This window comes from Lathamus discolor, chromosome 7 (genome assembly GCF_037157495.1).
Source record: "Lathamus discolor isolate bLatDis1 chromosome 7, bLatDis1.hap1, whole genome shotgun sequence".
NCBI lineage: Eukaryota > Metazoa > Chordata > Aves > Psittaciformes > Psittacidae > Lathamus > Lathamus discolor.
The window spans coordinates 17,164,528-17,308,706 of NC_088890.1; the positions used below are offsets into that span (position 1 = coordinate 17,164,528).

Genomic DNA, 144,179 nt, shown 5'->3' on the forward strand with positions numbered 1-144,179 from the left:
GGATGGTAACACTACACCCCTCTGCAGGTGAGCAGGGCAGATCCAGGCATCTTGAGGGATGATGGCATCTTGATCCAGGCATCTTGGGGCTTGACCTGCCCCAAGTCCACCTGGTGCTTCCATCAGTGCCAGCAGCAACCATGCCAGGGAATTTCTTCAGCAACAGTGGAAGGATCCTGGAGACACTGCCTATGGGCATAGATACTGCTTCCAACCTGCAGACCAGCTCGTCCTGGGATCCCTAGCCTGCTTTGACCATGACAGTAAGGGCACCTAGAACATGAGCTGGAATTAGTGGGGTTAAATGCAACAAAGCAACATGAAGTATAAATAGTAGGTAGTTTCATATTGTACTTTTACTGTTCTATGTTACTCCCAAACATCCTGGAAATCATTATATCCCAGCAGGACCGTTCCTGGCCCTGACTCCATTGAACAAAGAGATCCAAATGTCTGGAGGCAGTTTTGCTTTGTACCACCAGCTCTTAGCAGGTATCCTCCTCCATAGTTTCCCACTTGGAGAGTGCAAGCTAAAAGCCAGCCTCCATGTACAAACCATTAATCAGTGTTACTTCTCCTGCATGTGGGTACCCTAATATTTACTTGTAGCAGAATTGATGGCTGGTAATTTTGGACCACGTTTGTGCTTTGATGAAAGCAGTTAGGGAGATTAGCTGTCAGCATGGTCAGACCATGAGCCACGGAAAGGGTGACAAGGATGGTTTCAGGCAGGTTCAGATCAGTGCAGATGCCATTAAGGTGTAGTATCATAGCATCTGTATTGCACTGTAGTTGAAGTCTGAGATAATAAATTAGGCAAGAAATTGCTGCAATCAGATCACAGTGATAAAGTGGTATTAAAGTGGACAAAATGCCTCCCAGCCTGAAAACGGATGTGACTCTCCCACAGGCTTGGTTTTGGGAGGGAGGCACAATTAGCAGGACTGGAAGTTGCCCAACATATTTGGGTGTTGATGGGCTCAAGGAAAGGCACTTTGTCCATAAGGTGCCGTAGCAGCTGCTGACATGGGTATTCAATAAATGAACACATCAATTGATTAGAATAATCTTATTGCTTTAACCTGGAGGCTTTGGAAGAAGTTCAGACTGGAACAAGGCATTGATGGTTGGCAGATCAAAGCCAGCATTTCTGTGCGTGAAGAACCCACAAAACTTGATTTAGAGGTTAGTCAAATTGAACTCTACCACTGCTTACAATTAGCCCCAAATACCCTTTTGCTGCTCCTGGTGCTCTGTATGAAAACACCTCTTATATGCTCCAGGATGCTGAGATACTGTCTAAAGTGTTGCCCAAATCTGCTGCATTTTTGCGGAATTCTGGTCTATCTGTGCTCATCTGCAGCAGCTGGCACTGATCCAGAGACCTCGATGAAATCATCCACTGGGAGAAACTTTTGAAGATTAGTGAGACTTTTTCCCATCTGTGATGTCAGTGCACAAAAATCTGTCAGCTCGATTGTTCTGCTGCAAAGTCTTCCCATGTATGGTGTTGTGGCTTACTGGATTCAACAAGCTGGTGCACGTTTGCTGAGATGATACCACTTTCTTGTTAAAGACAGAAAGACAGCAGCGTGTCCCACTGCCTAATAGCACTGCTAATTCCTCACTGGCCTTGGCTGGAGTGAAGTACAGAAGTACTGCAGTTTGGACGAAGTTCCATTATATCTTGAGGGCTGTAAAAGGCAGTATAACACCCTCCTCCCTCCAGAGCTGGCTCTGCCTTCCCTGTGGTGGTCATGATGTAGCTGTTATAGGGGCTGTTGTGAGAAACTGGGGGTTCCTCTCTCTTGTAGCGGCAGAGCAATGGGTTTGGGAGGGTTACTCCCTGGCAGGGAGCTCAACTGTGCGTATTCCTCTGCTTCCTGTGGAGCTCGACTGTGCACATTCTCTGCTCATTATGGGACACTTATTTTGGCAGGTTTTGCAATCAGGACCGGCAGGCACACAGGAGTCAGTGTCCAGGAATATCCTGGCGCTCCCAAGCCAGCAACCGTGAAATCTTCTGCCATGGTGCTGCCTGTGTCATGGGAAGGGTTCGGAATGGGGTCTCTGAAACGTCACAGCATCCAGAGCTTGCTCCATTCTCCAGATATGGCCAATCACTCCCCGGCCCCCTTGTCCATCCCTCCATGCACATTTTCCCCAGGGTGAGCAGGTTTTCAATTGAAGCTGTCATCTTGTATTACTCCTGATCCCTCGCCACAACCATAGCTGGTTTCACTATCATATTGCAAAGGACTTTATGAAATATAAAGTTATTGGTGTTACATTTCATTACAACTCCTCTGAACTCTACAATTCTGTAGCACTTCTTGGGCTAAAGCAGAGCTGAGGCTGGATGCTCGTGGCCACTCTCTCAAGGGCAACCAACAGCCTTGGGCTGACAGCATCAATTGGTAAATTTAGGCTTTCAGAACTAGACCAGGCTCTGTTGGTCTGGATCCGGGACCAGGCTCATGTTACTGCAGCTCTATGCGAGCAGCAGGCAGGTGGCTAGTTTGCTGCCTAGTCAAGTGGAAAATTGCAAATGATCCCAATAGCACTTGGTGTTATTTTATTCATAAAGAAAACACAATCTGATGCAGATGAGCACTGCGCTGACCTCCGCCTGTCTTTGTCGCCAATGCCATTCTCCTCCCAGATCCTCGCAACAGGGCTGGCACAGCCCTCCCATGGCCATGAACACTGGAAAATTGAGTCTGGTTTCACACAGGCTGCCCAGAACAAAGCACAAAGACCAGCTAAAGCAGGGAAGCAGCAGGATGGGAAGGGGAGCTCGCTGGAGCTGTCAGCTTTGAGGCTGGGAGCCCCACTGAAGCTGCTCCCTGGCTGCAAGGGGATGACCTGTGGATGGGGAGATGGAGCGCGATGCACCAGACCTCAGTCAAAAACTTGCTGCACATTGATGAGAGCAATCAGTGTCAGGGCTCAGCCCCACGGCAGCTGGTGTGCAAGGCTCATTTGTCAGCATTCAAGCTGACTGTGAAGCCTGACATCCCACTGTGAAGGGCATGCTTCTTGGCAGCTCTGCAGCTCTGCAGCACAGACTGGAGCAGTGCATCCACCCGTCCATCAGCATCAGGTGCCGATGGACCTGCTGTTCTCCCTTGGTCCTAAGGAAATCCTTGCCTGCAGTTCAGTGCTTTTTTATCTGGTCCTTAGCAATGTGCAGAGCACATAATGCTGGTTCATGCCAGCACAAAGCCAAATTCTCACCCTCCTTATCTGCATCGCCCACCTCCATGTTGTTAGCAATAGTTAGGCTGTTGCTATGGATAAACCACTCTTTACCTGTCTCAGGAGCTTATATTTTGCTCTGTGCTGGAGCTGTGGTACCACTAGTGATGTGAAAGACTACTCCACTGTTCCTGGGCATGCTTCTGACTACATAGGAAGCACATCAGTCACTGGCACAAAAGCACTTCAGCAGTTTTGGAGCAAATTGCTGTCATGCTGCAGAAGGACCATTAAGACACTCTAAAGTGCCTTGAAGAAAGGTATTTTGCAAAAGTGAGGCTTATGCCACATGACTTATGGGGACAATATTTGTTTCTGGCAGTGTCCCACACTGTCCTAGAGCTGCCAGGCTGCATTGGCATCATTACTCCATTTCAAAACTAGGGACTACATCAGGGGCCAAGGATAGTTCTGCATCCGAAATATACTCTTCTGACAACAACCTTGTTGTGCTCTTTATCTGCCCAGGGTCACTAGGATTGGTCCTCAGCTTGCAAAGATGAGGTTTAGGGCAGAAATTCCCTAGGCACCTCTGGCAGCAGCTGGAGAGGCAAAGTGGGGTGGTCTGTTCCCTGCACCTGGCAGCAAGCCAGGTCCTGGAGCAGACCTCAAAGGGAAGAGGCCAAAAGGCAGGAGGTTTGGCTGTTGCCTGGGCTGAGATGCTACCTGCCAGGCTGCCCACCACCACAGGCTGCTCATGGAGGAGGCAATGGAGGAAGAGATGAGGCATGTCTGTTGGCTCAGGGTTCACGAAGAGGCAGCAAGTGCCACTTGAACAAGCCCCCCAGGAGAGGAGCAAAGCAGCGAAGCCTTTAATTGCTTTCATCCATTTTTATTTGAGGGATGCTGATCCTTCCCAGACCTGGGAGCTGCTGCATTTCTTATGCAGTGATCTTCCCATTAGGACATTGTGCAGCTCTCTTCAGTCCGAGCACTCTTCCATGGCTCCTTTGAAGCCATGCAGGCAGCACTGGCTGGTACTGGCCAGCCTCTGCCCGTCCTCTGGAGGGGCTGGCAGCATCTGCATCCTGCCCAGCACCCTTAGCATAGATCAAACCCCTGTATCACAGCTTCCCACACACAGACTGGTGTGACTACATGTCCTGTGCTTGTGTGCACACCCCTGTGCTGCTTCAGGGCAAAATCAGCTCTCTAGAGAGTCAGTATGGGTATCGTGGCACTTGGTTTTGCACTGTGATAAAGGGTGCAGCATACAAGCTGCTGATCTAGTGCAGCTGCGGAAGCAGCAGTGGGTAAACACAGAGCCTTAAACTGTAGCAGCTGTGTCCAAATTAGTTCCCGCCTGCACCGAGTCCATATAAGCCCTCTCAGGACCAGAGCATTAGTTCTTTTGGAAGTATGGAGTGGGTTACAGTAAGTGCTGGAGCTGTTTTACCTGTGCTGAGCTGAGACTTGGGATAAAGAGGTAAGAAATAAAACTGTGATCTCTTTCCAGGAGCTAGAGCAACTTACTGTAATGAGATGCTGCAGCATTTTATTTTCTTTGAAAACTACAAAAGCCTGGAGCAATGTCTCTGTTTAACCAGAGTTCCCAGATGTCACCAGCTGTGTGACTTCAAAGTGTTGAAGAAAAGGCAAAATAATGTTGCCTTAGAAAGCTTCTCTGGCCTTTTTGGGACCAGTTCTGCCCCAGCTCTTCCATGCTAGGCTGTGTTTTGTCAGACAGATGAGAAAGCTTACAAGTGTTTACTGTGTTGTGAGCCTGAGTTGCTGTTTTCAGGGCATGTTATTTTTTCTCAGAAATGGGTTTTTCATCAGTGATCTCCCCACTCTCATGAGGCACTTAAGGGGGTTTTCCTGTTGTGTAAAGTCATCAGCTCTCATTCCTGTTCCTCTGAACCAAACCTTGGTGCGGGCTGCATTGTGATGCTCCAGGATACTGAATCATTCTGGTTCTCAATTAGCATCTGAGTTCTGGCTTTGCTCCCAGGGCCAGTGCCACCAAACAACTGGTGGTATTCAGTGGCTGTCGGCAGGACTTGTTCTGCTTATGGGCTTTGGCATTCATGACCCCTCTTGCTGAAAGCAGAGTGGCAGCCCTGGCCAGTGAGGGGGGATGGCTGCTGCTCCAGCAGCAGAACAGGCAGGGTCCCTTCAAGGGCTGTTGAGCAGCCTGGGCACAGGAATGCCTGAAAGAACTGGCAGGGTGTCGTGGTTTGAATTCAGCCATGCAGTCTCTCTCCCCCCTCCTGCTTCCAGAGGGATGGGGAGGAGAACCGAAAGAATGTAACTCCCACAGCTTGAGATAAGAGCAGCCCAGTAACTAAGGTATAGCACAAATCACTGCTGCTACCACCAATAATAATAATGATAAGGGAAATAACAAGGGAAGAGAATACAACTGCTCACCACCTGTTGACTGATACCCAGCCTGACCCAAGCAGTTCTGGGTAACTGCCCCCAGTTCTACATCCTAGGCAAGACGCGCTGTGGTATGGAATACCTCTTTGGTCAGTTTGGGTCAGGTGTCCTGTCTCTGCTTCCTCCCGACTTCCCCTCCTCCCTGGCAGAGCATGAGACTCAGAAAGTCCTTGGTCAGAGTAAACATTACTGAGCAGCAACTGAAACCATCGGTGTTATCAGCGCTGTTCCCAGGCTGAAAGTCAAAACCACAGCACTGCACCAGCTACTAAGAAGGAGAAAAATGACTGCTACTGCTGAATGCAGGACACAGGGACACTGGCTACCGGCCTTCTGAAATAGCTGTCAGGAAAAGCCGGGAACATCATCCTGTGCCAGCAGGTCTGTGGAGCACCATGGGGCTGCAGCATCCCAGCCTGTAATATCCCCTCTCATGTAAGAGGGGCTGCTGGACCATGGTGCCTCTCCTGGGTATCACAAGCTGCTGTGCTTCATGCATCTTTGTCTTTCCACAGTGACCTCTTCTGGGAGCAATTTGGGACTTCTTCCTCATCTGATTTTTGAAGCAATTTCAATTCCAGCTGCTGCTTGTGCCAGTAGCTAAAGGGAAGATGCTGGTGATGACAGGTCCTGGGGCTGCCTCCTTTGGCCTTGTGTGATCAGTGTTCCTGTATCAGGACAGCCACTGTGCTGGTCCCTTTATGGCAGGTTTTTCCCCGTGCTGTGCTGCAAGGCATGAAACAGCCCTTTTCTTTCTCATTATAAACTTCTCCTTTGCCAGCCACAGACATGGCTCCTCTTGTTTTGCCTTACTTGCTCCTGTGCTTTCCAAAACAAGGGCCCAGGGCTTTTGTAGATGGGATAAGAGCTTCTAAGCTCATGCATGTTAAGAAACAACATTTTGGTAAATCTGGATCTTTCATTTAATAATGTACATTTTTTAAATTTTTCCTTTAAATGTTGTCTTGGCATTTTGGAGCTCTGCTCCCTGCATGTGTGTATCTGGTGCTGGGGTGATGCCAAGCAGGGTGTATTGGAGCTGAACTGTCAAGGTTAGCTCCATGAAAGGGGTGTGTGCTTTTGGGTATTCACCTGTGTGGGAGCCTGGGGAAGGGAGTCCCTTGCTCAGCACTAAGTGATGCTGGGGAAAAAGCAACTGCTGTTTCCTGCCTCCTTCAGGATGGGTGGAAAACCCTAAAAACCACAACTTTCAATTCTTATTCTCTCCCTGCCCTGTTACAGCAGCAGGCAGGTGCCTTTTTAAGATTGAGACCCTTCTGACAGACAAAATTTAAGTCAGACAAAGTCTTCTACAGAGATGCTTAATAGAAACATTACCCTACTATTACACACAGCAGAGCTGCTGAAAAGGCAATAGCACTTATTTACCTATTTGAGAGCCTCCTCCTACTAATGAGGGGCAGACCAAAATAATTAGTCCCCTTCTCACCCTTTTGCATGGAATTTTTTTTTGAGCTTTTCATTCTGGCACAGAAGTGTTTGTTTTTGCAGCCTTCACCTCTCTTACTGTGTGAATAACATGAGATCGCCGGTAACAAAACCGTGAATTGCAGTTAAGTGTGTGGGTGGAGCAACTTGGCAGAAGTCAAAGTTGGTCTGAAGTGGGACTGTGGCCTGAACCAGCCACGCTGGGTGGCTGAGGGACATGGTGTGTGTCCTGAGCCACCACCCTTGTTGTACGCTGAAGAGAAGGGTGGGTGAAAGACCAGGCGAAAGCATGTCTCTGGCAAGGCTGTGGGGATAACCCTTGCCAGTGGGTGAGGTTTGTTTGTGAGGAAATCCCACCAGCAGCTCCCAGAAATGCTGGTCCTATCCTGTGATGCTCAGATGAATTCTAAAGGATGCTCTCAAAGCCCCAGTTCTCAGCATGGGCAGCCAGGTACTGTGGTTTGCCTGAACAAATAGAGCCTCTCTCTCTGGCACTGGCATGCTGCCTCTTGTTGTAAAGCACTTGCAGAGCAAAGCTCCCTGCTCAGTAGCAAGGCTAATCTCAGCTCATCTGACATTACTGTAAACTGACATGCTTGGGAATTTGGGGACAGTGAGCTTTCCTTGGGGAAACAGCTACTGTGCAAACCCTGCCTTGAGGAACCAGGGAGGAAATCAGTGGAGAGGTGCCGGTGCCTGGAGACACGGTCCCTTGCAACCTGCCTGGGTGTCTGGGAGCACTTGCAGAGTGGCTTGCGGTGGTTAGAGCATGTTACCAGGATTCCTGTGCCCAGTGGGACTGGTGCTCTGCAGAGCAGAGGAATCGGCATCAGCGTTGCAGCATCCCTGAACCGGTCCCTGTCATAGTCCTTGCCTTGAAGCAAAGGGTACCCCTGCAGGGGACTGTCTTGCCGGAGCCCTGCTATTGGCTTGGACTCACAAGGCAGTGGTGATACCAGAACAGGTTGTTTGGGAGCAGCTGCAGCTTTTGAAAGTAGAAATGTCTTTGGAGCCATGCTGGCAGCCTTTCTAGTCCCTTTTGTCGTGGAGCTGGGAATTGCCTTGTGTTCCACAATTCACTACTGTAATCCTCTTGGAGTGCTGCTCTGGTATGAACTTAAAAGGGGTGCAGCTGAGACTGCTAATGCAGGCAGGGCTGGTGAGGGGTGCTGAGCCTTCCTCCTGCTCTGTGCTCTCATGTGGGTCCTCTAGGATGTAGCTGGTGTATGGGGTCATGGCTGTCAGCTCCCTATACCCTGAGCCATGTTAGTTCTGCAAGGTCTGGGGAAGGAAAGCTTTCCTGCCTGTCACCTGGACCTGACTTTGTCCTTGGGAAGGGCTGGAGCCTGCTGTGCATGCCCACCCTGGAAATGCAGCAGAAGGAGTTGTCTCGTTTCCATCCCTCATAGCTTCAGCCTAAGAATAAAGCGCTGACCAGTGCTGCCAGTCAGAAATCCCTGCTCCGAGCCAGCTGGGTGGTAGCACAGGCTTTTGTTGACCCAGAGAACATTTGGGAGGCTGAAATTGGGGTGAAATCTCTGGCTTTTTGATGCCCATAGAAGTAAAACTGTTTTGGTGCTTTCTGGAGCTGCCAGCAAGCTGGTGCAATGGGAGATCCTGAGCTTCTGGGAGTGTTTCAAAGCCAGGCCATTCAGTGCTGGGTTGTGATAGGATCCCATCCTTTCAGAAAGAGGGAGCAGTGGGGAAAGCTGTCCATGAACCATCTGGTCTCAGGGTCGGGATGCTGACATAGATGGCCTTGTATGCAGCAGGGCTGAACTGGGTGGCACTGAGACAACCCTGGCCTAACCAGCTTATTCCTTGCTTTCAGTAATGCCTGTACAAATGTGCTGAGGCCTGAAGGTCATGGCCATGTGAGCAAAGGTCTGGGATTTGTTATGGGCAGTGTGGCTCCTCCTTGGTGTGCTGCTGTAGCCCTGAGCAACAGGAACAACTGTGGTTCCCTGTGTGCTGGATCCAGTGCAGCATCAGCATCTCAAATGGGTGTAGAAGAAGCCGGGGGCTGGCTGGGAGCACCTGGCACTTTTCTGAGGTCCAGAAAAATAGATAAATGTTTACTAGTCCCACATCAGTCCTGATTTCCTTCTGAGAGCTGATAATACTGGCCAGTGGGTTGCTTTTATGAGTATTTCACCTGAGGCAGTGTCTAGCTCTGGTTTTGGGAGAAAGCCCAGCAAGTCTGCAAGCTTCCAAAAGGCCTGGATGAGCCTATGGCTCTGAAGGCCACAGACCATGCTCAGCTGTGCATGTAGGGTCCCTCCTGGGGCAAAGGGTCACTGCTGTCCTCATTGCAGTAGAAGTTAATGACCTAGTGTAGTGCACGAGTGTGTTTCTCTTTAAACTGCGAGACAAGCTACAGAAGTCTAATACCTGATCAGGGCATCACAACTGAAGAGTGCTGATGCATCTCTAGCACTGAGGTCATCAGATGTGAAAGCAAAATGACATCAACCAGCATCCTAAGCACAACCATCTCTAGCTGTCTCAGCATGGCTCTGACTCCATAAAGCCCTGTTTCCTTTCAGAGCTGTTTGACCGCTCTTCCTGGGGGATTTGGAGGAGAGGAAGATGCTCATGGGTGCTGTGTGAACCAGCTCCTCCCTGTCCCAGGAGGGAGATGGTGGCAATCACAGGCCAAGAAATACTTGGTGCTCACTCTGCACTGCATCTGTGGGCAACAGTCTGCAGGCTGCTGGATATGCTCACGGCAAGCCTGCTATTCCTTCCAAGAAAGCCAAACTTTCCCTGTCCCAGTGCAGTGCTCTGATCCCCTCCTTGTTGTCCTGAGAGCCCTGATGCTCAGCCCATCAGGTACAATTAATCCAGCCCTGACGAGTTACAACCCACACCCAGGAGTGGGTCCTTTCCCTCTTAATTCCTCACTGCCATCAGCTGCCCTAGTGGCAAAACAAGCACTATGTGAGCAGATGGTGCTGTCTCCATCATCCCGCCACTGCTCCAACATCCCTGAATATAACTGCCCCGTTACCTTCTTCCCATGAGCTGCCCCCATGGTCCGACGTGTCAGCTGTGCTCTGTTCACCCGGGGTGCAGGACACCCAGCTCTCCGTGATCACTGGCCCCTGTTATTCCTGTGGGAATGCGTGGCTGTGCAGCTCCCGGCTCCTCGGTGCCTGCTGTGGAGAGACACGGGTGAAATCCAGCCTGTCTGCAGTGGGGTCGAGTGGGAAAGCTTGCTTTTCCTCCCTTCTCCCAGCACGTGGAGAACTCATTTTCTTCATGCACCTAACGGCTGGCTCGCGCCCAGGCTCTGCCCGGGCACAAAGGCAGCTTTCAGGCTGTGGATGCCTGATTTCTAAGCTGGGATCTGTATTTTGAGAGGCTGTGGAAGATTATAGTAATTGCACTTGACAGGGCAAGATGTCACAGGATGCGGATTTGCCCGGCTGTGGGGTCACAGCACCTGTCAGTCCATGCCTGTGGCATCCTTCCTAGCTACTCCTTTGGTGCTTTGCCACAATGAATATGTACCCCCAAATTAAAGGAAGGTTACCCCGTCTGCATCTTGGCTCTTGCCTCCTGTTGCAGCACTGGATTCAGCAAACTTTGTTGCTATCAATACCCCATGCTGCCCGTTTGCTGCTGCAGTGCTGCAGCACACCATGGTCCCCAGCTGAGCCCAGGTTACCTGGAGCTGCGTCAGGTCAGGGCTTGTGCTTGAAGTCTCTGGGGGACACTGCCTGGTGGAAACCAGCTGTGTAGGTGCCTGTCTCTGGAGTAAAACAGCTTCCAAAATGCCAAGGCACTAAAAACCTGCAGTTGGGCATTGCTGTCCCTGCACCCGCCACCCTTTTCAGACCCTTTTAAAACATGAGCACGTTATATTTTATCCTGAAGCTTCCCAGATTGTGGACTTTTGAATAGCTCCACTTTATCAGGACACAGTGGCTTTGGCAGGAATTGCTGCTCAAAACACTGGCTGCTGATTGAGGTCCCTGCGCAGCGATTGCACTTTTAGCTCTCGCTATTTGACAACAGTGATGTACCTTTGTAATAGCTCTGTGATTCAGAGCTAGTTTGAACAGCCTGTAGCATGCTGAAACACGCATCTCCCTTTTTTGGCTTTAAACCAGAGTTCTAATGTGCATTGCAAAAGGCTGGGAAGAGTTTCCTGTGGCTGAAAGGGCCTGTAGCTGACGCTGTGCCCTGGTTTACACCATGCAGCTCTTGGGCTGTTTTCAGTTTGGCTTAGGAGTGAATCTAGATCCTTTGAGGGGGCTTAAAATAGTTGGCATATTTCTGCTGGCAGGGCTGTGTGATGTGAGGGCTGTTGTGTCTGCTGCCTTGTGTTGTTTCTCGCTGCTGCCATGGGTAGGGATGATTCAGCGTTTGGGATTAAGCGCTGCTGTTGCAGCAGATTTAGGGATCAATGTACGGCAGAGGCTTCCCTAGGTGTGATGAGGTGAATGTTGAGAGCACAGGAGGAGAAGGTGGGATAAAATACTACAGCTATTGGGGGATTCCTCTATGGTGGTTGTTCTGGGCTTTTTATTTCAGTTTTGGCACTGGAAGTTCTTAGAGGTGTTATACTTTCATTTAGATATTTTTTCTTGTTTAGGGAAAACTGGTTGCGTCGCTGTTTTTGGGTGGTGGTACTGGGGTTTGGATGCAGGGTTTCATTTGTAAGGATGTGATTTTTCTTGGCCGTATCCTGCCAGTGCTCCTCGCTTGTTATGTTCCCCTGTGGAGATCTAACTTTTTGATGACTGATGTGAACTGCCTTTAAAGGCTGTGCTGGGGCAAACCCTGCTGTTAGAGGCACAAAGGGCTGTGCAGGACAACCTGTTACCCTGCACAGCTCCCAGTGCTCCAGCAGAAGTTCTCTACCCTCTGCTTTAAAAAATGAGGAAACCCCAGATATAATCATAGGAAATTGAAGTCTGTGGATGATGCAAATTTGTCCCTGTCCATGATGACAGATAAACCTGAGCCATCAGCTACATAACTCACCTGATCTCTGCAGTGCTGGAGCTCAGGGAGGGTTTGGGTACAGACGGTGCTTGGGTGAAGGCATCCAGACATGAGTGAGGAGCAGATGCTTCCCAAGGATCGCCTCAGCATATGCGCAGCAGCATTCTTCCTTTCCCCATCCAAACAAGCAGAGAGGAACCTTGTGGGATCAGATGAGCTTTCCCTGGCTTAGTTCAGAAGCTGTCTGGAAGGGATCTTCCACCTTTCCCTCTTCTTTCTCCCCAGCTTCCTTCACTATGGAAGGAGGTCTGCAGGGCTTTGCTGGCCCTGCAGTGTCATCCAGCCCTGGGGTGGGGAGCAGCTCCCGGAGGTACGAGGGTACCTGCAGGGGGGTGTCAGCCTGGATGTGCTGAGTCTCTCCAGGCTGATGCTGACTCCGGCTCTCCTGGTAAAAGGCTGCCACCTATTGGCTATGCTGCACAACTACAACTGCCTGAGAAACTGAGGGTAAAGTCAGGTTGGGACATCTCTGGCATTATCCTGACCTTTGAGGATGTGCTATGGAGGATTTAGCTTGGATTTAACCCAGGAAAGATGCAACCACGTGGACGAAATGCTCTGGTCTACAAATATTAACCTATATTGCTGCAAGGCGTCCCTGAGGCCTTCTGGCCTTATTGTGGCTCTAGGAGACAGTGGGGGGTTGGCAGGGGCTCCAGGGGGAGCCCACCAAGGTCTGAGCATCCCCGGGGATGACTTTGCCCCGTGCTGTGTGGGGCTGGGGAGGTGGGAGCACACATGTGCACTGCTGTGAGATGGGTGATGCTGATGCCCAGCTAGTGCAGAGGATGTGGCATGCAGGGAAAAGCATGGATTAGGCTTGAAAATGGAAACGAGAAAGTATTGGTTTATAGTTGGAAATCTTACCGAAGAAATGGGGCAAACTTTCTACAGTTTTTTGTTTAATAAGCGAAAAATAAAATACCCTGAATTGACCCATAGATGAGGACAGCTTGGCTGAAGCCTCAGGCTCTGAAGGCACTTGTACAGCTCTCTTGAGCTCTACACAGCCAGTTTCTGGGAGCTGCTGCTGGGCTGTGTGACCAAGCAGTTGGGGAGCTGGGGTCAGTGGGGTTGGGGACCCCACGATGGGGCTGGTGTCTCTGTGAGACTGGTGGAAACTGCCCTCCATAGCAGGCTGGGACTTGATGCTAATCCATCTTCCTGGGTGCACAGCCCTCCATCTCCAGCAGCTCAGGCCAGCCGTCGTACTTGTTTGTCGTCTTATTGTTTTTGACGTACTGAAGGGAAAAAAGAGAGAAAATGACTGAGGTGGTTGGTGGCACAGTGTGAGTTTGCAATGGGCAAGACTAGAAGCATGGGATAACACCACCGGCCCCTGTCTTCTGCCGGCAGGTAGGAGAGGTGCTATGAAAAGGATGGAAGCCTTCAGAGCTGGTGACAGAGCAGACCTATGCACCTCTTCAAAGGGGCTCTTGTTCTTCAACCCTTTTGCTCCCAAGAAGACCCAGTTGTCCCTGAAGCCCAGCTTGCTCACGTGGCTGCTGCCCAGCTCAATGAAATGTGCCCGCACCTTGTCATTCATCCTGAAAGAGGGTAAGAAGGTGTTAGTGTGGTGTCAAGTGGGCATCCCCTCTGGTCCCCTCCGGGCTGCTGGCAGCAGCACCTCCAGCTCCCCCCAGCTGTGGGTTTTTGGGGAGTAACATGTTGACCCTGGGGCCAAACTCACTTTGTGGCAGGGTCATCGTAGCTGGCTGCCAGCACGATGGTGCCGTGCTTGACCTCTTGGAGGAAAGTGTCCAGTTTGTTAATGTCTGGGAGAGAAGAGCATTAGGCAAAGAGAAAGGAATTTAGCAGCGACTGCTGCATGGCAGCTGGGGAACCTCCTCTGGGTCAGGGGGAAATCCTGACTGTGCTGGTGCTAGCCAGGATTTGGGATCATAGGCTTGGGAAGGGCAGGCTCTGCACTCCTCATCTTGTGTTCCCACCAGGGCTTTCCTGCAGTGCTCAAGGCTTGTGCTTTCCTCCTGTTGGAGCAACTGCAAGGGGGAATTTACTCCTAAACTTTCCTCACTGTGAAATCCAGTTACTTAAATTTACTTCCCATAGCAAGAAATGAACCTGCTCCCTGCAGAGCTACCTGCCCTGCTATCATCCCTGTACTGCAGGATTTATTCCTCATCCTTCACCTACAGGATGCTCGAGTCCAGTGCCCCATCTAGTGGCACAGGACCTGACTGCCTTCTTCCCAGTGCCTCCCAACACACATCTCGCTTGCAAATTCAGCTTGAAGTCTATGATGCTGCTGTTTCTCCTTAAAGCTCCGGAGTTATCAAGATAGGAGGCTGCAAAACCAAAACGCAGGAAGGGTGATTGGCTCTGGAGAAGGCTCAAAGGATAAATCAAAGCACTATGGAGTGGGTTTAGCGTGTGATTTTTGAGATGTTCTGCCAAAACTCTGGAGAGGTTTGGTAACAGCTTTGCACCAATGTTGGGATTTACAGCATCCTGCACGGCAGTGCCAGGTGGGCTGTGAGCAGGGGCTGTTCCTGCTCTGAGCATCTTCTTGCTGGTAGAAAGGTTGTTTAAAGCTGGCAGGTGAAGGGACACGGTCTTTGCTGCCACAAGGCTCTGCTCCATCTGCCTGGCTGGGGCAGGGAGCTACTTCTCTCCTACTGTGTCCCAGGCTCCTTATTTACCCTCCTATGAAAGGCAGGGAAACAAGCTGCTGCTCAGCCACCCCCAGCATTAGAAAACTGAGTTGAAAGTTGCAAAATCTCAAGATCAGTGTAACTACCTGGTTTCAGAAAGTAGCCTCTCTCAGGTTTTAAGTGCCCTGGTGTATTCAGTTTAGTGGAATTATGTTTTTCAGGCTATTATGTGCATGTAAAAGGAGTGAGAAGCCAATCTTGGATGCAGATGTATTATGAGGACTCCAGCCTCAGGGACTGCTGAGCTTTCAGTGCCCAAGCTGGCAATTCTGGTCAAAGTCCACTAGACTCGATCATTAAATACACCACAGAGGAGCAGCCTGAACAGCCAGCACCGCTGGTGTGAGCCCTGGCTGGCAACCACGGAGCAGCAAAGTGACTGTGCTTACCTCCAGAGTACATGTCGAACGTGTCAGCTGTCAGGAGCTGCCCATTGGTTCCTGAAAGGTTAAAACTCAGAACAGAGCACAGTGGGATCATGCTGGGGTGGCTCCAGGCTTTGCCTGGCCACCAGCTTGGGGTTCCTGCTGTAAAATACTCTGCTTTTCCCTCAATGTGTTATATTTGCTGTGATGGCCAATATGTTGTTTGACAGTTCAAGTGCATGATGCCCATGGGTTTGTTCCCATCTTGCTGGCACTGCTTGCAGCTGTAACTGTGGCTGTGCACCCTGTGCAACGCTGGACTGATGGACTTTTACCTTGGCTACAGTGCCTGGGATTGGGACCCAGTGGTCAGTCTGCTCCTGGGGGAAAAATGGATTTTGGCTATGGGGAGATGGGGGTTAGTGTCCACACAACTCACCATTCACCAAAGCGATGTTCAAGCCTCTGCCAATGTTGTTTTTCACACTGCTCATGAGGCTGGAAGGGAAAGCAGAGAGGATCAGTAAGTAGAGGGATGCCCTGGAGATGCTGGAGCCAGTAAAACTAATGGGGCAAAGTGACCGTAGACAGCAAAACATACCCAGAAGTGTAGCAACGAAAACTACTTCCTAATTTCTTTTTAAACACAAATGCCTGTGATGGCCACTGATGTGCTTGGCAGAGGCCACTTGCCCTGTTCAAGTCCACCCATGGCTGCCTCATCCCTGCCATGTGCTGCTTACACCACGTCATCGAAGCAGATGGAGGGTCCCACCACATTTGCGGCGCCACTGATGATCTTGAAGGCAAAATGGTTCTGGGGGCAGCTCTTAAGGTTCCCACACTTGTGCTGAGGCAGCTGCTTGCCTGTGAGGGGGAAGCAGAGCTACAAGCCATGGTGTTGGCTCTATGGGGGGACATAAGCCATGTCCCCAAGGGGCTGAGAAGGGCTGGCACTGTGGCACCATAACATACTATGGTGGGGCAACACCTGGACCAGTTTCTTGCATGAAGGAGGCTTGTCTTGGGGTTGGGACCAGCTTCTTTAAGGTTTATGGTGCTTTGGGGGTGTGGGACAAGCTGGCTGGGGCACTGGGTGCTGCTTGGTGTTAGCAATGGGATGGCAGGGCTAATTCAATTGGCCTGGTGCTCATTCAAGGCCAGCCCCTTAGGGATTTTCTGCCTGGAGCTTTCCCATTCTTGGCTATGGTAGGGACCTGTGTCAAGTCACCCAGATGGGCCCATGACCTGCTTCCTGATGTAGCCTGTGGCCCAGGGGTGTTTCTGCTAGGGATCACATTAAGGATTGTGTGCTCGCAGAGCCAGCCAAAGACACCACTGTTGTGTGCAATAGCGAAATTCCCCAGTGTTTGGGAGGGTGGGATTTTTGCCTTGGGAAAAGGGCTCTTGAGGGCAGTTATCACCCTTTTACTATCACTCGTGGGCCTGAAGCAGTCTTGTGTGATGGAGATGTAGTCGAGAGCAGTGGTACTCACTGCGGGGCTTGTCCATGGCACCTGTGGGTACCAAGCAGGAAGGTTAGACATGGTGGGGAGCTGCTGGCTCTTCCACAAGCCAGGAGCAGCTGTTCAGGCACAAAGTCTCCAAAACTGCTCTCTGTGGCTGCAAGCACCACTTAAGCCACCCATCCTGGTGCATCTTCCTGCATCCTCCCTCCAGACCTGGTTGGAGACATGCAGAGCCTCACCAATCCAACTCCTCAGGCTGATGGCTTTCCAGCTCTGATCGAAGTACGTCTGCAGGATGAACCATGTGCCCAGCAGTGTGAAGAACACGGCCAAGTATCGAATCAGGCCTGCGAGGGGTGTGAGAGGAGCCAGGTGAGTGCAGCAGCATGGGTTGTGGACCAGAGGATCCCTCTGGCTTCTTGGGGACTTAGTCTGTGTATCCCCAGGTTGCCAGGCATAGAGTGACAGCCAGTGCTTGTGTGGTGTGGGAATGCAGCTAACACTCCTTCCTGCCTCCTCTAAAAGGACTCTGATCTCTTAATTAATATCTCTAGAGCATGTGGCAATGCTCAGATAGATATTACCCTTCTACTGGGAGGCACTATTCATATTTCTCTCTGCATCAAAGTAAATCTGATAATTAGTCAGAATGCTATTTAAATCCAAGTATTTCCTACGTTCCCAGCACTGGGAAGGCTGCTATCTCCCAATTAGTCACTAGCTACAGCCAAGCAGCTGCTAACACAAATGTGATTGACATTTAGCTTTAAAACAGCAGTCATCAGAGCAAAACGTTCCAGTCCTGCATGGAAAGAGAGTAGAAAAATACACTTATAGTGCAGCTGAATGGCTCTTAAGCAACCAGGAACATCTCAATAGCCGTCTCTTTCCAGCTGCAGAGGGTTTCACTGGGAAAAACACAACAGCCTGAAATCTTCACGAAGCTGAAAAACCTGATGCTTATACAAAGGCTCTTTCCCATGCTTCTGGCAGGGGAAGGTCAGGGTATACATGGGCTTGGAAGGGGTCATGTAAATGAGAAGCAGGTCTAACGTACTGTAGAAAAATGGTCAGAGAAGAGTAAACCTGTCTCGCTCCTTACCTGCCGTCCGCATAGTGATGGGGAGAGAAAGCACAGCCAAGGGGGTGGCCAAAAGTCACAAGTTACCCTGAGGAAATAGAATGAAATAGCGTAAAGCATTCCTGTAACCCACCAAAACCCACCAAAGCATGACTCTGCTGCCCTGTGTGCTCCTGTTTCATATCCTTTTCTATTCTGCTGATAGTGATGAGCTCAAGGAGCCTATCTCTGATTATGGTTTTGGTGCATTTCCTTCTGGGATGATGCAAAGTAGGTTTCAAATATTAGGGGCTGCAAAATGCCATCCGAGGACAAAATGTGATTTCGCTTTGCCCAGTCAGGGGAATAAGCTTGTCCCTTCGGAAAGGGAAGGGAAGAAGGGCAGGGCTGGGCAGAGCAGCCAGGTTTGGGGATTCCTGACTTGGAATGGAAGTATTTCCACTTGCCCAAATTGTGCAGTGTCTTCACCCACACAGATGGTGAGTGGTTGGAACTTGGAGTGTGAGCTGTTTCCTACCTGAGTGAGCACATCTGTCCCCCCACTTCTGCTGCCACCTTGATGTATGTGGCTGGCACCTCCTTAGTGCTGGGATTATGCTCCTACCTTTGAAATTCGGAACTGCAGCCTGATGAATGTTCGTCCTGGGAACTCCACTGGCGTCCTAAGGTAAACTGTCACATGTGAGATGTGTGCTTAGGGTTAAAGAGCCTCATGTTAATGAAAGGAGCCCTTCAGTGAGGCTTGTCATAGAGAATTTGTAGAAGAGCTATGCTGAGAGTTGCTTTTCCTGTTTGAAGGATAAATAAGGAGCACTGGGTTGTAGCAGGGCTGGGCTGAAAGCTGATTTCAGGTTACTGCATCATGAGGAAAAAGAGAAGAGCTTTGCTTCCTGCCCAGCCCTGCTCTGGGTTACCTCCCAGGGCTTGAGCTCAGGAGAGCTGATGTGGCCCCTGATTCACCCAGCATTCCCTCTCAGCACCCTTGGGAAATGCTGCCCTTTGGATTCCTCTGCACCCTGGGGGAAGCTGCAGCACCATCCTATGGAGCTTTTAGCTTTGAAAAGCAAGATGACAGTGATCTGCATTGCAGGAGGAAAGTTTTTCTGCTTGGCCTGAGACCCCCAAAGGGAGTTTGCAGTGGGCCAGGGTGGCTGGTGCCAGGTCAGAATGACATCCCTGCAGGGATGTCTCCATCGCCTGGAGCCTGCACTGCTCCCTGCGGAACCCTCCACTGTGAGCCTGTGGCAAGGAGGAGCTGCCAAAGCCACTCCAGCAGGGAGCTAGCAGCTTCCCACGGTGGAATGGCCTCTTGGCTTATCTGCCTTTTAAAGGAAGCCTTGGAAGGTATTTGTGTACTCTTGTGTATCACAGCAACGTGTTCTTGATAGTGTATCAGCCAAGCACACTTCCTTCCCAGCAGCATCTCACTTCTCTTCACTGTAGCTATTCCACCAGGAAGGCAGCCATGAGCAGGGATCTCTCTGCAGGAGGTGACACAGGGCTCTCAATGCCCACAGCCCTTCCTCTCACCACCTTATCCTGGCCTATTCCAGCCCCTGGCATGGCATCCCAGAAATGAGTTTTAAACTGATACTGGAGCTGGCATGAACAAGCCTATTTCACTGAGCTGGTGGAAGAGCCACAGACCTGCAACCGGACAGTTGAAAGGTTTTGGAGGGCAAACACTGCCCGTGGCTGGATCTGGGCTCTTGCATTTTGCTCCTTTCAGCATGAAGTTTTGCTATTTTAATGCAATGAGTCTCTCCCATGCCAGGGTCCCCCAGCCCGGTGCCTGATCTGGTGATGGGTGTGGTAGGTGCAGAAGAGCTGTCCTTAACATCCCCCTGGTAAGTTCCAAAGGCTTCAGAATTGGTATCACTTTGCTTTTGGAGCTTCTGCAGCTGCCATTCCTCTCAAACACAATGAGCAGAGCCTGGAGCTGGTGAGGGTTTGGACCTGGGCTGTGACTTGGACACAGTGAGAGGAGCAAAACTCCATTGGGTTTGCAAAACTGTCCCTGTTTGGTCCCCACTGCTGCAGGTGACACTGGCCTCACCAGGGCCTGTTGCACAGTGCTCTCTGCCAAACTTGTGTTTGCTTTACGCAGAAAGTGATTTCATTGTGAAGGAAATGGAAAAATAAACCTACAAACAGGAGTGCTTTAGGGAAGTCGTGTATTTATTTGGGCTTTTTATCTTCACCTTAATCCCAGGTAAAATTTACTGGGTGAAGTTCCAAGTTCCTGGAACCTGAATGCATTACAGGAGGGTAGCCCTGACCTGGGATTTCTGTTCTCTTTCAATTGTTTGGATTGATTTTCTCTTCCCTCCTCCACCCCCTCCAGCTGTGCTGGGAAAAAAGATGACTCTGCTTTGGCATATACAAGAGGGTAACATGCAGGAGAAGGGAAGGAACCATGGTGGGTGATAGGCAGTTACTTGTCCAATAAACCTGAAATCTATTTGCTTAAAAACCGTTCCAGGAACAAGAAGGTTCTCAGACAAATATTGATAAAGGGGTCTGTGGTGTTGTAAAGCAAAGGCTCCACCCTGGGTCTGCTTGGGATTAAAGTGCCGCTTGGCAGCACTGAGTTAATGCTGCCAAGAAGAAACCCAGGCAGATCCCTGCCTTTGCAGGGAGGTTTTCCGGGATGCAGTAGGTGAATGTTCCTGTTTCTTCCCAGCACTGCAGGAAAACTTCATTTGTCTTCCCCAGAAACTTCTCCCTTTGTTGGGTTTGGGATATTTTTGCTGCTTTTCAGCCTCACACATCCCTCTCTTTCCCAGCAGGTCCCTGGCCATGAATGAAACAGCATTTTGGTGTGATGTGGGGATGTGGCTCTGAAGAGGGTCACTGCCAGATGTCACCAGTGCCCACACCCAGTGAGTACCCCTCCAAAAGTGAGGGGTTTCCTGCAAAAATGAAGGTAGGGGTGCATAAGAGGGGCTCGTGTTGGGTGGGAGCACATCCACCCTGTGTCCAGGGATGGACAGAATGGAAGATGCTATAATGCCATTTTTAGTCACAAAAGGAGACAATCTGACTGAGCTTTGAGTTATGCAATGGAAGAGAGCTGTTTGTCAGAGGGCTTATGAATTCCTCAGCTCATAAAAGCTCTTGGCCAGCTGCTGCATCTGCCAAATGGCTGGAGCGGCCTCACAGTGAAACTGCCCCCAGTGCCAGCCAATAGTCAATCGCAGTGAGGCCCTGATCCTGAAACAGAAGCAAAACGGGATGCACGGCGGTGGCAGGCAGGGATGCTGAGCCCTGTCTAGGAGCAGGACTGCAGCCAAGGTGCGATGTGACACTTAGAGGTGCTGCACACATCCACAACCACACATTCTCTCTCTTGCTCTTTTATTTGTCATTGGTGGCCACTTGTCTGGCTCTCTGAGTCCAAAGATAAATCATTATGACATTGCCTCTCCAGCAATGTCTGCCCAAGCAGTGCATCAAGAGCTGCAGCAGTGATGAGATGTTGGGGATTGCATCCCCTCTAGCATAGGAAAGCAGCTGGTAGCTTGGTGGGGATCCCTGTGCTGTAGATTACAGGTACCAAAGTGACTCGTGCCAAAACCCCAGGGCAAAAGGAGGGACACAAGTGCTGGTGTTCAGGGATGGCAGCAAGCTGTCTGCTGGGTAGAGGTGCTTCCTGGGGCTGAAAGGGAAAGCGTGGACCATGCTGTAGTCCCTTCACTGGGCAGTTATGGTGAAAGGTTCTGGTTTTGGTGATTATATGTGTGGAAGGACCTGAAATGTGTTTTTTGGCAGTTAGCAAAGCCCTGGATGCCAGCACCCTGAGGGCTCCTGGTCAGTGCATTAGGAGGTGTCCTGGTAGTCAGAGAGTCGCATGCTAGAACATTCTTCAGCTCTCCAGCTTATTTATCTGCTTTCCCTCTGTGCAGCCAAGCCCTGGATGCTCTGAGTGTGAAATTGTTGGGAGACACAGTTGCTTTTGTTGTCATGTTGGAGGTTTTGTGCTGACCAGAAAACTGCTTTCTACCAGAAAGCACTTGGTACCTTGTGTCTTCCTATCTTTCCATCTAGTCTGCTTTCTCAGACCTCTGCCTGACTCAATACTGGTGCTGTATGGGCAGCAAGACCTGGTCCCTAACAAGCTTTCTCAGCAGTGCCAGAAAAAACAGACAATATCCTGAACAGCAGATTGGCCTTAGAGAAGCTTCACACTTTGCATTGTGAGCACCCTGCAAATTCATCCATACCCATGATGGATAAAGAACTTTGACATGCACTGTGCATCACACAGCTGATTGCACCACATACGCCATAATGGGTGGAAACACAGACTTGACTCTTGCCATTAACACAGGTAGTTCATTAATTCTATCTCTGAAACCAGCACAACTGCACCGCACAAAGAATGCCAGTGCCTGGTGCTTCCCCTTCACCTCCATGCTATGAGAAGGAGGAACAACTCCACCCTTCTCTGGGCAACCCACCAACCTGCCAGCAAGTCAGAAGTGCAGCAGAAAGGCATCATTTCAGTCATGCTCTAGAACCCCCATTTGCCCACGAGGGCAGGGCAAGCCTACATACCGCTCAGCGTCCCGGGTGTGCCGTCCCTCTCTGCGGGCTGTGTGTGTGCTGGGGCATCCTGGGGAGCTGGGACACCACGCGCTCGGTGCTGGGGCTGCCCAGCCCAGCCTGGCCGGGCCCTCGATGACTCAGGGCACCTCCCTTGTCTCATTGCCTGACACAGGGCTGGGCACCCAGCGTGCCATCCCACAGGCAGCAGGGCCATACGAGGGGAAATAGAAAGTGATTTCTGCAGCCGTAAGCTCACATGTGTCCTTTCCAGGTTTTATCCACTTTGGCACTTTGGCACTTTTTTTATCTACATTGCCACATCAGAAGAGGAAAACTTTTTTCAGGATGGGCACCATCCTGACCCTCTGCACTTGCAGTAAACCAGCACCTCAGGCAGTGTGGCTGGTGGAGAGTGCCGCAAGGGGGGGTGGGGGTGGGCACAGGGTGAATCCAGAATAACCTGATCTGGCAGGTTTCCCCCCTGGGTGTGCTCCATGTGTGTATGCCAGGCCCAAGCACTGCTTCGCTGCCTGTTGTTTGCAGCAGGCTGGAGGTTCCTTTTTCAAATCAGCATTTGTTTATCCAGCAACAGTCCTGAACTCTAAAGGAGTCCAGAGTTAACCGTGGATATAGATTTAGGCAATTTTCCTTTTAATCATTTATTGTTATTATGTTTCTGAAGGTAGAAATCACTCCTTAGAGACTCCAGCCCTGCAGTTAGCTCTAGAAGCCCTATACATTTTCCAGAGCTGAACCTCATTTACCTGGTAGCGGAGAACAACAGTGTTCCCATTCCTTATTCCTTTTCTTTTCCATTCCCATCACTTAGAAGAACCAAACAGCTTCCCCTGGAGCTTTTAAAACAATTTTCAACCAAGAGCCAGTGGAGGAGATGTAGCAGCAGCAGCACTGCCTTTGGGACTGCAGCTTGCAGAGGGCTGGAGTGGAGTTCCTATGGGACCACTGCTGCTCCCTGCTAATTAGTTCACTACCTGAGGGTGCTCTCTCTGTAAAACTATGTACTGAGCTTCGCTTTGCTTTCCCTTGGCTTTGGCCACCGTTGCTGGGCAAGGGGTGCAAGGGGTTATGGGCTGTACATGGGAGGAAATTGCAGGCTTTGCACCAAAACCTTCCAGACAGGGAGCAGAAAAGCACACACACAGCTGGGCTTTGCACTGGGATAATGACTGCCCTTGGAAGGAGATTTTAACTGTGGTGAGAGCCTGGGCTTAAAGAGTGCAGTCTAAATCAAACCCCTCCTCCCTCTCTGGGGAAATATCCTTCCTATTAGTTTGTTTAGCTGCTGGCAATAACTGGCTCAGCTGAATAACTAAGTGCCCCAAGGCCTGGTGCACTGCAGTGCCTGTCTCTGCTCTTTCCCCCTGCTTCCTGCCCACACAGGAGCCGGCCCATGGCATGGGGCTTGGGAATGCCTCTTTCACAATGAATTTCTTCTCCTGCTTCACGTGACCCAATTCCCACTGTGTTCGCTATGGAAGCAGAGATGTTGCTGCTTGCAGAGGAAGTGGCAGGGCCGGGAGCCTCATCCTCCCAAGGAAGAAACCTTGTGTGAAATGCTTCTGCTGTCTGCAAGTGCCTATTTCATCCAAGAGGCTTCCTGGAAACCAGAGGAAAGGATGGTGAGCTTTGTGCTTTCCCTGGGGGAGGTGGCTGTGGCACAGCCCTGGTGCTGGTGTGGGGAGCCCTTGTGTCCTGTCCCCACATCCTGTGGCAGCCCAGGGTTTGCCCATCTACTGTGGCACACAGCAGAAAGGTGCTTTTAAATCTCATACAATGCTTGTGAATGCACCAAGTGCTGGGAACGGGGATCAGCTTGGTCTCGACTCAGCAAATAATTAAGTGGTGCAGTGCAATGGAATTACATCAGTCTCATCTGCAGCTCCTCCGGGAGGTTTCTGCATGATACAGAGAAATTAGGATAAAATCATAGATATGAAATCAAAAAGCTGCTGGGTGGGAATGAATAATCTGTAGTGCAAAGTCACTGCACTGCGATGAGTGCGATGGTAGATTCGGCAGGAGTGAGCTCTTTGCCTCTTCTTCCACCTCTCTCCTCATTATCCCTCCTGGGTGCATGGGCCCTGTGAAGGACCTCAGCATTTCGGGTGCTGGTGGCTCCTGCCAGAAGAAACCTGCAGTGGCTGCAGGATTGTCCCTCCCAGGAGCCGTGTCCTGTGAAAGCTCAGCACCGGAAAGATGCTCCCCCTGAAGAACCCTTGTGTGTGGGGCTCTGCAGGGACAGGCTGCTTTGCAGGGAGGTGTTTGCTGGGATAAATTCATGTTAAATTCTCCTAGGAAAGGTCTGGTCACTGACACATGGCAAACTGTCCTGTGAAGTGCTGTGGCTGTATGGTTGCAGATTGCTCGTGCCAGGCTAAGCCATGTGCCACAGCTGCTAAATGCAGCACCTTTAAAAGGAAACAGCCTTTCACTTCTCTCTTTGTCTAGTGTCAGACATGACTTGCATTTCCTGCTCGCTGCATGTGAGAGGTGGATGAGGGTGAGGGTTGTCCCTACAGTCCACATCTCCTGTGCCACTTCAAGGGATTATTCCCCCACTGATAAACCATCCTGCTCCAGTTATCACCTCTCCCATTTTTAACATAGGTTAATTCATGAACTGAAGGTGAATCACGCCAGCATACTGGCTTCACCAGCATCTGGGTGAAACACAGGAAGGATTGCCTTGAGCTGCATGGGCTGGAAGAAGAAATGTGTGAGGACAAAGTTTGACAGGAGGGATGCTCTAACAATATTGAGCAAAAGGTGAGGAAAGCAGTTTCCCAAGAGGAGAGGGGTTGTTGGTGCTGGTGGGTGTCTCCAGGCAGCACAGTGATGCTGGCTATTGGGGGTGCTGTTGTGCAGCGCATCCACTGTGCCCGCTGCATCCCTGGCAGCGCAGCCCACTGACGCCGGCTTTGCTGCTGGGAGAGAGGAATAAATAAGGGAAATCATAACTGCTTTTGCCATTAAAAGAGAAATTAGCTCGTGCAGTGCTAAGCCCTCAGTCTGCGGGCCCAGCGCAGCCAATCTGGTTTGATTGTTTCCCAGGACTCCTCTGCAGCCCAGCAATGACAAATACCAGGAATTAACAGAGTGTAATTACTCTGTATTAGCTGAATTCACAGTATAGACACAGATCATAAACAGTCAATGATTATTCCTAATTTCACATTTTTAGCAATCTGAATTGCAGCAATTATGCCTGTCAGAGAGAATTAGTTTCTTTTTCAATACCTCAGTTCCCCAGTCACTGCCCTTCCTTTAAGATACATCTTTACTGCTGAAAAAAGAAGACATTAAACACAAATCCCTCCTTACTTCTACAGCAGAGTGCCCCCCCCCCCCCCCCAGTCCCCAAATTCCTCTGGCTTGGCAGCCCCCAGGTTGCTCTTTTTGCTGCCAGCTGCCTGGAAACACAGAGAGGTGCCTGGTGTGATCTGTACCCCCTGGGCCACAGCTCATTTCACCCAGGTTTGTTGCAGGGGTAGTTACCAGCCCTGGCTCTTGGGTGTTGCAGAGATGTCCATGGGAAGGGGCCTGGGCAGCACCAAAGCTTGCTATTCATCCCCTGTTGCAGTTGTGCTACACAGCAGCACTTGTGTTTTAAGCATTGTCCCCTTTTCAAATCATGGTTGCAGGCCAGAACATGATTTCCGAATGCTAATTTGCACCTGCAGTGAAATCATGCTGGGGTCTCCAGCATGGCAATGCCTGTGCCCTCCCCAGACAAGATCTGTGAGAAGGGCTGGTGCAGACCTCAGTATTTCCTTGTTACAGGCTACAAGTATTAAGAAAAGAGAATGCAAATATAAATTATTAATATTTGCATGGAAAAAATCTAACCCTATTAGAATCATATAATTAAAATTGTTTCTTATGCACAGGCAGTGATTTCATTACAAAGCGTAGCAGAGCATAATGCCAGCACTGCACAATGATTTGGTCAATTAATGATGAGAGGGGCAGAAAAGATCCCATTGCTTGTTTACTGATAGCAGTGCCTTTGGGATCCTTCCTTTTGTGTTGTTCCTAGTAAATACTGAGGGGTAGTAGGTAATGGCCACTGACCATGTGCTTGTTCAGATGCCTTGGGGTGTGAAGTTGTGTTGAGTGTTTATGGTAAGAATGAGGGTGAAAGCCAAGCAGATACGGTGGGACTGTGTTATAGGCCACCCAACCAGGATGAAGGGGCTGATGAATTATTCTATAAGCACTTGTAAGAAGTCTCACAGTCACCAGCCCTTGTTCTCAAGGACTTGAACCCATTGGATGTCTGCTGGAAATATGACACAGCTGAGGAAAGCCAGCCTGGAAGGTCCCCAGAGAGAGTGGAAGAGAACTTCCTGACACAGCTGGCGAGTGACCCATCTAGGGAATTTAATATCTATGGATATTAGAAAAAATATCTTTACTGAAAGGTTTGTCAAGCATTAGAGCGGGCTGTTCAGGGAAATGGTGGAGTCACCATCCCTGTTGATACTTAAAAGACAGACAGATGTGGCACTTAAGGGTAGGGTTTAGGGGTGGACTTGGCAGTGCTGGGTTAACAATGGGAGTCGATGATCTCAAAGGTCTTTTCCAAACCTAAGCAATTCTATATTCTATAAAGTGATGAGGGTCTGAGAAGCTTCTTGTCAAAAGCACTTCCCACTGCTGACATCGGGCAGGGAGTTATTTATTCCAGGCAGTGGCTGAGGCCACCAAACAGCAGCAGCAGTTTTTTATGGTACCCATTCCTAGGACACTGCAGAAGGATTATGCATGCTTCCACCACACCAGCTTTTTATTAGTATTGCAGGCAGGGGTTAAACTGATCCTTGTCAGCACAAATATAATGCCCTAGGCAATGGGAGCAGCATAAATTGAGGACAAGAGGTGGCCACTTTTGCCACTGCTCTCAAGAACGCTCTGCTGGTTTACTGCGTTATGTGCTTTTTATTTGGGACATTTACCTCTGGCCACAGCATGTCTTTCCATTTTTTGCCTGTGAGGTGTAACAAATTAATGGGGTAATACACAGACTCTGAGGGGAGGTGAAGTGCAGAGCAGTGACTGCACCAAAGCTCTTTGAATCTCCTTGGTTTGCCACAAGTCTTGGTACAGCTTCCCCAAGGTAGGGACACAGGGGATGTCCCACAGTGGCAAGGGTCTTGCAGGGGTACCGATCACACAGGTGATTTGTCTGTTTGTCATCTCTATTTTGTCCAGGTTGCCCATGTATTAGCAGGAAGTGATGGTCCTCGTGGCTGGGTTGTTGGGGTGAGTTTATTTGTGGCAGTTCTGATATTGTCTGTGACACTGAAAAGCAGTATTTGAAGGAGCACACAGTAATCCTGCATGCCAGGCTGGCCAGATTTGCTTATTGGTTATCTGGAGCAGGACTATGGGGATGCAGCATCTGAATGATCCAAAACCACCTGTTAATTTCTGTAATAAGAGTGAGCCATTAAGGGCTGCTCATGTGGGGAATGGCAGTGGAAAACACAGTGAAACTGAGGTGGGGATATGGTTTGGAGGAGACAGACCCTGCTTGGGGCCTTAGCTAGTCTCTGGCCCCACAGAGGGGACTTTGTAGGGGTTCATTTTCTTCTTTGTCACCTAACCCATGAAAAGCTTGTGCAGGCCAGGTCTGGTGTATGTGACAGGGTTGTGCCTGAATCTAGTTTATGCTGAAGTGCAGCCTTAAGCCTGTCGCTGCCATGCTGGCTTGTGTGAAACCCCAAAACCCTGCCTGCTGTGGCAGTCTGGCACCCACCTTCTGACTGCAAGGCAGTTGAGGGTGAGTAATGTACCAATTCAGCTGTCTTGTTATTTTGACTTGCCTACAGTAGGAGCTGATTAATTAGAGAACTCCGACCCCACTCTACCAACTTCCCTGTGCTTGCAGCAGATGAAATCCTGCCTTTGTGCTGTTGCTGGACCTCCCCAGTCCAGTAACCATTACATTGCAGGCAGAATGTATCTTTAACAAATGCTACAGAAATTAAAACTGTCCAGTGACAACAAAGCCAGTGGGGCTTTTTACATCTATTGTTTTTTTATTGTATTCTGTTGCATTTATAAAGTAGATCCTTGGAGAGCCCAGTCTTTCCTCCCAAGCTTGTAATTCCCGTACCTCTTCAAGGAGATTTCTGCTCATAAAGGAAATAAAAGATAGCAATACAGTGTTCTCTGACATTTGAACATGCTACTGAGAATGTGAATTAAAAGGAACAAACTCAAGAAGTATCATTTATACAGCAATCGACTTAGAAAAGTCACCCTCTGCTAAGAGTTACCACCCAGTGTAAATGTCTTTATTGCTAGACAGAGAATAGGAAATAACTCGGGCAACTCTTTTGTGCCTGCTGGGTTTTTCTTGGTGCTGCACATGCACTGAATTGTGGCGGCTGTCTTGCTGCAGGGTGCCTATTGCACAACTCTTTTGACTCCAACTTGCTACACAGTATAAATCTGAATACCAGTGTCATTAGGAGGAATGATTTGCGGTTGTTAGAGTATAGTGTCAGCTTTTTGCAAAGCCTAAAGGGCACAAAAATGAAGCAGAGCTTGAATGAGGGACCCAGCTTGGGGCTGTATAGAGAAACCTGTTTTTTTTTTTGTCTTGCTGCTTACTGCCCCCCACCCCAATGATATTTCCTGGCCTCTCGGAGTGATTTCTAGTCTTCTGATTTCATCATAATTGATCATACTAACAAATTCTTTGTCCTGTGCAACTTGCCTAATGCTTTTTTGAGTTTGTGTCCTCATTGTGGTCTTCCAGTGCTCACAGTCTCCTAGGAAGGTTGTGAGCTTTTCAATACAGAAGTTTCCCATCAAATTTGGCTTCCACTAAGCCCAGTCTGTGTTCAGGTGATGCTTCGCATAATGTAACCCTCTCTGCTGCTACTGCCCTGTGTTGCTCGCTCTGTCTTGGCAGTTGTGCTGGTTTCCCTCCTACCTCTCCATGCACAAGACTCAAAACAGGGCAGTTAGTATATTAATTAATCTACTAAATTAACTGTGGCTTGTTGTGTACAGATGTACCCTGGGTTTGGCAGAAGGGTGGCCAACACATGCTCTGATGACAAGTATTTCCAGCGTGGCTGTGGGTCTGGAGTGCTTGAACCCCTGCAGCTTGATGGCCAGTGCTGCAAGGTGAGTGTTTTTTGCTGTCCTTCTATCATCATCACTCATATAACCTTATTTATTGCAAAATGAAATAACTCCTTAAAAGGTGAATGTGAATCTCATGTGAAGGACATAACCACCATGCCCAGAGGCAATTGCTAAGTGCCAAAATGGTCTAATAAGGATTCTCACAGAATCTGTAAGAGGAAGTATTTATTTGTGGGGCTTAGGAAAATAGCTTATGAGCTGATTCTCAATTTTAACATGTTTACCCAAGAACTGTCATCTCCAAATTGCTGTGTCTTCTGATTCAAAGGTGATACTCCATCCTTCAGAAAGAAACACCTTCAGCTGATGGAGAGATTATATGCATCTCTCGGATAAGTTATTCTTTTGTACAAGATCAAATAGGGACAGCCAGGGTAACCAATGAATTCTATTTATGTATTTGAACAGTGTTTGTATCAGAAGACCAAGGTACAAATAAAAATGAGACAAAGGCCAGAGTTCACGTACATGGCTGAAGGAGGAAACATTCTGCTGGAAAATCTTCAGAGATCCACAAGGGGTAGTGGATACAATGGTGACCACACAGTTCAATTACCCCACATGATACGATCTTGGCAAACACGCTCACAGGAAGGTCACTGGCTGAGGAGGAGTGCTCAAAGGAAATTAGAATTGGCTTGGCACTGGGGAAAATACGCCTGAGCTCCGTGGCAGCTGTTACCAGGCGAAGGAAAGCAGGCCGCAAGGCATGCCATGTCTCCCTTCCCTGTAAGGCAGGAATGGCAAGAAGGATCTACAGAAAATGACATAGGATGCCTGGGTGTACACTGTACAGTGGCCTAAAATGTTTTATTACCATACATAATACGGTAATACATTATCATAATGAACCAGAGCTTGGAAGTATGATGGGCTCAGGCCCAGGTGGGCCCAATTTAATGACACAAGGTTCCTTGCTAGTCTTGCACTACCTGCAATTTCTGATGTCATAGTGTCTGCAACAAATGATATGGGGTATTTTTTTTTTCCCTGCAAAACTAGAAGAAACAGAGGAAAAACAAAATCACCTCACAGTATGTCAAATCCCACTTTTCTCTGGTAGCTGGCAAAGGGGACTTGTGCAGCCCCATTTTGCCCTGAGCTGTCAGGCAGCTGCTTCCACATGTTACGCTCACAACTGGCTGCTTCATATGCCTTTATAACTTCAGGCTCTTCAGCTTGAATCTCAACTTTAACCCGAATGTCTTACTTCCTCAAGCCTTGGCATAACTCCTGCCACAAAGAATTTGGGCTTTTACACATAACTCTGTATCTATACAGTTTCAAGATAAGCTCAGGTGAAACTGCACAGAATGAACTGTATGTAGTTTCCGTTGGCTACAGAACTCCCCAGAAGCTTTTTAACCTTTCTTTTGCTATCATCATCTCTCTTTTGTCCTTGCTCTATTAACTGTTGTTACTTAATAACCTGTAGCTCAGGTTTAGTATTATTGTTTTCCTTATCTCCAGCACCTCAGAACTCCAATCAGTGTAATCCAGTACATGATAGAGCCACACTGGCTGTGATTTCTTTGAAGATCCCGAGGTAAAATGAGAAAGCTAAATACATCTTATAATTGATTTGACTCATTCCCTTCCTCAGCAAAAGCAAGGTTCCTTTCAGGAGCAAAAGCAAGGAAGCTGAACAGGGTGATGGTGGGCTGAGACACTGCAGAGCCCATCTCTGCACTTTCAGTTCACATATTTTGTCATGCTCTGATGGGCTCTTTGTGGAAACATTAACACGCACTTTGAGGAAGAAAAAGGTATTCCATTACTTTTTTGTGTGTGTGTGAAAAAGCTATAGAGTTTTGATAAGCGGATTGACTCCACAACTCGTTAAAGTTGTAAAGTAGGTATGCTTTACTCAGCGCTGAGGCGCATGGGGATCGCTCCTCCAAAAGCATGCGCACCTTTTCTTTGCCACTCAGTTCGTTTATATTACGTATAATGATTACCTAAACATGAGATTGCTTCACGCCTAATACATATGCAAAACCTATTCCCGTCTAGTATTATGTTTTCTGGCATTCGTCCCATTGGTGCGCCTGCGCAGTGCCTCCTGGTGGTGGTCGTTAGGGGGTCGTGAGGATGAAGGCCTCTAGTTCGTCTTCATCACCGTGAGTAACCTCTTGCTTCCACGCAGGCTCAATAGGGTTTTGGCTCCTCTCCAAATCTCAGGTTGGGTACAAGCTGGTTTTATGTATCTTAAAGCAGAAACTTGTCAAGTTTGCAAATTTTGTTACTCTGGCTAGCTTTTGTTCCTTTTCTTTCTAAAGGTACTATTTAAACAAGAATGTCTTAAATATTAAGCTATGAATCTTATCTACTACAATTCTGCCTAGCAGCTGTAACTCCTACAATTCTGCTTCACCATTCTTACAACTTTGACTCCTATGGTTCTGCTTCACCAAGCACAGGGACTGCTTAAGTCCCTTTATTCCCTGGTATCAGTTTCACGAAGAAATGCTTTGACCAAAAAAGCAGTCACTTCAAGCAAAGATCTTCTTTGACTGGTATCTCATTATAAAGACCAGGATTAAGCTGGTTCCCCATGACCTTCTTCCCAAAGGTTTTTGAAGCTACTGGGAGGTGCTTGCTTGCTCTTGACAGCCATGTTAAACTAACGGGGCTGTCCTCATTTCCTTCTGTGAGAGAAGAATGCCAGACCTGCAAGTCCATTCTAATTCCTTAAAAACCAGTGACTTGGAGGTGGCTGCTCTGGCTCATAGCTTCCTACTGAGCACCAAACCAAACCCACTTTGCACAATGAGGTTGAAATGTCAGGCTTTCCTCAGGAGTTGAGTTCTCTCTGGCTCTGCACAGGCCTGGGCGCCGCAGCACCATCGCACACAGCCACCCTCTGCCTTGGCTGCCCTGAAGGAGACCCTGTCCGGGGGCCAGCGCTGCCTCCTGTGCCAGCTGTGGCCAGGTTTTATTCACTTAATGCTGCACAGGGAGGCCGCCGCCGCAAGAACGCGAGTTACCGGGCGAGGCCGCGGCTGCACACAGGTAGCGCTGCCCGCCGTGATTGATCGGGCGAGCCACGCCTCGGCCGCCGCCATTTTAAACGGTGCCCACCGCCCGGCTGCTCTTCCCTTCGCCGTCCGCCGAGCCCCGGGCCCGCCCGCTCCGCAGGTGAGACCCGGCGGGGGCCGGAGCTCTTCGGGCTGCGCAGCCCGGGTCCGCCCCGGTGGCGGAGGGGCGGGGAGCCCGTGCGGCTCTGGGTGCCGCCGCCGCGGCTCACGGAAACGGGTCTGTGGGGACGGAATCGTGGGGTTTGTGTCAAAACGTTTTGTGATCGGCGCCTTACGGGAGAGAAGACCTGGGGTTTTGTTACTGTCTTCTTAATTCTGCGGGGTGTGCGTACGGGCTGGTGTCGCGTTAAAAGGCACGATAGTTTGGCCGGAGATAACCCCCCCGCGTTCCAGCTGGTTCTCAGATACTAGAGGGCTGGGTGCTGCCAGGCTTAGATTGTGGGTGATGCCCAGTTTACCACTCTCGGTCCTGTCCCGTTCGATATACTGAACAATCACGATTCTGGCTGCACTAATAGTGCACTGCACCTTAGTCTAATCGTGCTCATGAACTAACACGGCCACACCGATGGATTTGGTCGCGTTCAATAAGAAAACTTTAGCTACTTAAACAGTGCAGTTTGTTAAAGCAGCAGATAGAGGCTCTTACGGGTTGCCAGTGGTAAATACACTGTCTGCGAAAGCATGTGCAAATAGTAAGTTATACAAACGCACAATAAAGTTATGAATAACACAGCCTGGCTTTAAAATATATAAGTAAAAGGTGGAAATTAATCTCTATTATATAGAGATTCGGATTTTCGTGGGAAACCACTTAATACAGTGCAGGTCTTACCCAAAGGCGTGCCTATGGCGGGGGGGGGTAGGGGGGTGGGGGGTGAAGGTCCAGCTCGTTGACCGGTCCCAGGAGGCAAGGGTGATCTCTGATTTGAATTTTCCTTGACACATCCACAGTAATGCCTTCCCCAGTATTCCCTCTTTGTTGGTCCATTTTATACTATTTTTCACCTTCAGGGTGGAGCTTGAGTGACTCTAGTCATACATACCTTTATTGGTGTAAAGCTCTCTTGCTTTGCTTTTAAAGGTATATACCACAAAGAATTCAAAGAGCATGCTCAAAGAGGGGTGATCTCACGTTGGAGGCAAGTTAACATTAGAGGTGTGTTTTTGTATTATAGCGTATTAAAATCACTATAATGAAGCAAAGGTCACACAAAGGACAGCATTTTGTCAAAAGATGACAGGCGCTGTAGGCGCAGGGTAGCAATTATGCAGTGTATCAGTTTCTGGTACCCTTTAGTTCCCATTTCCGCTGGTGTTAGGACTGAGTGTGGCCACAGAATCTCCACTCTGCTCTATCCGCTGTCAGTGTTGCCATGGGAACCGCTGTGGAGTGCACATTCCTGGCATACCAGGTGTAGCTCCACCTTCCCCTGAAAGTCCATTTTTCCTTTATGTGTGAGCAATGCTACATTTTAAATATAAGTTTGATTTCTAATTATTCCAAGGCTGGCTGTGCTGCTTGTCACATAGCAGCACCAGTAATGTCAGTATAGCTTATTAATGGTCCTTCTGCCCATTTATTACATTAACTTGTATTTTGAGAAAATATGTAGCGGTGTTACAAACTCAGCTTTAAATATTCCATATGTGGAATTCATTTGTCTGGAAGATACTAAAACCCTTCGTCAGTGAAAAAGTGCTTTCTCTGGTGTATCCCAGCCTACCATGAATCAGCACTGGCTTTGGGCCCGTGATGGTGAGTTATATGCATTAACAGTCCTGGATCTAAGCGTATGTTCTCTGCCAAAAAAAGGTGTGTTTGTGTCATTTTTCAATGCAACTCAGTAGTAGGTGCAAATTCACTTTATGTTGCTTCACACTTTGGAATAGAAAATCTTAAATAAACACAGCTTCTTCAACAGGGGGATGTTGATGATAAAAATGTATTCATATACTTATGTAAGTTATTTCTTGCCTTAAAATGGACTGTGATTGTGAAGGTTTGTAGGACTGTATGAGTTCATCCCTCCCTCCCTTGAGGTTAGAGCAGTGCATAGTGTTAGATAATTTAAAGATGCATGGAGGTCTATCTCTACTATTTGTGAAATGCTCTTTTGCTTGTAACTATTTGAATTCTGGGCCTACATAAACACAAAATATTTAAATACTTGAGTAAAACATTTAGTTTAAAGCCACAAAATACACATAAGAAGAAGCCATAGGATGGAGAATTTTTTGCAGGGTCTTAAGTGTTCTGTGTGAATGGAAAGATCAGAGGGCTGTTTGGACAGCTGACACTTTATTTTTGATGCAGGAAACATTGTGAAACTAATGATTAGAGTTAGTGCACCAATAAAGACCTTACAAGATAAATCCTGATAGGAATCTCTTTTTCCAAAGATAAATAGTTTTGTTGTCACTTAGCTTTAGAAGGTACATTTTTGGTTTGTCATTGACTGACACTTTAAGCTTGTATTTTCAGTTAGAGGTACTAAAGTACGTGGTTCAATAAGAAAATAAGTTTGATCTGTGATTGAAAAATGAGTAAACTGCTGCTTAATGGCATTCTATAAATATGTCTATTTATTTGACAAATATGCAAAATATTGAGGACCTGGATTTCAAGATGCTGTTGGATTTTCTAAAATATCCCACTGGATTTTAAGCATGGTTGATTTTTAGAATTTCTGGAGGAGGAAAGATGAAAAATACTGCAACTGTCAATTTTCCAGGCTGTTCTCTTTTGTTTTTGATTGCAGGTTATTATAAAGACAATAATACTTGATACATAATGAAAGCACTTCTTAATATTATCTTAGTACTTATATGATAAATATCAATCACTTAATGCTTTTAGCAGCTACCAATTTTAATGGCAAAGGTAATTTCTAGTCTTCATTTATAGTAACTTAATGGAAATTGCAAAGTTACAAGTAAGCAATATATAAGCAAATATGTATTGCAGTGTCACTTTGAATACTTTTTGTCTTTATGAAAGACAAACTGACAAAGTTTACAGTAATCAGCTTAGAATGAATGAATTGTCCCAACACAAAGTTTACAAACCTTGGGCCTGGTTTCCCTTTCACTAAAAAGAGCCGGCTTGTTATGAACTCAAAAGTCACAAGGGTTGTCAGTTTCCTGAGTCTGTATAAAATATGTTTTGTACATTAGTAAATAAGTTAGCCTCCTGTATGTCAGTTTAAAAACCAACTACGTTGATGACAAGTATCAAGCCATTTTGTACGAATGAACTTTAGTTGACAATTTGAGGACTCCTTGTGATGGTATGAGGTTTATAGTCCTTCATTTGCACAGTTTTATATTTTTCTACTACCATATACTTCCTAGATCTTACTTCTTCATACCTTTTCTGTGATCTGTTATGGAAATTGTAATTATTTGATCATCTTTACTATCTTAAACATCATTCAAATGAGAACTTTTCAGTTCAGACACCTGCTTCTTCCACTTAAAAAGAAGTAATTAGTAGCAGAAGTTTTTTTGTGATAAAGGTGTGTGTCTTCCCATTTATGTTCTTTGTGTGCTCAGAGCCCACTGAGAACTATCTCCATACAATACAGTGGAGATAAGTTAGTGATGTGAAGCCAGAGCTAATAAGCACTGCTGAGAGTCAAAGTGTATTAGCATAGTGTTGAACCCAAGTTAATATATCGAGGTGACTTCCACTCATGCACTGTATGCAGGGCTGTTTGCATCTTCCTTCAGAACCCTGTGTGATTTGCCATTAGTGGACTGGCTCCTATGAAAGCCAGGTATGCTTTATGAGAACACAGTGAAGAAAAAGTATTAAATGCTATGTCTTACATGTAATTCTGACTACAGCAGTGTCTACAAATACTGTAGCTGTCCACCTTGCTAAGTAGCTTTACCTTTCAATCCTGAAGGATGGTATGGTAATGAAGTGACCTATACATGCTACACATTAAATGTGTCAAAATATATAGTATGATTACAGTCTCAGGAGACTCCTGACCAGAATATTAGGGGTAGTCTATGAAAGAGATGAGTTACTCTTTTCAGTCTTGGAACTCTATACTTTTAATACAGTCACTCTTCCATCAGGATCCCTACGTTTATTTAGCTTTAATATTTTTCCCTGAGCTGTAATAAAGCATAACATAACGGCAGAATATGTGAGAGTTGTATGCAATGCATGCCGTTTGTCAAGTCTGGAACAGATTTTTAAAGCAAAAGTGAAAGGGCTTTGGTCCAAGTAAAAGCAGAGTCTTCCTTTCTACCTTCTTCACTTAAAATGAATACATAAAACCTTGGGGATTGTGAAATCCTTAGTTATAGAAGTCCATCACTGACAGTTACAGCAATACTCATTGTAAATATATGCTGTTGGAGGGCCTCTCTTCTGCCTCTCTTGCACTACTGGTCCTTCACATTTAGCTCTGCCCAAGTGAATCAAGGAGTAGGTCACTCTGAGATTAGCTCCACGGTCCACTACTTCTAAAACATGAATCTTGTAATTTTTCAGTAGTGGTGTGTTTAAAGGCTGTAGATAATAGCAAAGGTAAGGCTGCAGACAAAAAAAATGAACAAACGGTGGTTTCTGGAATGATTGCTCTGTATGTAAAATGAATATCTATACACATAGAATACATGTGTTAGAAGTACATTCTTTAAAAGGCATTTCTAAAACATCTAGTTCATAATTTAGAATAGTTCAATATAGCTGTTGATGTAGTCATTCTTAAAAAAAACAATTATGCTAATTGAACAAGTGGGAGATTTGTATGGAAACTTGTCTAAAATACAGAATCGTGCAACCCGTGTTCGATGTGCAGCGGCAGCGTGAAAGTAATAAGCTCAACATACTAATTACATTTTTTGATAGGCCTGTTACAAATGCCATGGTTTCTAAATTTCCCTTTCCTTATAATCTAAAAGTTTAAACTGAACTGGTGTTTCGGGAAACAGCTGGGGGTAAATTTCTAATATCTGATTGGGTTTCCATTTTTATTTTATTTACAGGCAACTTTAAGCCATTGCTGTCTGAGAAGCTTGAAATTGTTTTTTTGCCTGTGAAAACTGGAAAATGTTTAAAAATCAGTATCAGGTAAAACAAATAGGTTTTTTTTACCCTTTTTCATTTCATCTCTGGGAGAACTCAGTTAAAGTTGGCTTAGGTGGGGGAAGTGGGGTGGGCAAAAGGTCCAGAAACAAAAACTTTTTTCAATTTTTCATTATTCAGTATTTTTTCTAGCAATGTTATAAAATAGCAAGTAGTTGCTGATGCTGTCAGAGCTAGCATAGACACTAACATGCTGTTACCCATGGCTTCTTGTCTGTCTTTACTCTCACTGGTCAGGGAAGGTGCAGCATCCACTCCCACCCTGTCATGGGAGCAGGCCCAACACTTCAGGTATAGTCAGAAAATGGGGGTTGATTTATTCTTTTGGTCCAGCACTGGGTTGTAACAACACTCAGTGCTTCATTTAATTCACAGATCTTATCCTTTTTACTTTTCTGGGCCTTCCTTTTCACCATGCTTTGCCTCACTTTCTCTACACCAGTGCCCTCCAAAGAGAGCAACCCACATGTAACTGCTCTTTCCCCCACTGGTCTCCAGATGTTCTACGTCTGTACCAGAAACTGGTATTTCCAGTGCTGTTACCTAGGCTATCTGAGCTTTATATAGTATTTTTTGGTCCCATTGCCTTGGTGGTGTCAGCTTTGCAGGATTGTGCTCCCGAAAAGATGCTCCATGGTCCCCTCCAGTTGATTGTGGAGTTTGACAGTTACTTGCTTAACTCCCCCTTGGCCACCCATGAGGTCCAGCCATCCTCCATGGCAATAAGGAACTTTTTCTCATGCCATGTCTGGTATTTTTTTATGTCCTGTTCAGTAAGTTTAACCTCAGCTGAGGGCCTACTCAAGGGCTGAGTTTTAACAAAAGGTATTTGTAAATATGGGAGAAAAAGCCACTTATTTTTATCCATTATAAATTTAAAAAAAAAATTTAATGAGTGCAGTTTCTGGAATGCCATTTTGAATCTCCTTAGAATTTAGTCTGGTCACTGGGGTTAGCCATGTGAGTGGAAGATACCAGGTGAGCAGAAGAAAATGCCTGATTCGCACATGGTGCAGAATAGATGTTCTCTGCTGGGAAGACTGCTCACCCCTCTTGTTCATTCTGATTTGTGGGTGATTGGGCAGTTGAGCAGAAAGAACTAGGGATTGCAGGCAACTAGGAATGAGAAGAGAGTCGCAGAGTTGTAATGATTTATTAGGTCAACCATGCTGCTGAGAAGATGCTTAGCAGGCTGTAGGGTGAGTACATCAGATGTCACCAAAAATGTGACATCAAATGGGAAAAATATTGAAGCAAATAATTCCCTATGGAGAGGTGATAAAGCCTACGTCCCCCAAGAGCCTGGGTTTGCGTTCTTTGATGTCTAATAGTGCACATGCTCTGTGTAAGGAGTTGTCACCTGGCAGGAACATTCATAATCTTTTTCCACTATTAATGATCTGATGTCTTGTGAAAGCTGCAGCATGAGTACAGCCCTTTTTATGGTAATACTGGTAGGGTCAGATCTACTATGCGGCCACTTAAGTTGGCCCAGTAAACATAGTAAATTTTTGTGAGTTTCCCAGACTGGTCGAATCAGGCTGGAATTTGGTAACTAGTAGAGAAGTTACTGGGAAATGTCTTTAACATACATGTGTAATCGCCTTGCATAAAGTTCATTTCCATAGGAAATCAGGCAAAACATTCAATCTGCAATAGCTTATTTTTAGCAGTGAGTTTTAAAACTCACTTCATTTGATGAATGGTAGAAATTAACCATATGCAAATATAAATTACTAATCTCAAAACATGAAAAATTACTGTAATTTTGCTTTTTAGAGAATGACATTCTAAAATAAAATGTAAAACATTGCATGGTGTCGTGGTTTGAACCCAACCACAAACCTCTTTTACTCACTCCCTCCCCTTCTTGCCCTCCCCCTGCTCCTGGAGGGACGGAGAGGAGAATCAAAAAGAATGCAACTCCCACGGGTTGAGATAAGAACAGTTTAGTAACTAAGGTGTAACATAGATCACTGCTGCTACCACCAATAATAATAATGATAAAGGAAATAACAAGAGGAAAGAATACAACACCTCAACACCAGCCGACCAATAACTCGCCCCACTCCCCCCAGCCGAGCACCGACCGATACCTCGTCCAACCCTGCAGTCCCTCTACCCCCCTTCCGGGACACTCCAAGTTACATCCTGGGCATGACGTGCTGTGGTATGGAATACCTCTCTGGCTAGTTTGGGTCAGGTGTCCTGTCTCTGCTTCCTCCCAGCCTCCCCTCCTCCCTGGCAGAGCATGAGGCTCAGAAAGTCCTTGGCCAGACCAAACATTCGAGCAGCAACTGAAAACATCAGCGTTATCAGCACTGTTCCCAGGCCAAAAGATCAAAGCACAGCACTGTACTAGCTCCTAAGAAGGAGAAAACTGACTGCTGCTGCTCAAACCAGGACACATGGTATTCCTTCAATTTTGTGTTCTGCTTCTCCATTAAAGCCAAATATTGAGTATTTTAATTGCTATGTTGCAGTAGTCAAGAAGCTGTTATTAATGTTCTGCAGTCTCACTGATGTGTAATACTGTCTGTGGTAACAGCCTAATATGAGGAGGGATTGTTCTTACTTACTCATTGTGACCATTGATGATTCAGTGCTGAACATGTGGTTGGATGGTGTATCCTTAAACCATTTCATCATCATTTCATAGGGTGGCCCATTTGTTGAAATATTCAGTGCTCAAGGCAAGAACCCAGAAGCAATGTGGAAGATTTCTGGCAATCCATCAGCTATACGGAAAGTAAGGTTTTTTTTAAAGAAACTTATAAAACGAGTATAAAACAAAAAAATGTGAATGAAGATTAATTTTGTAGTTTAAATATTTAGGAAGTAATTTTGCTCTTCTGCTACCTAATGGGTTGAGTTGGGCCCATTGGATCATGAGTCCTGTTTGTCAGCATTATTTGGTCATAAAACATGCAAGTAAAGGACATAATCCATAAAAATAGATTACCATGATATTTGAACTCCTGTCATACTTGTAGTGCCATCTGCCATTTGAGATGTAAAAAATTCAGCTTTGCATGATTGTGAGGAGAAGAATTCTGTCACGACGCTTATGTTTGATTATTGTTCCTTTCTGTAGGAATATGATAAAGAAGTAAAAGGCTTTGTTTTTGTACTTGAAGGAAATAGTCAAGTCAACAAAATGCAGCTACCAAAGGAAACTAGACAAACATGTAAGTATCAAAGAATTTAATGTCTGTGATGTTGTTCTGATTATTAAATCAATCTTGTCTTGTAATATAAAACTTGTTCTATTCTCCCTTACTTTGGGCATAATTCTGTATTAGCAAAGTGTTTTTTCATTAACTTTTTAGATGGTCAGATGCAAATAAGTTAAAGGTGTAGAAATTAAAGTAATGGCTGTAGGGAAGATCCTTGTTGATATGTGCTGTCCTAGTGCTGCTGGGTTCACTTCTTGTCATGGTTTAAGCCCAGCCAGTAACTCAGAACCATGCAGCCACTCACTCACTCCCCCTCTTCCTTCCGCCACTCCCAGAGGGATGGGGAGGAGAATCAAAAGAATGTAACTCCCATGGGTTGAGATAAGAACAGTTCAGTAACTAAGGTATAACACAAACCACTGCTGCTACCACCAGTGATAATAATGATAAGGGAAATAACAAGGGAAGAGAATACAACCACTCACCACCTGCTGACCGATACCCAGCCTGACCAGAGCAGCGATCTAGCTCTTCTGGGTTACTACCGCCAGTTTATATACTGGGCATGACGTGCTATGGTATAGAATACCCTTTTGGTTAGTTTGGGTCAGGTGTCCTATCTCTGCCTCCTCCCGGCTTCCCCTCTTCCCTGGCAGAGCATGAAACTCAAAAAGTCCTTGGTCAGAGTAAACATTACTGAGCAGCAACTGAAAACATTGGTGGTGTCAGCGTTGTTCCTAGGCCCAAAGTCAAAACCACAGCACTGCACCAGCTACTAAGAAGGAGAAAAATGACTGCTACTGCTGAACCTGGGACAGTACCTGCTCCTTATTCCATACCATTCATGGCTTTCTCAGATTCCACATTTTTCAATACACACTCTTTCTCTCATATATATATATATATATACACACACACACATGCACACACACACAAAGAGAGAGAGAGATCATTCCTTAGTGCATGGACCAATCGCTACAAAGCTACTGAGTTCATACGGTCCACGATGCTGGGCTCCACTTCTTGTAACAGTCTTTCAGAGCAGGAGAGACAGTGTGTAGTGTTGGATTGGTGCCCGCTGATGACACTGCGTAACTCGTCTGGTCACTGCTGAGCTCATCTGGTTTCATCAAAGTTCATTCTTTGTTGGGATGATGGTTGGCGGGAAGTCAGGGCCAGTCACTGGTGACCTGAAGACATGTTAGTTGGTGGGCTATGAAAGTGTTACCTAGCAGGCAACAGCATACAACTGAGTTCATTGGCTGTTTTCCGCAAAAATGAAATCCCCTTGAGGTATACGTCGGACTTCCCCATCTTCCCGCATTACCCACCATGTATATCCGAGTCCCTGAGGAAAAGCAGTCCTACGAGTGGGTTTGCCTTTACCTGAAGCAGGAGTAACCCAGACTGTCTTCCACAGCAAATTCTTTATGTGCACCGCAGGAGCTTTATCCCCTTCTTGCAGTATGCAAGAGTTCTGACTGGGCTGGGCCAGCCCTGTTGGCAGATCCTCTGGTGTTGACCAACCAGGTGGCTTTTGGTAAATGTGTATCCCAGTGTTTGAAAGTCCCACCATGCGTTGCTGTCAGTGTAGTTTTTAACAGCCCGTTGTACTGTTTGATTTTCCCTGAGGCTGGTGCATGGTAGGGGATGTGATATACCCACTCAGTGCCATGCTCTTTGGCTGAAGTGTCTAAAAGGTTGTTCCGGAAATGAGTCCCATTGTCCGACTCAGTTCTCTCTGGGGTGCTGTGTTGCCACAAAATCTGTTTCTCAAGGTCCAGAATAGTGTTTGGGGCAGTGACATGGGGCACAGCATAGGTTTCCAGCCATCCGGTGGTTGCTTCCACCGTGGTAAGCACGTGGCACTTGCCTTGGCGGGTTGGTGGAAGTGTGATATAATCAATCTGCCAGGCCTCCCCTTATTTGTACTTCAGCCATCGTCCTCCATGCCAAAGAGGCTTTAACCATTTAGCTTACTTAATTGCAGCACATGTGTCACAGTCATGAATAACCTGGGCAGTAGTGTCCATTGTTAAATCCACCCCTCAATCATGAGCCCATCTGGATGTTGCATCTCTGCCCTGATGGCCTGAAGTGTCATGCGTCCACTGTGCCAAAAAATAATTCACCCTTATGTTCCAATCTACATCCATCTGAGCCATTTCAGTCTTTGCAGCTTTATCCACTTTGTGGTGGTTCTGGTGTTCCTCAGTGGCCCGACTCTTGGGTACATGAGCATCTACATGGCATACCTTAACCACCAGGTTCTGCATCCAAGCACCAATATATTGCCATAGTACAGCAGCCCAGAGGGGTTCACCTCTGCATTGCCAGTTGCTCTGCTTCCATTGCTGCAACCACCCCCACAGGGCATTTGCCACCATCCATGAGTCAGTATAAAGTACTGGCAGCTTTTCTTGTTCAGCAATGTCCAGGGCCAGCTGGATGGCTTTCACCTCAGCAAACTGACTGGATTCACCCTCTCCTTCATAGGTTGACCACCCCAGGAGGAAAAAAAATAATGTGTAATTGCTAAACACTTTTGTTATATACCCCCGAAAGTATAGAGGTGATGACCACACTGGGAACGCAAGCCAGATCAGTTTCATGATCAATGAGTCTATTGTATTACAAGTCATTACCATAAAGTACAGCAAAATAAGAACCTTAGCCCAGGCCCCCCAGCCAATAAACACTAAAACAGCAAATACCAGGTGTAAGTAAGGTATGACATGCGGAAACTGAGATCAAGAGCAACAGCTTTGAGAGCCAATAATTCAGCATTGTGATGAGTGACTATTAATCCAAAACAATAAATGCTTATCACAGATATGAATAGGCACACTCTGGTCAGATCTGTCATTATCTCAACTCTTCGTGACCCGCATTGTGTGCCACAAAAAACTGTTGTGGTTTAAGCCCAGCCGGTAACTCGGAACCATGCAGCCAGTCGCTGAGTTGTTTGAAGTTGTTTAAGAACATGTATGTTGTCACAAACATGGGCACAAGTTTGATATGACTATAATTTTAATAGGAAAATATTACTTAACTTTATAATGCATATGGGAGATTTGGTGCTCTTTGAACACAATTATTGTAAGTAAAAATAAAAAAGTTGTATTTTATTTTCATGAGAGTTCCAGCAAAGCCACAGATGGGACTTGTAAAAACAACACTTGTATTGCAGCTTGAATTGGTTTTATTCAGGTTTTTGTCATGTTCATATGTTGTGTGAACCTTGGGAAGTAGTGTTGCAGGAGCATAGCTGTATGGTACAAAATTGAAATGCTTGGTGGTGAAATGGGCATCTGCATGCACACAGCACATTGACTGATTATTTTTTTATTTTCCCCCCTATTTTTAGTGGGACTGATCCAGAGATTTCTGACACTCCAGATTTTTGTGCCACTGGGGCGAGACTTCTCCACTGAGTTACTGTAAGGTGCATAAGATTTCTTTGAATACTTAGTGCCTGTTTGTAGCCGTTAATTGTGTTAGCAGACTTTGCATTAAAGCATGGTGATTTATCAAGTCAATAAGGAATTAAGCTAATGAGATTGTTATTTCTTGGATGTTTTCAATACTGACGTTCCTTTGAAGACAGAACAAACTGAAAATCATGAATGGGAACGTGGGTTACTGTCAGTCTTGGACAGCATTTTCACCCCCAGTGGCACTAGTTATTAATAACCAGCACAACTCAATTTTGTAACCAGCAGAACAACTAAGATCTGGATTAACAAAAGAAACATTAGGCCATTGGAAACCCTGTGGTGTTCATTATAATGTGAATAATCTATTTCATTAAGTCAGGATGGTGTGCTATTTGATGTTGCTGGGTAGTTCTGTTATCTTCTGTGCCTTTGTGCAAGTAGAGTTATCTTGGAATGTTATTTTAACAAATATGCTAGTGTGAATTGACTTGATTATTAAAATTTCCCATTGGATTTGTAACAATTCATGCAGGGTTTTAAGTCTCGGTGATTTGTGAGTTAGTGGGCATGTATAACCTACGTCATGTTGGTAAAATCATACATTCCTCTGTGGCATGCTTAATTGTTGACATGCATTTAGAATCTGAACATTGATAGAATCTTTGAAGTATAAATTATTTACCACATATCGTCACCAGAGAATATTTCAATTTCTGCACGTTGCCTCTTACGTGTTCTTTCAGTACTGCTGAGGAGAGTCTGGCTCAGTCTTTTCTCCCTGCCATCAGGGATTTATACACATTAGTGAAATCCCCTTGAACCTTCTCAAGGCTAAACTGAACCTCCCTGTTCAGCTCCCTGAACCTCTCCTAAGTCAGATGTTTTAGTCTCTTAATCTTCATTATCCTGCACTGGACTTGCACCGGTATACCCATGTCTCTTCTGTCATGGAGCTGAGTACTGGATCCAACGCTCCTGCTGTGGTCTTAACCGGGCTGAGTAGTGAGGAAGGGTCACTGCCCTGGGTTTGCTGGCAGTGCTTTTCCATGTGCAGCGCAGGGTGCTCTTGCCTTTCTATGCTGGAGATGTGCTTTGCTGACTCAAGGTCGACTTGTTCTCCACCAGTGACCAGGACCCTGAGGTCATTTTGTACAAAGCTGCTTTCCAGGCAATCCACCCTCAGACTGTTCTGGCACATGGGATTGTTCCTCCTCACATGCAGGGTTTAGTCTGTAATTTAAAGGTACGACTTTGTATTTTAAACCTAATTTAGTTTAGGGATTTTTTTTTTTCTCTTTGAAATTCATCCTAATTAAGTGAGGCGCTTGCTTTTTGTGCACATGTGTATTTTGCAAGGCAGAAGAATTTTAGAAATCTTGGGAATAATCAAACACAGTTGGTAAGCATTGTTTTGAAAAACTGGCATTTTCCTAACTGTCTTTGTAATGACATCTCAGAATTAGCATACCCTGAAACCACAGTTGTAGCTCCTTTTTGCTCTGTGAGGAGTGATGTTTTTGATCATACATAGGCGCTTAGTGGGTTTATAACACAGAGGTGCTCTTGATTTATTGAATAAACAGGAACTCTGTGGAGTTTCAAACTCTGGAACATACCTGATAAGATTTAAGAAGTTTTCTGTGGAAGTTCAGCTAGTTATGTATACCCGAATCTGCAGGGGGAAGGGGCTTAAAATGTTTGTATTCCAAAAGTAGTTGTTGATAAGAAAATTTGTTGCAAGGCTTGTGAACAGTGCTGCAGAATATAGTGAGTTGTACTGTATTTCCTTTTTTCCATCAGTTTCTTCTGTAAATACAAGTTTATTACTTTCCAGTTTTTGATAGCCAGCACATACTGGATTTTACATGCACAGCTCATTTATTCATAGGCACCATAATAGCTTGAATTTATGAACTGCATCCTATCAGTCATCGTTTTAGTTTTGCTGACAGAGGTATGATAAATTATTAATATTAATCTGAAGACCCAGCATGTTTTCAGATACAGAACAATAAAATTAATCTTGCAAAACTTAGACCAACCTTTTAAAATTAGAAGTAGGACAGAGATGCTAATTCTGTCTTACTTCTGACAGTGTTTGTTTAGAATAGTGACTGAAGGTAAACATTATTGAACAGATGTAGCTGGAGGGATTATTTGAAATTCTGATGTTTAGTAGCATAAGGCTCCTTGAATTCTTTGTGAAGCAGGAGTGAAATACAGAAGCATTCTGAAAAGTATTAGGTTATGTTAAATTCCATAGCTTGCAAAGGACATTAACATAGATGTTAAAGCAAACATTTGTTAGTAACTCTCGTAGTCAGTGCTTTCATTATGTTTCATTATGTACCAACACAGCATGGGTGGTAATTCAGGAAACAGATATCCAAAAAGAAAGATATTGCACTCTAAGAATCTGTAAATATGACAGATCAGCTGGCCATTGCTATTTCTTTGGCTTCCGATGTTTTAAAATGGAGATGGAACTATCTAATTTTCTGAAGCGCATACTACTTACGGAAACAATAGCACTACAGTTGCTAAGTACATTAATGTAGTAGCATACTAATAGTTAAGCTTTAGCAGAACATTTTATCTGGATTTTAACCAGGATACAAAGAGATTTCCATTAACAAATTGTGTGGGAGTTGCCCTTTGCGTAACGACATCAATGAAATACTTGCTTTCCTGTTTGGTAAACTTCCAGTTTAAGTCATTTATAAAAAGACAAATACTTCCATTTTAAGAACAAGTGAGCCTGATAAATGAAGCATCCCTTTAGCAGTCCAGTGTAATTTTTTCTAAGTTTGTTTTAAGCATTGAATTGAACATTAGCAAATGGTGAACAGAAGCAAAGAGAATAGGAAATCTGAGAAGATGAGTTTGTCTGTACTCTTGGGTAGTAGCTACCATTTACTTGCAATCTCAGTATAGTTACCATTGTGAGGAAAATAGTCAATCGAAGTTATAAATCTAAGATATAAAACTGAAAATTGAATTGGGAGGTAATTTTGCTTTCAAATGGTTTGCAAATGTAGATGTTAAGTGTGAAATGAATGCAGTTAATGACTGTAGCTGGCAGAGTTATGCACCTGCTGATCACAGGAATGTTATTATAAATGAGGTTGATTTTCCTGTTGACTACCTCGTTTTTCTCAGCATGGTCTCATTACTTTTCTATCACATGTCTGACCCTTAGATATGAATACTCAAGCACAGACATAATAAAAACACTTTAACTCCTATATAGATTTTTTTTAGTACATTTTTGAAAATCAAGATGGGTGCTGCAGATGTTTCTTGCCTTTGTAGGTTTAGCATAGGTCGTGCTTTTTGATAACGGGAAAAAGTTGAGTTTCACCACAAGTATTCTTGTATGATTTTACAAGTGGGAGTTCTAATTCCTGTTGTCTGTATTACTTCAGAAGAGAGTTTCATCAGCCCCTTGGTTTCTTTTCCAAGAAGCAATGTAGCTGAAGTCTGAAAGTTACACCAGCTTTTCTCCCAGGAAGTAAATTATTTTACAGAATTTTAAGACTATCTTTTTCCAATTTTGCCAGTTCTTCAAATGTTTCACCTACTTTTGCCTGTCCTATATAAGTATCTTTATTGTTTTAAATGTAATTATTAACATAAATCTTAAACCTCTTTAGGTTTGATGGTAACTATATGTATAAGGTTTGATGCTTCTTTACAGCACACATACCATCGCGAGAAAAATCTTATTTTAGACTTGCATGACAGGGCCGGATATAAATGTTTGTGTTTTTATCTAAAAGAAAAAGTGCTTAGTACTGCACTGCACTTTGGAATGTAACTGAGGTGTACATTTACTAATGGCCTTTTTATTGTTGAGGTACCTAATATTTTTCAGGAGAAAGATAAAACTATTAATATAAATATAAATAATAAAATATAAACATACTGAACTAATATTATAAAGTGAATTTAAGTTTTTATTACCAGTTGTTTGGAGATATGCATGACTTCAGTCTAGGCACCTACCTCTCTGTTGTAGCATCATCTAAAGCAACATTCTACATTGAGAATTACACAGCTTGAGATTCAGCAGGAATAGTATTCATGCTTCACCACTCAGGTTATTGCAACTGTGCGGTTTCTAAGGACAGTTGCTTAGCTCTACACATAGCAAGGAGACTTAGGGATTTCAAGCAGCCACTGCTTCAGTTTGTTAGAGTTCTTTATTACCTTAATCTCATATCAAGGTTTAGACAGAGTGGAGATTTCTGAAAACTACATGGGTAGGTTTTCCATCAAAGGGCATATGAGAAGCAAAGTTGTGACGGGAACTAAGTCTTGAAAAGTAGGATCAAGTCCACCCTGTGAGACACTTTGAGATCTTCTGATGAAATAACTTTTCAAGGGCTTGATGTTACTATTCATACATCCATAAATATGTGCAGATAGTTCTGAAACCTGCTATGTCAAATGATAGCAGTGGTGAGGAGGTAATGTTCTTCCCCTGACACACTAGTGAAATTTTTGCCTTTGAAGTGCATGTAACTAGACTAACTGCTAGTCTTGTAAAGTGCAACAGCTAGTAGACTCCTCCACCATGTTTTTATTTGCCCACCCATCTTAGGAAGATTAATAGGTTAAACATTGGATGGTCTCCAGGGGAGAGGAAAGAATCAAGAAGTTCTGGAAGGCTGATGGGCTTTGTTTGATATGCATGATGATCTTAATGTCTGTGGGGAAACAAGAAGGTGCTCTTGTATCCTTATTACGTGTGCTAGTAGAACTTTTTCATCTTCCCATACTCGCAATATATTTTGTACTGCCTTTGGTTGAACTCTCAGATTGCCAGAATAGCTCAAGTATGTAGCTTGCTCTGGAGTTACTGCCCTCCTAAGCTGACCTAAGGAAACCTAAGAAGATTTTAGGGTGTTTGTCTGCAGATTTTGGGTGGCAACACTTCATTAGCTAAGCAACAAATAGTCCTTACTAATGAAAAAGTGTTTTTACTGACAAAAAAATCTACAGGGTTTTCTCACAATTCCAAAGTAAACCCCAGCATTTAAATATAACGATTATGTCTAACAACACTAACTAGTGACAGAAAGTTTTTTGTAATAGTTTGTCATCTTCTCAAAGGGGCTGCTAATTAGAGAGGAATACCCATCTGTTAGAAATAGTCTTGTTCAAAAATAACAGGTAAATTAATCATTACTTCCCCATACAGATTGCAGCCTCTAAAGTAGTGTCTGTTCTCTGGTATAATAAGGTAGAACTGCTGGGGGATATCAAGGTCATGCTGCTGTTGTGGTTTAACCCTAGTAGGCAGCTAAGCCATACGTAGCAGTGCTCTCGCTGCCTGTTCCCACTTCTTGTACCTCCCAGCCTCCTTGCTGGCAGGGTAGTATAAGAAGCATAGAAGGCTTTGATGCTGTGTAAGCTCAGCAATAATGAAAACACCTCTGTGCCACCAATACAGTTTTCAACACAAAGCACAGCTCTGTATAAGTTACTCTGAAGAAATTTCCCTCTGTGCCAGCTAAAATCGGTACAGCTGCTCACAAGACATGAATGAAACAGACCATAAAAATGAGCCTCTATCGATTTAAAGGAAACCTAATATTTGTAAGCATGGCTGTGGTCTGTATCTATTAGAAATGTCCTTGGTGTCATTGTCCGATGACCTGAACTGCAAGCAATAATTTTCAGTGATATAATTCACATTTGAAAATGTGTGCTCAAGAAGTAAATCAGACAATGTCTTGTGTCTCTGCCTTTTAGCTGACAGGAGTCTATATGAAATGACAGAGACATTTTTAGGAAAAGAAAGCAAATGATGTTTTTCTAGTTAGCGTGTGACAATGTTTCCCAAGATAACACAAGCTTAAGGGACAGAAACAAGCATGATTATTAAAGGCTACTGGGTTCTCGGTTCATACAAATTGAATTCTTTTGTAATCTGAAGGGCTGTGGAAAGCTAGTAAAGGGTGTAGACAGTTGAAATAAAATTAGCATGTAATGTGATTTTCTGTGTGCAGGAATATAGCCACCAATTTTGAATTGGAGAAAGAAATCTTATTGCTCATCTTGTAAAAGCAGTAATTCTCAAATTCTGTATTTGCTGTCACTGACGCAAAGGTTCTGTGTATGAATAGATGTGTTTATGATAAAAAGATATCTTAGCTAAAGATACTGGATTACTGAATTGAGAAAAATCTGTTCTGTTCTCTTCTGCCTTTTCTAGGATAACTGATTTAGGAAATATTAAAAGAAGATTGTATTTATCAACAGTCCACAAGGAGCTGTCTGTAACCCCTCTACATGCAAAAATCCCACTGCTTACAATGAAGCGCAGAATAGTAAGTACTTTGGGAATATTTCTTGGACAGTGGTTGAGCACAGGGTTTTTCACCAAAAACGTATTATGGAAGTTTATAGGCCTATTGAAATTACTGTTTGGTTTATAATTCAGTTCCTGCTCATTAAAGATAGGTGTATATGTTTTCTCTACTGGGTAGTATCAGAACTGCTCAATACTACTACTTTTCTTCCCTTCTTCTGACATAAGGAGTTCATTCCCATTTTCCAAGATTAATGTTGTTTGTGATGTGCGTATTCCTTACTTCTGCCATCTATTCGGCCTCTGTAATTTCTCTGTGTCCTTGATACTTCTTCATTATAGTGCTCCTTTTCATGTGTACCTTACCATATAGTAGTGAGCTTTTAGTACACTCACTGGAGGCTGCAGGTGGACTGTAGCTGATGGCTACTTTTGTGTGTTTCAGATTCTTCCAGATTTTGGCACATATAAAACAATGTGTATGACAAACTAATAAAAATAAGCTCACAGCCATCATCATCTCCCTGTTCTACTCTTCCACACCCAGCCACAACAGAAGATAATAGCTGTCAGAATGCAAAACCTGATGGTTACGATATAACCTTGTAAAGACTCAAGTCTCAAATACTGCTTTAGAAAATCATGTGGAGATGAGAACAGCTTAACTATTTTACAATATAAGTATGCACCAAGAGAACTAGATAACGTTTAGTATACTAAACAGATCTGGATTTAACACTAGACATGAGAAAGAATATTTTACAAAAAAACTCTGAAGTTATGACTTCTTTTAGAGTAGTTTTGGTGGAGGCAGCTGTGACAATTTGGTTGATTTTTTTTTTTTTTTTGTGTGTGGTTGTATTTTTTTATAGATTAATATAAATCAAATCAAATCCCTGAAGTTCAAGATCCACTACAATTAAATGATTTTTTTCTTCCATATAATTTCATTTAGTTGGCCTTGGTGCCAGACTAGCACAGATGTTTCAGGATTAAAGTATGCATTAATGTACACCACGTTAAAGTCAATCAGAATATGAACTTCAGGTTTGTGTTTTAATTTAGATAATAACATTAATCAGAGATCCATCTAAATGCTCTGATCAGTTCTAATGACAAAATATTTTAAGAACCTTAAGGCTTGACCAATCTTGAAGACTAGGTCTGTATTTCTTAGTATATCTGAATGCGTTTCTGTCTCTTTTACAAGGTTATCTGATTTTTTTATTGTTGCTTTTACTTAAAGGAAGGAGTATGCTGCTTTCAGTGATTAGATAAGTAGTTTAACTTGCGGTATACACAAGAAGTAGTTTTAAGATGTTGTGATACCCTGAGGTGTTTCTTGTTCATAATATATGTTTTCCTGATATTTTTCAGTGTGGATGGGGTGCAAGCTTTGGAGATGTCCTTTTTTTATGAATCTTAGAAAGAAATCGTCAAAGAATCTCCAACTCTAGCCTCTGGGGCACTTAAGCTGCAGTAACTTTAACTTATGAAGTAATACTGAGTAACAAATTCATTTCTGCAGAAAACCTTCAATGACTATATTTTCTTACAAGTTAGCTGCAAAACATATTATAGATATGCTAGTTGGGCTGTCAGTTGCTAGGTTATGTATACTGATTAGTATAAGTAATAGCTGTATGTGCAATTATAGCAATATATTTTCTATTATCAAAATGTGCACTGTTAGTTGGAACTTGTGAAAATCTAATACTTAACAGAGATGTTGTTTATAGAGAACTCTACACTAAAACTCTTCTGCAATGATTAGTGTTTGGGTTTTATTAAAGAGTATTGTTTCTCTTTTCTAGTGGTGCAATATGTGTATTGACTTGGTAGGATTCACCAGTGAAGTATTCAGAGGAGCTGCCTTTCAGTCTTTGGATGGAATTAGTATTTCAGCTGCCTGTAAACTGAGAAAGATCTTCACTTTAAAATCCAAGCCTCAAGATACAGCTGAGAAAGATGGTGTGTTATAATTACTATGTAGTCTTAATCATAACTGTTCATATTATAAAATCAAAAGCTTCTTAGTCATCAGTTTGGCAGTTTGAAAGATTATATGATTTCATGAAAACTGAAGTGGTAGCACAGCATATTGAATCTGCTAATGTTGGGCTTTAGGCGACTAATTAAATGTATGTGCACTCTGTTTTAAACATTTACTTCCTTAGAAGTATATTGTTGAAGAAATTCTGGCAAGATTTATCAAGTAGAGCGCTTGTTTTAATGAGGGTATGTTATGCTGATAGAAATCTGGTTTTGGCCAAGAAAAGAGTGTCTGAAAGGAAAAAGAAAAAATTAGCATAATTTGCTGTTTTTTTTCTTAGTTTTGGACGTTAGCAGCTGATGAAAGATTGCTTCTTTAAATAATCCAAGACAAAACTGTAACAAAACAGTATTACAGGAAACAGAACTATGGAACTATCATAAATGCCTCTCTGAGATTTTTAGTTCATTTATCCTAACATGTCCTTGTTCATTGGGACCGTAATATTGGTGGTGACCTGAAAAATGAGATATTATATTTGTAATAGAGCAGGATATTGGTCAAAGTTTGACCAGTCTCTAGACTAGCAGCATATTCCTGAATTTCTGTTTTCCAGGGGAGAGTTTCATTCCTCCCTGATAGTTGCACTAATAGAGGAGGAATTGAAAAAGCACAGCTGGCTCTTTCTTATTTTAGAGGAGCCCCAGGTATGGCTCAGCTTCAATTTCACTCAAATTTTCATTTTGTGGCTTTGAAAGCGCACACCTGAAAAAAGGCTTCTGGCTTCTGAAGGATGGATAGTTAGCAGTATTGTAAGTATAACAAAAAGTATCTTCCATTTGGAACACCTAAATAAGGGACACTATGTGATCATTGTGATTACACCTCTTTGTTGTTGAGGTTGGAAAAGAAAAATTACTTCAAAAAATGGCTGCAAAGAGAATCTGGTAAATTCTCAGCAGAAACTGCAGTTAGAAGCCTCACTGGCTTTCATTTAATTTAATTCTGTTGGTGCATAGTTTTCTCTCTTCCATTCTAAACAGCTTTTGAAATGTGCGTAAATGTTCTAAATGAGTTCCAAAATTCCATAATGTACTTAATGAGTAGGCAGCTTTAATGAACTGTGTTCATGGTAAAATACTGCAGTTTTAATTACTGGATTATCAATTTGTGATTATTGCACAGCTGGTGAGCATTAGTATTTTCTGTATGCTTATTTTCTTATTGAGGCAAGTCATAGAATCATTGGAAGAGACCTTTAAGATCAAATCCAACTGTTAACCCAGCACTGCCAAGTCCAGCACTAAACTAGGTCCCTCTGCTACATCTACATGTCTTTTAAATACCTGCAGGGATAGTGAAACCACTGCTTCCCTGGGCAGCCTGTTTCCATGCTTGACAAACCTTTCAGTGAACAATTTTTTCCCCGATATACTGTCTAAACGTCCCTTGGAACAACTTGAGGCCGTTTTCTCTTGTTCTGACACTTCTTACTTGGGAGAAGAGACCAACCACCACTTTGATACAGCCTCCTTTCAGGTAGTTGTACAGGGTGAGAAGGTGTCCCCTGGGCCTTCTCTTCTCCAGACTAAACCCACTCTGTCATTTAGAAACTTACATATTGTCTTAAAAGTGAAAATTGCAGCAAAATTTTCAAACTGGTATAATCTATTAAATAGTTATAACCATATGAACTGCAGCATATGGAACCTAACAAATAAACTAAGTCGAATTTGATTCTGTTGTGTCATCTGAGTGAAGTAAAGCACATGTCTTTTGATTCTAGCTGTGTGTGGTGTTCCAGTTATGCCATGTGAGCCCACAGATGTTATTCCTCTAACCTGCCAGCTAAATAAAGATGTGCCACAAGTTACACAATTGCTGAACCTGGCAAAAATTCTCAAATCAGAAATAAAATGCAGGACACATCCAGTAAGACTGCAAGAAACAGGTATTCTGTTGTATTAAAATACTGTGATTATGATCTATACTGTCTGTGTGCAAATAGTGTGGGTACTTTTCATTTAAGTTATTCTGTAGATCCATTTGCAACAGTAAATATCCTAAATATGTGCAAGGACTTCTTAAAAAAGCAGGTTATAATGGATTTTAAAATGAGAATATTTTGTATGTTCCGTTGATGTGCTTCATGGAGAACTAATAATTTTACCCCTTTCAAAATAATTGAATTGATATTTTCAGCTTAAACTTGAGAAGTACATAAACAACTCACTGCTAGAGCTTTGGAAAAACACACAGGTGAACTCTCTCATTATAGGCACCCTCTTTTTTCTGTACTTCTGTTAACATTACTATTGGCTTCTGTACAAAACGCAAGGCTAAGCCTTTAATTTGGCCCATAGAATAATTGCAGTGTTTACTAAAGTTTTTAGTGTACCACCTTTTGTGAGTCAGAGATTGATAATACAAAGCATTAGAACATCTTTAGAGAACAGAGTAAGTCTGAAGTAGCTTAGAAGTGGGTATGAACAAGCACATTCATTTCAGAATCCATTTCCAATACATCTTAGTCAGTGTAGGCAATGTTAGAAGTGGTGCTGCAGGTAAGGAAGATGCATTTTTATTCCACTGCGCTCAGTATTTTCTTGGTCTCGAGGATTCTCATCTTCAGTGCTTGAATTCAGTAAATAATAATTTCCACCATTTCTGTTAAAATGCTCTGGAAATACAAGTGCAAAGTATTGATCAAAGAAATAACATAAATTAGAGGGAACAGTAACTACTGATGAAGTTTAATACTATAAAAGACGAGACTGTCAAAGCCAACAATCGCATTTAAGGTGTAGCATCTCATGGAAATCTAAAGAAAAATGAACTTTGAAAAGTGTTTTTTGAGAACAACCTGAATAGTATGAAAAGTTTAAGAAAATGTTTTAAACTCCTTTTCTTCTGCTTTTACCAGAATATGGAAAAAACCAGCTCATAAAGATTTTATCATCCCCACTAGGCTACCATGCTGATGCTGGTTTAACTTGTTAACTTTTGCTCTCTCTTTATATACTTCATTAGTAAAGGCAGCACAGCAGCTGAAGTTAATAGCAGGGGATTTAAATTTTTGCATAGGGTAAGACCCTTCATACATTTACTTGTATAAATTGCATTCAGCTTTTCTTAACATGCGAGTACCATTTTTGTAATCCTAAGAGCAAGTAATATTTTTAGAGTATCATTGCCCTAAAAGCAGTAAAGCCAAAGTTCTGTTGTGAAGTTGGATTGTAAGTTAGCTTTTGTAATAGCAGAAGAAACTCTGGAATTCTGTTTTTGAGAGTCTGTACTCAAAAATCAATGCTTCTTGTCTGGATTGTCAAAATAGAAGGGACTGTAAAACTTAAATGAGTACAATAGTGTGAAGGATAGATCTAAACAGGATAATGAATGTTCATAGAATCATAGAATCATAGAACAGTTAGGGTTGGAAAGGACCTCAAGATCATCTAGTTCCAACCCCCCTGCCATGGGCAGGGACACCTCACACTAAACCATCCCACACAAGGCTCTGGCCAACCTGGCCTTGAATACTGCCAGGGATGGAGCACTCACAACCTCCCTGGGCAACCCATTCCAGTGCCTCACCACTCTCACAGGAAAGAATTTCCTCCTTATATCCAATCTAAACTTCCCCTGTTTAAGTTTTCACCTGTTACCCCTTGTCCTGTCACTACAGTCCCTGACAAAGAGTCCCTCCCCAGCATCCCTATAGGCCCCCTTCAGGTACTGGAAGGCTGCTATGAGGTCTCCACGCAGCCTTCTCTTCTCCAGGCTGAACAGCCCCAACTTCCTCAGCCTGTCTTCATACGGGAGGTGCTCCAGTCCCCTGATCATCCTCGTGGCCCTCCTCTGGACTTGTTCCAACAGTTCCATGTCCTTTTTATGTTGAGGACACCAGAACTGCACACAATGCTCCAGGTGAGGTCTCACAAGAGTAGAGTAGAGGGGCAGGATCACCTCCTTCGCCCTGCTGGTCACGCTCCTTTTGATGCAGCCCAGGATACGGTTGGCTTTCTGGGCTGCGAGCGCACACTGCTGGCTCATGTTCATTTTCTCATCGACCAACACCCTCAAGTCCTTCTCCACAGGGTTGCTCTGAATCTCTTTGCCCACCCTGTAGCTGTGCCTGGGATTGCTGAGACCCAGGTGTAGGACCTTGCACTTGTCATGGTTAAACTTCATAAGGTTGGCATCAGCCCACCTCACAAGCGTGTCAAGGTCCCTCTGGATGGCATCCCTTCCCTCCAGCGTATCAACCGGACCACACAGCTTGGTGTCATCGGCAAACTTGCTGAGGGCACACTCAATCCCACTGTCCATGTCAGCGACGAAGATGTTAAGCAAGACCGGTCCCAACACCGATCCCTGAGGGACACCACTCGTTACTGGTCTCCAGTCGGACAGTGAGCCATTGACCACAGTTTCGTGGTCTTTGTGTGTGGCCATCCAGCCAGTTCTTTATCCACCGGGTGGTCCATCCATCAAATTGATATTTTTCCAATTTAGAGGGAAGGATGTTGTGCAGGACAGTGTCAAATGCTTTGCACAAGTCCAGGTAGATGACATCAACTGCTTTACCCTTGTCCATCAATTCTGTAGCCCCATCATAGAAGGCCACCAAATTGGCCAGGCAGGATTTCCCCTTAGTGAAGCCATGCTGGCTGTTACCAAGCCCCTTGTTGTTTTTCATTTAAAACACAGCTCAGGTTTTATTGTCCAGACTAGAAAGATCTATAGCTTTTTAGGTATGTGTAGTAAAATAATTAACAGTAGCATCTTTGACCTGCATGAAAAGGAAATGCCTTCAGTTTAATCTTTATTCTTAATCCAGTTTTAAGAACATAGGATGTATTCTTCCAGACATGTTTTTCAAATTGCTGAAGTTGGCCTTTCAAATGGGACTTTTGGTGTATTTAAGTGCATTTATATTGGAAATGTTATTTTTATCTACTAAGCTTTGTTTCTTTGATAACAAATGCCTGAATTATCTTTAGTATCAACTTTTAATGACATATTTAATTACTCCATCAGCACTCTGTTATGGGTAGATGTAGGTAATTAATTGCAGTCAATTAATGTGTTCATAAAGAGAAAATTCCATGCAAATCAGCCTTTATTATCAGAGATAAGAACATCCCAAGGTAGTCAGCAAATTAAATGAATTGATGTGAAACCAAGACAGTCATCTTTATGAAATGGCCGTTGTTAGCTGCCACCAAATGTCACATCAGGAAAAAGGGAAGAAGGTAATGGGAGAAAGTGGCTTCTTTTGTGCTTATTAGTACAGTAAATTGTATTTGGTGGCTAATGCATGATATCTTTTTCATTTCCTTGATGACACTGAAAATAAAGCTGATCTTGAAGATTAAATAAGTATATGAGAAATTTTTAGGAGAATCAACAAAAAGTTCTGTTTCTACTTCATTGCTTTGTGGAGGTGTCAGATCTCTAAAGTGAGATAGCAATTTAATACTGAAGTTATAGCAAGAACAACTCTTCAGGCATTATAAATTAATGTGAGGTTACCCTTTTTATCAGTTCCGGAAAGGAGAATTCACTGACAGTCTTGGGAGTATTAAAAAAAGAGGAAACCAGATATTCATCAGATGAAGTCCTGCATCCATGTGATACAATGAATGTGTAATCCTTTCCATGTTCTTCCCTTCTTTTGGAACATTCACCTGTGTTCCATGTTTACTTTATGTTTGTTGTCCAGAGTGGCTGGAGTTTTCTGTGCTTGGAACTAAATATCAAAATGCATCTGTGTGTTAAACAGTAAAAAAATCATGAAAAATGTATAAGGTTTTAACAGCAGTAGAGTATGTTTGCAATATTAGATTTCGGCCCCAGTAATAGAGTAGATTCAGTGATTTCATAAAGCAGGCAACATGTAGATAGTTCTCTGAGCTGTGAGTGATACCTTGACAGTCTCTCTTCAGTTTTCCTGTTTTGTTATTTATTTATTCTGTTATGTATTAATCAGAGTTGTTTTTTCTTCCTGGCAGAAATTAGGGTTTCATTAGTTCTAAAGAAATCATGCAAATAATTTTTTTGTTATAAGTAGCCCCATTTTAGAGAAAGCTTGCATGTTGAAACGCTCCTATAGAATGTGCATTTGCTATTCCTGCATATTTCTAGGGATTGTGCTGTAAAGGAACATAACTTTTATATATGTTTAGTAACTATAATTATTTTTCTTCCAGTTGAAGAAATTCATATTCATTCTTTGTAAGTACTGTAATTCTTATAAAACTGTTATTTTTCTTAGGTAGCTCAAGTAAGAGGGGACAACACAATATGTGCACAGGTAAAACTCGAGATATATCGCATATTGCATTTGGATCAAAGATCCTTGGGCCACCTCCATCTTCACACAGAAGAGTCAGTGCAAGGGTATCTGGACAGGTAAGAAAGGTTAAATTATGACAGAACTGCTGGCCTTTTTATAAAGGAAGAGATGACAAGCAGAGGAGTCACACTAAAGGGTTTTTTAAGAACTGTGGGATTATGTCCAGAGATTGTGTTTGGTTGTGGACCTCCAGAATAAGAGATACTGTAACATCCAGTGGAGGGCAAGTGAAATGCTTGGGTGGCTACAGCACGTGACATAGGTTTGTTTAGCCCGCAGAAGAGAAGGCTGCAGGGCAATCTAGTTCCTGTTTTCAAGTAATGCAGGATTGAAGAGAAGGCAGCCAGAATCTTCTCAGAGGTGCAGTGAAGAGACAAGAGTCCCAGATTTGCAGGGAAGCTCTGACTGGATTTAACGATAGCATGGTTCAATACTGGAACAGCATCACAGGGAGATTGTGGAATTTCAGTACTTTCAAAGACAACAAAACTTAACTGGAAGAGGCTGGTCTAACTTCAGCATTATGCCCACAGAGTTCTCTTCCTACTGAAATCACTCTGCTTTATTATCATTCTTACTTTTCTGAATTTATTGTCTAGCCTGATGAAGTTTTTGTGTGTGTAAACAGTTTTCCTTAGGAGAGCTGTGATGCAGAGCAGAAACTCTTCAGTTTCCTGAAAGATCATACTTTTAAAAAAAAAAAAATTAAACATTTGGAAACATTTTATTTTTCAAATAAGCTTAATTTAAAATGTGTATTTACCTTTGAGTATTTTCAAAGCTGTTACATTTCTGACTTTCAGTAAGAAAATCATGTCTTTCAAGGTAACAAAGACCCACAGTAGCAAAAGTAATAAATCTTGCCGACTTCAAGGCAAGGGAAAGGGAGCTGAATCAATACAAGACACTGAAAGACTGGAGCTGTCATTCTCACCATGCAGTGATTCTTTAGATCAAGAAGTCAAAAGAAATACTCACCAAGCAACTAAAGATATATGTCAACATGGTAAGAGCAGAAAGCAAAGAATATTGTAGAGTTCACAAGCTGCCAGAGATTTTGCATGATTTTGACTTCAGAGTGTAAGACTTAATTCTCTGTTTTTCGTATCCTTTATCTTACCTTGTTAATTACTGAAGACATTTATATTAAATCATAGCTTATTCTCCTGCGTGAGCTTGCACAAATGCTTGTTCTCTCTGCAGGTACTCGTGAGTGTTTGAGCCAGGGATTACAGCCCTGTGGCAGTAGCCGCAGGTTGTTCACATCATCAGTTTCGCTTCATACTGTGTATGCAACTGAGGTGCTGCAGTGATTCTTGATTATTTTGCAGACTTCTGCAAGCCTTGTTTTATAACTGCTGTGGTTTGCCTTTCTTCTAAGCCTCGTGTTAAATTTTTACTTTCTTGTGACTGTCATATTCCTGCTTCCCTACATGATTCCCGTGCTGTTTGGAAGATGTTTGTATCCCAGGACAAAGCTGCGTATGCTGTTTCTTCATGCCTGAAGTAAGAAAAGCACACAATACGCATGTTCACAGGTATTTCATAAGCTTCTGGGTTGTATTTCAGACCCTGCAATTCAGACTCAGGATACCTCTGAGAGTGGAAGAGTAGATTTTCAGCTTGACTCATCACAAGGACCATCAGCAGACAAGAACAGTCATAGAAGAGTAACTTCAAAAGATGCAGCCAAAACCACGTGGAAAATAACCAGTGGTATGGTGCTCATTTTATGTTATTTTATATTAAAGTTGTGTGTGGTGTGGAGGACTGACTATCTGTTATAAATTTCAGAGGACCAGAAGCAGTTAATAGAAAATATAAATGTATGTGTTGTGGAGGATTATGGAAATCAAACACCTTGCAAGAGAATTGCTTTTAAGCATTGATAAGGATTTGCAGGATTAAGCAGAGTGCCAGAGCAGTGGATGAATAAAAACAGAAAAATTTCTTGCTCTCTTGATTAAAGGGAAAGAACTAAGACTCCAAACATCACATGTATGAGAAATTTTACTTGTCCCAGATAAGAGCTTAGGATATTAATTATGGCATCTATGTAATATGAGGGGGGTTGGTTTTGTTTTTAAAGTTCAGTGGTGAAATTACTTTTTCTTCCCACAGAAGGACACATCAGCTTATGGTGTATTTCCCTTTCACACCTATCTGCCAAAAGGTGTGGATATTTTTTTTCATGCAGTGTCAACTTGCTTTGTATATGCCTGGAAAGTACATTAATTGTATGAAAAAGTAATGTTACTTTCTACTGAAAGGCATAAAGTTCATTAACCAAAGAAATTCTCCTTCATATTGTGGGTTATTTCCATTTTGTTTGATCTTTGGGATGTTTAGAAGGAATTGTGTACTGGGACAATGTCAGTAATCCATACTTGCTGTTAGGGTTTTTTTGCTATTTTACTGCTTGTGTTTATGAGAATGAAAACTGTTGTAACCCCATAAACCCCAGGACTGATGTTCTAGTCAGGAAACTCCCAACTGATCTTGCCTCATAGTCAACAGCCACAAGCCTTGTTCAGTGCTGATGACTTAGCCAAAAGCATAGTCCTTCCACTTAGAATCATGGAATCAACTTGGTTGGAAAAGACCTTTAAGATCATCAAGTCCAACTTCTGAAAAAGTGCTGATGTGCATACGACTGTGACAAGTCAGTGGCACGAAACCACATTCCCCATTCAAAATCAAGGCTATGTGGTCTCTGGCTCCCCACCTGTACTGTGGTCAAAACCCAAGTTATGTCTAACAAGAACTGTGAGTAAATATCGATACAAATTTCATGGGGATAGTGGAGCTTTTGTAAGTGATTAACTTAGAGGTTAGTCACTGCTAACCTCTGGTTAAGGTCCTGATTACCTTAGAGGTTAGTCCCTGCTATTCATGGTAGTATCTTTTATATTTATTATAGACCTCAGTTCAGCATGTCTTCTGTGGCAGGTGTGCAGTACCTTTACCAAGGTAAATTATTTTAAAGCAAGGGATAAAATAAAATGAGTGAGTGTTGTTTATAGTTTGTCATTCTTATTTAGGCAGTGCTGAAACCCTCATTAAAATGTTAGGCTGTAATTAGAAGCTTTAGCATAAGTCTGTGTAGAAGAACTAATTAGATGCTTAGGTGATCATTCTTGCATTTATCTTGTTAGCTGCAGTGTTGTGATTACGTAGTAGTTTGTGTATTTTGCTAAGAAGATACTTGAAATCATTCATTACAATTGATATGAAAAAACTGAGTTAAAAAGAAAATCCAGCATAGTTTGTGGTAGAGAGAAAATAGGATTTGGTTTGGTCCAAAACTTCCCGTCTTTCACTTGAAGGCTATTAGCAGAATACTACACTGACTACAGGTTGCAGGAATTGCTGAACTTCATAGCATAAAATACCATCTTAAAGCCTTACAGACTTTTCTGTCTTCCCCTGCATATTTCATTAAGTACTGTTCCATACAAACTAATGCTTGCATTTAACTTACTATTAACCCAAGTACTTGGGAACATCTCTGGAAGCAAGTGCTCTTTACAGATGTTATACTAAACAACCTGAATACTCAGGCTAAATATTATGCAGACGCTGAATCTTTTAAAGTACTTCTTTATATTTCTGAAGTGCTTTAGATCTGAGTAAAGACATTACTTTTACTCACAATGGGGAGTAAAGTGCTGTGTAAGAAGTTTTTGGATGTCCCGAGCAGAACCAGGAGGAGGCAAGAGTTTAAGTATCTAATTGCTTCCACTTCTCTGGACACTTGACAAAAACTGTTACCTAAGATCTTTTCTTTCATATTTTGATGCTTCATTCAAAATTGACTTAAAATCTCAAACCCCAAGTGGTTTGACACCTCTTTTTTTTGCTTCAGAATTCGTTACAAAATTTTATCTCTAGTGACCTCTGCAAATTAAACAGCAACAACTGCATTAGAAGGCATTCTAAAATGAGAATAGAAAGGTGAAGCAGTTGGGGAAGCTGGTTGTTATTAGGTCAGTAGGCCATAATAAAAATTAAGCCATTTCTCTCTACTCATTCACTGTCCTTTGTGCATAAAAATTAGCAGGTTCTCATGAAATGCTTGTGTATAACCATAGAGGGCTCTTTACAGTGGTCTGAACTATTAGTGCATATTTGAAAACTGCAAATACAGCATGATACATGTCAAACCTGATTTCATGATGTGGGAAAAGGCCTTCTCAATACTAAAGGAGTATATGTTATACATCTTGGTCTTGCTCAAGCCACTGCCGTTGAAACCTGGTAAAATGTGTCTAGATCAGGCTGTATACTTGCAAAATAGACTTTTTTTATGTACAGTAGACAACAATCTACTAGATTGATTTAAAGCAGCATGATTATCTAAAATAAAAAGAGTTTACTTGAAAAGTCTTGGGCCTTATGCCTATAGATGGTCTTCATCTACACACTGAAGTCTCTTCTGGAACATGTAGGTGTAAGCCATCCATGTGTCAGGTCCCCACTTTTCACTGGTTCCTAGTACAAACTGCTGTTTAGAATATTGGAGTTTGGCAGCTTTACTAGCTATCTTTACTAAACTGGGAAAATCACAGCAACCCAGTGAGAAAACAACTGTTTCTCCTAGCATCTCCCTCATCTTTCTTTTGCCTTCATTTATGGTGGCTGAGACTTTCATTTTTCCCCTCAAAGCAGCTCAATCTGCCTGAAGTGATAATTCTCTCTAACAAAACTAAAAAGACTAGAATTCCATAACAAACTTACTGTCTTCTGTGACAGCAAGGATTTTATTAGTGCAGTGCTATTTCATTATTATGGTTTTAGTAATTTTTTATTGAGGCTTTTATAATACGGTTGGTGGTAACTTTGTTTTGCGGAGCCAGAAAGTTTCAAGATATAGTGAATAATCCACACCACACTACTTTTAATGAAGATAAGGGAGTATTGCATACTTCAGCAATTCTCCTTTTTATCAGATGCTGTTTGAAATTGGTTTTAATCAATCAAATTGACATTTTTTTCTATACAATAATTCCAAACAGTAAAATGTAAATTAACAATAAGAGTATAAGAATGACCTTTTCATGTTTATCTGGGGCACTCAATCTTTAAATGCCTTTCTATAGTTTATTGTTGGTTTAAAATTGGCAGATGGTTACTGCCTGTATTCAGGGAAACTTGGTGAAACAGAGATCTTAATTAATTTTTCATGTCATACTATTTTTCATCAGAGCTATAGTTTGAAATTGAGATTTAAACCGTAGGTTCTGGACATAAAAAAATGTGTAGAATTTCAGTAAGAAGGAAGAATCAGATTGTAATATCAACTTTCCACCAACTATGTGTGATTTCTTTTTAAATGTCAGCCACAAAAAAGTCTAAAGAAGATCAATAGCCAAATTTAATAAAATTATGTTTCTCTAGAATGAAATTCAGTTGAACAGTTTCAAATCTTAGCAGTTAAATAGATTCAGATTTGCAAATTGCAGGTTTGCATGTCGTATATCAGAGTCTGTGGATTTTTTGAACTGTGATCTGGAAATGTTCTGATTTAACCTTGCCTCACCTGGAAAGTAGCCTGATCTTTTTCATTGCATCCTCCTCACTCTTTCAGCTGTATAAACCTGGTAAGCAAAATGTTTCTGTATTAGAAAAACTTCTTTTGCTGTACAACTCCCAGGGAAAATGGGTGATCAGTGTAACACGCAACTGACCTATGTGGCATTGAAATAAGCATTTTACATTTCAGATGAATGGGTGTTTCCAAAAAGTCTCACTGAGAGTGTTCAATTGGATAGGAGCGAGCAGTTCGTAGCTGCTGAAGATTCAGCCTGCCATAATGTAACCTTGCCAAAGAATGCCTCAGTTGAACATCACAGCAATGAAACAGGTGATCACCAAGTGAATAATAAAGAGACTTTCTCATTGTCATCAAGACCTCAATCAGCTCCTCGTGGGAATTCTCCAGATATGTCACCGGAATGTGGCATTTTCCATTTGGATTTGAAGCAAGATAGTAATGGAGTACATGGGAAAACCCAGATTGACGATAATGTTCAAGGAACTGACAGCAGTGAAGAGGTAGGCTACATGTACATGTAATTACTGATAAAGTAGTCTTCATTGTAAAACTCCTAAGATGAGATTTTGTCTTCAGGCTATATACAGGATAAATCATCTTTACCCCTTATATCTGTGGGTAGATTTGTCTTTGTCCAGTTGCTGTGCCTAACTGGATACAGCAGTGAAAATCATAAAATGGTTTGGGTTGGAAGGAACTGTAAAGCTCATCTGCCTCCAGCCCCTTGCCACAAGCAGGGTCACCTTCCATTAGATCAGGTTGCTCAAAGCCTCCTCCAACCTGACCCTGAACGCTGTAAGGGATGGGGCAGCCAAAGCTTGGTGGGGCAACTTGTTCCCTCTGTAACACACAGACTAAAGAAACCTAAACCTGTCAGCCCCTGTGCCAACAGAGATGTGAGTATCGTGCATGTTTACAAGAAAAAAGATTTTAGGAAAACCTGCATCACAAATTTGAGCAAGATGTAAGTTTGTTAGGGTTGAGCAAGAGTGCAGTAAATAAGGCTTTGTTGTGCCTTTTAAAACTGCAAGCTCTGTTTTGCCCACCAATATTGTCAAAAGTGAGTTAAGAAATTTCAGTTTTTTGATACCAGTTGATGATTGGTATTTCTGCTTTATGTCCTGTCTGAGCTGTGTCAGCATCACCAACTTCAGTTCTTTTGCAATGTGGCAATCTTTCAGCAATAAAATTAATGAAAGAAAAATACTTCTTTAGCAAACGTATCAGCTGTTTCTATATAGAAGTTCACCAAATTGTCAATGCACTGAATAGTTGGATTATGTTATTATGGCAAGTACAAAAACAGTTTCTACCTTTATGAACATTCTATTTCATTTTGAGTTATGAAATCTGTTCCTTAGCAGTCTGCTCTGTTGCTTATAGCTGAGAAATAAAATGCAGCTGAGTTTCATAATATCAAGGTGGACTGAACCGCTCTATATTCTGCATCTCTGAGAACCCAAAATGCTGATGTTAATTATAAGAAACACAAATTCTCTCTTCTGTAGTTGTGGGCGGTTTACCATTATCTAGAGCAGTGTATTATTTATTAACTTAAACCCATAAGACATTATCTCAAGCAAAGTTCTAGAATTTCAGAATTAAATCAGTTTTAGCTAACCTGGTAATTCACAGCTACAGGTTGGGCAGAGAAGAGATTCAGAGCAGCCCTGCGGAGAAGACTTGAGGGGTGTTGGCGCATGAGAAAATGAACATGAGCCAGCTTCAGTGTGCGCTCGCAGCCCAGAAAACCAACCGTATCCTGGGCTGCATCAAAAGGAGCGTGACCAGCAGGTCGAAGGAGGTGATCCTGCCCCTCTACTCTGCTCTTGTGAGACCTCACCTGGAGCATTGTGTGCAGTTCTGGTGTCCTCAACATAAAAAGGACATGGAACTGTTTGAGCAGCTCCAGAGGAGGCCACGAGGATGATCAGGGGACTGGAGCACCTCCCGTATGAAGACAGGCTGAGGAAGTTGGGGCTGTTCAGCCTGGAGAAGAGAAGGCTGCATGGAGACCTCATAGCAGCCTTCCAGTATCTGAAGGGGGCCTATAGGGATGCTGGGGAGGGACTTTTCATTAGGGACTGCAGTGACAGGACGAGGGGTAATGGGTTAAAACTTAAACAGGGGAAGTTTAGATTGGGTAAAAGGAAGAAGTTCTTTACTGTAAGGGTGGTGAGGCACTGGAATGGGTTGCCCAGGGAAGCTGTGAATGCTCCATCCGTGGTGGTGTTCAAGGCCAGGTTGGACAGAGTCTTGGATGACATGGTTTAGTGAGGTGTCCCTGCCCATGGCAGGGGGGTTGGAACCTGATGATCTCAAGGTCCTTTCCAACCCTAACTATTCCATGATTCTATGAGCAGTACTATATGGGATACCGTTCTAAAAGTGTAGAACTGTTTGGATTTCAAAGAATTATTTTATTTAATTTGTAGAAAGTCAGTATTATCTACAGAAGTATTTACTTAACTGTAAAACATAAGAGAGAAGTTGAATTTCGGGATGAATTTCAAATAAGTAAGCATTTATTCTCATTATGTTGCATATACTTTGAGCCATAGGATGCACAGAATATCTGTGCTGGAACTGTACAGTTTTTGTAACTTTAGGCTTTTGGGGAGGGAATGTTTCAGGCTGCAAACTGAAAACAGCGTTTATAAGTTACCCTTACTGGTTACTAATAAGTAATTGAAATAGTTCAATGCTGTTATTCAGTTATCAGAGTCAAATAATCAGTTTAAGATAAAATTGCTTCTTCTCCTGGAACCATTCATCATCAATGACTTATCTTGTAATTCTGGGCATGCCTATGCTTTCATCTCAGATTTCTGTCAGGAACTTTGTATGGGTAAACTTGTCATGACAGCATTTATGGATTCTGCCCAACCCAGAGCAAACCCAAGAACTCTCGCTAATAAAGGCTGTGACTGTGGCAGGTGTGACCACATGTCACATAGTGCTATCAAAAATGTGTTTTACACGTGACAGGCAAAGTCATCAGAGAAACCTTCAATGAAGAAACTGAGATTTTTTCTGTCCTTCTACAATTTAAAGAATAAAGAAATATGATTAAGATAATGTGCCGTTACAAAGGTTGATAGATAACTTCACTCTGGTACCTCAGGATTAAAGCTCGGTGTACACAAAGGGGTATACCCCTTGTGCTCCTAGTAGGTGGCCCTCTAGAGTCCTTAGAATGATCTTAAAATTACAACCCAGCAAAAGCAATCAGTTTTATGCATCCCGAACCGCCCATCTGCATCTTTCAAGGAATACATCACATCAAAGGAAGTGCTCATTCCTCAGGAAAATGAGTCTCATCTTCAGTTTACATATGCTGTGCTACAGTTAATCAAGCAAACTTTATTGATGTTTCTGGCACCATTTCATGATTTAGTATTTAACAAATTATTCTAGAGCCTAAATAAACATGAACAGTGGAAGAGACATGGAAAGGTTGGAGGAATTTAAGCTTTAGATAAATCAGAGTTGTCCATTTATCTCTAATGTGTGTGGGGAAAAAACAGGGTTTTCTTTAGTAGTATTCCATCCTCAGTTAACCTAAGTTAATATGGGTTTCCAGCACAGATTTTAAGATAACTTATGGCAAATAAAAATCCATGGAGAAGAGGGAAATACAGATTTGTATTTCAAGGCAATAACTAAGTGAGGGACTAAAACTTCCAATACATTTATCATTAATAATATTGAGGGATTATTTTCTTGTATGTGCATTTTATTCTGTGTAATCCTGTCTTGGACTCACTGAAATCAGTGTCTTGGATATAAATACTTGGATCACTTTCATTTGCAGTAGGACTGCACCTTAGCTGTGGGAGGCATAATGAAGATGATATTTCAGTGTCTTATTGAATCTTGTAATACATACTGCCTTACATCCAGTGCAGTGGCATATGGCAGACAACCAGCATGATGAAATGAAGATGGGGCCTCTGATCCTTTCTTCCTTGAGAATAAGAATCCCGAGGCAAATGCTGGATGTGTATCCCCATTATTTTTCTTTCCATGTGTTTGGTCTGGATGTTTATTGTTGAGATGCGGTATGAGTGAGCATCATACCCTTGATTCGTGGCATATTTTGCAGAGACATTGTTTCAAGCATGAATTTAAGGTTAACAAAGTAATCTTAAACTCTTAAATGATATTCAAATGGTGCTGAATGTGGTATTCCAGTATTATCACTGGTGAGTAATGTGATCTCAGCATGAGTTATTCCTTCTACATTTAAGTTGAAGATGTGATACGAAAATATGGAATATTAATAATTCAGTGAAAAAAACATAATTGTGGAGTTTTTACTTTAAGTTTACAGTTGTAGTAAATTTTATTGAAATGATGATCATAGAATCATAGAATAGTTAGGGTTGGAAAGGACCTTAAGATCGTCTAGTTCCAACACCCCTGCCATGGGCAGGGACACCTCCCTCGAAACTCTGCCACCCAAGGCTCTGTCCAACCTGGCCTTGGACACTGCCAGGGATGGAGCATTCGTAACACAGGTTTTGGAGGTTACCAGCATTCTAAATTTGGGTTGACCTTTTGAAAAGTGTCATCTTGTCTCCCTCTCCTTCTCTTTCTACTTTTGATTACTTGATGTAAGATGTTTGTGCTGTACTCAGTGTAGTTACCAGGAAGAGCAGCTTGTTTTCAGAATCCGTTCAGAATGAGAACTAAGCAGCAGAGATTAAAGAGCCATTTTCAAATGTTAAGGTTATTTAAAACTTTGTTGTGTGATGATGAGAGGGAATCATTCTTGCTTTGTTTCCTAAATTTAGGATGACAACGGTGAATTTATCCAGAGAACAGAGAACCTTGAGATCAGCCACAGCAGGCCAGGAACATCTGATTCAGCAGTTTTTAAAGAGAGCCCATTAAAGAGGATGTCATGGAGAAATGAATACTGGAAGAATAAGGGACACAGCAAACATGAACTCAAAGAGACTATCTTATCAAAACCACAGAGTTCCACTGTGAGCAAAACAGATTCTGTTAGCTCTCAGAAAAGCTTAAAGCCTACTCTTTCTCTGTCTCCAACCGGAAGTAAATCTGCGTTTTTAAAAGAATTTCTAAATGGATCTGAGGAAAATGAAAGCTGCGAAAGAGTTTCTGGTCAATTAAAAAGATCTGTCAGTAAAAAATCTCTGAAGAAGATCTCAAGAGAAAATTCATGTCTGACAACACAGAGTTTTGTGAGTGATTTTTACTTTGAAATTAAGTTACTAGACTGCATAGAAAGCTATATTAGATATACTTATTTGCACCAACTGAGAAATAATATGTGTTTATCCAGGTACATTCTGGTTTCATCATAACGGTATTTACTGGGCTCAGTCTACTGAAAGTTGATTTTGTTGTTTTTTGAGGCACACAATATAGTACTCCAAATAGAAATCACAGAGTTTTACAGATAAAAAGAAATGTCATTGAGCAGCTCACATTTTGGAAATATATGAGTTTTGGTGTAAAAGTTTACAAAGGAAAAGTGACAGACTTTGAATTGATCGATTAACGAGGGACGATGGAAAAGTGTTAATGTAGATAGAATCATAGAATAGTTAGGGTTGGAAAGGACCTTAAGATCATCAAGTTCCAACCCCCCTGCCATGGGCAGGGCCACCTTGCACTAAACCATGTTGCCTGTTCATGGCCACAAGGATAATTTCAGATACATGTGACTGGCTGCTTCAACCAGTTCAAGCTGCCACTAGTTTCAGTGGCCACTTCTTCTGCCAGCGATCAGTGGGACATGAGTGTTGGTCACCGTGCCAGCCACTGACAAGGAGTGTCACAGAATCCCAGACTGGTTTGTGTTGGGAGGGACCTTAAAGCTCATCCAGTTCCAGCCCCCTCCTGTGGGATACTTCATAGTCTGTCTGCAACAGCCCTGAAAAATAATAAATTTTGTGATTGAGGGCCAGCAATAAGGCTGTGTCAGGGGCTAAATTCCCAGGATACTGAAAGAATTTTTGCATTCATCAAAGTGTTGGTTTATTCCTGTTTTTTTTTTTTTTTCCTTCTTGGAGTCTCCTTATGGAAACATGCAGTAATTCAAAGAAAAGTACGAAGCTAATTATGTTCTTAAATATTTCCTAATAGCTGGTTCTCTTTTCAGCTTCTAATGAACTATTTTGAATCAGGAACTGGAGCTTAAGAATCAAGTGTATTCTGTAAATCACAAATGAAATAGTATGTTTATGTTCCATGGTTTTGGATAGAATTCTTCTGGGCTTAGAATTAGTGCAGATTTGTATCTTACAGCATGTGACCTCTTCTCTAAATATGTTAGGAGTGGAGTAGATTAGATTTATTCCTGAGCATCTGAGTGAATCAGGCCACACTTCTTCCTCAGGCTTCAGGGATCTTCTCTTATCAGACATCCGCTAATAGCGCTGTGAGACCAAAGACGTACGTAGCTGGCATCTTCTGTCCAGCAGCACTCAGTTGCTGATGGTTAGGAAAAGAAAACACAAACAGCAAGGAGAGAGCAAGCACCCAGTGCTACCTCCCCAGCATGCCCTGCAGGCTGCCTTCCAGCAGCCCATAGCTAAGCAATCCCTTCAGTGAAACGTGTTGTCTTTGTGGTAACTGGTGGTGGAATTTTTTTCCATAGATGTGTGTAGCTGCTTTTTGTACCTGTATGGCCTTTGGCTGTGAAAGTGAATTTCAGAGTTTAACTACTGTGTGTGGGAAAAAATACTTATCTCCTTTTATTTGTTTTGAATGCACTGGCTCATGCCTGGTGCTTTCTCATTCTTGCCTTTGTTACAAGAAACATTGAATAATCTTTTAATTACTATTCTTACCTGTGCCACTTACTGTTTGATAGCTGTGTGTCCTATACCCCTGCAACTGTCTCTTCTACAAGTCAAGGAGGTTTATGGTATTTAGTCCCAGGATTACTGTTCTGTAAACTTTTTTGTTATTTTACCCAAGGATGTTCAGTCTTGCAGCTGCATGATCATTGATGTAAGAGTGGGGTTTGGATATTAATATCTTGAAACAGGTACCACTGCTGGGACCAGGACCACAAGAATAAATGCCTCATCCCTGGCAGTGTTCAAGGCAAGGCTGGATGGGGCTTGGAGCAACCTGCTGTAGTGGAAGGTGTCCCTGCCCGTGGCAGGGGTTGGAACTGGGTGATCTTTAAGGTCCCTTCCAACACCAACCATTGTAAGAGTCTCTTCTTTGTGGCTCTGTGAAACATGATGTTTCATATGATTATGAAGTTACATATGTTCTTTGAAAAAAATAATTTTATTAAGAATGTTGTCAATTTTAAGATTTATACAATAAGCTGTTTGAATGTGTCTTTCTTCTGACCTCATACATATGCAAAGTGGTTTTGCTGGAGCACTCCTGCAGGAAGAAACTAGTATTCTATGGCCTGTAAGTTTCAGGAAGGGAAGTGCTGACATATATTAACTACAGTGAGAGAACACTGGAGACTTTTTTTGTTGGCTGTGGGCATGTGATAATTTTATTTCCATTTTGAAAGAGTGCTCATTGTTTTAAGAATGATGTATGAAAGGATGGTTTTGTACGAAAGGGTATTAGAGTTTACGGAGAAATAGACTTTTCTTATCTGCTTCTATGAAGGACTGGTAAAGAAAAATAATGCTTAACCAAGTCTTCCTGCAGTTGGTTTGCTGACTACTTAATACACTTTAAGGACGTGGTTGCTTGCAATATTTTATTCATGTTTTAATAGAGTTCTCTATTATTAAGTTCAAATATTTTCAATTAAGAAAGAAGTGCAGGCCTCTAGGTAATATTGCAAGCATGCAGATAGCTGGCAATTAAAGTTTTCTGCATAACCACACTCAAACAATCCTGAATAAATTGTTTGAACCCAGAAGAATGCAAATGTTTTTATATATGAAAAAAAAAAAAAGTTCAAAAGGTTTTGTCAATCTAGTGACAGTTTTAAGCATTTAATAAAAATACTGTATCAGAAGGGGAGGATATGCAGAAAGAGGAGATAAGCTCTTAACTGCTAAATGAAATATTAATTCTAAATAAATTTATGAGTATTGCAAAATTGCTTCTTGCATCAGAAGTTTCTCCTAAATTACAGAGTGAACTTCACTTCAGATTCTATGGCTGAGACAATACAAAATTTGTGAAGAGGCTGTTCTGTAGTGGGCATCTCAAGCTACAAAATAGTCCAAACTATTTCTCCTTTCCTACAAGGAGTTTATTGTACAGGATGTTTAGCACAGAAAATTGCTATGACATCTGTTCTCCTTTCTGAATATGGTGTTTCTAGAGTGAGAGCATAACATGTAAAGAGAACAGGATGGCAACTTGAAATAAGCTTGGGGAGAGAGAAACGATGTTTTGAATTGTTTTGTAAAAGTTACAAAAATCTATGCATCTTTCTTCATAGCTGTAAAGGAAAATGCAAGCAGGCTTGGGCAAGGTTTTTCCTTTATTAAAAAGAGAAGGAAAAAAAACGTGATTTCAATGCTTAGTGATTTAATTCTGCATAGCAGTGGTTCATGCTGCCATTTTAATGCTGCATGCCAATTGCTTCGTATATGAGGGAAGAAAGATAAGCTGAAGCTTCTCTTACAGTAATAAAATAAATGCAGAAGGCACCTATATAAGAAAATAAACAGGACTTCAGCATCTTCAGTAAGATCAATAAAAGTTATAGCAGCTGTAGATCTAGTAGAATACTAATAAGCAAAGCAGACTTTCCAGTGTAACATAGCAAGCTTCATATGAGATGAACAAATAACTAATAGTAACTGAGCTAATAACTTACAATAAGGGTCTAGGGAAGACATCCTATATTATTTTAGAGATAAAAGTGGTAGTAATAATGTATTCAGGAGTGAAGCCTGGACCTCAAAAACCACAGATACAAAAGGGGTGGCAGCTGTGCTGACAGCTTCTGTCATCATCTTATACCCTGTACAAAGTGTCAGACTACCTATATCTGTGCCAAAAAACAGCTTCTGAGTGCTTGAGGGTTTTTTTCCTAGTGAAAGTGAACACTTTGTGTGTGAAATACTAAGCAATGTATGTAAAAACCTAGGATATACATATGCCTTATTGCACTGGTTCCTTAAAATAAGAAGAATCAGTGTCTAACATCTTCTGTGGGCTGTGTGCATCATACCTCCGTGGAGCTGAATAATTGAGCCTGTATAATATTTTATTAATCACTCGCACATATCCATGACTGTTTTGAAAAACAAATGTCCTGTTTGTGTGGTGCCATAACCTGCAGGTATTAAATGTTGCTGTACTGTTTATCTTAATTTAGCTTATACACTAGCATGTTACCAAAATAGCTTTTAAAATTTAGTGCTGACGTGTGTTGCTTTCCAGAGAAATTTTATGCCGTACTTGACAAATCACTAAATGTTATGTTGCTGGTGTTTATGGTACTATGATAACTGTGTGATCGGTTTATTTCAAGATTTGCATTTGATGCTTAAGCATAGCTGCTGGGTTTTTGAACTTCTGTAATCCTGCTTTTATCTTCTGTTTTTAATTGCAGTGGAACAGCAACTTCACCAAACACCCAGGATTCAAACTGTAGTCCGTAACAGTGTTTGTGTTCTTCCTTCTGTAATTACATCTGAATATTTTTGATCTCCATAGCTGGGCAGGAATCTGTTAACTAATCTTTTCTAGTAAACCTTTTTGTTTCTCTTTTAGTATCGTAGCTTCTAGAAGATTCCCCACGAGATTCTCCACTGTGTTTCGTTCATTCCTATATTCTGTTCCATGAGCCTGTCTATATTGTTGACTACTCCATTTTATTTCACAGGAGTACAACTGGAAAAACTTCCAGTCAAATAGACTGAGTTCATCTGAACTACAGATGCTGGCTAGCATGAAAAGACAGCAGAGTGAAGAATCAGGGGATACTGGGATCTCCCATGGGCTGAGTGCATCACAGATGAGTAACTGCAATGTTAGCCTAAGTACAAGCAGTGAAGATACAGCAACCTGGAACTCTTGTTTCCCGCCAGTAAGTCTAACGCCACAGTATTTTCTCTATATAGTTTCTGTCAATTGTGAGACTCAAGGATCTTGAATATCAAAATGTGTTTGAGTAGCTTTGAAATTTAAGATACCACTACCAAGTGTTTTTAGAACTTAGCAAGTAAATCCTGCAACCAAAACACATGCACCTCCAGCAGGTCCTGTAGTACCACCATGGACAAAGAGCAAATCTATTACATGTATTCCTTTCTAGAATCCTGAATAATCCTGTAGGCTGTGCAGCTTGTAAAGTAGTGGCTGACAACCTGCAGGTGTGTGGTAGTACCTAAAAAGAGCTCCAAAATGAATGAAGCCCAGATATACCAGTCAGCAACCACATTACAGTGTGAGTAATGGAAAATAATTCCTTCTCATGATGATAAAGTCTTATTACTGAAAAGATAACTGGTGAAAGCACTGAAGGAGAAGAACAGCATCAAAAAGCTGCAGTAGTTCTGAGCTTTTAGTATGTGATCCTTCTGTGTTTCACACCTTCTATCCTTATTTGTCCTTGTACAAAGCAGTACAAAATTACACAAGCTGTACTATGTGACAGAGTACTGTTATAAGAAGCAGAGTATTTGTTACAGTCCACTGAAGAGTATTGAATGTATGAAATCACACAATAACATTTCAGCAGCTATGTAAAGGTTCTTGCAGGAGCTGCTGTAAAACTAGATGGCCTCATACTCCATTTATATCTCAGCGACATAGTTCTTATTTTACTATAGGCGAAACAATAATAAACAATGAATGTGGCATAAGTAAATCACACAACACAACTCTCAGAGGAAGATCCAATGTTAGAAGAGTGAACACTGCTGTGTTGACCCAGTATAAACTGTTGCAGAGTAAATGCTCTTAAGTGTTAGGTGGAAATTACCTCCAGGGATCTACAGGGACCAAATAGAGGCCTGTACAGCAGCTGTCTTCCATAGTGAATGATCAACACAGCATAGGAACTTTATGGTACACTTGTAAATGAAGGTTTCAAATGAGATGTATTGCCAAGTGGGTAATTGCACAAATAAGAACTTCGTGACCAGAGTAATGTTTTGCAGGATATCAAAGAAACATTAGTTGGTTTGAACTATTTGAGATATGTCAAAATTACACATTTAGTTGTAATTTTGTTATTTCCAATGTGTTTTCTTAGTACTTACTAATAGAGTCTGACATGGTATGAATCTGCAAGACTGGACAAATGGAACTCAAATAGCGAATAGCAGTCTCATTAATTTCTGAGTGGTTTAATTGCAAGGAAATTGATAAAAATATTTAGACGTGAGGTTTGGTTAATACGAATTACATTACTAAACCAAAATGAACTTTTAAGGTGAAATGTACTGCTGCAGTATTCAGTGAAGCATAATGTGATTGCAAAGACAGTTCTTTGATCTTACTGTCTTGATCGTGTTCTGTAGCTTCAGACTAATAGCATCAGTCTAAAAAAGAGCTTAGATATAACAATTTAGTAATTTAATTTGTAATTTAATATAGCTGTATTTTTTCATAGTAGTCCTTTGTGGCCATCTCTCTGTATGTAAATCAAGTGTAAAAGGCAACATATTTGTCTTTAGAAGTTTTTCAAATTTCGTTCAGTTGACTGAAGCGTTGGTATGTCTTATACATGCAGCCTTGTCAGGTTTCTCCTCTGTATTTTGCAAGGTGGGCACTGAGGTTTTACGATTTAACGTAGAACCTCCTTTCCAGGAAGAGATCGTTTAGAAATAAAACCTAATCTTTCTCAGATAAGGACTAACCACTTAGTCCCTTGCTACGACAAAGGCTGCTGAAATTCAGCTTCTGCAGTCTTCCCTACCTCTGCTTTTATGCAAGTGTACCCTGTACCAGCACAACGTCGGTTAGTCCACAATACCTGTTGTGATTCACTTCATATTTTCCTTTCTGAGATAGCTGCCATGGCACCAGCTATTCATAGATGTGGTACGGGTTTTTGGACTATGGACCTGTGTGCTTAACACTCCTTGATTTAACTCTGTTCCAGTATTTGGAAAACAGCAGAATATTCACGTGAGGATGATAATCCATTTTCTAGACCTTTAGTATCTAAGAAGGTTAAAAACCGTTTTTCTTAGGAAAGGTGATTATTTAATCACCCCAAGTTGTTCTAACACAGAAGAGCAGCTGAGAACATTTTTGGTATGTTGCTGCTAAATTTCAGTATATTTTGTTATGCTTACAACATTTCAGAAGACTTTGAGAATAGTGATAGTGATGCCAGTATTCAAATGAAAGGTAAAGCTTAGAATAAAAAGAGATTAGGTTTTATGTCACTGATCCTTAGTACAACCATCACTTGATTCAAGAGAATTTGCAAATGATCTATCCTTCCAAAATCAGATGTACAAGCTGGAAAAAAGTGTGTATATGTAATATATATATAGCCATCTTCCAGGTGCATAGGTAGATGATTTTAGCAGTGCAGTGTATAGAATAGAAATATAAATATTCCTCGTATTGTAGTTTCAGAAATTAAGGACAGCTTGAAATTCTTGTCATGATTACATATGCTGTTTACTTATTATTATATATTATTATATTTATGTTTATTATTATATTATATTTACTATTATTATATTATTATATATCATTAGCTTATATTTATTATTGTATTTATTATTATATTATTATTTATTATATGCTTATTATTTATTATTTCATGTTTACATGTTTCCAGATTGTATCTTTGTGATTATTTAAACCAGTAGTATCTACTGCTTTCTCTTATGTTCTTCAAAGATGAGTAAGGAATATTTTTATTCGAAATTTTCATTCATTTTGTACATTTTTGTCTCTTAGTGGAATCTATGGCAACAGCACCACCAGAAGGCAGTTTTTTGTCTATCATGTTGAAATAGCTGTGAAGTTTTGCAAGGCAGGGCAGGATATAATCATGTTACATTGTGACCTTTTGTATCGAAGTAATATTTTACATATATAAAACACATTTTTACTGAGTTTTTTCATCACTTGCCATTGCTACTCTGATTTCCAGACTTATTGAAAATTCTCATGTTTCTGAGTCTAATGAGTCTAAGGAACCTTTCTGAATGTAAAGACACATAGATCAATCACATTGCTTAGTTGCAGTTAGAACATATGTCCTTAAACAACTGTAAAACAGATATACTGAAACTGGATTTTTCATGCTATGAGAACTGAGTATAGGCTGCTAGGAGAACTGAATATAGGCTACCAGGAGAAATATAAGCTGTTTAGCAGCTGGTATAAATATGACAGCCAAAAGGAATAAACCAGCTTTTGACATTACCCAGCAGAGCTGCAACTTATAAATATGAGAAACTTTTATTTTAAAATGGATTTACTTCAAAGAGTAATTGTAAATCTTTGTAAAATGGAGGGAGAAAGAGGAGAGCACATTTCCAAATCAATAATATCTCTATGTAGAACTAAGTATTTGTAAAGACTTTGAGTGTGTCTTACCTGAATATTTTCTGAAATCTGAAAGTGTATGAAATTGCATGTTAGCTTTGCAACAATATGCAAGACAGAGTTCTGTATACTGCAGAGTATAATGTGAAGTTTATACCCACAAATATGCACATTAACCAAGAAAATCTGCCAAGCTGATAAAATATTTCTGCTTAGATGCCTTGTTTTATTCTAGAGATCCAGTAAGACCTTCCTGCCCTGTCAGGGTTCTTGGACAGCTGTTTCCATACTTCAGAGACTACTTCAGATGTACAAGAACCATTCTGGAGATCATATATAAGAGATTTCAGGATATCTTATTACATTTTGTCTCTGATTCTCAGCCAGAAATGCAAAAGAGAAGGAAGATTCTCATAGATTGCTCATTGATACATCCTAGAAGCTTGCAGTGGTTTAATGCTGCATTAGCAGACTCCAGCATACATTCACTACTAAGACCTGTCTATTGAGTGAGGAGTACTCACAGAAAAGAAAGATTACTTGTTCCCCAAGCAGCTTCGTAAGTATAAATTCAGTCGTATAAGCCTTGACCTGCAAGACATTTGAAAGAGTTCTTCCAGGTTCATACCTGATTTGTGGAAGGTCTTCTGGTTTCCTTTATAATGGTTGAGAAAAGAAAGCCACTTCACACAGAAATGGTTTGGCAGAACTGAAGTCCGACAGACAAGAGGAGTGATATTTAAACCCAGAATTATTCCAACTAAGAGCTCAGTTTGATAACCCCTGGAGGGATCTGTTCACATGAAGTCAAATTGCAAAACTGAGGCAGACTATTCCTCACTGTGAAATGAGACTAAAAGTTATTTAAACAGATATTCTGGCTCACAGACTGACTAGTTCACTTTCTGTTTCATTCTCAGTCTTCCACTAGCCATCATTTGAGAATTGCACTACCCACCACCAGTGACTCGTATTTGGCAGTAATTAGGATGTCATTCATCCTGTACATACATTTTACAACATCCCTCCTCACTTCCTGAAACCATGAGAAGATATTAATTTTTATATTGATTTCTGTAAAAAAAGGCAATTGCTTTCATAGTGCTTAGCATTTATTTCTAGCATTTCATGTACTAAATCGTACAAGTCTTGTTAATGTATGCTTGTATTTTCACTTCTTTTGCACTTTCTTCAGTGATTTGGTTAGAGCTGCTTTTGAGGTGTGTGACAATGGCCAGGGGGTCTCTTCTGGAAGCACTACAAATATACTGAGAGCAAATATATTTCTGAATGTTAGAATTCTTGAATTTTTGTACCAGTGTATGAATATTGATCTGTCTTCCAAATAACTTTTTAATGCCATAAACCAAAGGTAGTTTGAAACCTTTGGTGTGGGGAGTGAAGGTGATAAGATTTGCATGAAAAACAGTTTGGGAATGAGCTCTGAGGCCTTGGTGCTTGACAAGCCCTGGGGGGATGAGTTGGGGCGTTGAAGGCTAGGGAAGGTCGAAAAACAAGCCTTGGCAGGATGGGCCAGGATGTAGTTGAGGCAGAAGTCTCAGTTGATGATGTGGGGGTTGTGAGAGGGGCTCCAGCATTGTGATTGGACTGTTTACCTGGAGGGTTTTACAGGGGCCAATGAGATTGAACGTGGCATGCTTGTGCAGGTTCGGAAAGTACCAGACGGGGATAAAAAGGGCTTTATTGTAATAAAGTTGGATTTGATTCTCAATTTGGATTTGAGTCTCCTCGTCAGCTTGAGTCTGTGTCGTGAAATGCCACACTTTGGGGTACATTCTTAACAATGGATAGGTAACATTTGAAGACTGTAGGAAATTATAATCTTTTGTATGGATGTTCATACAGTCCACATTATCTACTCATGAGTAGCTGAATCCAGGTATCAAGTTGGCAATGCCATAGGGTATCACATCTGCTTCAGCAAATTTCATTTGGGACTGCTTAGGTTACTGTTACTGAGGAGAGAGGAGCCAGGCCTGCCAGCCCTCTTAGCTCTGCCTCAGTGTTGTCTCATCTTAAGAATGGCTGGTTCTGCACAGGTCCTACTAAGAGTTCCTGCACCGTGCTTTCTATACACGTACAGTCCAGATTTTCCTATGACAAGACTTCGCCACCCTCCCTTTCTGAAGCTTCCTGACTCAGCCCCAACACTCACAGGCAGTAGAGAAATGACCATGTGGTCAACTCTTTAATTCATGTTTATTTACAGCCAGGTAAGAATCATCTGTTACGTTGCACTTTTGCATAGTTAGAATCTGAATATCCATTTTTAAGTTCACAGGTAAGGAAAAAGGCTGTAAAATTCTAATATCAGAAGCTGCAAATGTGTATGCTCATAAAAGATCTCTTACATCATTCTAAACATACTGAAAGAATTCTTTGTAGAGTCATTTTCTCACTATTATTTTTTGTTTTCCATAGCCCACCAGTCAGGAGCATCACTATCAGAAAGAAATGAGCCCACTTTCTCACTCCAACCCACGGTAAGATTCCATTTATAGCCTGGGCAGTAAGGATTCAGTTAGAGTGTCCCGAGTATTAAATGTGACATTCTTTGATGTAATCTTAAATCACTTTAAGAGGGCTTTACTGTTGCTCATTTCAGTCATTGTCTGCATTATGTCTGTGTTGTCCTGGAATGTAGAACTGAATTCTGCATGGTTTGGATGTACCACTGTGTATTTAATGGAACTGACACGAGCCTTGCTCCTACAACTGCTTTGATGCATGATTCAGCAAATCTTCCTCATCTGACATACATACACTCTCATCTGTTTCTTTCTCCCGCACTCCCTCTCTGCTTTGAAGGCTTAGAAATAGAATTCTCTATGTGACTGTACGTGTTGGGGAATCCATTTGTTACAGAAGATTTTAATGTCACTTATTTAGACAGGGTTTCTTTAATAGCCCAGTCAGGAGAGGGTGTTACAACACTGTGGGATAGTTCAAGTTGATCCTGTGTGCAGCTTACTTTGGCTGTCAGGTTTTTAGCTGCTTCTGTTTTATTTGGAATCAGCAAGAAAATCCCTGTGACTTTAATATGAGGCAAAATGAAGAACAAGGGGAGAGGGTGGCTGGGGAGAAATAATCAGATTGAGATGATCAAACTTAATTGTCCACTTGCAGGTGAAACCCTAACATCACTTTGTCAATTTTTTAACAGCCTGAACAAGAGGTGTACTTATTTTTAAAAGTAGAGCAATTTCACTTGGTGGTGTTTATGTTGATTTTGCATGTCCCCCATTTAAATGGCCAATATATGTGTGTTGGGAGGGATATGAGCAAATGACATTTCAGATACTTCTTTTGCTTTTATCAATAGTATGAAGTGTTTTCTGACAGCACACTGCCAGTCATTTGTGGAGAATAATATACATTTTTCCTCGCACAGATGTTTTCAGTCACTTATTTCCCTTGCCATCCACGTTTTTATGGATTTAAAATGTTCTTGTTAGATTTCATGAAGTGAACACTGAAACTTGCCATGCGAGTTCCTCCAGATGCATCACTTACTGTATCTAATCTAGCAACTATAAAAGAGTTCATACACAGATTTAAGACTTTAAAAGCAGATTCATGTCTTCCATGCACAGTTGCACTTGTCCTTTTTATGATCTTTTTTTATTTAGTTAACAGTTAATTGAAAATGAAATAATCTAGTTTTTGAGGAGATTTCTCTGCCTGTACTGCATTTGGCAGGCTGGACTTGCTGAAGTAGTTTGGAGGCAGGAAAAAGGCATTCTGTGAATATGCTTGTGATTTTCTAAGTCTTAGTGCTAGCAAAAAAGGAAAGTTCCAGTAAGGTGTACAGTAAATGAAGATATTATGTATTAGGGTTGGAATGAAACTGTCACTTTGATGGATTGTGAGACAAATAACAGATTAACAGATTACTCATAGTCCGAATGCAGCAGACTGTGAAAAATGTGCAGGAGGTGTTGGTTTGTGCTGATTTAATGGTGTTTTGAAACTACAGTAACACTGCAGGAGAATAATACAATGTAGCAAATAGCTTGCATTTTTTAATCATCAATGTATTGCCCCATTGTCCTTAAATACTTTTAAACACAGAGCTTTCAATTCATGCCAAGTCATATGGGCATGTATAGTTACGTTATTTTCTAGATTTTTATTCAAATGTGCCTTCCAAAATCCTTGATTTGTATGTATAAAAGTATACTCTGTATTCTTTTAGTAGCATATCTTCTCAATACTGACTCAGTTTTCCACTTTAAAGTTAAGGTTTTACCATCTGGACCTGAGTATCACTGAGCAGTTACTGATATATAAGTTAATATTGAGTATTTCTTGGTTTATAGCATATGTTCCAAAGTTGAAGTTGTTGGAAGGATTTGAGATGCAATAAAGGACAGCTTAAGCCTCAGGTGACTTCACAATTGGTAGACACACATGTAGTGGCAGGACCTGAAATTTTATTTATTATTAACTGTAAAGTTTATTTTTGTAACAGTAAAATCCAGCTTGATTTTGGTCCATCACACTCAACAACCCGCACTTACCTTTGAAAGGGTTTTTTAAATAATAGTTACACAAACTGTGTTTTTATGGGTGATATTTTGATTTGTATTTTTCAGGGACTGGATGGACATGTTCAGTCCCCCCATCATTCCTACAAGCCAACAGCTGGAAAAGCGCACTAAATCTTCAAAAAATCAGAGTACTCCAGGTAGGTATTTATGAAGACAATGAAAAGGTCCTGGGTAGAAAGACATTTTGAAATGCTCTCTCTGTAGTGCTGGTGCTGCCTTTTCATAGTTTTCTGTACTGCAGCATTTTGATTCCAAGTTCTTTTATTTACTATTCTTAGCTCAAACTGGTAGGGTTTTCCAGACAGTATTACTTGCCTCTGATAAAAGAGCAGCTTACGGAATTGAAGTTTCCTAATGTTCTGATTTGATACAGATTAAGTCAAAAAATGTATCTTTTTTGTTTAAAATAAGTAATTTATGCTATTGGGGATGGCAAACCTGTGGAAGAAAGAATGCAAAGACTAAACATTCAGAAGCACAATTACACTTATGTAAGTGATATTTCTCTTACAAAGAAAAAAATTCAGATTTAGCTTTAAGTGAAATCTCAGTATAATTTCCTGTGTAAAGACTGTTGCCATCACTTAAAATGTTACAGGTTTTTTGTTTATTAATGGTATTTGCTTAATAAATGGCGAAGAACTCAGCTGAAACTGGAAAGTCAGCAACAGTAGAATAAATAAATACCTTGTGTTTTTTCAAATGCCCTTTTTTCTTATCGGTTGTCTTAAGAAACAGGGTAGATACTTACATTTTTCTTCAACTCTAGGGAATTCAGTGTGACCTCTTATAAATCTGACCTGTGTATTTTGGCTGCCCAAAGGATGACACCTGAGTGACTGACTAAAACAAATTATGCCCCTCAAATGGGGGATGTTTTCATAGATGTATATTTGTAATTGTGTATGATAGCAAAATAGAATTTTGGGAAACTTAGGAATTTGTTGCATTTCTTCTGTTATTCACACTAGAATTTCCACAGTGTTTTGTGAATTGTTCCTCGACTCATTTTCCTTTATGCTGAAGTACTTTACATCATGTGTCCGTGGCTGCACATTTGGAGAACAGAAAATCTCTATATACTATAGCTTTTTGTGATGGCTTTTTGTTTTTGTTGAGTCCGGTGGTATGTCTCTAGCAGTTACTTTTCCTTAATCACTTCACTTGAGGTTAGTTATCTGTGTAATGAAAGAACAGTTTTGTTACTGACAGTCAAGTACCAAATCTGATCAGCAAACTGAATGTTCAAATTCATACCATAAAATTCTGCTTCCCTACTCATTATTTTCTTAAAAATGCCACAGTAGAAAATGAATTATTTCTCATCTTGGACAGTGACTTAATGGTTACAAGATTATTGTGTGTGTGTGCAGTTTTCCAGTATTCCAGTTATCACAGGATAACAAAACCGTATTATCAGAACTGGAAATCTGCAGTGATTCATAACGTATTCAAGATACTAACTTTATCTAAAACTGTCCTTAAAGAAAACCAGGTAGTATAGCATTAGTGTATTTATAAAGATTTTCTAATTCTTATATTTAGAAAAAAATCTTTAAGTTGGGGCATATCTTTGGGGAAGAAAGGGGATTCGTTTGTAAGAAAGCATTATACTCTATAGTTCCTTTCTTAGCATTTGCAGCAGCATTAGTTAAATAGGGAGACATAATGAGAAGTAGTTTTCTGTTCAACGGGTTTCACAAGACAATCGAGGAAAATTCAGGCTCAGAAATATGATTAATTTCCATAGATGTTTCCCTTCTTGGGCACTGCTAGTTCTGATTTATAGACAATTTCATCTTGACATAACAAATCATACAAGAAAGTTTCCCCAGTAGGTGACAAAGGCAGAGCCATGAATCCTAGGAACCTCAGGAGCCACAGCACTGAAGAGTCTTTCTTGGACTACAGCTGTTGACAACAGTCATGTGGTAACCCTGCAGCACATAATTACAGTATAGATTTGAGCACTACAGTTCCATGCTCAAGGATCATACCTGAAAAAATACTAGCAGTGTTCTTTCCAGCACCCCTTCTGCTGACAGCTGATGCAGTGCAGTTGACTTATGCCAGGGTCAGAATATGATCCATGTATCTTAAAGTGAGATTTGCTGCAAGCCATTTTCTAGTATTAAAACCTAGAATACAGGGAAAATACATTTTCATGAAGATGGAAAGTGTTTATTTTAGTTCTCCAGACTGTGGTGACTATGGGACCAGTGTTAACAGAATCCAAACAACAACAGTTTATTTGTACATTTATTTCAGAGTTCAGAAAAAGCTGCTGCATGCCTTCTCCATTCTTTTGGTTTAAACTTTCCGAGCAAAAGCCTTTCTCTATAAAAACAATAGCTCCCTTGATTTCAGTAGGGCAGCATTCAAGTATTCAGAGGTGTTAACTATCTTCAGTCTTTTAGCTCTGAACTAAAAAATGCTCATCCCTCTATAATGTGTATCTCAGGCTTGAGGTTTTGTTTAAAATCAAGTTATTTGCTAGCCTAAAATATTGTTTAATTTTGTAGTGATTTATTTACAAAAGCTTTGATTTTGCTTTCACCATGATACTCGAGTTAAACTGCTAAGAGGTTTTTTCATGCAGTCCTGATCAGCTTCAACTCCAAAAGTGTGGACAGTGGCAGCCTAAACAGCTCTGGAAATGTTACTTGAAAGGGACTCATTTATCAGGGAATTTGGCTATAGACGCTTCATTCCCACATATGGTCAAGTTGGACACAGTGCACCATCTGAAAGTAGACAGATGCATGCTAATACAACCATTACACATTAGCTGAGTGTAGACATATAGAAAAATGTCATTTAATTAGTGCATCTTTTTAGGAAGTAAAACTAAAGTGAAGTTTTTGTCTGTTTTTTTAATCTGTTCAAAACTGAATACTCCATACTGCCACTGGAAATCTGTTGCCTTAAAATGCATTTGAGGATGTTATGAGGTGCTGAAAGAAAGAAGCCTAACTTTAAAAACAAGATCTATGTAGAAAACTTAAGTTCTTGTTCACACAAAAATCCATGCAGGGAGTTACTGATATAAAGGTATAAATCCAGCTAGTCCTGGATGCAATCTAATTCTGATCCGGTGTGAATTTAAGGTGTAAAGGGAAAGAGATATACCTCAATGAGTGTGGAGAATTCTAATTTGATACCAAACCAGGGAGTATACTGAGAGAGCAGTTCCCAGGTAAAGAGGGAAGGTGATTTAAGCTTAGAGGAGAAAAGAAAATCACTTTGAAAAGAAGCATAGACAGGGAAAAGCAAAATAAGAAAAGGAAAAAAATCAATGGAAATAACATATTTTTCAAGTGAAAATGTAAGGCTGAGGGAATGGGGCATGAATGCCATTTGCTGGTGTGCTATGATCTGAAGTGTAGAAAAAGAAATTCAGTTCTACGCCTTCTTTCTGCACTGCGTAATTTTTGCCAAGAGCTATCCAAACAGAGTATCTCAGTTAACGTCATTTAGCTCATCAGGTGTCCTGGGTTCAGCAGCAGCAGTCATTTTTTCTCCTTCTTAGTAAGTTGGTGCAGCGCTGGTTTTTTGACTTTTGGACTGGGAACGGTGCTGATAACACCGATGTTTTTAGTTACTGCTCAAATGTTTGGTCTGGCTGAGGACTTTCGGAGCCTCATGCTCTGCCAGGGAGGAGGGGAAGCCATAGCAAGCAGAGACAGGATACCTGACCCAAACTAACCAAAAAGGTATTCCATACCACAGCACGTCATGCCCAGGATGTAACGGAGAGTCACCCGGAAGGGCTAGGGCACTGCGGGGTTGGACAGGGTATCGGTCGGTGCTCAGTTGGGTGGGGTGGGGTGAGTTATCGGTCGGCTGTTGGTGAGATGTTGTATTCTCTTCCCTTGTTATTTCCTTTATCATATTATTATTGGTGGTAGCAGTAGTGATTTGTGTTATACCTTAGTTACTAAATAGTTCTTATCTCAGCCCATGGGAGTTGCATTCTTTTCGATTCTCCTCTCCGTCCTTCCGGGAGCAGGGGGAGGGGGTGAGTGAACGAGCTGCGTGGCCGGGTTTAAACCATGACACCAGGGCTGATGAAGTACTCACAGCAGGGAGGGCAACAATTTAGCTTTATCTTTTTACCTTTGGGTACAGTAAAAGATAGTTTCTTTCTGATGGCATTTGTTAATGATGAAACAAAAATGACATCTATTCCAAAAGGCTAAAGTGCACACTTCTGTTCAGATTAATGCACCAGCCTGCTTTCTGGTCTCTAGATAATGTAACCTGTGTATTGTGGCATGATCCCAGCTGTAAATAGATTCTGAGCATTGTGAAACTGCTGCTGTTAGCATAACAGACCATTACTTGTTATGGAGTGTTAGGGCATATAAAGCACATCCAGTTTGTATTAGCAGTCTAAGAATGACGTAGACATTTATGATGAAATTCAAGATACAGATTGTGTTCAACTGTGAATTATTTGCCATCAAAAAGCTGTAGATTATACGATTTAGATTTAGTTTATGTGAAAGACAGGTTTAGAAAAATAACTACAATATATAAAGTATCCCTAATAGCTGTCTGTATGGCTTTATCAGTGTATTTTAGTTACCTGAAAACATTCTTGCATTTTACATAACTTTAAAAAGCCTAGATTTAGATTTTTTTATTGTCTAGAATAATCTTATTTCCTCTCCAATATTAAAAGCTCTTTTGTACAGATTTACCTATACTAGACATTCAGGTGACATATTGAATACCAGACATTCACATTCTTTAATTCTTACAGGCCTTAAGTACACACTGACTATCTTTGTTCATGCTAAACCATTATTGTTTAAGAAGGTCATTGAGAAAAGTAGCATTTAGGAATCCTTTGATCCACCATCAGTAAAAGTACTTGTGGGCAAGGGCTCCATTTGGAAAGTCCAGCTGTTAAGCAATCTCTGACTGACATTATTTCACCTCAACTGAATACAAGTCTTCAGAAATACAATAAAAATGTGAGTTGCTGCTATCTTGAAGGTAACAATTCAGGAGTCAAAAGATTATACACTTCAAAGAAGAATTCTGTCACATCTGACAGAGTGGTATTTCCATGTTATTGTCTAAGCGAATAAGAGTGATTTGTTCATACTTCTTCCACTTGACACAGGTGAAGATGACCTCAGTGCTGAAGAAGATGAGGAAATTTTGACTCTTCTGTATGATCCATGTCTGAACTGTTACTTTGATCCGAATTCTGGGAAATACTATGAATTGGCATAGTCGGATTGTGCGAGGGTATAATTTTATATTTGGAGTATCATTCAACACTTTGTACAGTGTGGCTGAGCTGTATAATTTATCATGAAACTTAAAACTTGAGTTAACCAATAGTTTTATAAACAGATTAATATATTTTGTAAATGGTGTCTTATTTTTATAGTTCTCTGTTAAGTTGTAATGCAGTGGAAAATTACAAAACATGAAAGTTCCTTGTGGCTGTGACATTTGTTAGTTCAATTTATTACCAGTATTCAGAGGTTCTGTATCAAACAAGCTAAGTTGAATCAAGGTTTGTGGTGTTACAGTTTTACTCAAAAAAAATGTTTTCATTACTTGCTTACTGCATATTTTTAATTGGTTCTCTGCTATCTTATTCCTTGTACTGTAAGATACAGTGTTCGAAGACCTCCATTTCGTAAGCTGTCCCTTTAGTCATCAAAGAAAGCAGTATTTTCCTCATCTTCAAGGAGTTCTTTACTGTTGCATGTTACAGTAATGGGATGACGGTAAAGCTGCAGTGTGTGCAGTGCGGTGCATTTTAAACTGTGTGGACAATTTATAAATGGAGACCAAAACCAGGGTAAATATTGCAGGCTCTGGGAGAACCAGCTACTGTCTACTGATGTAATTTAACACAGGACTGAAGAGCAGGAAGAATGATAGGTACAACACTCAAAAATTGGAACCTTGTTTCATGAAAGGCAAGGTGCGTATACAATTCATATGGGAAGCTGTGCTCAGAGTGCAGCTATTACATGTTTGTATTTGTTTTTCTGTTACACTTTCCAATAAAATACTGTGATTTATTTAACCCGTCTGTACTGGGTTTCAGTACAGTTTTCAGTGAGGGTCCTAAAGTCTCAATGTAGAAATTTCAATTACCTGCATCACTGTGCAGCTAGCTGCTGTGGCACATGAGGAGGTTTGGTTTGCATATTAGGAAAAAATAATTCACTAAAAGGATTATCTAGCATTGGAACAGGCTGCCTGGGGAAGTGGTAGTGTCACCATCACTGGGGGGAATTTAAAAGACATGTAGATGCAGCACTTAGGGATATGGTTTTTAGTGGTGGACTTGGCAGTGCCAAGTTAACAGTTGGACTTGATGATCTTATAGGTCTTTTCCAACCTAAATGATTCTATAATTCTATAAAATATCCCTGTTGACCATGGAGAAAGACCACAGCCTTCGAAAGTGCAATTATTCTATGAAGTTAATGAAATACTGTGCATAGAGGCATGTCAAACTTTGCTCTAAAATCCAGTTAACCTGATGCTGATGTTTCTGCCTTGTCATTGCTGCTGTTTGGTTTCAAGCGGTGCCTGACATTTCCAGCCCCAGAGCAAGGGAAATTCTGCAACACTCTGCAGGGCTGCTTGCCACTAGTGTCCCCCCTCCAAGCAACGGGACACTTGCTCAAAGGGTAAATAAATCATTAAAAAATCAGCTGCCTGGTGTTGAAGAGAAGGTGTTGGGCAGGGGTTGCCCATGAAACGAGAAGTCCAAGGAGTTGTGTTGTAACAGAGCTGAGTTAGTGGAACAGATTTGGAATCCACCGTTTAAATACATAACAGTTTTCTGGAGACACTTGAAGGGAATGTCAAAAATCACATGTGATTAGAAAAACTTGCCAAGAAGTCGACAACTAAATTTAAGTTGGCAAGCAGGTATTCTTTATTGCAGTGCTGGGAGACACGGGGGATATCTCCTCCTAACGTCTCGTCCCAGCTTCAACCAGGCTGTGATTATATTGTTGCTTAATATACATATTCATTATATTTTCAGTAAAGGACATACATATTCATAACATTTCCCAGAACTACTTTACATAGGTTTACGCCTATTTTTGCATACACACAACAACTTGGTAGTGGTCTTTGGGACCCCTGGCGGTCGTTTCTTCATCATCTTCATCACTTTGGCTGAACTTCAGGTTTGGAAAGTCCTGTTGTCAAGCTGCCCACCACTAGTCCAAGTTCTAACTGGTCATTGGGAAACATTTATCCAAAATGTTTCCTTCTTGCCATTATTACTCACCATCAAGGTCAACGTTGCTTAGCTACAAAGCAAAACTAAATTTACTTCTGTACAAAAGAGTATATTTCATTTCGTACTTCCCTGTCTCACATGGCAAAAATTATCTATAAGCATTTCTGGCAATCCTTGTTATCAGTATCTACTTGATTATTCGCAGTGCTGTTCCACTGTAATAACTTGCAAGCTAGATGTTTTCAGTGAATTTTTAAGAATAATGTGTTTGAATGTCATAAAGTGAGCTTAGTAAGCTCCCTGGCAAGTGATTTAAAATGATATGTCTGTAAATTATATGTAATTATGGATCCTGGCTAATGAATACCCTAGAATGAATTAGAAATGCAGTTGTTAATAGTGACTTGGCAGAAGATCAGATTGTGTATTTGGCTTCTGTGGCAGGTACAAATGTGTCATCACAAATAGATTCAAGTAGCACTGAAATCCACAGAAGACAGATACTGTGCTCAGATAATTTACTTGCCCTGCTTTAGCCTGTATCTCCCAGAAGAATTTATACCTGCTCCTGCTAATGCCATAATCAGTTTAAAAGTTCAATGAAATAATAATTTTTACTTTCAAAAATCAGATGCTGGCTTGTACTTGCTTGTGCATATCTATCCACTTTCTCATTAGCATCATTTAGTGATCAGGACCATGCTCCCTGTACCTGGGGTAAGTACTACTTAAAATGTGTCATTAATCTTCCCTTTATAGCTGCATGTCTTGCAGGAGTGGCTGGATGTCCTAGAGCACCACGGTGAATCCAGACTGGGTCACTGATGCTATGGAGGTAGCTGCTCACTTTGGGAAAAAGAGCAACAAAAAACTGGCTGCAAACTGGTGTCTGCTGTTTACGAGGGAGGATTCTTCAAAGGTCCCATGGATTGTGTCCCACTGCCTGCCCAGGTAGCTCTGCTGATCCTGGCTTCACAGCAGGCAACCACTAATGTGTCACATACAGAAGTGTGCCAGTGGACGTCTGAAGCTTGGACGAGGGGGAGTTCTTGCGGGCACCACTTACCAGAGAATCCCAGACTGGTTTGTGTTGGAAAGGACCTTAAAGCTTTCCCAGTCCCAACTCCCTGCCACAGACAGGGACACCTTCCACAAGACCGGGTTGCTCCAAGCCCCATCTGACCTGTCCCTGTCCCTACCACTAACGCAGTAAGGAGCCAGCAGGATAGTGACACTAGGTTCAGGGTGAGTCTCTTGTTCCAGACAGGCTCACAGGCAAGTCCAGCTACACTTTGTCCTGCAGTCATTTGTACAGTATTTTATATGTAAGTCATGCTTTTCAAAATCAGTGGTTTGGGATCCTTGCCCTTTGTCTTCTGGTTAGCAGCTTTATGTCTTCGGCATCCATGGGGATTGATTGCTGTAATGCGGTAAACACCACCTGTGAGCTGAGTGACTCTAAAGGCTTCACTACAAGGACTGTGAGTTTTGCTCACAATGTTTTTCTTAATCATCATCCTGTGAACCTAGATCTAAAGCACTGCTGGCATGCAGCATGCTTTTTGTTTAGCCAGTTTGTCAAAGCCAGCATTTATGGCAAGTGATGAAGAGCACAGAGATATGCTTGCTCCTAGCAGTCATGCAATGCTTTAGCACATGAGAATCACGCAGCTCTCACTACAGCATGTTTTCCAACAGGTTTTCCTGGTTTCAGCTGTGATAGAATTAATTGCCATCTTAGTAGCTGGTGCAGTGCTGTGTTTTGGTTTTAGTGTGAGAGCAATGCTTGTAACACACCAGCATTTTAGTTGTTGCTCAGTAGCACTCTGACCATGGACTTCTCAGTGTCTCATGCTCTGCCAGTGAAGAGGGGCACAAGAAGCTGGGAGGGAGCAGAGAGCAGACACATCACCCAAACTAGCCAAAGGGGTATTCCATAGCACAGAACATCATTTCCAGTATATAAACTGAGGGGATTTGGCCAGGAGGGACCAATCGCCTCTTGGGGATGAGCTGGGTGGTGAGCAATTGTATTGTGTTTGTTACTTTTTGTAGTTTTATCACTCTTTTTGTTATTTCCTTTTCATTATTATTAGCATTATATTGTACAACTGGGCTTAAACAACAACACAGGTGAAAAGACCTGTGTCTGGGCATAAAGGTTCAGATTAATGAAACTGCAGGGATTTATTTCTACAGACCCAGCATCAGTTATGATTCTGGGATCAGAAATTTTGAAATGCAGTAAATTGTGGTAAGGCTTCATTAATGTTGCTAGGATGTGCATTGGAAATAGTGGAGTTGAAGTTAGCTTGGTAGAGCTGCAGGAGTCAGCAGATCACAACCAGTTAGTGTCAGGCCTTTCTATGTTCCTTATGGATGTGAGACATCCTTGTTGCCAAAAAATATAGTCAGCTTTCAGATAGCTCAGGAATAAGAATAAATGTTTAAAACACCTTTAGCCACAGCCCAGAGCAGTGTGCTGCTGTCACTGGAATTATTCTCCCCATTTCTCATTCCTTTTGCCTTAGGTCAATCTACTGAGGTTTTCGCCAAAGCCCAACCAAATAACCAGGTTCAGCCTTTAGATCTCTCTGAACTGCAGCAGCAGGGAGCTGCTGGTCACAGGCAGCCTGGTTCATGTGAGCACCAGCAAGGACTGGTTAGGACTTCCCAGTCTTTGTTCTTGCAGCACTGTCACTTGTACCCAAGTGTTGTCTCTGAGCCTCATTGTGCCAGAAAAAAAGAACATACTGTGTCCTAAGGAGCTTATGGTAGGACACCAGTGTTGACTTTTCCCCTCTGCTGCCACCGTTACTAGGTGAGAAGCATGAGAAATCATGCTTTGTTATTCACATAGCCTTCAGCCATAAAGCGTTCTGTTTAGCGGCACATCCTTCCAACTTTGGGTCAAACAGCAAGGTTGCACGGGCTGAAAAAGCCTTGACAAGAATTTTGTGTAATGCATTTCATATTTCAGTAATTTTTCTATGGTATTTATTTTAGAAAAAGGGCTTGGTTTTCTTTAAGCAATGGGCTCCATGTAAAATGAAAAGACAATCCGGTCTGTCTATTCTATGTGTATTGCTGATAATCACCACTTTCCTTATGGCTACTATAGTAGCTTGGCATCCTTATCCTTAGGTTTTTTGGCACATTGAATAAAACTACTTAAATTCAGTAGCCTGATAATCGGAAAGCTTGGCTTCACAATACCCATGGGAATATGTAAGTAATAACAATACTTGCCATCTTTGTTTCTTAGTGTTTAACTTGCCTGTTAGTTCTAACCATGATGTTTTGGGATCCCGCTGCAGGTGTTACAACCAGCACAAATGCAAATGCCCTGGATGAAACCCCAGAGGCAGCCATGAGCTCCCAAGGGATCACAGGCAGCAGCCAGCCCACGATGCAAAGCCCTGAGCAGAATTTTGCTCTTATCATGCCACTCTAACAGCAGTTCTGTTTGCAACCTTAGCGCTTCTCAAGAGGGAAAATTATCTGTGGACATCAAACTACATGGTAAGAATTTATTATAAAGGTTCCTGTGGTAAACCAGTGGTGAACCGACAGCCTTGTGGTGCAATGACAGGATGAGGGGGAATGGCTTTAAACTCAGAGAGGGGAGATGGAGATAAGATCTCAGGCAGAAGTCGTCTGTGCTGACCAGGTACAGCCGCAGTAAAACACTTCATAAAGAAAGCCAGCGATGCTCCTAGTACAACTGTTACTACAGCAGTAGTGCCAGTGTACTTCAAACCATGTTCACATTACACTGCTCAGGGTTTTTATCTATTAAGAACTTTATTATTGGATGATTGTGCATTTTATCTGCGTGGGGGACCAAAAAAACCTCAGGTCACAGAAATTACAAACACTGTTTTACAGCAGTGCCTATTTATTAGCCCATCTGCTACTGCAGTGCTCAAGGCAAAAGTCTTTGTACAGGCAATCTATTCACAGCTACTGTTCCACCACCTGATGCGCAAAATATCAAAGCTCTGGATGCATTTATTATTGTGCTGAGTAATTTTCTAATGAATTCATAAAGCTCAGGAAACATCCCATGAAGACTTCCCTTTGCATTAAGCTGCTGTTTTCTCACCAGGGCCTGAGAGCAGCCTCTGAGGAGGAATCCCATTATGTCCATAGGTTTGTTGCGCTGAATGTGTGATCCTCAGTAAGACAGATTCTAGATGGAGGGTTTGGCAGGTACCTATATGGCATTTCCCAGGTATCCTTGTAAAACCCAAATTAAAATTGTCATGGTTTAAACGAAGTCAGCCATAAATCACGCAGTCGCTCTCTCACTCCCCCTCTTCTTGCCCTCCCCCTACTCCCAGAGGGACGGAGAGGAGAATTGGAAAGAATGCAACTCCCATGAGTTAAGAACAGTTCAGTAACTCAGGTATAACACAAATCACTGCTGCTACCACCAATAATAATAATGATAAGGGAAATAACAAGGGAGAGAATGCAACCGCTCACCACCAGCTGTCCGATAACTCCCCCACCCCACCTGACCGAGCACCGACCGATATCTCGTCCAACCCTGCAGTCCCCCAGCCCTTCCAGATAACTCTCCGTTACATCCTGGGCATGACGCGCTGTGGTATGGAATACCTCTTTGGTCAGTTTGGGTCAGGTGTCCTGTCTCTGCTTCCTCCCAGCCCCACCTCCTCCCTGGCAGAGCATGAGGCTCAGAAAGTCCTTGGCCAGACCAAACATTTGTGTTATCAGCCCTGTTCCCAGGCCGAAAGTCAAAATGCAGCTACTGAGAAGGAGAAAAATGACTGCTACTGCTGAACCCATGAAAAAATATCTGCTGTTATCACAAGGAAAAATTCTAGAAGTTGGTTGCTTTTCAGAAACCGCCAGTTCCAAAGTAGCATTAATACCTGGGCACCTGCCTGATGTTCATAGGAATACCAGAAGATGATCCAGCTTTTGGGTTTCCTCATCCTTTCTAGTAAGCAGAGATCCTCCTGGTGCAGCCCCTTTGTGGCCCAAGCATCTTTGCCCAGTCGTATCCCCGTGTCTTCTGGGACCAAGCCAGGATCAGACTGGTTGCTGTGATAAAAACCACCCTCAGTGCTGAGGTAAGTGCCTTGTGTCCTCTTGTGTTGAGTGAAATGCAGATCATGGCATAGCAGCAACAGGGGCTGCCAGTTGCCCACTCAGAAATGCAGCACTACTTTTCCAGGTGCCACCCGGGCATTTGCTCCATCCCAGATCAGAGTTTTCAGCCCTATTCTCCTACTTGTGTCTATAAATCCCCAGCAGCAGGGAGAGCTTGGCCTTCACCCTGCACCCCATGGTTCCCTGCAGAGGCACAGAGTCCCCCCATGCATCAAGGGTCCCAAAGTCACCAGCCCCAGAGATATCTTCTTGGGTGATACTGAAGGAACCAGAGCTAACCATTTGTCTTGTTCTGAGGCTCCCAGACATGAGCCCAGGGTGTCATGTGCTGAGGAGCAATGACAGATGTTGCTCAGAGGGATGTGTTTTGGAAGAGGGTGCTCTTACAGCAGCAGAGCCTTTCCTGCTCCGTGCACACTTACAGCAAGGCTGGGACTCTAGACTTGACCTCATGCAAAGCACTGAGAATCCTCCATCTCTGCACTGAAGCAGCTTCATCCTGCCTGCGAGTGTCTGCTGCAACCGTGGAGCTGGAGCTGAGGGCCTGGCAGCTGTTGTGCTGTTAATGCATTACAGTGCCCTCAGTTCTTGCAGTGTGTTACATCTGATTTAATATGATCTATAAATCCTCACATGCCAATAGAAGGAAATGTCTGATCAGTCCCTAAGGTGCTCAAAGGACTCATCTTTTTCTGACGACTTCTGTTACCCTCCAGCTCGTGAGCAAATCCAACACATGCCAGGTTCCGAGACACCCGAGAGGATTACGTGAGCTCACATCAATCCATCATTCTGTCTTCTGCTGCGACTTCCCCTCAGAGCAACCTGCAAGCTGCACAGACAGAAGGTATTTATACCTTCCTCCGAGTGAAACAGCGGGCTTGATATGACTTTGCAGATGGATCATGTTGAATGTAATCATGGGAACACTTTGCTGCTGTTACAAGTTAATGACGCGTTCTGTAAATGGGATAGAGATGTTTTTAGCCAAATTTGTAGCTGGAGTTTTAACACTGGAGCATAGGCACTAAGGTGCTGAGCTACAGCAGTGTTGCCATTGCTCATGGCAGGGAAGCTATGCTCAGCTCCACAAGGCTGGTGGCACAGGGAATCTGCTGCACCAGCCTTGCTCCCCTGGGACACGCTGTGCCCCTCCTTGGGCTCAGCTGGCCTGGACCCTGGCTGGTCTTCTTATGCCTCCAGCTCTGCAGTGCTCTCAGTCGTAATTTCAGTGCCATGAGATTAAAATGTACAACTATGTGACACCTTATAAACCACGTAAATATGAACTGGCAAGGCCCCTTAACAATGAAGGATTCTGCACAAAATCTTCAGGCACTAATTCAATCTCAGGGCTCTCTTTGCATTGCAGCGGGTATGAGGTGCTATTAGGAAACCTTGACTGAATTATAACTTTTTAGTCTTCTAAGGCATCATTTCTTCATTTGCAACAAGGTCTTATTTTGATCCAATCATGAACATAAAAAGCTTAAGAGATACAAATGCACTTAGTGATAGATTTGTTTTCTCTGGGTAAATGTGAGACATTGTGGTTCTAGGGAAACAGCTATTAATTTGGAGCTTAGTTTAAAATTAGTGGAGAATTATTATTCTGTGGATTTTTTTTTCCCAAAGAAGAGTTTAGTTTGCTGAATGGCCACTTTCCCATTTGCAGCGTGGATGTTTCTCTTCCCTGCATTAACATATTACCAGATGTTAGCAGAACGAATGGCTGGGCTTTTGGCTTCGAATTTTTCTTCCACATTTTTGACAGTTGTTTTTTATGTCCTATATGAATCACTGTAGCACATGATAAAGTCAATCACATTCTATGTCTGTGACTAGTTAAGTTACTGTTCCTCCTTTGTGCAACAGCCCGTAACTATTTTAAAGCAGTTACAGTCTTTAATCAAGCACGTGTATTGGCATATTTTCGTAACTGGATTACTGCGCATATTCTAGCAACTCCAAGCAGCTCTCATGGACTACCATGTAAATCCTTCTTAATTCATGGTTTATTGACCACAGTGGCTCCAGATGAGCGTCTGATGCCAATTCCCTCCTGTGGGCAGCCTGCCACCTGCTACCATGGAAAATCCCAAAGTTCCTCTTGGAAAAACAATCTTTGTGTTGCAGACTGCCGTGGTTTAAACCCAGCCACACAGCTCATTCACTCACTCACCCCCTTTCTCCCTCTTTCTTTCCTTCTCCCAGCCCCACCTCTCCCTGCTCCCGGAGGGATGGGGAGGAGAATCGAGAGAATGTAACTCCTAGGGGTTGAGATAAGAACAGCCCAGTAACTAAGGTATAACACAAATCACTGCTGCTACCACCAATGATAATAATAAGAGAAAATAACAAGAGAAGAGAATACAATACCACCGCCGAATGAGTTCGACCTCCCCAAAGAGAGCCCATGCCCTTCTGGGTCACTCCCAGTTACCTCCCTGGGCATGATGTGCTGTTGTATGGAATACCTCTTTGGCTAGCTTGGGTCAGGTGCCCTGTCTCTGCTTCCTCCCAGACTCCCCTTGTCCCTGGCAGAGCATGAAACTCAAAGTCCTTGGCCAGAATAAACATTACACAGCAACAACTAAAAATCAACGGTGTTATCAGCGCTGTTCCTAGGCTGAAATTCAAAACACAGCGCTGCACCAGCTATTAAGAAGGAGAAAAACTGACTGCTACTGGTAAACCCAGGACAGTAACATCACTGTTTCCGTAAGAAAACCAAGCTGAAGAGATGGTTGATGAGTGGACCCCCATCTGTGAGTTGATGAATGGCATAACGAAGCAGACAGAAGCTCCTTAGTCCTACTGGCACCCTACAAGAGTGCAGGAAAAGCCTCAGTCCCTGCAAACAGGAGGGACAGGTACTGGAAGAACAGGAGGTGACGCCTTGGGGACATTTGTGTCTATAACCACCCTTATGGCACCCATGTCTGCAACCTCCCAGGTGTCCCACATCAGCATATAGCAACACCCAGGACACCATTTGTTCAGCGTAATCTGCAGCCACTGTGGGTGGAAGAGAGTTATTTTGCTCATTTTATGGCTGATTTATGGCTTGTTAACTTGGCTGCTTCACCCACATTGCTAATATTGTAGTTAAACCTTGTTAAAGTGCTCAGGCACCCTCAGGCATGTGGTGTAACATTTCACCTCCACCAACAATGATGATCATATGGGGGGGGAAATCCTGCGTGGCAAGGAAGGGTTTCAAGCAGGCTTGGTTGTAATAAATACCTACTTAGCAGGCAGAGGATATTTAGTCCTAAGTTAAATTCTGTATTAAAAGTGGAAAGTGCTGAGATTGGCGTTTATTTGTGAAACCAATATTAGTTTGTGAGGAAAATAATTATAGATACAGGCTCTCTAAAAAAACCCCAGTACAACAGTTGTGAGCCTTTATTAATAGTTAAATATATATATAGTGATAGTTAAAATCAAGGTGCTGCTGTGAAATGCAACATCAGCACATCACGTGTGGGTCAGCTTGGAGGGACATCCGTGTGCGCACATGCCATATAGAGCTCTAACCCCTATTTTTCTGGTGCGTTGCAATGCCTTCCAAGTTTAAGGTCTTCTAGGAGATCACGAAGCCCATGAAGTAATATTAAACCAGGTGAAACAGGGCACAAGGGAGGAATCTTACTGCCAGAAAAGGCTGAGGAGTTCAGGGAGTTAGGGGAGAAAAAAGCAAACTATATTAATAATAGTTGTTTATGATCTGTGACGAGGCACCAATCATCTTAATGAGCAAGTACAAAGGCACAGTGCTCACCCGTGGCCACAGAGCCTGTTTTTGCGGAAGCCCTTCACTTTATTTTAAAGCAGCTTCAGTTCAGCTTAACTCAGTGCTGGATTTGCTCAGGGACCCAAGGGTTACTGCCAGGAGAAAGTATCTATAGATGCCCCATCCTTGGAAGTGTTCAAGGCCAGGCTGGATGGGGCTCTTGCAGGGCCAGGTTGCTGCTTGCTGTCACCTAAACCTGTCATCCTTCTGTGGAGGCAGAGCCAGGGACACTGTGACCCTTTCCTGTAATTCTCCTCCAGCACCACATTATGAGACAGCTCTTCCAGGAACGGGCTCTTCACATTCAAGCTTTACAGCATGGGCGTACTGGAAGCTCACCAACCACTTCTTAGATGTGGGCTTGCTTTACTCAACCCTGTCCAAAAGCAGAGTCTTTCTTGAATGATCAGGTGTTCCTGCTGAGAGGGGCTTAAACCAGATCTGGGGGAGTTACTCAAAGGACCAAGCTGCTGCTGAGCCCTAGGGAAATGGTTTGGGCTGAACCTGGTGCACTGCACGGCAGCATCAGTGCAAGCAGCTGCTCCCCAGCATACATCATTAATGTGCTGCGACATCAGTGATTCACCAGCAGGTTGACAGGGTCTTAAAAGGTGCGTTGCTTGGGAAAGAACGGTTCAGGTTTTAAGAGCAGCAGCTCACCACAGCGCATGCAGCATAAGGGGCTTGGATTCCATGAGCTAAAGAAATATGTGTCTTTAATCAGGATTAGCACTTTCCACTCCCGAGGATGACAGAGCTGTGGCGAGGGACTCCTGACAGACCCCAAAAGCCTTGATTCTCACTCAACAGGGGACAGTTTGCCTCAGGAGCTGCACCACCTCTCAGTGCACCTCCATGGACATTCTGACTGTCACAGGTGGGAAGAAAAAGGGAAAAATAAGCCAGATTTTTCTTATGCAGCTGCCTGGAAAACTTTCTTTATAAAGTTTTTCAGGCAATTAGCCAATGGTGCCAGATGGCACATAGAATCATTCCTAAAAACGAGCTGGTCGTGGTGCTCCCCTACATGGAAGTTAACGGATGTTAAAGGCATGTAGTTTTCAAGTGCAGGCAGTTTGCAGCCTGCTTGGTGCAGCTATACGCTGTGTGTGCGTTTGCTCATTCAGGAGAGCCATAAGCTTTGGCACCAGAGTCAAACACAGGAGACCAGCTATAAGGAGAGCCCAGTGACGAGATTTTGCATGTGCCATTCATTGATGGGAGAACAGCATCTTGCAATGCCTCAGTCACAAGGGAATTTCTTATTCATGCTTGGCCAGTCTGGCCCGAAAATCTCTGGAGTAACTTGTACCTTTGCAAGTTTTACTGTTTCCTTTATTTTGATCAGCCATTCCCTCTGGGCCAAAGTGCTGCTGTGATGGGTTTGAACCGCGCCGCTGATGAATATCCTCTCGTGTACAACAAACCGATTGGGAAAATAGGAACTATTGAGATGCAGCAAGCAGGCAAAAGATTTTTTTTCACTCTCTAAGACCATAGTGCTTGAGCTGTTGGTGCTTTTCCATTGCACGGGGCTTCATGCTCTCTCAGGCACCTCGTTTGGAAAGTGAGGAAGGCAACTCCAGCCTCTTCATCATCATATCCCTCATTGCACTTGTCTTAACCAAGAGTAAAGGCTAAACAAACACATCTAATCAACTGAAAAGCACGTCAACATCCAATTGCAAAAGAAAATGCAGTGAAGTGTGAAATTATACCTTTTATTCCATAAATCTCCAGCAACCGGCACAGTTTTAAACAAGTTAAAACAAATGTTTCTGCACATATGTTTCAGATACAGTCAGGTCTATTACAGTGACTTGCATGTACGATATGCTATGATAAAAATTGTAATTTCATAAGCAGTGAAATTTAACCCTTATTCAGGGTTAAAACAGACAGCTATCTGGACTCACAGAATTTCTTCATGTCTCCATCGCACAGATTTTACAATGAAGAAGAATGCCACAGTATATTTCCTTGGAAGTATCGTGAAGTATTAGAAGGCAAAATATTGGTTGCGATGTGTTAAAGCGGTCTCTTCTATTCTGACATTTCTTATGCTGTTTGTACTGAGGTAGGATAAACAGAGCCTTTATTTGTTCCGATTACTGTGGGTTTTTTTTTTTGCTTTCCACTTTTTATTTTACTGACAAGCTAGGGAAATAAGACAATATATAGTTCGATATTGTTCATCTAACTTGTCAGATTTTTGTATAGTGTTTTGATAGTTTGTCATTTATCTGTTTTTCGCAGTAAGGTTTAAGTTTTCTCACAGTATGTAGCACATATAAATGCCCCTGTTGTGATATCTCTTAATCTTTTTTGATTAATGTTGTGTTTTGCAGAGTACTTCCACATAAAACTCTGCACGTTTGGCATACAGATAAACCTACAAACCCAAATGCAGATTTTGAGAAACAAAGAGCATCTGCAGTTTTCAATTATTTCCATGGGCTGAGGCACTGGATTCCATGCAGCTTTCTCCATTTCGGCTTTATGAAATTATGCTGTGAACAAAAGTCATCACAAAGACAGATTTCATGCAGATTCATGCCCTAAGTTCTTCTAGTCTCATAACCTCAACTTCCTCTGTTTCTTGTGACTCCCTTAAATACCCCTCTTGTCTTTCCTTTTTCTTCTATTTATTATATTTTCACATTCCTGTATCTCTTGTCACTTATCCTGTATCTTGGTCAGTTTCTGTTTTCCTAAGACTCTTCTTCCCCCCATGCAGAGCTCACAGATGTCCTAAGTCCCGTATGTGCTTTTTCTGCTCAGAAAAGAAAAGATGTGCTGTGGTTTGTCCAAGGCAGGAGTTGTGCTAAGTGGACAGCCAATAAGTGTGTATTAGACTGGCTGCTGCCACAGAAAAAGAATAGTGGGTTAATTTCTTCCCACCTTTCACTAATGGCAGCATTAATAACATCTGTTCTCCACCCTGCTGGTGATTTTCCTAACAATGGTAGGAATTTAATATCTTATTTCATATGAAGTAAGGCTAAAAAAGGTCACAAATGTTGAGATTTTGCATGCTTGCAGGCAGTACTGACCTAATGGCTTACATTTCTATGTTATACAGTATATTCTGAAAATAGAATTTTGTTCATATCTTTGACTTGAAATGTAGATCAGTATTTACAGTGTTATAACTGAGTAGCTGGTTATCTGAAACCCCAACATGGGTAAGATTAAGGTTATGTTCCTCTTTCAGATACAGTCACCTCTATTTTCTGTTGCAAGTAGGGTGGAAAGGGAGGACATAGCTTAGATAATTTTTTACTGGTTTTGTTTTAAACAAGTTAAAACAAATGTTTCTGCACATTTCTAAGAGGGAGCTGACAAATGCTTTTGTCATGAGGAGAGCATGAACAAACCCAAACCTACCAAAATGAACCTGACCTGCCTTTTATAAGTTTTATGTGCTCACTTGCAGGGACACTGTAGTAGGCAGTGAGATGTAAATACATTGCTCCCTTCCAAAGCATGAATTCAGCATGACTTTGATTTCTCTTAAAGACAGAAAAGCAACATAACTTGCATTACTCTAACTTTCATTTTGAATTAATGAACTAAGTGCTGTGCGGTACCTGTGGAGGAGCAGCCACCCTCAGAGGATAATTTATGGAGAGGTACGTTTGTCTACTTCTTACTAGTATGCATTGCAGAGGTGAAAGCACATGATGCTTTTTGTGTGCACTGGTAACCTGAGCTTTCATAGAGTTTTAGCAGAACTCTGCTAATGTGGTTTCTATACTTCCCTCAGTAGGTGTTACAAATAAAGCCAAACACATGGTAACCGTAAGTAAACAGGCTTTAGGGAATTACTGAAATAAATAGAAAAAGTTTTTCAGTCTCTTCAACTTCTTTTGTATTACCCCTGGCTTATGTAGAAACTTCCTTCTGTAGAAACTTCTGTAGAATACAGACCAAAGTAATTTTAGAGATGTTTCATCTCAACTGAAGGGGTTGTACCACAGGGCAGAAGGATTTAAGATGCCAATCACTGTATGCAGCCATGCTACATTTCATTATCACCTTTTTCCTCTGTATTTCCAAATTTTTCCCAATAAGATACATCCCAGAGAAACAACTGTACCTAGGACAAATCGAAGTGGCATTGTTCAGGATTTTACTGTTCGCAGGAGTCCTGCACAGCAGCGAAATCATTTTGAAGTGGAACTCTGTGTTTATTGGCTCTGTTCTTCATGGATGTCATTGTGAACCTGGGAAACGAGATCACGTTTTTACCTTGTCCTTTCCTTGAGTGATCTCTTTGTTCTTTTCAAAGTTTATTGCTAAAGATGTAATTTTCTGACTGCTTACAGAATATGCTGCACCTTGATGCGATGTGAATCTAAAGACAGGGAGGATGGCAAGGTTCTCTGCCCCTGGGTAGCTGTATCCTGAGACAAATAGGATCACTTGGGTCCAAGCGATGATGGAATTTGGTTTAGCTCAGCAGTGGCAAACACTGGCACTGATGTTACATTTGCCACTAATAGAGGTTTGGATTAAGAGCATTGAAGGTGAACTGGGCTGGATAAAAAAATACAGCACCTGGCATTTTCACAAACAGTCTTTCAGCAACTTGTCTTTTTGGCCACTGCTCAGCACTAATTTGATGGAATACATTGTGGATAAATCCATGGGGACATCTTTGATAAGATAACTCATTTTCTATATGACAAAATGCAATTGGACTCCTCTAGCTGGACTGTAGTTTTGTGTGTGATTTGGCATCTCTTAGGGAAATTAGAGATAATGCTTATCAGAAAGTTTCAAAGTGAGTAAATAATGATTTAAAGCTCTGAGAACTACAGGAGACACTGGAAAGTTTTAATTGAAGTTGTAGGTTACAGTTCAATTTTATGGACTGGTCTTCTGACTAAGTTTTCTTGGCATTTTGTCACTGTCCCAAAAAGGAGATGTGTGCTCGTAAAACACACAGATGACAGAACTCTGAATAGGAGCAGCCTGTCAGATAGGAAGGACTGGATGAACTTAGGACCTGGAGAAGTCAAAATCAGATTACATTCACTACTGTGTGGTGCGAGGTCATGCATTTAGAGACTAATAAGTTGCAAGCTCATGTATGGGAAATGGCTGAGGAAAGAAAAGAAGTGCTGAAGCTAAAGGGTGATGTTGGCAAAAGGACAAATGAGTATAAAGCAATCATGAATACAATTGAATTTGAAACTAGAAGGACATTTTTAGTTGTTGGTGAAGGAAGATTCTGGAATAGGGTTCCCCTGAGACAAAACTATGTAAAGGTGCTACTATGACATGGTGGCTTGAACAAGAAACAGACCAGACTCCAAGCTGTTCTGCCTTTTTCTTAAGAGTAAAGTTATATATCAGTGCACTTTCTTGCACATTTGTCTTTTAATTTCTTGAAAATCAGGATCTCAAGACCTGATCAGTACCTGATCTTGGTTAGATATAAAAAATGAGAAAATATTAAACCATATAGATACAATCTTTTAAAATTAAAGATATTAAAGATGCCTGGTAAATTATTTTTACTTAAAATGCAAAATCTTGCTTGGTATCATGTTTCTTCAGATCTTACATGTAGCTTCTACTGCTAGTTCTTTATTTCATACAACTAAAAGCAACTAAGCAACTTTCTTTGCAAAGACATCCAGCCACATGCAGTGCCACGTTTGTGGGACACCTTTTTCGCTCTGAGGAGGAGTTGTATATTTGAGAGTAATTGATTAATACTTTCTTAGTGTGTGCCAGCACTGCAAAATGAGAGTGAAGGAACAAAAATTGCTTTGCATCTGTCCAGGCCAGCATGCCAGTGTGTGGAGATGACAGCAGGGAGAGCAGGACAAGCCAGTACAAAATGCTTCTTTGCTCTTGTATCCTTTCAAAACATTCTTTTTATGTTGCAGTCCGTACAAAGAGCCAGACCCTTGTTTGTGGTTGCATGTGAAGGTGGCATAAAGCCTGTCTGTCTTCTCTGCCAGAAGTACCCCGAAGCCATCCAACCTCTGCTGCTGTTCCTAGGGAAAGCCCACCTCCCATGACTTGTCTGCCAGTCTCTATAGAGGCTGTGCTGACAGCTCAGGACTGCAGGCATTCAGGGTGCACTGGGTCCAGTTTCCTGGGGCAATGTGAAATCCGCCAAGAAGGCTGCTTGCCAGCCACTGGCTAACAGGCTTTAGGGCTGCATATAGCCATTAGAACAGCGAATGGCAGCTGGGTGCAGAGCAGGCTCAGGCTCAATGGGTGTGAGAAGGGGTTTTTTGGTTACAGTCTTAAGTAACTGAGAGGAGAATGAGGCCTCTGTCTCTTGCGGCTTCTGTGCAGGATACTGCAGATTGTGTCAGCATTTGCCCCTAAGGATGGGTAGGAATTCTTTAAGGGAGTGCTCTGAAGGTCAGTCAGCAAAGTCAATTGCCTTTCAGGCCATATTTTGAATGGTTATGTGGGGCCATTGGCACTGAGCTCAAATGTGAAAGAGATCTCTGTAGTGAGCTAGAAAAGCAAGAGCTGGCTTTTCCTGCTTTTCCTGCTGTGATCTCTATGCACTGGCACTCCAGGCATGGCAGATACAAGGCATTTTCCTTCATTTTCAGTCAGTGGCTCTGATATCCACTATATCAGACACTGAGCACCTATTACACAAATCCACTCAGTTCCCTCTCCAAGTAAATGTGTTTTACAGATCGTGGTTGTTTTGTATATATTGTTGATTTGTTCTCCTGTGGGATTGGTCTCAAATCCGAGCTCCAATTCTACTTCTAGCTTTCCAGCTCCTAGAGTTGCGCACGTATATCATTCAGTCTCACTGTCAGAATGAAGCACTTGCCATGAGTAACAAGATCTTGAGGAGACCTTAACAATACCCTGAAGATTAGGAGACTTTTACATATCGAAATAAATCATTAGAAAAAAGTTGGGGGGTATGAGGGCAAATGACTTAAATATGTGGGAATTGAATATTCTACCGGGAGAAATGTTTGAGTATCTGGGATGAAGTTCTGTGAAAACCTAGAAAGAAACGTTGTAATACTGAGAAGTCTTAACCAACAAGTGGGATTCAGCAAGGATCTCTTGTTGGTACTTACTCTAGAACAATAGCATTCCTTGGCATCAGCAGCCCCTGGGACATATAATCAAGGGGTTTTTCTGTTTAAAAATATTTTTTTTGATCTAAAATAATGAACAATTAGATGAAAAATCCTACAATTGTGTACTGTAAATGCATGGGGCTGATTCAAATAAATAAATTTAGCAATGTCACTCAAGTTTATATCTAGCAGGTGCCCACAGCACAGTAACCCTCATCCTATGTGATGCTAAAAGAAGCATCCTTCAGCAGTTTTAGAAGACATGGTAAGGCTCTAAGCTGGAAGCAAATGTGAAGGGCTCCCCCCCGTTTACCCTTGAAATTACCTTAAACGAGTGTAATGCTGATATTGCTGCTCCTGCTGATGCTTTGTATCTGTCCAACAGATCACTCTTCTCCCACCCCTGCAAGCTGCCTTTGGTGACCCTATCTATGATCCATAACCTCCATAATGTGCAGGGGGAAGATCCTTTGCACTGTGGTTGACGACAACGAAAGACTCAAAATGCCAGTTTGTGAGGGTCTGCCTATGTTGTGTCTTGCTAGCTCCCGATCACTGTAGATCTCTATAGATTCCCCAAATTCTGCTCTCAGCTACACCATTGTTTCAGTAGATGCCCCTACTATTCTCTGAGTGATGGTACCAAAATTATATCCATGATATAGAGCTGTTTGTTTCCCAGAGTCTGCAACAACTCTTTGCTTCCTATTTATACATCGTAATGATTTTGTTGGTTGTTTTATACCTTATTTTCCAAGTATTATCTCCATTTTCAAATCTTACATTGCAGGGGTAGCAGGCAGATATAGTGGAAATTTTTTCCTTAAAACCCCACCATATTCCACCTTTATGGGACTGTTGACATCATTTGTTTTCCAGATGTATGCTGATGATTTGCAGGTGCCTCAGTTTTCGTAGCTGCTACATCTGACTGGTTATCAGTTCATGAATTACACATTTTATGTAGTGGTGGTGTATTCATTTCACACTGGAATCTGTAAATGTATTATAAGCACAGGTAAAGCATAATCTCACACACTTCCTGAAATGAACATTAATTCTTTTCACCTCAGAAGTAATCTGAAAGGACTTGTTGCATTTCATAAAAACAAATATAAATCTGGCACCTATTTGGAAGATGAAGCCCATTAACATACCGGTCAAGTTTTACAGTTTTTATCATGATTTTATATTGATGTAGAGCTCTGAAATGTGAGGTAATTTTCCACAGAAATATGGGATGTATTTACTTGAAGAAACCCTGTCTCAGAGCCCTCCACCTCTTCACACCATCCTTTTAGATTGGATTCTTCTAGGTAAAAATAGCTGTATAACTATGAAATATATAGTTGAGAATGAACTGTAATTCATCTTGTTTGATGAGAAGTTTCATGAGAAGGATGCATTTACATGTGGCATATGCAAATATGCCATTGCTGTTTTACCACGTCACACAAGGTTTCTTTTCCTTTTCTTAGACAACGAGCTCTGAGGTAACCAAAATGATATACATGTTAAATAGCATTCCATGATAACACCTGACACAATTCTGACTGTTGAATTATTCCTTATAAACCTCTAGTCATAGAATCTGAGTGTCGGAATGAATGCTTGTCAGATGTTTTACATCTTTAAATCCTATCTGATTTCCACATTTAGGCAGATAATAGTGAAATATTACACTATTATGTAGTGTAATAAATAGCACTGCATTGCAAGTGTTTAGCTGGTATAGCTAATCAGCTATTAACAAGATTGATCAGAGTTATTTTTGTAAGTGGAAGCTTTGATTTGGATTTACATTAATTTTGGGGACATAAAATCCCCAATGTGTACACACTGAACAGCTCCCAGAAGTCTGCAAAACCCCACCTTCATTGCAAATTTTAAATAGCATTAATTTCAGTCAAATGAAAGTGTCCAAATGTTCAGAATGGACACATTTGTTTGGGACTTATTACTTTCTAGGTTGAATACTCCAGTTATTGATGGGAAGAGCAGGAACACCTTGTGATTTGGGTCATCAGTGACCCTCTGTGAATATCCAGCACACGATTCTTGAAGGGGACAAGTCGCAACAGTCCAGATAGAAGATTGATTTTAAACTGGTGATTGTGTTAATCAGCACTGGTTTGTCAAAGAGAAAAGTTCATGCTCCTGGCCAAAATTATTTGCAAAAATACCTTATTTGCAAACAGGTAAATTACAATTAGTCTCTGTCCTTGCTGGTTGTGATACTTGAAAGCATCCATCCTATTTTTGCTGCAACTGGAAATGTGACATTTTTTGAATGATAGACGAAACCCATTAGACCTTTATACTTTTTCCTTGGCTAATTTCACCATCAGCTTTCATTATCAAATATACATTGCAGAAATACCTCTTGAAAACTCTTTCCTCCCTGTCTCTTGTTGACACATGTAGAAGTATATCAAGGCCTTTCAGTAAATCTGAATCTTTCCAGGGAAATAGAATTTACTTAATGTGATGGTTATAGAACCATGGAGGTAGATAGAAAGTGCCATGTATTAATCACTTCATTGCTGCCGTTGCTGCAAAAATAATTGATCTGTCAGATGAATGTTTTCTTCTCATGTAACCAAATGCTCCTTTTTTTGCTGAGAGGTACCTGTCCCTGATATAAACACAGCTGTTATTTTGTACAGTACTTGACTAGGAAACCCTCTCTCTTATCCTTCTGGTGTATCACTTACTAGATATTTGCACTTGCCTTTTGGTTTAAAGAAATCATACTTCATAATCTTCCTTTCAGCAAACCTTTAAGATAAAAGGCTGTTCTAGGTCCAGCTCTTCCAAAGATGCTGCAGTTCATGCAGAAAGCTGTTTCAAGCACATGTTTTCTTGGCCCCGTTAATATTGGTGTAATAGCACGTGTTTTCCCACACCAGTAAAGCTGTCCGTACAGATTTCCGGAAGCAGTAGTGCTGATTTTATAGTTAGGGTCTGCTCTTGAGTTTAAATGAAAAATTGAACCTTTACCTTATACAAAAAGGGCAGTAAATCTTTGAGTGTGATGATTTACCTGGAAACCCATTCAAATAAATCCAGTATTATTTTAGGAATTAACATGAAATGAAAATGGATTTTGAATGAAATTTAGTGTCCAGCTTTAGACCTTTTGCCAGACTGAACACTATAACACTTTGAACTTCTCAAGCCGCATAAAATTAACATATTCTTACTTCTTGGGTACATTTGAATTACAGTTGAGAATAAATTATGATTTTCCACATTGTTCCTTGTGCTTGTTGAAGTTGAAAGTGGTTGAGGATATTGTCCTGTGCTGTGAAGAAGGTTCACCTTTGCTCACAGCTGCTGACTTCTGCTCTTACTGGCACTGAAGCAGGAAGTGGTCCTCAGCTGGTCTTTTGGAGAAGGAGGAGTCTATGTGACAATGTAATTGGGAGGGCAGGTGAAGAAGGCGTGGCTGACCCTTAAAAATGAATGTGCCAGTCTTCCCTGGCATCAGTTCTGGTTTGGCATTTTTACTCAATGTATTTTTACTTACAGTTTTAAAAATCTAAAGCGAGTACATCAATTAATACATAAATGAATCGGGGGCAAGAAGGAGGACCCGGGTAATTATAGACCGGTCAGCCTTACCTCCATCCCTGGAAAGATGATGGAACAACTTATTCTTGACTCCATCACTAGGCATATCAAGGATGAGGGGGTCATTAAGAACAGCCAACATGGTTTTATGAGGGGGAAGTCATGTATGACCAACCTTATAGCCTTCTATGAGGAAGTGACTAGGTGGAGGGATGATGGTAGAGCGGTAGATGTAGTTTTTCTTGATTTCAGTAAGGCATTTGATACTGTCTCCCACAGCATCCTCATAGATAAGCTAAGGAAGTGTGGGCTTGACGATCAAGTAGTGAGGTGGATCGAGAACTGGTTGAAAGGAAGAAGGCAGAGAGTTGTGGTCAATGGCGCAGAATCTAGCTGGAGGTCTGTGACTAGTGGAGTTCCTCAGGGGTCGGTGCTGGGACCGGTGCTGTTTAATATTTTCATCAATGACCTGGATGAGGGAACTGAGTGCACCCTCAGCAAGTTTGCTGATGACACAAAACTGGGAGGAGTGGCTGACACACCAGAGGACTGTGCTGCCATTCAGCGAGACCTGGACAGGCTGGAGAGTTGGGCGGGGAGAAACTTGATGAAATTTAACAAGGGCAAGTGTAGAGTCTTGCATCTGGGGAAGAACAACCCCATGTACCAGTACAGGTTGGGGGGTGACCTGCTGGAAAGCAGCGAAGGGGAAAGGGACCTGGGGGTCCTGGTGGATAGGAGGATGACCATGAGCCAGCAATGTGCTCTTGTGGCCAAGAAGGCAAATGGCATCTTAGGGTGCATTAGAAAGGGAGTGGTTAGTAGGTCAAGAGAGGTTCTCCTCCCCCTCTACTCAGCCTTGGTGAGGCCGCATCTGGAATATTGCGTCCAGTTCTGGGCCCCTCTGTTCAAGAAGGACAGGGAATTGCTTGAAGGAGTCCAGCGCAGAGCCACAAAGATGATTAAGGGAGTGGAACATCTCCCTTATGAGGAGAGGCTGAGGGAGCTGGGTCTCTTTAGCTTGCAAAAGAGGAGACTGAGGGGTGACCTCATCAATGTTTACAAATATGTGAAGGGTAGGTGTCAGGATGATGGAGCTAGGCTTTTTTCAGTGATATCCAGTGATAGGACAAGGGGCAATGGGTGTAAACTGGAGCATAGGAAGTTCCACGTTAACATCAGGAAGAACTTCTTTACTGTAAGAGTGACAGAGCACTGGAACAGGTTGCCCAGGGGGGTTGTGGAGTCTCCTACACTGGAGATATTCAAGGCCCGCCTGGACAAGTTCCTGTGTGATGTACTGTAGGTTACCCTGCTTTTGCAGGGGGGTTGGACTAGATGATCTTTTTAGGTCCCTTCCAACCCTTGGGATTCTGTGATTCTGTGATTCATGTGCAGGTGCTAAGATCAGTGAAGAATCTAAGGCAAAACTGAATCACGTTCTTCATTCATTCAATCCTGCCTTAGATACCAGCAATTCAAGAATGATCTACTCTCTTAATTTGTCCCTTAGTAGGGTGTGCTCACCATTCTCACTCTTTCTTACTGTCACCAAAGCGTGCAGATCTATGGTCTTGTATATGAGAACAGTGGCTGACATAAAATATATAAAAGATTGGTATTCTCAGTCATTATTTTTTCAGACTGCCTGCAATGGTTTGTGAAAGAACTTTATGATTTGTCTCCTAAAATTCTGCTCTTTAAGCAATCGAGCATAGAATCTCCTTTTTTCTGAGATACGTGGCTTGCAGACTGCTTTATGAGCCATCTTCCAGGCTGCTCCATTGCCTCCCAGCTGATCCTCATGTTGTTCCAGACCTTTCTTTCTGAAAGATGGGAAGCTGGACTGAGCACAGGCAGGTTTAGCAGGAAGTCATATCACATTGTGCCAGGGTAGGGCAATTCTTAGCAAGCATTTTGCATTTTCCATGTTGGAAAATTGACATACTGTACACCTGCAGAGTTATGGGGTTGTGCTGTTATAGAGAAGAAGAGTAGAGCAGCTGACATCTCTAGAGCTTTATTCAAACTGTCCACATATGCTGACAGCTAACTGTGATATATGTATGTTGCTGCCTAAGCTCAAGCTTAGCTCTACAGTCATAATACTAAAAACCTACATATTTTGCATTCACATGCGGGATGCCAGTTCTGTGATCCAATGTAGTGAATGTGAGGGGAAGATCAGAGTTTGACTTTTGTTTACTATCGCCCCTACAGCAGAAAATGATTTATTTACATGTCATAAGCTCAAATTCTGTGTCCACAGATAATTTACCCATGTCTTTAGGGATGAAAAATGGAGCCAAGCTACACATCCTTTTTGCTCCACATGAAATTGATGAAATGGAATGAAATTACAAAATAGCCCCTCATCACCAGCAGAGAAATTATTAATAACTTGTTAGGCTGAGAGCAGAGTTCTGATTGGATGGCAAAGAATGAAAACTTTGTTCTCAAATATTCATTCATTTGGGTTGCATATTTTCACTGAAATTTGAGAGTTCTGACACTGCTAAAGGTTTAAATAGTTTTTTACTCATTAGTACCATAATGTTAATATTCTTTTATTAATTGAATTGATAAACGCAATGGTACTAATTCCTCATGACACCTCTTCTGCAGAACCTGAAATTAAAGTTAGCACCAGTAACATGTAAGTAGGTTTGATTCTTATTAAAGAGCAGGCCTTAGAAATAGGGAAGAACGAGGGTGTAATAAGAGGATATGAAGCTGAAACTGAAGGACAGTAACACAAGATGACATTCCCAGCTGCTGTGCGGAAGCAGGCGGTCCTGCCCAAAGACTTACAAAAAGAGCATGAAGTTATTCCTTGTGGAGCCCAAAACAGTGTGCAGGGAACCTGCCTGCCACACAGAGACATCTGGGCTGCATCCCAAGCTGCTAAGGAAACCCTACTGCCCGGACACCTTTCCCAAGTGGGGCAAAGGAAGGTTAAAAACGTGTATTGTAAGGCTATGCTTTATTTATAAAACGATTTCAAACCACTTTGCCCTGTTTGATTATAAGCACTGAGGACTATTTGGTATCTCACATGAGTATGAGGTCTTAAAAACTCAGTGCATACTGAAGTCGGCAGCTCTTACCTGCCCCACTGGTGCATTTACACATCCTGCTTGACTCTCTCTGTGAGCTGTGCCTGCATATAACAACAGAAGAAGGGTTTATCTATTTGCAGTAAAAGTAACAGCTTGTTTCATGGCATAAATAAGGATTGTACAGTTTCATTACCTGCACATCATGGTTCAGAGCTTGTAATGTCATACATATGGACATTTGTTTAGTTATAAATTATAATCACGGCCTTCAGCTATGCTAGCAGAGGGAACTTCCTGTATGTCCTGGTTTAGAAAGCATTGCTTTGATTTCATTTAACTGCTTTCCCCTGAAGCTTTGCTAAAAGGTGTGTGCGATAAAAGAGCAAATATTGCACTAAACAAGAGCAGGTAATGAATGAAGGCAAAGTCTATTACAAACTGCTGCAAGTAGCCAAATTGAGATAGCTACTTATCAAGGCTGTTTCTGTGTGTATCATTGTAGTCTGTAAATCAGATATGCTTACCTCAGATCTGCCTGTGCCACTTCAGTGTGTCAGTTCTAATTTCAAGTGGTCATACATTGTAATAAATACTTCAGCAACATGGTGCTCTATTTTTATGCCAGTGCAAGAATGAAGTCAGAAAGGAAATCAAGTGTGGAAAGAAAAGGTGGCCCTAGGCCATATTTGCACTGTTTTTTATTGAAAAAGCTCAATACTTATGAGACTTGCAATGAGCCAGAGAGATTTCAGGACTGCTTTGGCTTGCATTCAGGATTCCAGTAACTTCCGTGAGATTTTCCGATGGTAAAAGATACAGTAAGCAGTGCACATCAGTCTTTTCCTCCCTGTCACTAGCAAGCCTTTAGCCATTGACCTGTGCTAGAACTTGGAAAGGACCTAGGAAAAGGACGGGTAATATAGCAGTTATTTTCTTTGCTAGTTTCTTGCAATGAAAACATGTCTCAGAGGCGTGTGAGTCACCGCAGCATCTACCTTCCGAAGCTAAAAGATGTATATCTTTGTTAGCATAGAACTATATGTAAACTGAGTATGTGCAATAAGGTTGCTATGGAGTAAGGATGCTGGGAAATATAGTATGGGAATGGCAATGAAAATTCAGTTCCTAAGAAGTTAGCCCTAGGATCCAAATTTCCAGTATCTTCAAGTACTCATTTTGCCTACAGTGGGATTATTTTATGACATATTTGTCAGAAATCCACCAAATTCAAGCATACTTATTGCTGCTGCTCATAGATGAAGTTGTTCATATTCTCTTCCCCACCTGCCATAAACCCATTTAAACCTTCACAGCTCATAACTGTAAGCGCTCTCTAATTGCAACAGGAAAACCTTGCACTCCATTTATGTCAAGGTGTAGCTGGGACTAGTGGATATTGATTGGTAGGTCAAAGATTTTGTGAGCTCAGTCTTGCCCTCTTAATAGGCATCTATTTATACAGTTTAACAAAAGCAAAATGCTTACAAAACATATACAAGTTAACTAAATGGGAGTTAACGTTTCTCTTTCCCAACAAATGTACCACTAATAAATCTCTCACTTTTCTGACAGAGGTACACAAACCTTGACTGTTTTCACTATTAACTTAATTGCTTTTCACTTACAGGTACATGACCTTTTCCTGTTGAAGGCTAATGCACATTTCCTTGACAGGTAGAATAACGAGAAAGATTTGAAAAATGATGGAATAGCCAATGCAATGTGAAATGTGAATCCAAGGTAATGCAGGCAAAGGACAAAGCTTGAAAGATACAGAATTCTGGTGCAATGTCCTCTGGGCCAGGGTGAGCTGCTTACAAATGCGTATAGAGGCTAGCAGAGCGCAGCTCTGTTCGACTGTCGCCTGTAAATATTACCATGGGATCAGAACTCAGTAGTGATAGGCACTGCTTGCCTATCACAGGGAGAGGGTAAGACATGTTTTCTGTTATGCAGTATGTTTGATTGCTTGAGTTATCTTAAAGCTGATTGAAGCATTCTTGCATAATCACAGAAGTACAGCTGAGCTCCCCATTTTGGATTAATTAAAATTTGTGGATTTGGGACACAAAATGTGTGTAAAATATTTTGTGGTTTCCTTAGAGCTACTGTGCAGCCCGGAACTGTACTTTGTCAGATGGAAAGACAAATGATAGCGAGAACCTCAGAAACATCCTGGCTAATGCAAGCCAGTGGTGAGACTGCTGTCTGTGAGGTTTCTCTCCTTTCATCTCAAGATGCTGTATGTATCTTTGAGATATTGTGGAGTGATCCCTGCATCCTGAATCTTACAAAAACCAAGATGGTGCAATCATTTAGGCAAAGCCTAGCAGCTCACACACAAGAAGTGATGTTTACCGTCTTGCATTGATGCTGTTGTGTTGCTAATGTGGCTATAACTGGTGCTCAAGCCTCCTCAGAAGTGAGTCCAACACATTCCTACTGGTGGCTGTGCTTTTGCGAAACAAATATTGAAAAGTGTTGGGCCCTTATGTGTTGGCAGTGTGTGACCAGCACATTGTTTTCCCCGGTTATGATCAGCATTGCCATGCTCTGTCTTGGTCCATAAACCCCCTTGAGTCCATCGTAACACAAGCACATATGGTGCTTGTCGGCATTTGCCTGCCATTCATCAGCATTGGCTTTCTACCACTGACCCTTCATCTGACAGAACTGATTTGGACTTCATGGTGAATCTTCCAGGGAGCCAGCTTGTCTGTAATTGAATCTGGGTGAGCCAGCACAATCTGACAAGTGCTCTGAGCAGAAGCTGAATTGCAGTATGATAGCCGTTCATCCTGGTTTGTTCTCCACACAGAGTCAACAGTTTGCTTGCAATCCAGCATGTCCCGTATGGTCTACCACACCTTCTGTAGAGGGTTTCTGCAGAAGAGAGAGCAGCAGTTGGCTCATGCACAGTTTTTCACATTTGGCCTTTCCATTTTGTTTTTTTACGTTAACCTGAATAGCTGCCATGGTACAACATCTAGGAGGCTCTTCATGGAGTAGTTTTGTACTATGTGGTTGGCCTTATGTCAGTTAGAAGCATATATTGATTCGAGCCCTTCCAGTTCTCAGTGATGTACCTGCCAGTCACTCATGAACAGAACTGTAGATGCATGCAAGAGAGCTTGAACTTAGTTCTTGAGACATGGCTCTGATGATTTTTAATTTCATGCCTGATACACAGAGTGAAAAGTGAACTCTTTTGGCTGGAAACCACTCCTTCCATGTCTGCTCTCCAGACAGGGTCAAAAAGTGCTGTTCCACCTCATGTGTGCCTTTACACCTCTCAGATGTAGAATGTCAGAATTGGGGAATGTATAGGGAGTGTTGGTTGACACTGGGTCAGATTGCTGTATGATTCTAGCAACAAACTAGTCCTTCTGTTTGCTTCAGACCCTTCCATCCGTGCAGTATAAAAGGTGTACTTGGAATAAAACTCAAATGGAGAGCAGCTAAAAGAGTGTAAGATAGAAAATGCAAGCAATCATCTTTTGTGCTTTAAAGTGCTGTGCTTACTACAGTTAAACAAATACATACATACATAAATAATATATGTGTGTATGCATATGTACATGTATGTATGTATACTATACATAGTACAGTAATAGAAGGAGAAAGATAATGTGGAGCTTGCAAGTGAGTAAATGGATGGATGCATGGACTTCGGTTTGGGTCTTACAAACAGAGAACATTGAGAACTGGGAAAATCAAGATGGTGAGATTCTAGAGGATATAGACAACATTCTACTGTCTTGATACAAATTTCCTTCTGGCCAGTATTATTGTGCCCCCACATACTTTATCTTACTTCTAAAAATTGTGATTTTTTTTTTTTCCTTGGTTATTTTCCCTTCTCTTTGCTCTTTGGCATTTGGCAGCATCAGTGCACTAATATTTCCCATGATATCATTGTCTCCTCATGGATTCAGAAGGTGCATGTGCATGAAACAGTCATCTGTGTCGCTGAAGACTGTCCATTTCAGTCAAACCCCCTTGCTCTGCGAAGCCAGCTTTAGCAAGAGGGTGTTCCTCAGCCAAGCCCTTTTGCGTTTAGCAGGTTAACCGTACAAAAGGATCACACAACCAGCTGATTTTCACTCAGTGGTGCTACACTGAGTCCATACAGAGTCACTTCGCTGCTCCTAGCTCTACTCCTTGTTCTGGGCAGCTGGTGTTTGGGTATTTGCAAGTAGCAGGGTACATTGAACAGGAGTTAAAAGCGGCAACCCTGATCAACTCTAAAACCTCCTTTTGCTGTCATTACACAGTAACTATGGCAACTTCTTGATACAGTGACTTTGTCTGGGTGATAAAGATAGACGATTTCTGGGCACCTCATCCCTTCCATTTTAGGGATGATTTGCAGAGGCCAGTGCAGGACCAGTGAGTCATTAAAAAATCATTGAGGGGGTGTTCTGGTTTTGCATCAGCAGCTGCCTTTCAGGCTGCACACATTCAAGCTTGTCACTCTAGCTCCTAGTGCTCTTACTGCTTGCTCCCTGTGTTATTTCTCTCTGTAGTTTGTGATTCACTCTTTAGTTACAGAGGAGATTTTATTAAAGGCTGTTTTTCTTGCTGAGGAGTTTTTATTAAAGGTTGTATTTCTTGTCCCCTCCAAAGGACAGTCTTTCCAAGACAGAATTGTCCTCTTCACAATAACGGCGTTGGCACGTGAGAATTGCCGAATCCTGAACTGATAGATGAGCTGTCATCAGGGTGCAAACCTGTGACTGTTAGAACAAAGGCTGGCAAATTCAAATGGAAAATAAAGTGCAAATTTTTTAATCTCAAGGGACATTAATAATTGACACAACTCACCTATGTATCCAGTTGGGATCAGATGTCTTCCTAAAGACGTGCCCCAGATCAACAAGAAATCATTGAACTCCATGCAGGAATCTACTGGTGAAATTCTCTGGACTACATCTGGCAGAATCCCAGAGCAGAGGATTCAATGGTATGGGCTGAACCACTAAAGCAAAGCCAAACTGCCTCTGAAGGAACAGCAAACAGCTTTCATCTGTAGATCAGACATCAAGACAAGGAAATGTAGCATTTGACAAGTGTGCTGTATACGGTAATTAAATTGCTTCTATGCTCATTTACAACTCTCTCTTTCCTCCTGTCAACCGCATTTTTCATCCTATAATTCTCCCCTCCCCGCCCCCCATTTTTTCTTCTCTGCTCTTTTATCCCTTTCTACTCCAAAGCATTCAAATTGTAGCTGAACTTTTGAACCACACATGAAGTTTCTGTGTCTTTAATCACCGGCATTCACTGTAGTATTCCACCACATGACAGTTTAAGGGTAGGCACTCCAAAATTGTAATATAAGGAAGAAATGAGCAAGTTTTAAGATTAAAACTGTTCAAAAAAATTATCAGAAAAAGAAATAATGGAAATGAATCACAATGACCTAACTCCCTGGCAGCAGCCAAAGGGCATGTGCTAGCAATTGCATCATACCTATCAAAGGAAGGTGGGCTGATTTTGAACTGCTGGTGGCAGTCCAGCTGAGTTCCAACTTATGAGTGATGTCCTCTCCTCCTGCAGGGAATGAGAACTGTTAGCTTCTGCTGAAGCCTTGGCTTCTCCTGACCAACTCGTAGCTATGCAGCCTGCATGAGTGCAGACTAATACAGCATCCAACCAGTATGACCTCACATTTTGCTACTGTCATGCTAATGTGCCTGAGCATCAGGCCTCATTTACTAGAGGTCATTGGTACGTGAGCAGAGCTATACTGCTTGCTGTTAGATGTGTCATCTGTTGCTGACAAAATCTTGGGTGAAATTTTGGGAGTGTAATGTTTATCTGACATTTTTGGGCATATGGAAGCACTGTCCCAGTCAGAGTGTGGGATATACGGTGTATGTGCACTTTGGAAGCCTGAAGAATCTGCAGTGAATCAATATGGTTAAGTTGCTGCCTTCCACTATGTGTGATACCCAGTACACACGTACTGCAGGCATCTGTGGGAACACGTGGCTTTGGAAGGAGCATAGATCAACCTAGGCCAGGAGTTGGGCTCACTTTCTTGTGTGAACTTACCAACAAATTTGGGGATCTCTGTGGAGCATTCTGCTACAAGCTTTACACATTTTCAATGTGTGTTTTTTTCCCTTCTTATTTGTACCCATTTTCCTGTTGTCTTATACAATAAACTAGGCTGTAAGCTTTTCACAATAGATACTAGCTTTTTGTTCTGTCTTTCTAGTGTCTAATATCAAGAACTTGTAATGCCTGCCCACGAGTCCTAAGTGTTATGATGATAATTTTAATAACATTTCAGTTACTTTGTGTCCTGCGTTCAGCAGTAGCAGTCATTTTTCTCCTTCTTAGTAGCTGGTGCAGTGCTGTGGTTTTGACTTTCGGCCTGGGAACAGCGCTGATAACACCGATGGTTTCAGTTGCTGCTCAGTAATGTTTACTCTGACCGAGGACTTTGTGAGTCTCATGCTCTGCTAGGGAGGAGGGGAAGCCGGGAGGAAGCAGAGACAGGACACCTGACCCAAACTGACCAAAGACGTATTCCATGCCACAGCACGTCATGCCCAGTATAGAAACTGGGGGCATTTACCTGGAAGGGCGAGATCACTGCTTGGGTCGGGCTGGGTATCGGTTGGTGGGTGGTGAGCGGTTGTATTCTCTTCCCTTGTTACTTCCCTTATCATTATTATTATTGGTGGTAGCAGCAGTGATTTGTGTTATACCTTAGTTACTGGACTGCTCTTATCTCAGCCCGTGGGAGTTACATTCTTTCTACTGTTCTCATCACTCCAGGAGCCCGGGGGGAAGGTGAGGGAGCAGCTGTGTGGTTCTGGGTTGCCGGCTGGGTTTAGACCATGACACTTTGACAGTGATTAACTGTGCCAAGTTATTGGTGGTTGATACCAAGTTAAGCATATTTGCATCCTGAATCTTTCAAACAGCAAGCTGCAGCATAATGACTTGAAATTTCCTCGTCTGAAAATCGTTTCTTAGCGTTTAATGTATTGTTCCGTTAAATGTTAGCAGCAAACTTCTTGTTTTGATTGTTAAGCCAGTGGAGAATCTGGCTAATTGTCTTTCTCATTGGACTTTTTTATGATACTGTGGCAACACAGGAAGTTCCCCTTCAGCTATTACATGGCAGAGAAATTATTTCTAAACCTTATTTTAGATAAAAATCTTGTGGAGGAGAACTTCATACCCTATGAATTTTTAGGGTATACAAGGGGTGCATGGCTACCAGATCTCCATAAAAGTCATTGTCAACTACGTAATCGCCTCAGGAGACACTTGAATAAAGCAGCCAGCACAGCGATAATGCATGGTGTGTTTGCTTTTATCCGTAGAGAACTCTTCGCTTAAATTATACCTTAACTTGGAATGAAAGCTCAATGTAATCTATTGGTTTTGTTTTTCCAGGCATAGCAAGAGGCTCATATGACAGTCACTCAGGTTAAAAGAACAAAAGAAGGTGATCTTCTTGTCACTCATGTGGCTGCAGACTCAGGTTATAGAATGGAGTGTTGAATTCCTACCATCAGCTGTAGGTGTACATTAGTGGGTGAAAGTGCTTTCTAAAGGAACTGTTCTTTGTATGGATGAACAAGAGTCTTATAATTTGGCCAATGGCCAGCACCCAGAAACCAGGGAGCCAGAAGAGTTTGCCTCCAACATCTGCTTCCAGTGTGTCTATCTAGCTCTCAATTTGTCAACCCTTCACATTGTCAAGTAAAAAAATGCATAAAGTAATTGGATTATATATTAAGACTCTTGAGAGAGTTGCTTATTGACCTTCTTCTACTCCAGTGAACTTAGCTGTGAAAAACTGGGTGAGAAGCACAGCCTTGCTGAAAGCAAGATATTACATCTGAGCAGTGCACTCTTGGATAAACAGAAATTACCGAGCAAATAACAAAATGTGAAGAAATAAGATCCAAACTGAAGTGTGGAAATTGTGGACTGTAGAATTGATTGCTTTTATAAATACTTTTAAATGTGTATTTGTTATCTGAGTTTCACTATAAATTGTTATGAAGTGCCTCTCAGTTCAGATGTGAATAGGGCCAAACCTCACAGTTATTTGGGAAAAAGAACTCTGAAAAAACAATCTTCCAACTGAAAATAACTAAAGAGAGCAGGATTGGGTCTGAATATCATAGTATTTTACTGTCTGTTTATTGTGCTAAGCATTTGCTACAACCTTTTGGGCCTTCCTTGTCATTCATGCTTTATATAAACTAAAACTGCATGAAAAAATAGTGGATTTTAAAAATCTCATACATTCTGTCTGTAATTACCCTGGTGGCATGCTGCAACCTGCTGATCCAGTTCTTATTGAGATGAATGTGAGCTGTTAGTAGACTAAGGTTCAGCGAATATATTAAATCTTGAGGCCTCAATCAATTACTTGTTGTGTCTAGGATATCAGTAAAATAAGAAGTATCAAAGGTGATAAAAAGAGACCTCCTTGGATGAAAAAATTCTCCAAAAAGTTGAATATCAATTTTGGATTCACTTCTGCTGGTCACTTAGTAAATTAGCCTTTTGGTTTTTTCCTATTACAGAGACAGAAGAGAAAGCAGAGTGTTTCACTGACTGTTTTCCATTAAGCCAATGTGCTAAGCAAGGACTGGATAAGATGTGACACTTCACTACAGCCTGCTTTGGCCGCTGTATGGGGTTACTAACACATAGCAGCCTTGTCCAAATAGGAGCTGAGCACTGTTCCTGCCTGAATAGACTTTGAAAGTGGTAGCCAGGATAAGGGTGAGGAAGCCATCACTTCCCATAAGCAGCTTTGGAAGAGAGAGACAGAAAAGGAGGAGCAGTCACTTTGGACTAGATTTTAAAGACAAATCTTTTACCCTTCTCAGGGATTGGTCAAGTGGCTCTCTCAGGTGTCTGACCCAATGGTAGAAAGGGTTTTCTTAATATGTAAAGATATTGTTTCCACCATGTACACCCCAGTGACCATCGTGATTGATGCTATTAGGGAGCAGGGAGCACGGAACAAAAAATGAATGATAATGTACTCCTTCTCGTCTTGTTTCAGTCATTTTACCCGTGTTTTTTTTCACACCAACTTCTTCCTTTGTAGTCTTCTACATGTGTATAGTACATGCAGCCTTTCTCACTCACACCCACTTTTCCTTCTCTCTTGGTTGGAGGTATTCAGCTAATGAGACAATCAGGGAATACTGCAGAGACAAAGGGTGAAATTCGTCTCATCTGCTAAGCCTGTTAATCACTAAATATCCCATTTCATTAAATCTTGTTGGCTGTATTTGAAGAGCAAAGGACTATTCCCTTCCAACCCATTCTACGAGTCTAAGATTCCCATCTCCAGGGACCTATTCACCTCCTTGTAAGGTCTATAGTAGGCATTTACTACTACTAATGGGAATGGCAGCCTACAAAGGCACATGAAGGTAGACAAATTTGGATTCATAGTTGTGGGTTCTGTTTGTGAGAGTGTGTTTTATTAACTCAAGTGGATAATTACATGCAATTATTTGGTCAGTTCACTCACTCTTTCATGCTAGAAAAAGTACCAGGTCCTTTCTAGTTTGTGATCTCTCTAAATTAGCAGATTTTTCAAGTCTTGTAGATTTTTGAAGTCATAGAAATCTACTGTTACATTGTGAAGAACATAATGTTTTAACAGGACAAGTGTCTTGGCTGGGATCACTTGTCAAAATTGGGAACAGAACTTGTCTTCTGACTTTCAGCATGATGCTCCATCCATCAGTGCCCCTGAAAGACCAGTGAGATGGAGAGATGAGACTTGAGTCATGATTGTTTAACCCATACTTCAGTGAACCTTCCCCTAATCTAATGGGAATTTTGATAAACAGTCAAATAATTCTTTCCTGCTTTTATAGGAGAAATAATCAGTATCCACTTCATGCAAGAAGTAGGAGAAACTGCTATCATACACAGTGCTTTTATTAAAGATCCATTTTGAAAGTGATTGCTTGTTCGGTTTTCAGAGTATAATTTACAAAGATGTAACTAAACTGCCTTTCTTCTGCAAAACATTTCATCTGACTGTACTATGTTAATATGATAAGTCATATGCTGTACATCTCTATCTCCTCTTACCTATAAATTATTCAGAACTATTATAGCTAAAACTGTGAGCAGATGATCTTATTTCTGTCTTCTGAAATGCTAGAAAGGATTTGGTTTGGAATGAAAAGGATGACATCCTTGTGAGGCTCTGGGAAATCAGGAATCAATTGTGACTGGCAGGCTTGCTCCTAGAGAAATAGGAAACATGGTCAAAAATATCTCTTTTAGTTAAAAATATTAGAAGACTTGATATACAATGTTAAGCCTATACAGTTCTATCTGTAGAATTTCATATCAAATATAGGAATAAGCACATCAAAGTTTATGGAACTGTTTGCAAAGATAACTCTATCTCAACTCCCTTACCTGAGCTGAGGTTAATTTGGCTGTGTAGGAGAAAATGCACCTCTTACTAAGATTCAAGTATTTTCACCCAAAACCACTTGACTTAATCTTCTATAACAAAAGCCATCAAGTAATTCAAGACTTATATACAAATAAACAATCCTGCAATTTACAGGATTATATCAAATCACATGGACAAATCACATCATTTAGTTTACTCTGAGCCACAGACCCTGTCGTTGAACTACCTGGGACTACACTTTCCAGGAGCACATGGGCTGAGGGTCAGAAGTTAAACCCTCTTTATCAGCTAAATGCCTTCACTAAACCAGTCTGTGATTCTGCGATTCTAAGTGCTGGTGATACAGTCAGAGAGAAATGGGATGGTGATGTTGGTTTGCAGTGCTGATTGGATTGACTCAGAGTTGGCGTTTGTCAAGCCAGCAAAGAGCAGCCTATGAACTTTAGGAAGAGTATTCAATAAAATCGAATAGCTCAAGCTGATGGTCTGTGGTTCTGTACAATGACTATCCTAACTAGTGGTCGTCCTGGTCTTAAAACGTGTGTTTGGATTCAGTGCACCCTCGTTCAGAGATGTTTCGTTTCTGTGTGAATCCATATCTCTGTGACAACAGGGAACACTGGTAGAGTTATGTATAGGTGTGAATTTCAATTTCTTTTTGTTCGTCAGAGTCTGAACCCATTTGAATCCAAGTCTTCTAGTCATTGCCTTTGCCCTGTTTTTCTATGCTTTTAGGCTGAACCAAAATGTTGAAAACAGAAGCGCTGCTTCTAGCAAAAATTACAAGTTTTTACGAATTTATATCTGCAAGAAGTTTTCTTCCTGTTTTGTTTAGTGCAAAGGAAGAAATTAATCCTGTGATGACATATAATTTTTCCTCATTAGCAGGAAACAATTTATATAGGCTCAAAAGCTATTTGTTTGTCTAACAGACCAGCCTAAAATTTTAGCCACCACTGATTGTGCATTGTTGACTTGACAGCAGAAGTAACCATAACTTAGACTTAACGAATGCTTTCATGCAGTATGCACAGTCCTCCAAGAGTCCTTATTTCATTCTATTTAATGCTGTGCTGAACCATTGAGTTTGATAAAGGCTGAAACAGTCAGAATTATACATTCATTTGAATTATGATTTTTAAAGGCGGAAGGCAGACAGTATTGTTTTACAGAGAAAACAGCCCAGCATGTCCTGCCATACTAAAAGAGTTTTCCAGACCATCTGACACTGAGTTTTCTCTTCTGGTTTCCTTAGCTTAAATACTGCCTTCAAATTGCATATATTGTTTCTTATCAGAATATCCCACAGGTATGAAAGTCAGCCATGTCCTGTGAAGGTCACTGGAATCTTGGCAATGGGAATTCGCTCCCAAATAGGCAGTTTCTGTATAGCATTGTTGCTCTTCTTGGTGCCAAAGCTATAACTTTACAAATGGACATGAGTTCAAAAGGCAAGTGCTAACTCAAAGCGGTAGGCATGTCTTTGGAAGTACAGTCTCCTTGTCTAGTGTCCAGGAACAAATCGTATTTAAATTGTTCCCACTGTAGGCTGATAGCTTGTCTCGACAGCTCATATACAGAGGAATGAGCTCCTCTTGGTACCATTTACTGTTACATGAAGGTTAATAAGAATAGAATAAACTATTTCTGTTGGAAGGGACCTACAGTGATCATCTAGTCCAACTGCCTGACCACTTCAGGGCTGACCATAAGCTAACGCATGTTGTTAAGGGCATTGTTTAAATGCCTCTTAAACACTGACAGGCTTGGAGCATCAACCAACTCTCCAGGAAGCCTGTTCCAGTGTTTGACCACCCTCTTAGTAAAGAAGTAAGTATGCTCCCAAGTAAAGGAGAATAATCCAATAATTCCTTTTTTATTCCCCAAATTTTTCCCACATGGCATCTGCCAAGGAGACCCCTTTCTTCAGTGCCTGCAGTGGCTACCAGTCTACCTTTTAGAGATCTGCTATCCTGATTTACTTCTACCTTTATAGGAGGATATCATCTGACTCTTCCCACCTTTGGTTTCCTGGTTCAAACGTCTGCCTTAAAAGCTGGTTTAATCTCATCATAATTTGCCTCAAAATAGATGAAACTATTCTCTCTCATAAATTGTTCCTGATTCCATGTCTTTGCCTTTCCCCAAAAGCTTAGGCAGTGGTATCTGCTATCATACGCTCAACCTCCTAGATAGAAGTTCAAAGCTTTTGATTCTGGCACAATTCAGTTTGAACAGCTAGGTATGATTCAAGTATTGGCTATCATAATTGGCTGTGCAGCAAAACTGTACAGACTCAAAATCCCATTCCTTGCAATGCTAGCAACAGTGATAAAGAATCAGTTCTGTGAAACTGAAGTCACATTTTAAAGATTTTTGGGTAGAGTTGATGGGCAGTCAGTAGCAGACCCAGCTATGCTGTGGAAAGTGGATTGGGAACAGGCCAGTAACTAATTCTGTCATGACTGATAGTGGAAGTGGGTGAGAGATCTAGGAAGGCAAGTCTGGAGCCTAGAAACCAGCTTTCTGCCTTTAGTTCAAATACCATGCACATATCTGGGAGCTGCTTGGTGGTCTTAAAGAATAGACTTGAGAGTGATGGGTATGCCGAAAGAGTAGTTGAATTGTTTTCCTTTCTGTTAGAAGGCTTCTCCTAGTGCTTAACTCTTAACATCCTCGTCGAGGAATTGCAGATCTGTGCATCTCGCATCTAGTGGTGGGAGTAGTTCTGATAGAGGGCAGCAAGCCAAGGAGCAGCAATAATGAAAGGAAATAAGTTCTGATTTCTATTGGACTTGGACTGCAGTTAACCCAGAAAATATACAAAGGTAGAAGGAAAGGGTAGATTTCAAGTAGCACACCCAAATTTCTTACGTTGTTAACTGCAGCTCACACAGAGGAGCACACCAATTTTAGTGCAATAAGGTAACCTTCAGTGTAAGAAACAGTATGAGGTACTCAGCATTTTTTTTCTTTAACTGCTACTGAATATTGTGAGCATCATAGCTGTGAAGATTTTGTCTCTTAGGAATTTTTGTGAATTGACTCCCATTGAAAGCTGAATAACAGAGATTTTGGTTGTATTCAAAGTGGTGAGATTTAGTTAAATGTAGACCTTGTTCCTGAAACAGAAATGGCCTTAAATATATCATGTCTCCCAGTGTTTCCACTGTACACCTCAACTTCTGCTTCAGCTGCTGACTCCTGTGAGAGAGAACCTCCTACATTTTGGAGGTGTGTTCTTTCTTTCCTGCTCTCCAGAAAGAAACTACACTGGAAAAACTAACAAAGGCATAACCCATCTCTAAATGAAGAAGTATACCTATCTCATCAAAAACTGTTAAATTATGTGTAACAGTGCCACCTGCTGAATCCAATCCTAACACCTTTCTTCTCAAAGGGGATGTGTGTCTTAATGAAATGGAGTTGGTCTTGATTAAGGCTCAGACATCCACCCTGGCTATTTTTCATGTAGAACACAGGGTGCAGCATGGCTTAAAGTACTAGATTAAATACTCGTATTTGGACCATAAAATTGAGTGTATCATCACGCAGATGCAAAATCACACACACACAAAATTGTCTGCTGTTAAATAGGTCTGATGCGCTTTCCACTATTATCAGTACTGAGATGTATAAATGTGAATTGCACTTCTAGTATTAACTTGTCTGGAAGGTGATGATGTTCTAAAGTTACAAACAAAGCGAGGCTCCCTGCTGAATTTCTGACTTTAGAAATACTTGATTCTACCAAGAACACCGTCAAATAAATCTAAAGTGATCGAGACAGGCAGTCATTTTGCGGAAGTGTGTGAATGCCTTTACTGCATTCAGCAGTTTGCTACAACAGACCCCATGCTGCCTAAAAATATTTCATGTTTTTTTAAGCCATTATGGGCTGAATCCTGTGTGCATTACTGATATTTATTTCTGTCTTTAAATGGTCCTGTTCATTTTAATGTAATGCTGAGGCAGGACAGTGCTGTTGAGAGTCTGTGTAGCTTAACTGGCCTCCTGTCCTGAAAAAACAGCCTATGTAGTGGCAGATACTGTTGAACCACCAGAGGCTGGTTTGAGTAACCTCAGTGACAGCAGCAGGGTTAGGCTGGTATACAGAGTCTTGCATCACTTGCATATTATCAGACTGTTTTCTGCATCATGTCATAGATGGAAAGACCTTTCTCTTGTGTTTAAATCCTGTATGTGCCCTTGCCTTACCCATTTTCTACTTGCAATGTGCCCAAAGTGGTTTGCTTGATTTTGGTGGCCATCCTCTGCTAGGTGCACAGTTTTGCCAACACCAAGACCAGTGTCCGCTGTGATCACAGGTATAGCTCTGACATCTTTAGGAACTAAATCCAAAGTGTAAAACTAATATACTCTGTATTTCTGACATCAGTTGGCAGGAAACTATGCCAAAGAGCTTGCTGTGAAGCTGTCTTAATTAGGAAAGTAGAAGAGAACAGAACATAGTGGACAGGACTCAGGTAATAGATCCAGCAGTTAAATGTGGGGTGCATACATCCCCTTTTCCGTACCTCCATCACTCTGAAGAACAACAACAAAAAAGCTCTCAGTGCATGGCAAAGACTGCTTTGTTTATTTAGAAACCTAAATCTGCATGGTTTTGGCACCAAAGTCAGAGAAGCTGGCTCTTAAGTGTCTGTCATAGATAAAACTCATGGGTATTTTTCTTATGGTTGCACCCTGGCAGACATTAGGGCTGTGAGTGTATAAATATAGAGATGTGTTTCCATTTCCAGTGAGAGCTCAGTGGTATTGGCCTCTGCTTCTAAGCAAGGAGAAAAGGATGTTAACAGGCACGTAAATGAAGCTGGAGATATCCTTAACAAAAAGCGACAGCAAAGTAGAACCGGTGACTTTTTCCATCAAAAGATACAAATTTCCCATCCTCCAGCATAACATTCAAAGTGCCAGCGTTCTCTGAGCTGCTTTCACAGAGGATGTGCTCTAATGGTCAGGCTTTTAAAGGGGAAAAGGGTGGCATTGCAAATGCAGCAAATAATCCCAGCACTGCTGCAGCATAAAATTCTAGCAGATATCCTACTGCTGGAGTCTGGCTTCCGAAAACCAGCCATTCATACTGGCTCTGGATGGCAGCAGTGGCACAGAACAGAGAACCTGTTTTCTTCCATCAAGGAGTGCAGCAGGAGATGGATGCACTCCTGTATTTTGGCACCTCTGCTCACTACCTCTGTGCTAAAATATCTGATAAAAGCTTCAGAGGCATCTTAAGAACTCTGTACCATGAAAAAAATGCTGTTGGCTTCTGCTTGGGCTTAGCTCAAAACCCTGTATAAACACAAAGGGGTTTCATGTCTTTGTTATAATAAAGATGGTCTCTAGCAGATCTGCATTCACAACTGCAATGGAGCCATAAGCTTCTGTACATTTAATGGTCACATTAGCATGTTCATCTATTTTCTAAACCCCGACCAGTGCGTTCCTCAGACAAACCTTTAATCTACACGCCTCTCTAAAGGACTTCTGAAGTCTGAACTGAGCAGTAACCATGTTAATCAAACTGCTGATAGCAATACAAGAGTCATTACTTACCTAGAGAATACAGCAACACAGTTTCTGTGCCCTTCTTTTCAGCCTGAGTGAGAATTGGAGAGTAGGAACAGGTAGTAGAACAGCATGGCATCCTCTAGATTTAATTCTCAGGAGAATTGTCTAAGGGTTTATTGAGGATGTGGAGGGGATTTTACTGCTCTGCAAGGGACCTGTTTGATTTCTTGCCCAGTAGTTCCCTGGGGCAATAAGACTGAGTATTCTGTAAGAGAGAAGGAAGGGTCCTCTAGTTCTATGCAGAACATGATGACTATAAAAATGCCAGGGTTTGGGCAAACCAGAACTGAGAGGAATGGGAGATAACAACTTAGCCTGCACCTTTGCATTATGGAGATTCCCAGAACCTGCCTGTTGAGCTGGAGAGTACCACTGACCTGTGGTTAATCCTTGGCAGCTTCTGCCTATTGGCTGTGAGTGAGGATGAGGAATGGAGGGATTAGTTCCCTTGGCAGGAGAAACAAGTGCTGAGAAGACCTGGGGTGAAGCCTGGGGAAGAACCCACTGAAGGCTGAGGGCCATGTGCTCTTGTTACTGAGATACTAACAAAATCACAGCCTGGGAAGGGAGGTGAGCACTGATCTTTACTAACAGATCAATGACCTGAGGTAGTAGAGCTGAAGAGACTATTAATGATGCTAAGGCCTGTTCTCATCCTCTATAAGCAGAGACATCTCTTGCTGCTGCTTTGCAATCTCCATTGGAAGCAGGAAGAGCAAACCATTCCTGTTTGATGAATTTGAAATGTGCATGGTGAAGAACGAATGGCTGGAATCCACTGTAATCCTTCAGTAGCGCTGGCAGGAGTCCAAACGCATGAGACTCAGCAGGAGCATAAAACCCTTTAAAAAATGTCTTCAGATGTCTTTTCTGAATACGCTTTTCGTGGGAGCACTTATGGAAGAAGCAAATGCTTCTCAAAAGAAAAAGTTGGAATTCTGCCTTTTCTGCTGCTGAACAGCTCCTTCTTCTGACTCTGCTAAACAGTTAGGTGTTGGGTCTTAAATCTACCCCATCTCCTGAGGGGGAAAAATTCCATCTCCTACAGAGAGAGGGACTTCTTTCTTTGACAGGTTTGAGGTGTTAAAAATAGCCATGGACAGGATGTAGGTGATGTCAGGCATGTAGCTTTTGTTAATGAAGGTATTGAGCAAAGAGGGATGAGGTGGTGCAGGAGCAAGGTGCTATGGGAAGGATCATGAGGCTAAGAGTGTTTTCAGTCCTCACCATTTGTTGCACTATTTAACCTCTGGCTTGACCTCAAGTACTTTGTCTGCAAAGCTGGCATCATGTTTTGAACTGGACAGTATTTTATGCACTTGGTAGGTGCGCTTGGTGAAAATGAAGGACAAATAATGTTTGCAAATCCATTACTTTTCCCTGAAAGGATTTTTTTTTTTTTTTTTTTTGAGGGGAAAGTGAAATTAAATGCTGGGTGTTTGTGAATATTTCTCTTATAATTAACAAAATCTGATCTTACGCAAATTGCCAAGAAAATAAGTGGAAAATTACTATTATCACAGTGCAGAGAAAATGGCTCTATTCTGTGAAAAGCAATTGCTGCTCATCTTGATTTTGTTTGTATTCATCACATGAGAACAGGGAGCAGAGGTCCCAGCTGAGCCCATGACACTGGGATGGAGTACAGGGGATGTGTACCGGGAGACTTCCTTCCTGGAAGAATTCTTGCTAAAGCCAAGAGATGGAGAAAGGAAGGGCCTTGTTTAGGGAAGTTGCTGGCCATGTATCACAGAGCTCATAGGTGCAGGGTTAAAAGAAATATATGTTCTTGTTTTTAAAGGCTGTTGGCTCAACCCTCTGTGTATAAGGCCAAACTCTATTTTCAGTTCTTCTGGCTAGGGGAAAAGCCTTCTTTGTAGCTTTTGTTCTCTGGACCAGTCTTATGTAGTTGCTCCCTGGGACTTCCCAGATCTCCTTATATTTCCCTTCATCAGTCTCTGCTCTGTATTTATAAGCTGGGTTTTGGTAAAGTGCTTGGAGGGCCGGTGCCCTGTGAACTAAGCCTAGATCCCAGGCAGGCTCCTGTGGGAATACTGCCGAAGCTGGAGGCTGTTAAATGCACATAAAGTGCACAGGTCTGGTGCACAGGGCTACGTTCTGGGTTCTCATCTAACTGGAAGAAAAGTTTTGTCCCTAGTGCTGGAACAGTTACTTATGTCAGTTATTTGGGGCTACTTGAGCAGACCCCTCTTGCCCACCATTAACAAGGGAGGAACAAATTCTGCTCTGTGGTGTTCTTGTTCTCAGCTGTGAACTGTTGAGGAGCAGAGACTGGTCCTTTCAGGCTGTGCAGACCCAGAGGGAGGGGGACAGAGTTATTGAACTGGCAAGACGAACGCTTCAGAGGAATGGCTAGGTATGTTGTTGCTGTCTTGGGGTAGAGAATGGTTTTGATGACCCTGACGCCTTTTACCTGCCCTTTCTTATGTGATTTTTAGGCTGGGGCTTCCGGAGCTGTAACACAGACTCTGATAAGAGTCACTGTGGCTTGCAGCTGGAATTTACAGTTGGTTTGTTGTTCTCTTATGTTGTCTAGAGGTATCCAGGATTTTCATTATTGTGTGAAAAGCTTTCTAAAGGCACCAGCAGTGCTGCCTGTGAGTTATTCTTGGCTTTTGTGCCTAGACAGTGATTTGTATTTGTTCTCTTTGGCAGCCCTGAGCATAACCCACAGTAGCCATGGGGATGTGCCGGTCAGTCACCTTTCTGATCTTTTCTCGAAATGTATTTAGTGAGAACAGTGGGGGGGTAGGAGGGCGCTGATCTTCTTCCAGCAGGTTAGTGCCAAAGGGGAGAGAGACCATTGCTAAAGTCCTCTATCATAGACAGTGTAAAAGGGGGAAAGAACAGCCTACCAAGAAATGGTTGTGTTAGACCTCAGCTCTGAGACACTGCGAAATTCTCTTACCGAATTGATAAAATAGTAAATGAAACGGGAAGCAAAATTTTATTGAAATAAGATGAAGTCTATCTAATCACCAAGCTTAATCCTCAATAGAGAAAGACTCCAAAATTGATATAAAATCTGAGTATAACCCTCCTCTCTAATGTGAAACGGGGATCCAACTGAATGAACGATTTACTTAAAAAATTCTGACTAATCTTGAGAGCACTGAAATTAATATAAATGTGTGATCTCGAGTTCTATCCCCTTTTGGTTCCCGTTTCAGTAAGTACGTATACTTTGGAATGAGTCCTAAGCCATTTTGTCTCTAAGTATACAGGGAATGCATTCCAGTATCTTTAATCAGAGTGTAAAAGGAAGACCAGCTTCACTGTTCCACCTAAGGTATGGAAATATCATCCTAGATGAACTGGAATAGGAACAAAATGTACAGTGCAAAGTGCAGTGACTTTCTTTAAGGGTATGGGGTCATTTAAGCAGCTATTCTCCTGGGGAGAAAGCACAAGCTTAGAAGAGGGTTGGGCCACACGTGTTAGTGTTGTGCCACTTTAAAAACTGATGTGTCTGAAGTTTCATCAAGGAACTGTGCTACGGATTCTAGGATCTGTTGGGATAAGAGAGGTCACCTCCCTGTGTTCATGGCTTTGTGAAGGAACATTTTCTGCCTTCCTCCAATGAGGGGCTTTGTGGAGAATTCATCTCTTCTGCTGAGGAATTTTGAGGGCAGCAAAACAGAGCCACAGCCTCAGCGCTCAGAAGTCTAACTTATTTTGTATCCCACAGGAAAAAATGAGTTAACCACTCAGTTTAGTGATGCCATGGTATTTCCTGCTGAACCTCCGCTTTAATCTGCTATGCATACTTGTCAGGATACTGTCATCATAGGGTTAAAGATGATATGAAGGCACTGAGTATATTCTCTGCTAACTGAGATCATTACCTTTCACTGATGTGTCTGTGCTTTCAGCCCAGTGATTTAAGTTAGACTGAAGTGTTTAGTGTTTGGAAAAAGCAGATGTGTGTCACAGGCAGAGAACGAGGTATGTGCCTCCCACCTCTGCCTGCAGCACCCAGAAACACTTGGGTGCCTAAGGAATAAAACTCTCTTCACCACATCCTATGTATTACAGCTGTTCTCTCACACTTCAGGGCTGGAGGCAGAGGAATCTTAAGAGCTCAAATATACCTGCTCTGTTGGGAGCAGAATAAATTCTTCGTTAGCTCTGGCACGTGATCAGGTAAGACCCTGAAATGAAAGAGCTGGTTACAGTAATTTTTCAAATGTTGAGCTAAGTACTGAGGAAAATAAAGTGCGGTTCTTGCTTTGCCTTGTGGATAAAGGGATGCCCAGAACCACTCACAGATTTGCTGCTTCTCTTCCTTTCCGTCTCCACCCTGAGTAGTCGGTTCAAGCCATGTTCTTTAGTAAGACCTCTGGTGTTTTATGATGGATGCTGGAGCTTTACTGGTCCTGCCATGGCTTCTCCCCTCTGCATGCAGCTTGCAAGTCTTCCAAGACCAGAATTGCTATATTACCTGATAACTCACGTTACGCTACCCAGATTTTCTGTAACTGAGATTCTCTTGTGTACCACTCTGCTCCTGGAGGTAGATGAGAAGCACAGTAAATAACGCAGAATGTCCTTTTTTGAAAGAATCAACTCTTTCACTTTGCATAGGTACTTTTTGTAGAACAAGTACATACTGACATAGGCTGCTGTCACCTGAAGTAAGAGCGCTTACTGAAGTTTGTAGGGGATTTTGCACATCCTTCTGCAAGCCTGAGAAATATCTGCTAGGATGAGGGTTAGAGAGGCAGCAATACTAAACACTGGCAATCTATGGCATTTAGGGAAAGCCTGGAAGATCAGGCAGGGGGCCTCAGGGTCCTGAGGTACCTCAGAATCAGTGACAGTGTTAAAAATTGTCTTTGTCTGCCCAGGCTGGAAGCTGTGGACAGCTTCCATCAAAGAATATCAATGACAATGTCTATTGCAAACTCTTCAGGTGAATCATGGAGGTTGTGGCAAGTGCATGTGCCGCAGTCAGAGAAGATGCTAGACCAGCAGCCTGGGGGGATAGGATGTCCTTTCTTCGTAGGATACAGCAGAGCTTTTGCAATGCCAGCTTCCCCATAATACCCAGTGACCAATTATATTGCTGCTAAACCAAGCTAAAATAAAATCTCTGTCACGCTTAAATTGTTGTAACAAAAATGCGTGGTCAACTGTGTCAGTAACCTTTGCTAGATCAATAAATACGGCTCCATAAATGCAGCTGATAACCAGAGAAATCACAGCATCATTCCCAATGCATACAGCTATACGGCAGCAGTTAGTCTGAACCCTGCATCCAGAATGAACAGCAGTTGCTTAACTGGTGCATAAATCTGCTGTGTGCACGTGGCTGTGTGGGTGACTCTTAAATGAAGAGTAGGCAGGGTTTATTTGAGCTTTTGTGCAGTTTTGTGAACCTGGAGGACAACTGCTTGTCGTGTCTCTTGTACCTGACTCGGAGGATAGCGTGTGTGCTTTCATGACTGTTAGGATGGAGGGCTCTTGCTCAGCAGCTGCCTGTTTGTGTTACAGCACCAACTCGCCCATGCCAGACCAGCAGCATATTCCCAGTACTGATTCTTTTCTGAAATGTTACTTCCTGCCCCATAAATTAATTACACTAATCTTCAGATGGCTTTGGCTGACTCTAATGTGGAGATTGGATCGAAGTTTTATGAATTCATATCACTGGAATTCAGGCTGAATTGTTCATCAGACGCAGTTGTAATCCTGTTTTCATGGCATTTGTTCATTACTGAGTAACTTTTGAGGGAGGGAGAGTTTAGTGATTAATGATTATTATGAAGAAATTAGAAATGATGTGTACCGGTTGCCGTTCTAACTTTGTAAAATCAGTTAAGATCGTACGAGACCAGTTAACCAGACTAAGATGGATTCCTGATGTAGTTAATGACAGTTGCAGATCTCCCACTGATTTTTGTGAAGTTTTGCCTCTGCTGAAGAGACATCTTCCAGTATTTTCTATATCTATGAACTTGCAGCGGTATGTTCTTTCCCTATGACACGCCTGTTCTTAATTCACATTGTGTGGGCATTGGACTTGTATTTTGTTTAGGGTGTGCAAGGATAAATTCTTGGTCATTGCATCCCTGGTGTAAGCTGCAGCTGTCTGAGCATTGTGAAACAAGGGATGTAGGTAAATTTACTAAAATATAAATTTGACATAATGTACATTTTATACCATCTGGCTTCTTAATGATGGTACTTTCCACCTAATAAAATGTATTCAGAGCTGGGAAGAACAGTATCTCACCTAGCATGTTCTCACCCCAAAACACAGGGTGAAGGGCAGGCAGAGTCTGAGATCAGCAGCTGGAGCTAAGCTTGTAGAAGTGATATTTAACCTTCAAATGAGTGGCAATGGGCTGGGGCGTATAGTGACAGAAAATGGGTGAGTGGTAAATCCAGTAAACGGATTTAGTAAATGGATTCAGTATATAGGTGGAAAATGCTTGCATGGGTCATTTAACACTGGAGTTACCCAAATTTGTGCTGGCCAGGGGCTTGCCACTGAAGCAATTAATTGAATGAGATGGGCACGGTAGCCTGGATTCTTGCTGCTCTTAGCTAGGGCTGTGTACGTACATGTGACACACAAATTGCTAGTGACTGGCAGGGACTGTAGTGAAAGGTGGCATGCCCCCTCGCCAGAGGCATGCTTTGGAGGCAGTTAATAAAATGAGCTGGGCAAAGCTATGTGGCACCTGTCTCAGATAGCACTGCAAACACACATGAAATTAATGATCTTGATGAAAGGGAGAGGAGAGGATTTAAAGGAAGAGCAAGGAGCTTGGAGTAGAGATTTTCTGCCTTGTCTACAAAGGATTCCCAGTGCTTTTGAAGGTATGGTGCCTGTGTGTTTCCAAGTTGTGTATTGTATGCGTGTATGGAGAAGGAAAAGAGAAAGAACTTTGTGTCCTAAAATCCCTTCAGCCAGAAAGCCCTTTTGCACAAACAATGTGTATGTACATTTTCAAGCACTGTAGCCCATCTGCCAAATATATGCCAGAAGTTCCCTAACAGATTGCGTTTCTGAACAGCTTTGCTACCAGGTACTAGATAACATAATCTAAGAGTCTGCAAATGGACATTCCTTTATTGACAGTGGTTGTAGTTTTAGAGCTTTCTAGGCCGTGACACCTTTTTACTATCCAAATGAATATTGTTCTGAGCATAGTCTTCATCAAATTTATGCTGGGTTGCACCTTTGCATGGGAAGCATGTGTTTCTAATGGTGATCTTGAGATTTAACAAACATAAATTGTATCAATAACTTCTTTTTCCACATGGATATCTACCTCATCAGCTGCCTTTTCTGTTGTTCCCTCTCCTCCCTGCCCCTTTCCTGCAGAAAATAACACTGTTCAACCCTGAAACTACTTCTCCATCATAAACATCTCGAACTACTGCTTGGTGTAAACATAAGACCTCCAATGCCAACACTTAGCCACAACTGTTATGGCTGATGTGTAGAGTCTTGCCTGCATACTCTATTTCAAGTCAGGTCTCCATTGTTTTGGGAGTTCCACCTAAAGACGAGGGCCCTCCCACAGAACATTGATAGTTTCGATCTGCAGTATTTATCCGCCACTTTTTCACTGGAGAACTAGTCTGTTCCTCTCCACTTTCTGCAGTGGAGGCACCATAAGTTTGGGTGTTTTGTCCTACCTATCAAAATGAGTTATTCGGGAATGTTGTCCTTACTTCTGTCTTCTACTGCAGTCAACACTGCAGGTATTGCTCACTGATGGGAGTACCCCTGATACAAGGTTCTGAGGACTTCCTGAGCTGTTCTTTTGTAGCTGGATTTGGTCTGAATTCTACAGAACTCTTTTCCCAAGTGTCCATGCCTTGCTGGCTTGAGGTGGACAGGAATTGGCACTTGGCTTTTATGGACCCAAGTTGAACATGTCATCAATTCCCGTCCTCCAGATGAAGCAGTTAAATATTTTTTTCCAGACTTGTCATGATAATTCACTGACTTTTAAGTTAAAGCAGAAAGATAATGTTAGCCTAAGTGATCGGCAAACTGCTTGACAAGCACAATGGGAGATGGTCTTTAGTACGTATGTTAACAGCTTGCCATTTCAGAGAACTCCTTTTAGTTGAATTGAGTGGCACTTTTGTTCTCTTTGCCGAGTTTCATTCCCACAGCAGGGAGAGTACAAGAAAAGGAAGTGCAGGACCCTACAGATGACAGAGTCTGATCAGTTAATTTCAACAGCAACTTAAAAGGGATCTTTTAATCTCCTCGTAATCCTCTGTCCATCACTTGCAGGGTCCCAGAGAAAGGAAGACAGCATGAGAGCATGGTGCCCTGAGGCTCCCACCACTCCCCCAAGGTCAAACACATTACCTGCTCTATTGCCACTTCTGAACTGTGGCTATAGAGGAAAAAGATGAACAGAAATGTGTTAATTTTTAATTCCCACCCTAAGTGAAACATAAAAGCAGCAGCAGGAGTCTTGGGGAGAAACAGGATGCTAATACAGAGATTCTTTAGCACAGAACAGAAATACCCTGTCTTCACAGGCATGTAAATAATTTCCAGGCTGATTATCAGTCCTTCCAGTAGTCTGCTGGAACCTGGAGATATGAGGTAGCTGCTTGAGCTGCGTCAGTGTTTTGAGTGGAAGAAGAATGAATACGTTGCTGTCAAATGAACATTCTTTTTTTTTTAACCCTGCCTTATTATTAATGGGCAAATGGAAAAAGAAGACAACTGGATGTGAATGAGAGAGTAACTCCATAATGAAATAAAATTATCTTGTCGAAACACAATCTACTTGCAAAATACGAACAAAGATGGGGACATGACACCCTAAATGTATGGAACTGAAGCAGAGAAAGGATGCAGTTTGGTGGCTTGAGAACTCTGCTTTCTGCTATAATTTCTACTAGGATCTTTGTATGGCTTTTCTTGGGGTCTGCAGCTCTCACAGGGTTCAGGTTCCTGTAACTTTGGATGCAAAATAGGACAACAAAATTTTGTCGTATCTGCTTGTTTCTATTATGAATCCATACAGACTCAAAAACCAATTTCTTCAAACATTGACTTTACTCCACAGAGCCCGAGCAGTGGTCAATAGACCAAACTGTGCCAAGGTTGTGTGCTGTCAACTGAGAGTGATCTGACTGGCTGTTTCCGTATTACTTCTCTGCCCCTTGGAAGTGTCAGGGCACAGCAAAGGAGCACTTCCTCATGGTCAGACCTCTGTAAAGCCTCCCAGGCTGCCCTGGTCATGAGCAAAACAATGTGACAGAGACTGGAGACAGGAGAGCAGCTTGAAGGAAAGGTTCAGATTGGGATCACATTTCTTGTAGATTTATGGCCAGGTCTGTTCTGTATGTCTTTTACTATGCAGGTGTTAATTAAATCAGTTTAATTGTATTTGTTAAATTTCTATCAGAATTGGTCCAATGTACTCTAATAACACTCAACTCACTGTTTTCCAGTGAAAATAGAGATGGGTCAGTCTGAACCTGCAGGACTCTATTATTGATTACCTGGAAGCTAGATTGATGGTCTTTGCTTAGCTCCTGATGAACTAATCTGCATTAGTGATGAGGAAAAGTAGAAATAGTTTTGGTTTTTAGTCTTGCTGAAGCTGAGCACATCTTTCTTAAATCTTGCAAACCAGGAATGGATAAATGAGTAGTCTTCAGCTCGGTAGAGTTCACCACACGCTTCAGAATGCTAATTTTGTTCTTCATTTTGCTTTGCTTAAAATCAAGCCTTAGTCCACAGGCACATTGCTTCTTTCGCCTCGAACCCCAGAATGGTTCAATTTCCCTTTTACAGTAAGGGACAAATCAAAGCTGGAATTTGCGCTTCCCACTTGTAGTCCATATTTGAGTCTGCTGTAAATCATCATGACTACTGGTTGGCAACAAGGTAGGATTTTGTACCAACTAATGTGCCCTTAAAGAAAATGCCATAAATAAACTGCAGTTCCCAGAGGAGTACATTTAGGGCCACAAATATCACAAAAATTTGGAAATCCTTAATTCCACAGTGCTGCTGTTTTCCAGTGAAAAGCAACAGTTCTTCTCAACTTGTGCAATTCTGTGCCAGTAATGATAAGCACTCATTTTGAAAGACATTTCGTTGGGTGTACATGTATGTGCATAAGCACACAGATGTACACCTGTTGCATAAAGAGCGAGATATTGAATTTAGCTTTCAGAGGCTTATTAAAGTGACATGTGGTGGTGCGTACTGCTTTATAGGAGCCCTTGGTTAAAAAGTTATGAGAACACTGATTCTAAACCTGATTCATCACGTTACAAACAGTCCTTAATGCTCCTGTCAGTCAGTTCTCTCTGGTGTGCAGCAGTCTCACATCTGAAGGCATTAATCTTACACTGGCTGCTACACAGAAATGCGGTGTTGCTCTTGTGTTAAATCAAAGCGGTGCTCAGTCCTCTGCAGAAATGCATCCCAGCCATGGCAAGAAGCAGCCCTGGTTTTTGGCAGCATTTTCAGCTGTTGCCTTCTTGTGAAAGATTTTGACTTTGGTTTTTACTAATGTACATTAATCTCTATCTTTCAACACTGGAAAATAGCACAGGTCACTCAAGCACCTATCCAGACAAGAATCACCTTAAAGAGTCCCCAGACCGAAAAGGCTTGAGGGAATCTAGCTGAATTAAATTGCAGAAAGCAACAGTAAAAGCCATAGTTGTGCTGGAAGTCCAATTCTGCTCTTGCTTCTCTAGATCACTGCATTGTAAAGCTGAATTATATTATTAGTAAAAAATATTTGAGAAATGCTTGATAATCGTTCAGGTGTGCAGATTATAGCAAGGTGCTTATTTGGGAATTTGACCATTGATCTAATATCACAACAGCAACAGTCACGTGAGGACTTGTTTACTGCATCTCCTTTATTTTCACCAGGGAGTCCTTCATCCTGCATTTCTGTCTTGTAGCTCAGAGTTGAACATGGGGCAAGGGACACAAAACTGCCACCAGCCATCTATCTGCCTTGTGCCCTGAATCCAGCTGCAAACCTCAAGCCCATCTTGTTTCTGTAGGTACCTCACAGGATCTTTCTAATATTTCTCTAGGAAGAGGTGGCAGTTTTATATGAAAGGTCAAGCTGTGTAAGCGTACAGATGTCCACTGCATTTAAAGTAAACCCTCCATGACAGAACTGAAGCTGGTGCTGTGCTCGGTGCCTTGCAGTCTTAATGAATACCAGACAAAGGTAAGTAGCACCGCGGGTTCTGCCAATAGGTAATTCAGATTAAAGACGTGATTGGTTCTATCGGATGTGCCATCAGTCCCTCTACATCCACCCTCCTTGGGTCATTACAACCAGTTTAAAAAGCCCCAAGCTAAATAGATTTCCAGTGAGTGAACAAAACTCCTAAACCCTCTTTTGGGGGAGAATCCAGAACTGACCCCAGAGGTAAGATTCTTCACACTGCAGTGTCAGTTTTATTAAAATTAGCATATTTTATTCTGTGTCGTTGTGGATTGTTTTATGGACCATTGTTAAAGAACTAAATTTGACACTTTTTTGGTGAAAATGATCAGGGTTTGACCTGGGACACGTTGCATTTGTGTTTCCTCTGTGGTGCCTGCTGGACAAGTTGTTGTCTGTTTTTCCAGTAGATCGGATGTGTGCTGACAAAAGAGACAAGCAGGATGTATATGGGGAAAGGGAGAGAGAGCTGGTGGGAGGGTGGGAGCTACAGACAGGCCACAGCCTTTGGCAAGTTCTTGCACAGGACAGCTTTGTAGGAGTCAGCTAAAGGCTTGCATGTAGAAAACTGTTCTTCACCGTCTTAACCCACAGCCTCTGTGAGCTCACAGCTCTGCTTCAGCCTCCAGAAAGTAAATCCCTTGTATCTGTTTATACATGTCCGCATACGCGTCTGCATGTGGATACCTATCTGTATCTACCTGCATCTATGTTTCCTTTTGTTGTTCTAGCTCCTGTCTTTAGAACCTTTTTTATCCTTTCTGCAGGAGCCGTTTGAGGAGGTTTCCTTGGCTTGCTCACATGCAGTTACGCTTTGGTCTCAACTTCAACCAATCTCATAACTTGCAACTGCCAGACCCTTGTTTGGTCTTCAGCTTCTGTTTGCCTTTGTTCTCTGGACCACTTTCACTCTGGTATCTTTAGCATATTTGCTGTTGAGCTTTTATCTTTTCAAATGTCAGTCATGCTGTATTATGTATTTTCTATTTGTCTCACAGTTATAAGGCCTTTAGAGCAGAGGATGAGATTTATTCTGTTTACATGTACCATGTAAATGGTTATTAACTTGATTAGCCTCAAAGAACTATTCTCTGTGATATTTAATGTTGAATTATTGTGCCTAAGTCACTGGTTTGCCAGCTACTTTTGATTTTTAAATATATAGCTGCTTTGCTGGTGCTTTTCCAGGACTGATAGAAGTTTCAGAAACTGTGAATGTGTGAATGTAAAGGCAGGAAGTAAACTTGCCGCCTGAACAGTGCGACTGTGCCCTATATATTAATTGGGCCCTGCACAAAGCCTAGTTGCAACACAAGTAGCTTCTATCTCTATCCTTTCTTCCAAACCTATCTATTGCTAACCACTGACCTTAGATGTAGAACTGAGCTCATTTGCTTGTCTATGAATTGTGCCATCATTGCCGTAGCTATTCATCTTTATATAGTAGTGTTATATAAGACTATATTGAAAGCATTCGTGGAGTCAAGTACCCTGTATTTCTAGCTTCAGTCCTGACAGCTTTTCATTGTTGTGCTCACAAAAGCTCTGCTGAGCATGACCTCCCCTTTAGAAATCCTCTCGGACCATTCACTGCGTAGCCTGTCTGAACAGCGCTCTGTTCTTTGCCTTATCACTGAGTTTAGGCTCTTTGCCTGTGCTACAGCTCTGCAGGTTTCTAGTTTGGCCCTTAATTCCTTTTTAAGTGTGGATGCCATGTAAACTTCCCTCAAATGCTTAGCCCTGTTGAAAAATAACTGCAGTTTTGTTGGGTGGTGTACAACCCATTGCTGTCTAACAACAGGGATACTACAAAGGCTTGGAGCTACACAATGATATGGATGTTTTTTTTTTTCCCCAGAGAAGCTCTTTTCATGGAGGATCCCCCCCCAAGCTGGGTTTTCTGCAATTCAGTATAAGGGGAAACCCGACAACTCTGTGAAATTAAAAGGGATTTGAGTTACTGCCAGTTTTGAAAAAGGAAGTGCCCAAAAGGGGTGCAATAGAAACCCTAAAACATGTAAAACACTTCCCATGCTATTATTTTTTAATATCTCATTGCTGTACAGTTTCAGATACAGAATGTCCTCTGTGACTTCTCATCAGCTGAATTCTTCCTCTTGTCCTGCTGTGTTGTTGACCTCAGTTGCAGAAATCTGATGTGTTGCTCCACTGGTAGATGACTATTTTGTTCCTGTGTGCTATTCTTTCCTGCTATCCAAGAGCATATCAGAGTAAGTTTATACTCTGGCAGTACTAATGCTTTCTCCTGAAAAGCCTATATTTTCAAACCTGTACTTCTGAAACCTACAACCCTTCTCAAGGACAGTCAGGCCTGCCCACTGGCAGCCTCATATATTGATGCTTCTATGCTGGAGCTCTGTTTTTCTCTCCTTAACGCTCTTCAGACGTACCTGAACCTTCTTTTGTGTCTTAGGGGAATAAAAGATACCCAAAACAACCACAAACCATTTATATTGCACTTAGACACTTGGCATGAGCCTTGTTGCTTTAGTTATTCTGGATATCTAGTGTCCCACTAGTTGAAAGCTATGGAAAAAGCAGTATTTGGGGCCTTCTTTGGAAGGGCGGCATACGAATGTGGAAAAGGACAATACTGAGAAAATACTTTAAGTCCCAACCAAGTGTTAACTGTCTGTCTTACCAATTTGGTGCTGTTGTCGCTCCCTTTCCCTGCTGTGCTCTCTTGCTACTTGTCCTCTGAGAGGCAGAATTTATCACCTCATAGACAGATAGGGCATTTGGCAGAAGTGGGGTCCAGATGTGAAGCTTTGGAAAGTTCCCAGTAGCAGCATCTGGGTTTGGCTCTAGTTTGTTGCCTGAGTTCTTTGTGAACTCAGAACAGCTGGCCCTGGAACTGCCTCAGGGAGTTATCTCGGGGGTGGCTGCTGCAGATCTGGCTGTGAACTCGTATTCTCCCGACATACCTCTCCACTCGGAGGAAATGTACTCACACGTTTACATGCAGGAATCTCATTGTGGCTCAGGCTTCAAACGTACTGTATAAAATATGAGCATGTATCTTTTTGTACCCACAAGACGACTAATCTGGAAGCTGTGTGAGGAATCAGCTCGTGTGTGTGTGCATGGGTATTCATGTAAGTGTATTAGTGTGTGTATGACTGTTGTTAATTGTTAGCAGATTCTGTACTGCTATGACTGACTCCAAGTCAATGGACACGTGCCAGCAGAATATTTGGCTAAATATCTCCTGTTTCATGTAGCAGCAGAACACTGTAGGTTTTGGGCACGTTGCCTTCTGTCCATTTTACTTAAAACACAGCCTTGCACAGCTGAATCGTGTTGCCTTCATTATGTGGAAGTTACTCCTGTGCACAGGCTCAGTAAAGACTAATGTTTTAGGCTTAAATGGCTCCTGATCCAGCGTCAGCCTGTCTTTGTAGTGGAGTTAATCACCACTACACAGATTTCAGTGCAGTCAAAAGAAAACAAGTGTATATTGAGTCAGTATTTCATAATGTTCACCACAGCTGCCTATATTATGACTGCAAAATAGTCTGTCCTCTAGTTATAATAAATAATTCATTAGAATACACTTGAAATATTAGGTAGAAAATACAAATATTTTGTACATGGGTATATATATTTCAAATACGTATCTGTGTGTATATGGTGGTATATATTTCTGCATAATTAGATGACCAGTGATGTGAATTTTGGTGATTCGTGATACAAAAATCTGTACTTCATTGACATACGTGATCTTGTGTTTTTAATTGCACAACCCTGATTCGGACAGACTTCTATTGGAATGGCTACTTTTAACACGTACCTAAAGGCGCATGCTTTTGCGTTGTATTGACTTGAGGATAGCATTTTCTGGAGACGAAAACTAACTGTACTATCAGAGTTTCTAAAGTTGAGAATAACCCTTCATCTATAGGTACTTTTAAATTGAATTTGGCATAAGACTGGTCCGAGGATGGCTGGTGTAGGTGCATTTTGAAGCAGAGGTTGTGTTTATTGTACCTAACATAAAAAAAACCCTGTTAGAAACAAGCATTTTGTGGAAACAGCAAATAAGGCTTTGGGTAAAGATTCCTACTGGAATACTTCAGCACAGCCAGTGTGTAGCTCACTGACAAGCCTGATTTACATGATTTATACAAGTATCAACCTCCATGTGGGGAACAATCCACTGTATCTTATGCATGACTTGGTGTGGGTAATGTGTGAGAGTTTAGAAGAGACTAACCATAGTGTTTCAAGCCAATAAAGCCAGAAGCTTTAGGATTCATGCTGTTGTGGAACTCCTCTTTTCCCATGGGTGCTGTGAAAGGACACAGAAGAAAGGCTTAATGTTGAACTCGACTACTCTAACACATATCTTCAGATGCACCCATGCTGCTTTTATACATAGAAGGGGTAACTGTTCAGCGCGAGAAATGTTTGAAAATGGTAGACTTCTTACCACTAGCTTTCAAGTCATTGGTAGGTGTTTTTCACTGCTATCTCTATGGGAAGTTTACTTGAATCAAGACTGGGTGAGTCTTACAAGGTGAACTGGTTCATCTGACTTCATCTGTGCTCATAAGCCACCAAGAAATTTCCTGTGATTGTTTTTCTTTATGATAAATTGAAATATACAAATGCTGAGGGCAAGATAAGAAA

General features: G+C 42.2%; 2 protein-coding genes across 11 annotated transcripts; one reads left to right on the forward strand and one right to left on the reverse strand.

Moving 5' to 3' along the window:
• Nucleotides 1–4,613: 4,613 nt before the first annotated feature.
• Nucleotides 4,614–88,461, forward strand: CFAP20DC (CFAP20 domain containing). Of its 9 annotated transcripts, XM_065687420.1 has the most exons (22): nucleotides 4,614–4,684; nucleotides 13,459–13,659; nucleotides 14,936–16,980; nucleotides 18,166–18,356; nucleotides 20,476–20,615; nucleotides 27,470–27,520; nucleotides 29,282–29,398; nucleotides 40,224–40,313; nucleotides 40,659–40,752; nucleotides 44,108–44,180; nucleotides 50,398–50,512; nucleotides 52,308–52,464; nucleotides 54,273–54,437; nucleotides 58,764–58,900; nucleotides 59,670–59,850; nucleotides 60,414–60,560; nucleotides 64,567–64,898; nucleotides 69,195–69,608; nucleotides 74,201–74,404; nucleotides 80,278–80,339; nucleotides 82,452–82,543; nucleotides 87,538–88,461. In XM_065687420.1, the coding sequence occupies exons 5-22, from the start codon at nucleotides 20,493–20,495 to the stop codon at nucleotides 87,648–87,650; spliced, it is 2,667 nt and encodes an 888-aa protein (XP_065543492.1). In that variant the 5' UTR covers nucleotides 4,614–4,684; nucleotides 13,459–13,659; nucleotides 14,936–16,980; nucleotides 18,166–18,356; nucleotides 20,476–20,492; the 3' UTR covers nucleotides 87,651–88,461. The 9 variants fall into 9 exon arrangements, with proteins under 9 accessions (XP_065543492.1, XP_065543494.1, XP_065543493.1 ...); XM_065687422.1 differs by lacking the exons at nucleotides 4,614–4,684; nucleotides 13,459–13,659; nucleotides 14,936–16,980; nucleotides 18,166–18,356 and adding an exon at nucleotides 20,124–20,348; XM_065687421.1 differs by lacking the exons at nucleotides 4,614–4,684; nucleotides 13,459–13,659; nucleotides 14,936–16,980; nucleotides 18,166–18,356 and adding an exon at nucleotides 20,124–20,348 and having other exon boundaries at nucleotides 20,479–20,615.
• On the reverse strand, nucleotides 13,159–18,643 carry FAM3D (FAM3 metabolism regulating signaling molecule D). Of its 2 annotated transcripts, XM_065687433.1 has the most exons (10): nucleotides 18,294–18,643; nucleotides 17,711–17,777; nucleotides 16,848–16,955; nucleotides 16,636–16,656; nucleotides 15,883–16,006; nucleotides 15,579–15,637; nucleotides 15,164–15,214; nucleotides 13,793–13,877; nucleotides 13,523–13,649; nucleotides 13,159–13,343 (listed from the first exon to the last, which is right to left on the reverse strand). In XM_065687433.1, the coding sequence occupies exons 2-10, from the start codon at nucleotides 17,721–17,723 to the stop codon at nucleotides 13,254–13,256; spliced, it is 678 nt and encodes a 225-aa protein (XP_065543505.1). In that variant the 5' UTR covers nucleotides 17,724–17,777; nucleotides 18,294–18,643; the 3' UTR covers nucleotides 13,159–13,253. The 2 variants fall into 2 exon arrangements, with proteins under 2 accessions (XP_065543505.1, XP_065543506.1); XM_065687434.1 differs by lacking the exon at nucleotides 15,164–15,214.
• Nucleotides 88,462–144,179: the final 55,718 nt, after the last annotated feature.

What these genes read in the sequence shown, in the direction of transcription:
- FAM3D (XM_065687433.1), bottom strand. An exon ending in GTTCGACATGTACTCTGGAG is followed by an intron (nt 13,878 to 15,163) that starts GTAAGCACAGTC and finishes CTTCTCTCCCAG; the next exon opens with ACATTAACAAACTGGACACT. An exon ending in ACAAGAGCCCCTTTGAAGAG is followed by an intron (nt 13,344 to 13,522) that starts GTGCATAGGTCT and finishes TTTTCCCTTCAG; the next exon opens with TACGTCAAAAACAATAAGAC.
- CFAP20DC (XM_065687420.1), top strand. Translation starts at nt 20,493, where the DNA reads ATGAAACAGCATTTTGGTGTGATGTGGGGATGTGGCTCTGAAGAGGGT. An exon ending in GGTTTCCTGCAAAAATGAAG is followed by an intron (nt 20,616 to 27,469) that starts GTAGGGGTGCAT and finishes TATTTTGTCCAG; the next exon opens with GTTGCCCATGTATTAGCAGG. An exon ending in CACGTGGAAAATAACCAGTG is followed by an intron (nt 60,561 to 64,566) that starts GTATGGTGCTCA and finishes TTTACATTTCAG; the next exon opens with ATGAATGGGTGTTTCCAAAA.